The sequence below is a fragment of the Lathamus discolor genome, chromosome 3, assembly GCF_037157495.1.
Source record: "Lathamus discolor isolate bLatDis1 chromosome 3, bLatDis1.hap1, whole genome shotgun sequence".
NCBI classification, from domain to species: domain Eukaryota; kingdom Metazoa; phylum Chordata; class Aves; order Psittaciformes; family Psittacidae; genus Lathamus; species Lathamus discolor.
In genome coordinates, this window is record NC_088886.1 from 151,458,658 (window position 1) to 151,602,836 (window position 144,179).

General features: G+C 44.2%; 1 long non-coding RNA gene across 1 annotated transcript; it reads right to left on the bottom strand.

The window, feature by feature from the left end:
- Positions 1-137,333: 137,333 nt before the first annotated feature.
- Positions 137,334-141,964, bottom strand: LOC136011337 (uncharacterized). The gene is made up of 3 exons (XR_010611340.1): positions 141,773-141,964; positions 141,540-141,710; positions 137,334-137,732 (listed from the first exon to the last, which is right to left on the bottom strand). It is a non-coding gene; the product is annotated as an uncharacterized LOC136011337 (long non-coding RNA).
- Between the last annotated feature and the right edge of the window lie 2,215 nt (positions 141,965-144,179).

Consider the following 144,179-nt stretch of genomic DNA (forward strand, 5'->3'; position numbering starts at 1 on the left):
GGTGAGCTGTAAGGTCCCTTCCAACCCCAACTGGTCTGGGATTCTGTGAAACTTGGAGTCTCAGAGTCAGGACAATGCCTGTTTTCACTTGCCTATTGATGAGCATAATATCTCAGCCAGGTGTCTGAAAGGCTGCTCAGTGTGAATCTTGTAAACCTGTTAATGAATAGGCTTGTTACAGACCTGTGTCACTGCCCATGGCAAGGGGTTGGAACTAGATTAGCTCCAGGTCCTTTCCAACGCAAACCATTCTATGATTCTAATAATGCGAGACATCTTATCCCCTGCATATTGCCCTTCTGTTGAACGTTTTGTGTGTTACTGATGCCGGGCAGACTTATCAGAAACAAAAGGAGGGGAAACTCCAAAGTTTAGTAGGGAGGATGTGGAGAGGTTTTCTGGTAAAGCTCTTGAGAGTTAAAGTGTGACAAAACCAGCCTGTTCTCTGTGGTCTTGCATTGGAAATAACAGAAACAGCTATTCGATCTTATGGTGAAAGAGATCTTAATTCTCTGATTTCTTTCTTTTGTCTTGTGCAAAAGCTGGTTTGTTATAGCCACAGAGCTAAGAAAATGACTATTTATGAGCTCTGAGGAGGCTGAAAGGAAGAGCTGAGCCCCAAAAAAGTCATCTTACCAGAGCGGTTGGTGACATAAAAACATGGACAATTAGTGTGTAGCTGCAGCTAATGGGCCTTAAAATGTCTCCAATTCCCCTGCTGGACACCAGAGGTGCTTGCAGAGGGTGGGTGAGCCATTAATGTTTGCACTGAATTCAATCCTTACAGTTGTCTAAAGAAGATGGTTTCATTCTAACCTTTCCCCTCACTAACAGAGCTGGCAGGGGAAAACCAACACTGAAATAAATGATGGATTAGATATTCAGGCAATGTTTTCTTAATTCTCTTAGTATTCAATTATGGTGCTTGATCACCTCTGGAAAACCTTTTCTTTGAAGTTTCTCAGCGTTGCAGATAATTTCCATCAAGTGCATTGTCATAAATCAGCCCCAGCAGGTGCAAAAATGGACAAAAAGATTTAAATCCACTTATTTATAATGGAATTGTGATAAAGAGACTTAAAACAGAGTTTACCCTGGAACGATGCATTTCACTGCAGCCCTGATACACATCAGGGTTGATTACTCACTGCTGCAGGTTTTCATCAGCTTTTTATCATCAAATTCATTCAATGGATTATCTGATAAATGCCTACAACAGCCACGGTAGGAAGCTGGTTTTAAACGCATGCAAGGGTCAATTCAAACATGTATCCTTAGCTTTATGGAAGGAAAGGCAACATCCTGGCACAAACTCCTTCAATTGGCCTGTATACTCACATTTTTCTCCCAACAGAATCCAGGATTTCATCAGTTGCTTGGTTTTTCTCTTTATAGAAATATTTTAGAACTCAGTGCTGCAAGGATTCAGTTTTGAAGTCAAAAAGTCAATGGGAACTTGGAAAATGTGGCCCAAAGGGAGCAATAACCCATCAGGGACCTGAACCAAGCCAAGCAAAGGAGTAAAAAACAAATGCTAGTGGTGCCCTGAGCTTGCAGAAGTCCCATGGACAGAACAGGGGTGCGTGTGAGTTACCGTGGCTGGGTGCTGGACACAAAACCAGTAAAGTGGTTAGAAACAGAAAAGCACAGAAAAGGTGTTCCATTTATTGTTCCAATTTTTTTGGTCTGTTTTTCTACTTGCAATGGAAAAAACCCGTCACAAATTGATGTTCTGATTAAACCCAAGGACACCTGCCTCTGCTAATGATGGAATTAAGCAAATGATCCTTTTATTGCTTTGTTTTCATGATTTTATGTAATTCTCCTCATATGCTTCTTGTCATTGTGGTATCTGAAAACCTTCAATTTAAGCAGTGTAGCTGATCTCTTGTGTAAGTTTGTTTCTTTCCTTCTTTTCAGAGGGAGACATAAAGCTCTAATCACATTGGTTGGTTGACAGTTCTAGGTTTTATTATCTCTCCAGTTGTTTAAATAAGGCCTTATAATTAAAATTAGTATTTGGCAGTGGAAAAAACATGGTTAAAAGACCCTACCAAGCCCAGATGCAGAGGTAGTTTTGTAAGTGATGTGCTAAAAAGCTATCCCTACAGAGGGCACAGTAGTTGAAAAGGTGTGAGGTGATGGAAGGAAGGACACTGTGTTGTTTGAAAGGTCCATGTTACTGGGAAATGGCAATACAATGCTGTGAACCCACTGGAGGTGGGTGAAGATCCAGTGCGGTTGTTGTGACAAAGGCTGGGTCAAAGTCCTGACCTTTGGTGGATTGCCTTCAAGCAAGGCAGATCTTGGTAGGACTGCTGCTGTGAGCATCAAGTGTATTTTACTGCATGGATTAGCAGCCTCTTACAGCGCTGTGTGAGCTACAGTACCAATGCATCTGAAATCTGGTATATGGTATCTCCATATTGCATTGCACAGGTCTTCCCAGTTCCGACTGAAATAGCTGTTATGGGTGCAACTTCATTAGGTGCTGCAAGTCACATAATCACTTTGCTTGTCCAAGTGTGTGGTTTAGTTTGGCTGCACGTAGGTTTTCTTGGTGAAAAATACTTTCCATACGGATTTTTCCCACATAAATGGCAAGCCATTAGTCTTCCTTTAAGTGATTTTCAGAATGAGATACTTGCAAAAACCCACATATGGGTGATGTAAAATTAAAGTATTTGCTCATTTTAGAGTTACCTGAATTTCCAGGGAACTGTCATGTCGCAGAAGGAACGTGCAAGAGAAGCTTTTTTTCCCTGAAACCATCAGTTTTTGGAAGTTAAGCTCTCAGAACAATTTCTTATAATATTAAATGTATTGGGGCAGATTTGGATGCTCTTGTGTTGAGCTCTGAGGTTGTGGAGATCATGAGAGAAATGGTGAGTGTCCTGTGTGAAGGTGACCCTACATGGAGTGGACCCAAACCCTCCTAAAATCTTTTCTCACCTAAACTGCTTCATGACTCTGTGTCCAAGAAAAAGAAGGGGGAGCACACATGGGAAAACAGGGGAATTGTTAGCAATGTGATGGAATGTTTTACTGCCTCAGTAATACAGTATTGGTGTTCTGCTATGGATAACTGTTGTTCTGGATATGATGGCTCTGGCAGGTACAGTGTTTCCTGCTGCAGATTGCTTTTTTCTTTATACGTATTTTTTCCCTCCTACTTCTTTTTTTGGTTTTATGTTATTTTGTGGTTGGGTTTTTTTTTTTTTTTTGGTGTGATTTATTTGTTTGTGGGTTTTTTGATACTGTTTTCTACATATTCCATATAAGAATTCACGCTTCGGGTGATGTGCACTCCCAGGATTGGGTTGGAATTGCCTGAGTAACAGATAAAAGCAAATGCAGGAAATAATTGTCTTCTTTTATACCTCTCCTTCTTCATGCCCCCCTCTTCCAAAGAGAAAGCAGCAATGGCTCGGAAGGGGAAACACAGGCTGCACCATCAGCAGCAGAGACAGCAGGGGAAATAGCTTTTTCTTAGTGTTTTTTCCATTTTCAGGAGGAATTCCCTCTGGTATGACTGGAATAGAGGGCTGCAGAGTCTTGTCAATCTCCTGCTGCCACATATACCTGTGATCCTATTGCCAAGTTTTACTTCTCCTCATATGCATTAATGCCTGCATTAATTACTGCATGGTGGTGTTGGTCCATGCGATGAATCTGAAAGTTCTGGGTTCGGTTCTGACCCACATGTTCATGTGTGTGTGAATACACATGTATGTGTAGGGATAGAGAGCAAGCTAAAACCTGCCAGAGGGGAGACTGAGCTGAGCTCTTAGGCAGAAGCTCTTCCCTGTGAGGGTGCTGAGGCGCTGGCACAGGGTGCCCAGAGAAGCTGTGGCTGCCCCATCCCTGGCAGTGCTCAAGGCCAGGTTGGACACAGGGGCTTGGAGCAAGCTGCTCCAGTGGAAGGGGTCCCTGCCCGTGGCAGGGGTTGGAGCTGGATGAGCTTTGAGGTCCCTTCTAACCCAAACCACTCTATGAACGTATGTGCACATCTTACCGGCAGGACTGAATTTCTATGAATTTTTAACAGCTTAAAAGAATCCCAAACAATAATAAACAACTCGGGTTGCAAAGTCAAAGCAACGAAAAATGAACTATGTCAGCACTGAGGTTTCATTCCTCTTTTAAGTGTTTTCTGTACTAATGAAGCCTGAATGATGCACTCCGTCTTCAGAAGGGTGGAATCCCCCAAGAGGCCCGTCCCCAATTTAAGACTCCAAAAGGTAACTTTAGAGCAGGAGCATCCCCACTGAGTGTGTTGAAAGAGAGCAGTTTAGTGTTGCTCTTCTGCATCATCTCAGCTCAAGCAACGTGAGTGATGGGGCTGGAGCTTCCCTGGAAGTACTTATGCACTTGACGGAGTCTGGCTGATGCTTAAGGACGTGGTTAAGTAGGGGCCTGACACTGTGAATGCAGAGTTTCTCTGAGGGCAAGAGCTGTGTAGTAAAAAATTGCCCTCAGGTAAATAAAATTATTCCTCATGGGCCTTTTAGCTGTTGTATCATTCCAGTGAATGGAACCATTAAAGTGATGATAGGGATTTTCTTCCCTTAGGTGATATTTTATGTCAGTTGCCCTGATGGCTGTTCATTAATTTTTATATATTGCTTTTGCTAAACTCATTTTAAGTGATATTTTCACTGCGATGTAATATGTTCTGGCTACATCAAGGGTATGTGTTTTGTTGGTTGGCTTTATTTTTAAGAGCAGAAATGCCCTTTCTTTTCTCTGAATGAGGTGATCATTTTTCTGCTCATGAAGATTAAAGGCTAGAAGTGCTGTGGCACGAAGCCCTGTGTTTGTATCTGCAGGTCAGATATCACACCAGTTCATCACATCGCTCTGTTTAATGTGGACTTGGAGATAATCCACTGGATATTACGGCCACGTCCTGTGCTCTGCTGAGCAGAGGTTAAGCTTGCTACGTGGTGATAAAGTGTGTCCCCTTGCTGTGTGATAGACACTGCGCAGTCTGGTCTGCTTGGTCCTCATGAGCATGCTTTCAGTTTAGCTTGTGTGGTACAACATCTATATTCTGCCAAGCAACCCTCTCAAAACAGGCTGTTAATCTGATTTTGATCTTCGCTGTATCAAACACATACGCCCTGGCTTGTCAGGCAACCTCAGCTTCATCTCAGCATCCTTACACAGTCCTTGTCCTTTGAGAAAAGCAGTTTTGTAAGACGAGCATGCAAAGAGACATCAGAGAGGATAAAACTCTAACCCCTGAATCTCCATTAGCATCATCAGCTAGGGAATGTCTTTTTCTAGAATAAATGTCTCTTTTACTAGTTATTTTATATTAGGATGCATCTTGGCTTTCCATAGAATCCCAGCCTGGTTTGTTTTGGAAGGGGCCTTTAAGTTCATCCAGCTCCAACCCCTGCCAAGGGCAGGGAACCCTTCCACTGGAGCAGCTTGCTCCAAGCCCCTGTGTCCAACCTGGCCTTGAGCACTGCCAGGGATGGGGCAGGCACTGCTCCTCTGGGCACCCTGTTTCAATATCTCCCCACTTGGTGTTTTCCCACTGGCTCTCCCTGTTTCCCCCCTTTCTGTTCCCAAATCTCCACATATAGCAAGAGTTTTCTATATGAATATTATTAACACTGCAATTTGCTCTAGAGGTTTTAATTTCTTCAAGGAAAGTCAGCCCTGGCTGCCTGTCCTGATGGACTGCAAAGGTAGATCAAGGCAATACTCTTGCAGAGTGAGGAGGCAGAAAGAGAAAGGAGCTTCAGACAATCCTGTCTTCTGAAACGGTGGGGGAAAAACTTCTGTAGCAAACAGCTTGAAGCCTTGAGAACGCTTCAGTATATCAAGAGCTTCCCTACTGCAAGGCTCAGCGATTGTCACAGATATTTACAACCTGCGAGCGAGGAAACCATCACAGATGGAAGGTGGAAGAAAGTAGGGATGCATAAATTTAGCAAACGTACATCTGAGTGACTGCGGGTGCGGCTGCAACGCGCTCCTCTGAAAGGCAAGGGGGGAAAAGCAGGAAGAAATACGGCAGCATCATTCAGTCGTGACGGATGCGGTGACATCACTTTCTAACACAATTGCTTTTCATTTCCCTTCAAGAGACTTTGGCTTGGCTGCCAGCAGGAAAAATGAGGGGTTTAGGAAAAAGATGGTGAAGATGCTGTGATTAATCTTGAGGCAAAGCTCAGGCTTTTCTGAAGAAGTCTCTATTAAGCAAGATCCTAATTTTATCCTTTCCCCTCTTTTCCACATTTTCCCTTGGGATATAGTGTTAAACAGCACCAGTCCCCTGGTTTTCCAGCTAAAGGGACTGTCCAGGATGGATTAACTTGTGTTTTATTCTTCAGGAGTCACTGTGTGAACTCTATTTAAGTAACACTGTCAGCACTTAATTTATTATCTCATTGATAAGAAATACAGCATAGGAAGCCAACACAACGAAAGCAACTTCTACTGGAGATATTTCACTAGGAGGAAGCGACATGAGAATGTACCAGGGCAGGAAATTGAGTTACAAATTATAAAGGTAAAAAGTATTAATCTTTATTTTCTCCTTTATTTCTTTAATGCAGGTTGGGAGGGCCTGGAATTATTTATTGATAGATTGGGGAAAACACGGGAGGGACTTCAGCAGATAAGGTTGGAGAAAAAGGGAGGTGGAAGCTAAAGGGGGGGGGGGAAAGAGCTGGAGTAGCTGGGGGAACTGGGAGATGGAGAAATGGTTGGAGAGATGGCTTGGGCAAGAAGGAGCACGAGGCTTTTCTGAGCTCTGAGGGTATCTAGAGGTGTGAAAGGCCAGAAGATGCTTCATGGTGGGCTCTCAGAGCCACGTCACTGCCCAGGGGCAGAGCCCCATGTTCTCAGGGATGTGTTGGTGCCTCTGCAAAAGCCATTTCTGCTGCCTTGGAGAGTTGCTTCAACCTCTTCCATATGCATCTTTCTAGGAGTTAGAGATCATCTAATAGATGCTGCTCTATGGAAGTGTACTGCTGAGCGCATGATGATTTCTCGCCTCTGTACGTGCTTTGTTAACGTAAGGAACCTGTGGCTGGAGGAATTTCAGTTTCTTGCATGCTGTGAGCAGGGAGAGGTTTGATTTACCAGCTGCTTCTTTGCAGTTTGTCCTTTGCAACCATTACCCCTGGGGATAGCAACACTTCCCCTCGGCTGCCCTCCTCCAAGAGGCAAATGTGGTAGCAAACTCTGCTCTAAGATGGGCAGAGCAAGATGTGATTTAAACTATGCAATATTCCATGCTTTTAGAGCTTTGCCCCTGTAAACTGCAAGCAGGAAGGGTGATTCCTCTGTAAAACCCACAGGCAGCCACAACAGACCATCCACTTCTGTTTTCCTCCCTCTTCTAGCTCTTCCCGATGTGTCCTGCTGCTCTGACCTGCAAGTGGCAGCTCTCTCCTCAATGTAAATCCTCAATGTGTGTTTAAAACAATTCCTTCATTGCTCTGTAACTTCAATATTTACACTTGGCATATGGAAATCACAGCAAAAGCCTGAAACCAAGGAAAGAACAAGGAAAGAGGAAAAACCCATCAAACCCATGACAAGTTGCCAAGGCAACTTCAGAAAGATGATTGCTCCAGTTTGGAGTTAAGCAGAGGGTAGCAGGAAGGATGCTGCAGGCTGAAGGGCAGGAGCACTGTGCTGAGCCAGCTTAAGGTCCAACAGCTTGCAAGTAATTCAAAGTAGCTAAAAATGATATAAATATGGGGAAAACTAGAAATATTCTTTGCCCCTTAGGTTTTTCAGCCTTATTTGAAACAAAGACCTCACCCCCAGTTTCAGGCTAGTTTGCAAACTAGCTTTCCCCCCCACCCTTGGATAGACCTTTGCTCTATTCCATATCTAATGCTATAAAAACTTGAAGATATTAATGTTTCCAATTAAGTTTTTGAACTCTGTGCCCAACCTCTCTCTTGGGGATGAGCGAACACAAATCACTTGATGGTTATTTCTAACAACTGTCAACCTATTGGTTTGAGGAATACCGATCAAAAGGTTGACTCTCAAATACTCATTGTAATAACCCGAACAAGCAGAAGGCTGTAATTCTTAGGGTAGGATGAAATCCTTGCTAAATCATCTTATCATAAAGAAAATTGCTTTTTTAATTTAATCTCTTTCAGCTGTTTCTATAGAGACACGCTAATTTAGGAGCTTAATTTATGATCTGGAAGAATATTATGCTAGATAGATACAAGTTTTCCCCAAATCACTTTCAAGTGAAACGAAAGGCTCACGTAAGCGAAGCGTGTGAGCAAGAGTGCAAATTGCCTCCTTCATTAGGGCATAATGGGAAATCATGTAGTGGCACATGGTTCTGCAGCAGCGGAGGAGTGGATAACGATGTTCTCTGCTGCTGGTTTGGTCACTGAAATAATGTCTATTCAGCAGTGAAAACCCAGCAGCTATTTTGCTGGGGTTGTAGCATGGCAGTGTGGCAAAGAAACATTTCTTCCTTGAGATAATGTTAGTTCTATGTAACAGATGACTGAAAATTGGTAATAACTTATTGCTTTGCTACAAAACTGCTGCTGGAGCCTCATTAGCTTTTCAACAATTGGGTGGAAACCTTCGGTATGCATTTTCTCTGTAATTTCCGCAGCATGAGGGGGCTTAGGTCCATAACAAGTAATGTGAAAAGCAATTATCTGCATGTAACTGGTGACAGGCCAAGGGGAATGGCTTGAACCTGCCCGAGGGGAGACTGAGCTGAGCTCTTGGGCAGAAGCTCTTCCCTGTGAGGGTGCTGAGGCGCTGGCACAGGGTGCCCAGAGAAGCTGTGGCTGCCCCATCCCTGGCAGTGCTCAAGGCCAGGTTGGACACAGGGGCTTGGAGCAAGCTGCTCCAGTGGAAGGGGTCCCTGCCCGTGGCAGGGGTTGGAGCTGGAGGAGCTTTAAGGCCCCTTCCAACACAAACCAGGCTGGGATTCGAAGAAACGGAGCTCAGCCGTGTTCATTAGCTTTGGTTTGAGGGACCTGGTTTATACCACATTACTTTTGTTCTGTGAATCCGTCTACATTAGAAGTATATTACCAAAAGATACATCATTCACAAAGTGTGTGAATGGAGGGACGATAATTCAGTTCAACTCAAATAGAGCTGTCTCTCAATTAAGGAGCTACCAGCCAATTGCCATCTTTGTTGAACTGCAGAAATAAGTGATTTCTTTATGTACTTTAAATGTGGTTTAGCAGAGCATAAACTCTGTGAGATTCTACATTGAAAGGAAAAAGGATGCACTGCTGGTATAGAGCAGTAAATAAACTCTGAAAGATTAGCAATACTACAAAAAAAAATCCATTCCTTGTATCTATAGCATACATGACATAATTAAAAATGTAGGTATGAGAAAAGGCTATTGGCTCCTTGGTGTTAGGCTGGTATTTAGAAGCTTTCCTTCATGATAAGGGATAGTTAGCAGGCTGGGAATGCCATGCAGATGCTGCTGCAACTGGTGAAATTATCTTTGCTTTCAACCCCCTGCACCTATGCAGAGACCTACTCGCTGTTCAGGTTTATGCTGCAGACTTCACTCTGGTTTCATACGGGAAGAGCTGCTCCTTTACTAGTGACAGGTATTTCTACAGCATGAAGATATAAAGGTGAAGTCTGAGATCATTTTCTCATTACTTTACCATAACCAGTCATTACTAGCTGTCCGCAATTGATTTCCCTTTATAATAAAGCATTTTGTTTGATTTCCCAGAGACTGATCCTCAGCCTCTGAGAAACTTCATTTAACCTGAATTTTAAGGTTAAATATTTGGGGTTTTCTCCAGGATTTTTGTGTTCCCAGCCCACGATCCTGCAGGATATCACTGTCACCCTCCCTATGAGCTCTGCCCATGGGGCTCCATGCTCCAGAGATCAGCTTCTGTCATGGAGATAGCAAAACACCCCAAACCAGAATGCAAATAACTTTTGCCCAGTAGTGCCTGGGGAAGTAACTGTCCTGCACATCCCTAGGTCCAGGGTTTGCTGTTGCTGTGTGCCCATGGTTGTGTCTCCCTTGGGGTGATGCTGAGCTCAATCCCTGCCCTCAGTGCTTACCACTGGCCAGCCCACAGCAATCACTTGTTCATTTATCTACTTGTTATCATTTTTTATTGCTATGGCAATAGAATTAGTTGTAACATTATTTAATATATAGAATCATAGAATCATAGAATAGTTAGGGTTGGAAAGGACCTCAAGATCATCCAGTTCCAACCCCCCTGCCATGGGCAGGGACACCTCACACTAAACCATCCCACCCAAGGCTTCGTCCAACCTGGCCTTGAACACCACCAGGGAAAACATACTGCAGAACCCTTCACCAGTTTGCTTGGTCAGTATTACGAACTACTTCTCTCTTCGGTAGTTTTTCAGTAACTTATCATTGAATAACTCCATAGAAAAATCATCCTTTTAATCTAAAATTGAGTCTGGACACTAAAAAACTATAGAAAAAAGACTTGTTTTACGCGGGTAAGACTGTCTGTGCACTGCTGGAGTATTTCAATCTGCTAGCTCACTTTAACTGTAAAAAGAGCTAGAGCTCATTATTTCTAACCACTGTCACTCTCCTAGACACAAAAGGTCCCCAATGATTTTATGTAGAGGATAGAAACACCTTTCTTTGAGAGGGCTGGGTTTGTTTAGATGTAGCAAAGTCAGGATGAGAAAAATTCTGCTGTCACCTCTGACAGCCCAGAGTCAAGTAGTAAATATTTATCACTAGAATACAAGAGGTAGAGGATGTGAGATCTGGCAATACTGTTTTGCATCATTACAAAATTAAACCTCGCCTTGCAGAAGTTATGAATTAGTACCAGGAGAACAGCGCTGGCTGAAGAATTTGTCAAATGATAGGTGTTAGTTTCATCAATCTACTAAAACAAGCACCCAGAGTAGTTGCCTAAATCACGTATGGGACAGTGGCACATTAGATGAGGGTAACATCTTGAAAGCATCATAATAAAAGGATTCTGTGTGTTCGATGTGTGGCTTTCAGCAGGGAGAAGGCAGTGTCTGCAGGCTGTTTCTTCAAGCTAAGTTGAGGGCAGTAGATTTATTGCTAATGGTTTCATTTTTGTTTTCTGGTGTGGTATTTGGATGCAGTTAATTTAAGGAATTTTGTTATTTTCACAAGATCTATAGAAAAGAGAAGGTTTCTTGGTGGCTTCTGGCTTAGAGATGGAACGGTGGCTGTGGGCTGGGAAAAAAGCTTTCATTCAAGCTCTGGAGAAAAGGGTTGTCTTCTACTGCTTCTCTGGGAGCTGGAAAGGCAAGATTCCAGATTTATTTCTGAGTAGGAAGCTGGGAATTAGTCACTGTTCAAAGGACTGTAGCCAAGTCCGGTACTGGAGCTGCATCACTGATGGAGCTGCTGCTGAGTGGCACCAGAAAAGTGTTGAGAGAATGCAGTAAATGCTCAGAAAAAAACTATTCCACTTCAGTTACTGGATATAAACATCTCGGCATTTTCGCCTCTTTTGAAGAGATCTTTTTCCTAAGATCTAATTTAAACCTATCCTAAATTTCCATCAAATTTCATATGCATAAAGTTCCGTTTGCTTGACTGTGTTCTGTGCTGTGCTATGTCTAATGTACTTAGAATCATAGAACAGTTAGGGTTGGAAAGGACCTCAAGATCATCCAGTTCCAACCCCCCTGCCATGGGCAGGGACACCTCACACTAAACCATCCCACACAAGGCTTCATCCAACCTGGCCTTGAACACTGCCAGGGATGGAGCACTCACAACCTCCCTGGGCAACCCATTCCAGTGCCTCAGCACCCTAACAGGAAAGAATTTCCTCCTTAGATCCAATCTAAACTTCCCCTGTTTCAGTTTTAACCCATTACCCTTTGTCCTGTCACTGCAGTCCCTGATGAAGAGTCCCTCCCCAGCATCCCTATAGGCCCCCTTCAGGTACTGGAAGCTGCTCTGAGGTCCCCACGCAGCCTTCTCTTCTCCAGGCTGAACAGCCCCAACTTCCTCAGCCTGTCTTCATACGGGAGGTGCTCCAGCCCCTGATCATCCTCGTGGCCTCCTCTGGACTTGTTCCAGCAGTTCCATGTCCTTTTTATGTTGAGGACACCAGAACTGCACACAATGCTCCAGGTGAGGTCCCATTCACACATATTGCCCCCCTTGGTTTGGCCCTATCAGGATCAAAAATACCCAGGAAAATGCAGTGTCTCCAGCACCTTGTGCATTGTTCTTTCATGAAGTGAGAAGAGCACAAGGCACTAAAAGTATCTTCAAAGGGAATGGCAGATTTTATGAATGAGCACTTCTCATGTGCCTCCAAACCACACTCTAACCTTATCACCAGTGTAGCTACTTTGTGTGTGTGCATTAGCTGTAGGCCAAATTTACTTGCAGTACTTGCCTGTGTGGAGCAGATTTAATTGAATAGCCAGGCGCAGGAGGGATGCAATTGATTTCCTGTAGTGTGAAGATGCAGGGTGGTGGTTGGAGAAGCTGTGTGATCCTTGCCTGAGGAAGGATTACTCAATCTGTACTATACTGAGATGAAAAAACAATAGTTAACCAGCATCAAATACAAGTTCAGCATACAGATATTGGAGTCACCACGGGTTAAATATTTCTTATGATGTTCATGAGTGTATCTAGGAAAAGACTAAAGAGCAAAGTTGTGATGATTTACCAGTGATTGTACATATAGACTCTAGTGAGGTTTTCATTCAAACAATTCTTTTCAGTGTAAGCAGAACAGGTCCCATGCAACAGGGAAGTCATTGGATCAAAACACTTCACCCTGTGGGGTTACATGACAGTTTGCAAACAGCATTTCTTGCTCTTGCAAGTCAATGGTTTGCCTGATGAGGAAGTTATTGATGAGTGGAGAAAAGGAAGAAGTGAATGAGTAGCAGTTAAAAGTTACTGAGAGAAAGAGGGCAATAAAAGTAATGTATCTACACAAAAAAAAAAAAAGAACTGTGACAGCATAATTTGGTCAAATGATGGAAAGCAAGGAAATGAAACTTCAGAAAGAAGATGGAGGAAGAGCCACATGATAGGGTTAGGAAGGTTTAAAGAAGAGATTCAGAGCGGCCCTGCAGAGAAGGACTTGGGGGTGCTGGTCGATGAGAAAATGAACATGAGCCGGCTGCAGTGTGCGCTCGCAGCCCAGAAACCAACCGCATCCTGGGCTGCATCAAAAGGAGTGTGACCAGCAGGGCGAAGGAGGTGATCCTGCCCCTCTGCTCTGCTCTTGTGAGACCTCACCTGGAGCATTGTGTGCAGTTCTGGTGTCCTCAACATAAAAAGGACATGGAACTGCTGGAACAAGTCCAGAGGAGGCCACGAGGATGATCAGGGGCTGGAGCAGCCCCCGTATGAAGACAGGCTGAGGAAGTTGGGGCTGTTCAGCCTGGAGAAGAGAAGGCTGCGTGGGGACCTCAGAGCAGCCTTCCAGTACCTGAAGGGGGCCTATAGGGATGCTGGGGAGGGACTCTTCATCAGGGACTGTAGTGACAGGACAAGGGGTAATGGGTTAAAACTGAAACAGGGGAAGTTTAGATAGGATCTAAGGAGGAAATTCTTTCCTGTGAGGGTGGTGAGGCACTGGAATGGGTTGCCCAGGGAGGTTGTGAGTGCTCCATCCCTGGCGGTGTTCAAGGCCAGGTTGGATGAAGTCTTGGGTGGGATGGTTTAGTGTGAGGTGTCCCTGCCCATGGCAGGGGGGTTGGAACTGGATGATCTTGAGGTCCTTTCCAACCCTAACTGTTCTATGATTCTGTGATTCTATTCTATGTTTTAGAGAAAGAAACAGAGGATTTGAAAGAATCTCAGCCTTGCACGGAAGCCATCTGGTGAGGAGAGAGATCTGGGATACTTGAGGTAGGAGGTGGAGAAGCAGTGGTGGAGCAGTGGATGTGGTCAATGGTGAGGTCCTTGGTACCCCATGGAAAACACAGTCACTGCAGTGAGAAGGCCCTGTTGTCCTGTGTTGTCCTGTGTTGCCCTGAGTGCTTCTTGCTAAACTCTGCGCTTTCCAGCCCTGCTCTTGGGGGTTGTCTTCCACAACCAAGCAATCTTGCTCTCCACAGTTTTGTTAAGTGCCAAAACTGGGACACAGTTGTTGCTGCTGGGATTTCCACTCCTGGATTGTGGGCACCCATCTCCTACACAGAGCTCCAGCAGGTTCAGAGCCCCTTGATGAATCCCACTTCACACAAAGTGAGTGATTTTGTTCAACAAAGCTTAATTTAACATTGCTATTGTCACTTTTAGCTCTTCAGTGGAACCATTAGCACACGTTAAAGGTATTTTTGTTTCTTTTTCTGCCAGAATTTCTACTGTATTTCTAGATCAAAGGTAATTTTGTTATTTCTGATAGATTGTATTTAAGTGGTATTGAGGAGGAAAACATGGTGAATGGGCTCTTGTAGATGAGTCTCTAACAGTGAGTTCTGTCATGACAAACAACTTAAAGCTGCTGTATTTTATTACAATGGAACAAAAGAACCTTCCCTGATGATAAATTTTTTTTGTATCCCTTTAATTGGTCTGAAAATTACACTTTGATTTTTTAAAATTTATCTTTTTTATTGATGAAATCATCAAAATGGTATTTTCTTTGGAAGTAATTACATATTGACTGTTGATGTACATTCAGTGCGGAGTGTATTTTAAGATAGAGTTTTATTAAAAGTGGGGAAAGTAAGCACAAGAAGCTTGGTGGAAGCTTTGCTATACACAGCCAGCTTCTGCAGGAAATGATGGCAGGTTTTGGGTTAGGACTAGGGAAATATAAGTTTACATTTATTTCTCTGAGCTATTGTTTTTGCAGACAAAGCTAAGCATTGCTGTGCAGAAAGGCAGTATTCAATATCCTTGAACAGTATCTGAAGACTGACCATAAAAGAGACAGTTATGGAGGCCAGGTTGGACGAGGCTTGGAGCAACCTGGTCTAGTGGAAGGTGTCCCTGCCAATAGCAGGGGTTTGGAGCTGGATGAGCTTTGAGGTCCCTTCCAACACAAACCAGTCTATGATTTTTGTGGACTGTTGGATGACTGGGGTGAACATGAGCTGCAGGTCTCCAGGGAGGCTATTCTGTGACCAATGGCCCCTTGTAAAAGTACAAAAATCCATGTGGCATCGGGGAGCAGCCTCCCTGGAGCTGTTCTCCCATTCTGCAGTTCAGCATCCTTTGCTGAACATGCCCTGGTATATTAACATTGCAGCTATTAAACCATTAAAGTCTACCAGTGAGTTAATTACATTAGAGGGTACTTTTAAAACCTGGCAGTGATCCTCTGCTGAGGACTCTCCTGGGGAGCTGCATTTCAAAGGCGCCGTTCCTCAGCATTCCCTCTCACAGGAGGGTTCCTCCACTAAACTGAGAGCAAAGAAGATTGAATGTTTTCAGCTTTCCTCTAAATGGATGTCTCTGAGAGTAGCTCTGGTGCCACGTACTTGTTAAAAAACAGCTGCAGAGATGCTGGAGATGAAAGTCTGAATAACCAGTTTTAGCCGATGGTCAGGGTTTGAGGTTGCAGAGTTCTTAGAATCATAGAATAGTTAGGGTTGGAAAGGACCTCAAGATCATCCAGTTCCAAACCCCCTGCCATGGGCAGGGACACCTCACACTAAACCATCCCACACAGGGCTTCATCCAACCTGGCCTTGAACACTGCCAGGGATGGAGCACTCACAACCCCCCTGGGCAACCCATTCCAGTGCCTCAGCACCCTAACAGGAAAGAATTTCCTCCTTAGATCCAATCTAAACTTCCCCTGTTTCAGTTTGAACCCGTTACCCCTTGTCCTGTCACTGCAGTCCCTGATGAAGAGTCCCTCCCCAGCATCCCTACAGGCTCCCTTCAGATACTGGAAGGCTGCTCTGAGGTCCCCACGCAGCCTTCTCTTCTCCAGGCTGAACAGCCCCAACTTCCTCAGCCTGTCTTCATACGGGAGGTGCTCCAGCCCCTGAGCATCCTCGTGGCCTCCTCTGGACTTGTTCCAGCAGTTCCATGTCCTTTTTGTGTTGAGGACACCAGAACTGCACACAATGCTCCAGGTGAGGTCTCACAAGAGCAGAGCAGAGGGGCAGGATCACCTCCTTCGCCCTGCTGGTCACGCTCCTTTGGATGCAGCCCAGGATACGGTTGGTTTCTGGGCTGCGAGCGCACACTGCCAGCTCCTGTTAATTTTTTTTCTTAAGCTCACATTGCTTCTTGCCAGTTTAAACATGGTGGTTGGCAGTGGTGAGTGCTGTGTCAGCATGGCAGCAGTGTCATACTACTAAGTGTATGGATTCAAAGGGATGGAAGGATAACCAAGAGGCAGGATCCCGTCATATGGTTCTTTTGCACATCTGAATAACCTCTGGTTTTGAGTCTTCCCAAAACCCAGTCTGGATTGAACTGCTAAAATTAAATAAGGAATAATCCAGTTTTTGTGGCTTTTTCCTTCCAAAGGGAGCAGTGAGGGGGTAATGAAGCTCCTCTGGCTGTTCTTGCTGAACAGAAAAATGAAGACTACTCAGTCTAATTCCAGACAATGAATAAAGCCCTTCATTTCTTGCATATAACATAGCTACACCACGCAGGTCACCGATGATAACATACTGAGTTTAAGGATTTAAGGAGACCTGAAAAGGATTAAACAATAAGAATATTCAGTTATTCATTAAGGAGGGTGAATACACCAAAGGGGCCCAAAACACTTTTGTGTCAGAGTAGAAAAATGTCACTGAAAGCTGAAATTAGGAAGATTTTGCTGCGTTCTATAGAATGTTAGTCCATGGTGAGGTTTCATTCTAGAGAACCAGCAAAGGTAGGTGATGGTCCCAGGGGAGCAGTGTGGTCACTAGGACCAGGCTGTGCAACCACTGAAATAGGTGCATGGTGTCTGAATATCCCAGAAGTCCAGGTCATTCCAGGTGGGAGTGTTTTGCAACCAGGAATGAATTTACTATTTATTCTGCTCCTATAAAATGCAGAAATTTGGATATAGTTTGCTCAGTGCTGCATAAAACACTCTTTTATGGGAAAGGGAAAATTATCTGTGGAAAGCCTGAGAGCAAAACTTGGTCACCTCCAGGCATCACAAGCCACAAGCAAGAGGTTTGTACAGGACTCCTGTATAGATATATGACAGTCAGTGGTGTGCTAATTCAAAAAGAGAATATGCATCAAATATCCTGATGTATTTAAATTAACAGGCAAGCCTTTAACATAATTGATTAATTACGGAGCGCTGGCCTACATTGGGTGGATTAACTGTGGAGAAGGAAAGACACAAGAAAGTGAAATACTGTTGCTGTTGTCGCAGTATTAATTGTTCTCCATCTGTCGTGGAAATGAAAGTGAAATGGGGGAGGTCGGATCTGAAACTAAAAATGAGAGCTCACACGGGTGGTTCCTGGTAGCAGAAATCATCATTAGGATTTTAAAGGTTCTTTGAAATTGAGAAAACGCTACTGTTAATAAGGAATAAAAACCAGATTTGAAGCAAGTCAAAAAGCCCTAAATACTGAGGATTTTGGTAGATGAGGAAGGTTTTCCCATAGGGGAAAGTGTTAGCCCAGGTCTGTGATGGCCATAAACCCCCTGAACTCCTCCTGGGAGGGCTCTGGAGGAGACACAAGAGCGATGCTGAGCTTGGTCCCAATTGCCTGGCTCCCAGCTTGGCAAGCAGGTGCTATTCACTTGGATCTACAGAAGATAATATTCAAAATGGGAGCAAAAGTAAGCTGGTAACTGGCTTAGACACCCACAGAACTGGGATTCGTGCTTAATTAGGACATAAAAGTACAAACATCTCTTTTATCTTAGCAAGGGCTGTAGCGCAGAAGCTCACTGAGATAACGCAGTGTTGGCTTTGTTGTATGTCTCACCGCTGACCAAAATGCAAAACCAAATGAAAACCAGAAGTGAGATTTGTTGCCCCTGTAACACCTTCATCACAAAGCCTCATTAGCAGAGATTATCGTGGTTCTTCCTAATTGCTTCCATTCATTTAAATGGTGCCTTTAGAGGCAAAATTCTATTTAATCTGAGAACTGAGGGTTGAAACGCTGACTGTAACGAAACTGTGTTTAATCTCCTCTTTCATCCGGGTGCCGCGATGAGTTGGTGGAGTTTGGGCTGTGGGTGCTGCTTGCAGGAAAATGTGGATCACAACTTGCTCGTAGGGTTTTTGGTTCACGCGTTCTGAGAATCTGCTTTTTAAAGACGCAGAGCAGCTCGGCGCGGTGTCCAGCAGCCATTGCGCTTTGTGCAGTCCCCAGGGCTGAATTTGCGAAAGGGGGCTCTAAGTTGGAGTTTACAATTGTGCGCTTTATTTCCAAGGGTTTATTCTTTTTATCTGGAACTTTTAAAGAGCTAAAGGCAGGCTTTCCTTGGGAGTGCAATCCTTGTATGGGAGTCTTTGGCTTCGTTTGGTGCTAGGCCCCTCATTGCCTTTTGGGTCCTGGGTTTTCCAGGGCTGTCCAGAATCACTAGTTGAGCCATGGTTTCACCTGGAAGTCCTCAGTGTGAAGTCTCTGTACTCTTCTGGTTACAGAGATTTACAAGTACAAATCATCAGATGGTTTTCTTTACCTGTTATCGGTGATATCCCTCCTGCTCTTACTCCTCAGTGGTTTTTGGTTAATGCTGAGCACTAACAGTGAAAGTCTTTTGGAGTGAGGCCAGAGGAGGCCATGGAGCTGCTGCGAGGGCTGGAGCAGCTCTGCTCTGGAGCCAGGCTGAGAGAGCTGGGCTGGGGCAGCCTGGACAAGAGAAGGCTCCTGAAGGGGAGACCTGAGAGCAGCTCCAGTGCCCAAAGGGGCTGCAGGGAACCTGGAGAGGGGCTTGGGACAAGGGCCTGTAGGGACAGGCCAAGGGGAATGGCTTGAACCTGCCCGAGGGGAGACTGAGCTGAGCTCTTAGGCAGAAGCTCTTCCCTGTGAGGGTGCTGAGGCGCTGGCACAGGGTGCCCAGAGAAGCTGTGGCTGCCCCATCCCTGGCAGTGCTCAAGGCCAGGTTGGACACAGGGGCTTGGAGCAAGCTGCTCCAGTGGAAGGGGTCCCTGCCCGTGGCAGGGGTTGGAGCTGGAGGAGCTTTAAGGTCCCTTCAACACAAACCAGGCTGGGAGTCCATGATTCTATGAAAACCACAGATCCTTGTCTATAGTGTTGGTGTTTCAGCACTGTGCCAGAGGCCCTCCCTGTCACTGAAGGATGTCTGCAGGCATGGGTGTGGGACAGAGGGTTTTTTCCTCCTAATAGATTAAAAGACAAAAATTATGTAAATCTGTGGATTTTCCCCGGCTAATTGTTACATCTATGTACCTAGCACTGAGCTGTTTAGCAAAAGGTCTTAAACCTGTGTTCCAGCTTCCTATTTGCAGATGTGTCTGCATAGATCCTATGTTTCTATCTATATCTTTCTAAAAAGAACTGTCCCATAGGGTTTGTTTTTGGTTTTTTTTTTTTTTTTTTTGCTAAGCATAGCAAAAAGAACCTGAAGAACATCCAAAAATATTTAATCTGAGGTTTCTGTTCAAGAAAAACCCCTTTATCTGTGATATATTTCCTGGTCCCGTAGTCTTGTGATAAGACTATTGATATTGCAAGTAAAAAATTGCAGGTGTTCTGTATGGTGGTGAAAGTAAGGGGAAAAAATAGTACAATGAAAGAACTTAGAATCACAACAGCCATGAGGCAGGAAGATGCAGATGTGCTCCTCAGCTGCGTTAACTTACAAACTGGCCATTAGCCTCTGGCCCCTTATTCCATAGCAATCACCACAATGTAAAGAAAATACTTTCTCCTCAGGTATGAAAAGAGATGCCAGACACTTCATCTTCTGAAGTGAGCTAAGGAGAAGACCATGTCCCCCAGCAAGTGCAGTTCAGCTGTATTTCAGTGGTTGCAATTGTGCAGAGCTAATTTCTCCATTAGAGTCTCTTGCTTTGCCTTTATTACATACAAAACCCTAAGTCCTCCAGTGTATCCTCTTAGTGTAGCTCTGCCCCTTCACCTGGGTGCTACCATGGGCTCCTTTGACCTAAATCTCTGCATTCAGGAAAGGCAGTATCAGTTATGTAAAATAGGTACATGTTGCTATTCAAAAATAACTAAATATCTGCATTATAATGCTCATAACCTCCAGGAGAAAGTCAGAGGGGATTATGGCCCAACTTGCTGCTATTTGTTGTTCTACTTTCTGCAGTTACACAAAAGGGAATGGTTGAAAAGAGAGAGGAGAAAATGTGAAAACCCTCCAGGACTTCTGAGACACCAGCCCTGATGGTTGTAGTTTTAATTTTGTTTTGGACAGGGAGGCAGTATGGAAAAGACGCATGTTGGTTGGAGGCAAGGAGTTATGATAGAAACAGATGTGCAGTATAACTCACAGCGGTCAGTTTGGTCACATTGCCATAAAATTCTCATCTAAACAACAGAAGGCAGGCAATTTACTTATTTCAATCAGAGCTAAAGTTCCCTTAAATCAGGATCCTTCTAAAAGTTGAAACTTCATTTGGTTTCTAAACAGTGCTGCTGTGTTTAACACATATACACTAAGTGTATATGCACACATGCAAGTTTGGTGGCCTGTTTTACTGCAGTTGTGTTCAACACCATACAAGAAATAGCCCACTTCAGATGTGACTGAAAAGCCTTCTCTGCAGTTTCTCTCTGCAATGGATGAACAGGGATTATTTAATTTCATACATCATTTACAACAGTGGTTCTACGGAGCCAGTACACATCCTCCAGACAAAGCAAAGAGATGAAGTAAACAGTTTAAGGGGTTTTAAGATTGCTGTTGCCATCATTAAAGATGTTTGTCACTAATTTTCTTTTACTGTATCTTGCCAAATTGCCCAGAGCACTGCTTGGCACCTGGATGTAGAATACAGCTAATTTCATTTCACTCTTATAGGTGAATCTTTTCCCTCCCTTCCTGTGTTGGCTTGGCCATCTCCTCCCCTTACTTCGAATGATGCTGGTTCCTGCCTTCTCCCCATTTCTACATAGGATGCTGCAAGGTAGTACTGTCATTAACAACTTAGTGAGAAAACTGGATAAAGTTCTGTGATTTGCTGTGATGAAGTTTTCTTTCCAAAGCTGTTCATCCTTCTGAAACCCCACTTGGAATTAGTTTACCAGCTGCGTCTCTTTGTAGTGAGCTTCAACAAGCTCCTAAAAACACCCAGAATAGGTACTGTAATGTTTTGTTACAACACAGCTTAAAGGCTCTCTACATCTGGGGCTTTGGTTTAGGAGATTTCAGCAACTTTGAAGGTACGATGCTCGACTATCCATCTTAACCTCTGGTTTGCTCAATGGAGTCTGAAGGCCAAATAACACAGTTTACAGTTCCAGTAATTTAAAAGGCAAGGAATTCCTACCCCATTTGCAGCCCTGTGCTCCTCTTTTCCCCTCAGCTCGTGGCTGGTTTTTTTTGCCTGCTCCTGGGATTGCCTTTGGTTTCCTGTTTGTTGTCACTGGGGAGATCAGAGCCTGTCAGTTCTCAGATGAAACGGCATTATTATTGACATCAACTCTGACTCCACTTAACACATCTAGTTGCTGTGTACTCTCAAATTATACAGGTTTTAATAAGTTGGCCAGTTTTCAGCATTCTCTTCATCAGATTTAATTGAACTTTAACTTCAGACATTTAAGACTTGATCATTACTTGCAGGGCATGTTAAAGTGGGTAGTAATTGTATCTATATACTCTAATATGAGAATTCTGATGGGCTTTTAAAACACTTTCCCAACCTCTCAACTTTAATTAAGGAGTGACTGTAAAACTATCAAAGAGGCTGTTATTTTTGAATGGCAATTTAGTATTTTGACCCTTCTTCATGCAAGCAATAAATTACTCGGAAGTCAAGCATTTACAGGTAAGCAAGTGAAGCAGGTTGAATCACTGTCCAGAAACGGAGCAGAAATTAAAAGTGTTGTGAACTGATTGCAGGGAAATTGTCTGCTTCTCTTCTGTGTGGTTGAGAATTGCAGTAAAACCGGGAATAGAGCGAAGATTGATGGTTTCTCAATGTCAGCTTTCTTGTAAAAGTGGATGAGTCCTTGGGCAGACTCATTCATGTTTTCATTTGAGGAGAACTTTACTGAAAGGTTATCTACAGAGGGGCCAGAAGTTAAGAAAGCTGTAACATAACCAATGCCATAAGCTTGATAAATCTAAGGGCAAGTCTGGTTTGAGTCTTGCTGTGGCTGCAGCTCATATCAAGGTACCAAAGCTGCTGTCAACCACGTTGGTTTGATGCTTGGGAGGTTTGGGTCTTGCTCTGTGTTACCTTGAACCCCTCCTTGCAGACTGGCATGTGTTTGCCACCAGCAAACTTTCATTAGCTCCATAAGGGAATGTGCTGAGGTCCCGTCATTTGCCGGACATTTATAAAGATTTCCAGGATCTGGCAGTGTCTGCCTTGTGCGACCAGGAGGTGTCCTGGATTAGGACACCTTAGCTGGGGAGGTAGGATGGGTATATGGGGACATAAACCACATTAGTTGGTAGTTTGCAGCCATGTTATTTTCTCATGTTTCTGTCTTTACACAATCGTTCGAATTAATGTGAAGCCCAAATGGTTTGCAGAAGGACCCAAGTAAAACTGGATAGAAATCAGTAAGGAAAAGCACGCCTGGAGTTGAGTAAAATAAGGTGGAGGGTCTCAGACACCTCACTGCAAATTTGCGTGGGCTTGGAACAACTTAGAGTAGGAGAACAGAGTGAATAAATCAAAAGATTGCGGTATCTCAGTGTTTCTATGCTCTTTCAACCCTGACAGCACTTAATAGACTGCATTAAAAATGGGATGATGATGATGGTATTATAGACTGTTATTTATTCACAGGCTAGCAAACCCAGACTTATTTATTTAGTTCATAGGCCATTAATTCATGATCATTCCAAGAACGTTACCAGAATTAGCACTGAAGTGAATTTTGGAGCCTGTGTAAGAAAACACATTCACTGCTGTAGTTCAGTGGAAGGTTTCCTATTGAACAAATACATTGCTGCTGCTAAATAAATGTTACATGCAGAATTTGAAGAATAGATCCATATTGATTCTAATGCTAGAATATTTGTTTTAAAATAATGCATTTTCAACAAAATCCTATACTTCTGTGTAATACAAAATCAGAGTAAAGATGTAGTAGAAGCACTGAAAGTTGTGAGAATATTTGTGCTGTCAAAATGTGGGCTATTTTGGAACAGTCTTTACTGATACATCTTGGCTTGTGAGATCCAGAGGATATGTGAGTAGCAGGCAGTGCACAAGCTGCAAAACTGGGCGTTTGGTTTATAATTGTACTGTCTTTTCTATAGGAAAACAAAACCAATCTTTACGTTCAGATTTGTATCCCCTTTTTTATCTCAGGGATCAACGAATCCCTCCGAACCAGGAAAATTTGTCCAGTGGAGTTAGTTCTCCCCGTCGGAAAAAGCTGACCTGGGGAAAATTCAGTGAACAGAAAACTATTTCCGAGCTTTCTTAAAAACTTACTTTTTCTGTGTTTGTTTGGGCGGCTGTGGGACACGATGCATTCTATTTGTTTCCCATCTGCATTAGAAATGCAGATGCGAAAGTGTTTGGATCTACTGGATTTTAACAAACCTAAGAACTGAGGTGAAGACTGAATAAAGGAGGCATGGAATATCAGTAGATTTCAGCATCTTTCCATGTCTTTGCCATGAAAGGAAGGACCTGTTTTTCTTTATTTCCCGGCTTTCTGTTGTATTCTCTCTAAACAACAAGTAGAAACCTTACCTTGCCTTTTGGCTTGACCATTCTGGTTCGTGGAACGTTACTGGTTGTCAGAATGGTTTTAGGGTTTTTAGCTTCATTGGGTCTGAAAATCATTGCACAATATCTGTGGCTTAGGGAAAATGATGGAATGGGGATATAGCCCTTCTGGGATGGATGGCGCACCAGGATTGCTTCAAAAAATTAAAGAAAATAGAGTATTTATTTCTGGGTTTAATCTCTACAGATTTATCATGATGTTAACTATAGGAAGCTGGTGTTTTCTCAACCAAACTGATAGAACAGACAAGAGGAAAAAGAATTCCTTTTTGCTTTGTATTGAATACCATCCCTGGCTGTTAACTGCTCTCTTCAAAGTTCTACATTTGATCCCACCCTTCGCAATTTTTCTTAAAGATACTGGGATTACTGCTGAATCTTAAAGCTGCTTCTACCACAGAGAACTGTGGCCAGCTGCTTTTTTAGCAAATAATAGAGACCATCCTTATATTAATTACTTTAAAGTACGTGATAAATAGCCCAAGAACCACAACTTGTTATGTTTTTTATGGGCAACTCATCATTGAAAATGTCCAAATATCTTTTTTCTGTATCACATCTCAAAAAGGTGCTCCAAGCCCCTGTGTCCAACCTGGCCTTGAGCACTGCCAGGGGTGGGGCAGCCACAGCTTCTCTGGGCACCCTGTGTCAGCGCCTCAGCACCCTCACAGGGAAGAGCTTCTGCCTTAGATCCTTCCTTACATCCTAACCTGTTGCAGTTTGAACCCATCACCCCTTGTCCGATCACTAGAGTCCCTGATGAATAGTCCTTCTCCAGGACACTCTAAAGTGTATCCCTATGGGCCTGGAAAACAGCATGTTGGAGAACTTTCTGATGCGTTTGAATAGGTGATCTCTAGAGTATTTAAATAGGGATATATGAGCAAAGAGTCAGAAGAAATAAATCATGCAGCTTTTCCAGCAGTGCTCTTTTGCAGCAAGTGTGCATTGGCACCGCCAGGAAAAACAGAGATGCTACGATGCAAAGTGTAAGAAACACCAATGAAAACATTTACCTAATGGCTATTGGAGATATAATTTACATGTCCTGCTCTCTGCATTGATCTGTTAGGAGGAAAGTTATAATCAAAAAAGACTCAGGTCTCCAGTTCACTGAAAAGGAAATCACACAAGTAAAATCTCAATGGTTTAAGTGAGTAACAGCTTTTCTTAATATCTGAAACAATGAAGAATACAGGTTTTGAACTGTTTTACTGCTTTAAATTAATAACTTCACATCTGCTTATAAAGATAACACTGTCCTGAATAAAGCATGACTTTCTAGCTTTGTATGATGACTCTTTTTCAGATGATATTACAGAGAGCCATAGAATATGAAATGAACCTTAATTAATATTCTTTCAATTACAATATATTTCACTGTCATATTCTTCTAATATTCATGAACCAGTGAGGAGGTGGTTATAAATCTAATGACTAGGATATGAAAGGAATATGCGAGTGCAGCTCTATCTCCTCCTGGAGAAGACAGCTATTTAATTCTTACCTTCCATGCATTATTCAGATCTTTGCTTTTAAAAGTATAGACAGTGATCCAAGTTCTGCCATTACTTATATGCAGAAAATACATAACTTTTAATCTTTCATTGGAACTTCATTTCAGTTTTGTTCCAGTTTCTTGGCAGGAAACGTATCCTTGTGTGTGTAACTGTCTAGAAGAGTTTACAGCTTGTTTTGGCCTTTTCTTTTTAAAATTGTTGTAATGACTGTGGGTTATAGCAGCTTTACTGATAGTGGGGTTTATGCTCTTTTAGAACCAGAGCTTGGGTTCCTAATAATGTTGGCATCATCAGGAGCAGGAGTGCTGGTGGTACTGGGCTGTGGTGTTTGCTGTCAGTTCATGTTCTTGCTTGTTCAAATTGAGAAAGGAACTGTAGAATCAGACTGGTTTGGGTTAGAGAGACCTTAAAGCTCATCCAGTTCCAAAACCTGCTATGGGCAGGGACCCCTTCCACTGGAGCAGCTTGCTCCAAGCCCCTGTGTCCAACCTGGCCTTGAGCACTGCCAGGGATGGGAAGTCATAAAAGAGATAGAATTAGGCTTTACCCAGCAGGTTGGAAGGGATCGGTGCCATCTGTTCTCTCTTTTGAGGTGGATTCCTGATAATTCAGCTCTGTGTGTGTATGTGTAACCTGTTGACCTCTGCTCATGATTCTTTACCCACCATCTCTGTCTGACCCATAAATTTGATTTTTACTATTTTATTGCTTTTTCCCACCCAAAGCAGGTTGTTTTTTATTGATGTGGCTGGCTCCATGGAGCCTGTATTCAGGATACTAACCTCAGACCATGTGGGCTCCTCTCTGACGGCTGCTCCTCACTGCAGTCACTGCCAGCCTCCAGCCGGTGTAATCCTTCTTTTAGGGTAACAGGGTAACAGCCATTTCCCTCAAAAGGCTGCTCACACATGAGCATGTTTTTGGGTTCGTGCATTTGAGAGAAAAAGCACATTTAATAGAACTTGGTAACATGACATACACAGTTTTTAGAATTAGAAAGCAGCTTTCTTTTTCTGTGGGGTTTGCAATGTGAGATAGGACAATGCAGTCATATAAAAGCAACTTTTGAAAATCAGCTGCATTGTGAGTAAAAAATAATCATTTCTAACAGCAAATAAATAAAAAATCACATCCATAGCCCCTTTACTTTAGAACTAACAGCTGACAAAGGAAATAAAGGCCTGATAGTAACATAGATGTGTGAAAGAAACCACTTTTCAGTTGACCTACTCTAAAAGTCATTAACTGGCAATGTGCTGACAACACAGGAAAAAGAACTTCAGAGCCTTTTATTAGTTCTACTGAGCTTCAAGTAACATCAGAGTCAGTATAGGAATTTCACACAACAGTCATGTAGCAGATCCTTGATGATCTCACATTGTGTTATTTGGGTGGTTGGTGCTGACTAGTTCATAAAATGAAACGCTCGCTGTTCACTTCAGCATTAAGTGCAATTACTTTCATAATGAACATTGATCCTACATGTAATTTAAGTTCAAGCCAATGACCATGCTCCTGAGGTAACGCGATTTTTGGTATTAATCTTAGACATTATAGTTTAAATTCTTTCCTCATTTCCAAATTTAGTGTATTCTCAGAACTGTCACAGGCAAAAAAACCCACTTTTTCAGCAGAGATTTCCTGACCCCGCTATTAAATCAACACCATCTACCATTGCCTGGGTTGAACACAGCAGCTGGTACATGCTTTGGATGGACAGCGGTGTGCTTTGGTGGAGCTGAAGTGATGTGACAAAGTGAAAGATGATTCTTTATCTATCTATCTACAGATAACCTCTTGGTTGGCACATTTTATCTATGTTCCTTTATGAGGACGACAATGAATAGTAAATTCCACAGCTATCTATTTATAGTGGTTTGGAACAGACCTGTAATGACTGGAGCATGGGTGAATGATGCTACATCATCTCGAGATGATACAAACAATTCCCTTCCCTCTGACCATTCTGTTATAACACTAACAGTATGTTACTGAGAATAAATCGTATTTTTTATCAAGAAGAGAATATTTTTGAGCAAAGGGAACACTGGAGTTCTCAAATCAGTTTTGTGTAGTCTTGGCTTTAATAAAAGTGTCTCTAACTCTTTTTCAGGATTACAGTACGCTTGTACTTGAGCACCTGAAGGCTCACACCTTCAACATCCAGCATATTGCATCTTTCGTAAGTCAGCAGTGATGGGGTTTGATTCGAATTCTCATAATATGTATTACTATTTCATATCATTTACTAGCATTTCAAGTGCTCCACTTATTAAAGGACACAATGATTAATTCTGGCACTCTCCCTGCCCCTTCCAAAGAAAGACAAGGTTAAATATCATGAGATTGAAATCCAGGATATAACGAGATGATCTTATCTAGGCTCTCTTTCCTATAACAGTTTGGACCAGGTGATCGTTCGAGGTCCCTTCCAACCTGGGCTGGGCTGTTCAGTGATCCTGTGAAGATAAAAGCATGTCCAGATGTTTCTGGTGCATCAGAGCTGCTCTTGAAGGGTTTCTGAATAAGAAAAGCAGCCAAACATAGAAGCATGAAGAGAACTTGTGCTGCCCAAAAAAGTTCCCTGTGCTAATTTCAGTTCTTTTCCTTAATGCTCATGCTCTGGCAAGCTTTAAAATGGGGAAGAAGTACATTTGGACTTAAGAACAGATATCTGATGCAACTTTTCCTTCTGTGCTCAGATCAGCTTTCTGTGCTGCTTGACCTTATAGAGGTGGCTCCCAGGAGAGCCTTGTCAAACGTGAGGGAATCTGGGATTTGTCAGATTTACCCGATTTTGGGCTCTCAGCACTTGGCTGACAGGTGAAAGCACAGAGATGCTGCTGCTGCACTCCCAAGTGGGAAAGACACAACAGGCTCACCGTGGATCCCTTGAATTCCAAGTGTGGTTCCCCTCCATCTGGAATAACCCAGATTCCCTGATTTTTATTTTTTCTTTTATTTTTAAAGAAGCTTGTTTGTCCAACTCAGAGAAGCCAAAATATCTCCCTGCTGTATAGCTAAAGTGAATTTTTCCACCATTGGAACTTGTGCTGCAATACGCATGTTCCTCCTTGGTTAGGATTTGTAATTATGGTTAAAGAATATGCTTAAGATGAGACCTTACAGCAGGCCAAGGGGAATGGCTTGAACCTGCCTGCCCGAGGGGAGACTGAGCTGAGCTCTTAGGCAGAAGCTCTTCCCTGTGAGGGTGCTGAGGCGCTGGCACAGGGTGCCCAGGGAAGCTGTGGCTGCCCCATCCCTGGCAGTGCTCAAGGCCAGGTTGGACACAGGGGCTTGGAGCAAGCTGCTCCAGTGGAAGGGGTCCCTGCCCATGGCAGGGGTTGGGACTGGATGAGCTTCAAGGGCCCTTCCAACACAAACCAGGCCGGCATTATCCCAGACAACATAAAGCAGCTAGCAATGAAGAAAAAAAGTTTGATAAATTAAATATAGTACTTTAACAAGTTCTCTAATTTTTAAAAAATATAATGGAAAATGTATGTTTAGAGTGATGCTTTTATACTTTATTTAAAGATTTGAAAGTTTATTTAAAGAATTTTAAATGTTATGGTTATTCCAGCTGCCCTGGAAAGGAAAAAGAAAAATCAGCAGTGATTTGACTTTTTCCTCATCCTGGTTCACTGACTTGGAGGTGATCTTTGAGCTTTTATTGAAGGTACGATAATTTATTTGCTATAAAGCCGACTCTTTAACTGTTATAGTGCCCTGCCTCCAGTCAATTGTAAATTAAACCTCTGCAATCCACTGGCTGCCTCAGTGTGCACAGGTACAGCCGGTTTGTAATTGCGTTACAAATTGCTTTCCACAGAGATCATGTTAAGCTCTTGATTTCTTCCATGACATTCCTGAAGAGGTGAAGCACTTTATACTTATCATTAAAGCCTATATAGATCTATACAAGTCACTTCCTTGTGTGGCACTCACCCCACTACTTGGAGACAGATAACTGGAGCGTCCCGGAGCAGCTTCAGCTTGAGTCTCGGTGATAGATAAGTGATGTTGGACAGGTTTCCACTGCGGTAGACAGAGCTAATACATCTGGCAGCAGAAGAACACTACTGCTTCAGTCATTTTGAAGGTAACACTTCTGGAGTAAATGAGTTTTATGCAGAAGGAGATTTGTAGAACATCTGAGGAAATACTCCACTGTGCATGCTCTTGTACGAGTTAATATCTCTGGCACAGGGAGAAAGCCACCATGGGTTGGCTGGTGCTTTAACACCAACCCACAAATGCAGATGTGGAGTGGGATGGTTTGAATGAACTTTTAGGGAAAGAAGCTCATTAATGATAGGGCTTGGAGCAAGCTGCTCTAGTAGACGGTGTCCCTACCCATGGCAGGGGTTGGAACTGGATGAGCTTTAAGGTCCCTTCCAACACAAACCAGGCTGGGATTATACAAATTCAAAACCAGAGTTTTTATAAGGAAAGTTCTGCATTGATGAAATTGTTCACCTGTATTTGGCAGAGCATCGCTTATCTAGAAAGTCAAGACTGAATATTGTTCTGGTTGGTGTAGAGTTATTTTTTCATCTCTTCTTTTTTATATGGCAGTGGAAAACAGTGAAATAAGACAAATAAGCAACATGGGCTAATATATTCCACCACTCATTGGGTGCTTTTCATCTTTAATATGCACAGTTGCACTTTAGGTGCGAAGGAACAAGCATTTCAAGCTGCCAAGCACATCCCTTCCTGATGCACTCTTCGTTGTGTGTGTTCTGCTGAAGGCATAAGGTATTTTGGGTTCTTGGGGTGATTTTGAGGATTGGTGTCAATCTCTCCCATGGTAGGTGTGTAATTCCTATGCAGTCAGTAGGCATTGGTATTTTCACTTGGAAAATAAGATAGGTGTAATAAAAATGAAATGTCAAGCCCTTCTCTTTACACACTGACCAGTATATTAATGTCTAAATGTGGAGGCAGTGCAGGTAGGACTGAAGAGTCAAAAGTTTAAAAGTGAATTTAAGACCTTATAATTAATGAAAGCACTCACCCTGCACATCGTTGCTACGTTTGAATTTAAAGCAATTTAAGACATTGTGTTCTCATGAGGCAATGCATCCCTCAGCGAGGACATTCTTGCTTTATGAGCTGGAAAAATAACCTGTGGAATTTCAGCTTTTGAGCTGCATCAGGGTGTTTGTTGCATCCTCTCCAGGTAGGGAAGTCATAGAATCACAGAGTCCCAGGTTGAAGTGACCTCAAGAATCATCTGGTCCAATCTTTCTAGGTAAGCATGACCAAGACTGGATGTCCCAGAATGTGGCCCAAAATGATTTCTAGTGTTATTTTGCAGAAAGCATTTTGTGCCCAAATCATCACAAGAGGTTTTAGAAATATGAAGAGCAGGAATTCAAACCTTCCTGACACAGGGCTGAGTTTTTAGCGTTACCTGAAGGGAAAGTCCCTGTGCACTCGTGATGCAGGCAGAAAAGTACCTCTTTATGTTTGCATCACAATTCATAGGTACCTAAGCTTCTGCATCACCATGACACTTCCTGATATGATCAAATCTTAGAAGACATTTCTTACCTGTTGAAGAAGGTAATTACTGTGGTTCTTTCCTTTTTATAAAGTGTAGTTTCTTGAACTTTTGGCACTTAATCTTTTATGTTGTCGGGAGTGTCATTGTTCTTCTATAATGAGGTAGAGCAAAATGGCAGAAACTGTCTCTGCTAATAATGATGGTATTTGTTCTGTCCCTCTCTGTGTGTAAAATTACATGCAGTGTAGGCAGGAAGCAGAACTGGCTTTGCAGTTAATCCGGTTATAGAAGAACATGCTCTTCCCTTTAGAAAACATGAGCTAATCTGCCAGGAGTAAAATGTTTTGGTCTTTCTTTTCCTTTGACAGGAATAAGAGGGGACTTAAACACAGACTCTGCTTGGAAACAAGGCTGTGGACAACGCACCAGTGCTGCTGACAAATGCCATTATGCCACAATAGCATTGCACTGCAGTTTGCAGGGTGAGCAGGAGTGGGAATTCAATACTTAGATGACACTCCAAATCTTGCTGACACTAGGGAATAAATTCAGGCCAGCACTATCTGATCTACTGCTGAAATACCTCACCGCTTGTAGAGTACCCAAAGTTGCTTTCATAAGGATGCAACAGCTGATTGAAAATCTTGTTGTAAGATATGCACTCTCCACCCCCCACTAAGACATAAATCCCCATCTGAGTATTTCCACACTCAGAAATGATTTTCACACCCAGGTGCTTTGAAAAAGATCAACAGGTATCACCAAGAGGATCACCAAGAAGATGAAATTAGGGAACGGTGACACAAGCCAAGATGTGCCATCAGCATTGTGCCCCTGGACAGGCAGGGGCAGAGGCTCAGGGACATGGAGCCTGGGGGGGAAAAATTCTACTTTATTTAAGTAAAGTAGAATTAGATCTGGTAGGAGAATAAGGAAAGTGAGAGCTCATTGATTTACCATTTATCCTATCTTTTTTATAGCCTTAGCGGTAACATTGAGTTTGTAGGGAAGGGTAAGGTATATGTCTCCAAAGTCATATAAAGAAGAGTGGAAAAATAGAAATAGTGCAGTATACTCATTTAAAGGACAGAAACCAATGGGTTGAGATCTTTTGGACTCATCTCTGTGAGGAACAGCAGAGGCCCAGCCTGAAAGTCCCCTCTGCCCTCTCCCCAGGGAAGAGCACAAAGCAGGAGGGTGCAGGTTTGATGAGGCTTGCTCCTCAAATATGATCATAGAATAATATAATAGGATCATAGAATGGTTTGTGTTGGAAGGGACCTTAAAGCTCATCCAGTTCCACCCCCTGCCATGGGCAGGGACACCTTCCACTAGAGCAGCTTGCTCCAAGCCCCCTCCAACATGGCTTATTCAGTTTTTATCCAACTATCTTAAGAATAAACAAATCAAGTAAGTGAGTCCCAGTCTCTTGCTTTCCCTTCCTGTGCCTTCTAAAGCGCACTTTTCATGTCTTTCCATACTTTCCTTCTAACATTATTCTTCTGATGGAAGGAGGATGAGGAGGATGAGTGAGAAGAGTCTCATTGAGGGCAGACAGCTTACATGGAGAGCATGGCAAACCCAACACTCCCTCCCTGGCACCCCTAAAAAAGAGAAAAGAAAGGCATGTATCATCTTCTGAAATGACAGTCCTGAGCACTGCCTCACAACAGAGATAAAATAGCAGCGTCTGATGTCTATTATCTAAGGAGGTTCTGTGCAGTAGTATTTTGACTGCCAGCACCTCACTCATCCTCTCCAAGCCATGGTGTTTGACTGGGCTCTGGCAAACAGAGAGCTCTAGACACTGTGGTTTAACAGACGAACAGGTAAAATATCATCTCCCTATATAAATAGAATTATAGTAATGAATTACTCATATTCCCTGCCAAAGTCTTTTTATGAATTCAAAGGATATGAAAGTTTATGATATATCTCTCTGAAGACGTTTTGGAATATTTATGAAAACAATTCATAAAATTAAATCCCCTTAGTTCTAGATTAACACTTGACATTTGTCAGACTAATAACTTTTCATAGCTAGAAGGGACATCCTGACTTTCAATAATGCTTAATGGCTTTTCTTCCTGATATGAGGCAGTGTTACTCTTATTCTTGCTTATACAAATGGCACTGATCTGATGGGATTGCCTTTTTATCTGGGATGCAATCTTTAAACTGCCAGCTTTGTATATTCACGCATACAGCTGGCATATCCAGGTAAACCACTTCTTATATTCTTTGTGTGCTTAACAATCAACTTAAACATGACAGTTCACACCCATTAGTAATAGCTAAGTCATATATTTTTATGTCAATGCTGATAAAGCTGTTTATATGGTCACCTGCATGTTTGGGGGAAAGATTGTCTTGGTTCGATTAATACATCACAAATGTTTATGAACCGTGTCTGCTTGGCTGTCATGCTCTATACCAGAGACAAGTTTTATAGAGGTGTCTTACGATACATATCTTACTTCCCTGGGCAAACCAAATGCAGGAGGTAATAACAAGTACATCAAACGTATCTGTTTTCCCACCTGATTTAACCATTTCAATACAGCAAGCTTCATGCTTTGCAGATGGAAAAAAACTTTGATGTCTGCAAGTGTGAGATCAGTACAATGTATTCTTTAGAATTACACTAAGTCATCTTAGGTAGCTGGAAATGAGAATGTGAGAGGGGTGTCTTTACCAATGCTTAGTATATGCCTATGTTTTCACCCTGCAGGCTCCTGATTGCACTGGTTGTGTGGTACCCAGTGGTTAGGAAGCAAGAGCTCAGAAGAATGTCCTTATTAGACACTGAAATCCTGTTGTCTTTAGGGTTTCCCCCTTACTATAACCTCTTCCTTTACCTTCAGTCTCCTACCTACTCACCTAGTCTAAATCTACAGACAGAAAGCACCACTGACTTACATTGTATTTTCATAAGTTATCATTGATAGAAAATGGAGTTCCATTATTTGTGTTGTCTTCCAGCTGTGTCTGCTTGGTTGTTGAAGAACTGCGTAGTTCCACCTGGGGGCACATCATTTGCAAGAGCAGTTGCACTGACTTTGGTCACAAAGGTAAGAAAATACATCTGAGTTCCCACAAAAGAGCTGGAAACCATCAAGATGGACTAGCAACAGCAAAAGCTTGCAGTCAAGGCAGGAAAAGATGTGTCTCTCTGTACATGCTCTAGTCTGAGCACTTTGGCTTAAAATCCGCTCTAAAATCCAGAACCAATTGCCTTCCCAGGGAGGAGGGTGTCTGCTTGATGTCTTGGTTGAATTTCCTTCCAGGTAACAAGCAAAGAAATCGGGTTTGAAGTGTCTGATCTACCAACCATGCAGGTTGGGTTTATTTCAGGACCTAACCATAGTAGGCATGTACTAAACATTGATGAATTTGCAGCAGGAACATCATGAACTAAGCCAACTGATTTAAAGGCAGACAGTGGCAATTTCAGTGAGTACGAGGTTCTTCAGTAAGCTAGAAAAAAGGCTGCAAAAGAACAAAAAAGGATATATTCTAGTAGATAAATTAAAAAAATCAGCTTTTATGTGAAGTAATTGTTGTGTACATCATAAACGTTTTCTTATTTGTATAGTACCTACCACTAAAAATCCACTGGTAGATATAGCAGCATTTTAATAAAGGCTATTAAAACTCCTACCTGTGATATATGCTTTTAACTGTAAAAAACAAATACAGGAATCATTTATAGTGCTTATCAGCATTTCTGGAATAAACCCTTAAGGTCTCTGCAGGCATTTCTTCTTTGGGATTCTCTTATTGGAAAAGAGTGTTCACTTGAGCCTCTTGTGAGAAAATGAGCTGGGAAGGGCGGTCTTATTAAAGAGTTTGGTATTCAGTGAGTGGAGATATAGCTTCATGTGGGGCAGAATTTGCATGAGATGGGTCTGTGTGCTTCACTTGCATGTTCACCTTCCTGCTTCAGGAGGGTGCTCCCATGTCCTGGCTCTGCAAAAGACAAGGAGCATCTATAGGGAAACATGTAGATAGAACACATAGGATTAAATAATTAGGGTAATCTACATCATATTCAGTAATTTCTCATTGGAAGGTGGGATGCTAATGGAATGCATCTCATTTTTCTTGGCAGCACATGTTGACTGTATAGTGGAGGAGCAGATAGGTCTTCAAGCACTGCTTAAAGAGGCGATCCACTGAGAAACCAAACAGGGGCTCCCATTACGTGCACTGTTTATTTCCTTCATCACTGTGCCAGTTGCTGTCATCCCTGTCCTATGCATCTTATTCCAAGTACTGATACCCGCGGGTAGCACTTCTCTAAGTGGGAGTGCTGGGACTCCATGGGATCTCCATCTGTGTCACAAACCTCCTGGCGAGGTGCAGGGAAACAGGAATGGAGTTAGAGTTGATTAATGCCCGCAGACAGCCAGACAAAGGAGAAGTTGAGCTAAATATTGCCTCCTTTGTGTTTTCAAGAACCTATTGTCATGCAAGGCATTGAGGAGGACTGAAGAGGGCTTTGTTTGGTGCACAGCAGCTTGCTGGCGTTAGCACAAAGCTGATGAAGAGTTTTAGAAATGTGTTTATTGTTCAGTTACTTACTTCTGCACCTTTTAAAGCTTTTCTTCTACAGAAAAAGCACTTTATTTGGTTCCGGTGCTATCTAAAATTAGCAATATCACTGGAAAAATATCTAGGGGTCATTGCAGCAAGATTGATAAATACTGTATGACTGCTGAAGGTTCAGTAGCTGCAATTAAAGCTGATGGAAAGCTTGCAAGTAGTAATGAGGAGAAGAGAATCATAAAAAGTAAAGCTACTTGAATGATTTGTTGCAGGCATTTAGCCCTTGATCATCCTGAGCCCCTCGTGTTTAATAGGTGTCTACTAACTCACTGGTTTGGGTTTGGCTGTCGTTAATGTACCTATATTTGGGAAATGCCTCGTCTATGAGCAACTGAGGCTTTTCCCACATATTGTGGGGGCTGCGTATGAGCTGCTGGTGGTGTAGGTAGACACTCTTCATGCCATAACTGGGCCCTGTTGCACCACAGCGGTTGCTCGACAGGAAGATCAAACCCTTGGTAATCAGTTCTATGTCAAGACAAGTACGTCTTTTTTTCCAGTTGGTGTGTTTTTTTTGATGCGTCAGCAAATGCAGTGCATTCTGCTCCTGGAAAGTGTTCTTTGAACTGAAGTTGTTAAATATTTGTAAAATACGAATGTATATGGGACTGCTGGGGCAGCACTTGCAGGAGCAACCCTACGGCCTGAGGCTGGGGCAGGTGACAGCAAGGGTAGTACACCAAAAGACTGCTTGATTTGGCAGAGAATTGATAAGATAAAAGACAGCAAAGATGGAACAGTATTAATTGCTCTGGAATAACGGTTTGTTTCCTGAGCATGTCCAAAAGCATTTTTTCCTAAATTTACAATTAATTTCTCATGAGTTATAGGCCAACATGTTACTGCATGCTTGAGCAACCTGGTGTAGTGGAAGGTGCCCCTGCTCCCGGCAGGGGGTTGGAACTGGATGAGATTTATGGTTCCTTCCAACCCAAACCAGTCTGAGATTTACTCCTCAGTCCCTCCTAAACAGATATTGATTTACTTTTCAGGGTGTTTCAGTGGCATCGCTCTCCAAGTTGAGTCTGCTTTGCCTGCGATGATAATGGGTGAGTGATCTCCTTGTCCTTTCTTGACCTACGAGCCTTTTCATATATTTTCTCTCCACTGTTCAGCTGAGGAGGGGGCACTGCACATCCAGGCAGGGACAACCCACCACAATCAGGAACAATTTTTTCACCCAAAGGGTTGTCAAACTGGAACAGGCTGCCCAGGGACATGGTGAAATCAGCATTCCTGGAGGTGTTTAAAATCTGTGTAGATGTGGCACTTAGGCACATGGTCTAGTGGCAGCCTTGGCAGTGCTGGGTCAACAGCTGGACTTGATGATGTTAAAGGTCTTTTCCAGCCTAAACCTAATGGTTCTATTGTTAGAGATCACGGCAGCAGCAAAACCTTGCCCTGACATTGGCTTGAGTTGATTCGGGAGTTCTGGTGCATGGAGAAAACCCATGGTTGACACAAGCGCTCTGTGCTCATGAGAGCCCAGCATGGGGACAGGACTGGCCTTGCCCACTGGGGCTTTTCATCGAATCATAGAATGGTTTGGTTTGTAAAGGACCTTAAAGCTCCTCCAGCTCCAACCCCTGGCATGGGCAGGGACCCCTTCCACTGGAGCAGCTTGCTCCAAGCCCCTGTGTCCAACCTGGCCTTGAGCACTGCCAGGGATGGGGCAGCCACAGCTTCTCTGGGCACCCTGTGCCAGCACCTCAGCACCCTCACAGGGAAGAGCTTCTACCTTAGATCTAACGTGAACTTAAACCCATCACCCCTTGTCCTAGCTCTACAGTCCCTGATGAAGAGTCTCTCTTCAGCATCCAAATACTGATTTCACCAGAGCTTCTGAACCTTGGATTTACCCAGAAACTGTTTCTGAGATATTTGCAGTTCCAGCTGCAATCCTGGTTGTTAATGTGGGGACTAGCTCTCTGAACAAAGAACATCTTCTGGAATGTGTCTAATATTGTGCAATGTGAGCATCTTGAACTGTAACAGCCTCAGCAGCCTCTGCCAAAACGCTCTTAGAGGTGCAGTATGGCTTTGTCAGCATTACCTGCACTGTCCTTTAGCTAATTTTATAACCAGATGAGCACCAGCCCCACCTGCAAACCAGACCCCAAATCTCAAGTTAGGCACACACAGAAAATGAGGGAAAATCCCCATTATTTCCATCCCTGATTTTAATCTTCTCCAATAAGCATCACAATTGCGGCAGTATGAATTGAGCTTTATGTTGATATTTAATACACCCATCTGCTGCAGTAGTCCAGGAGGAGAAATAATTGCGGATGTAGGCGAGAGATCTTGTAATATGCTGGAAAGATGCCACAGCAAACAAAGTGATGGGTTTGTAGTCTGGAGATCTTGGCTTCTGTAATCTGAAAGGCTCTCATGTTTGTTAAGCAAGAGGAGATTTCCATCGGTTCATTTTCTTCTCATCCAGTGCACAAATCTCACATTCACTGGGCAGAAAAATAGCACTGGGTGAAGAAGTTTGGGATGGAATCAGATGGTTTACAAAGGTGAAAACAGAGGGAGGAAATGCAAATTCATACTAATGTACCACCAGCAATTTGGACTAAAAATTACTGATCAAACCCACTTCTAATTGATTCTTCTTTGTTTTCAAAATAAAACCAAGTTTGTAACATTAGACTAAGTTTACATAAGACACAATATTCATTCTTTCCCTTAAATCACACCTACACTGAGATTATCACAGAAAATCACCTTCCTATTTCAGCAAAATTCAAATTCATGCTACATTTATAAAGATGATGTTGAAAAGATCACAGGAACATTTCCAAAGAACCCCTCTCCTATCTCCTTTAATAGTTTTGTCTCTTTTTACTTCCCCAAATTATTCTCCACTACTAGACACCTTGTACCATCAATAAATACATATTCATATTGACTCTATGAATTTATCTTCTTGTCAGGCTCTCAGCACCATGTGTTAGTTTATTACCACAGTTATGTTACTATTAGTGTTTGTTAACCTTGGTCTTGATTAATATAGAAACCAATTTTGCCAGCAGCTCAGAAGTTCTGACAAAAATGCCATGGTTGCATTTTGCCTTCTAGGAGCCATCTAAAGCACAAATAATCGAATTACGTCAAGCCAACTACTCAAGCTTGTATTTCGCCTCCTTGCATTATTGCAAAGCTAAAGATTATCTTAATACGATTGCAAGGAACTTTTCCAACAAAAGATGTGTGCATTGTGTGTGAAATATCAATTATCGAGGCAAAACAGAAATCCCCCCATGGGGAAGCGCTTGTTTGTGGTTTGACTGAATTCCCGTCCCCCCAGATCTCTCTTGGCAATGGGGAATAGCACATTGTAGAGCAGAGGACCAACGAGTAACCACTCCCACAGGACAATATGTGTACTGATAGTTATAAAAAGCTGAGAAAAAGCACACAATTCTCTTTCTAGCAGTGGGAGAAAAAGCACACAATTCCACCTCTGGCGTTGGCTGTGGGCTGAGTGAGGGGAGAATGTCCTCCATTGAGTTCAGGCCAACATGCAGGATTCATTCCTATTCAAAGGAATCTACTATATATTGAGAAATTCCCCCCTCAAACCTACTATCTGGAAATCGTAACTGACTGGACTGCACTGATTTCCACTTTGTTTTTATTCTGGCGTTTGTCTGTTTGCTTTTTATTTCCCCTCCCGCAATTTAGTTTCTACTAAATGGAAAAGGCAAATGCTGCATAGGAAACTAAAAGCACAAAGTCAAGGGTAACATCAGTTCGCTTCCCATCCTCCAGGAACAATTGGAAATCGCTTATGTGCTATGGATATCCAGATATGGTCTTGTTTGTCATAGTTCAGAGTAATTTGGTGATGAGCAAAAATTACGTGGTTTTGGAAGAAGCTTTTACAGGGCCAGTTTGTGCACTTAGTTCACCTTGGGAGAGAGAAGAGTTGCAAACTCTGATGCATTATGTCTCTGAGTATCTGATAATGGGAGTTACTTTCTGAAGCAGGTTCCTGGATGGACAGGAATTTTTCATCCTGAGTCTGTGGATATGTCTTTAATGTTCTGGCTTGAAGGACCAAGTTTGACTTGATTTGTCTATCAGTTGTCTGTAGAACTGTAAAACCACATGCCCCTGTGGGTATGCAGCTGGGGGGTCTCTGTACCAATACAGAACGTGCCTGGGCAGGTTTGAGTATCTCAAGGATGGACACCCCATGAGCACTCCGGGATGCCTTCTTCAGTGTTTGATCATCCTCACAGACAAAAGTTTTACTTGCATTGAAGCTTTTTTAGGAATTGAATTTGTGCCTTCTGGGCTATCACTGGGAGCCAACAAGACTGGCTCCATGCTCTTTATGCTCCCCATCAGGTATTTATAGACAGATAAGATCTGCCTGAGCCACCCCTTTTCCAGGCTGCACCGTCTGAGCTGCTCCAGTCCTTTTATCATCTCCATGGTCCTTTGCCAGACTAACTCCAGTTAATCCTTACCTCTTGTCCTGGGGAGTCAGCACCCTGTTCAGCTGAATCTTAACCGTGTCCGGCATTGGGTAATCCACCACTTCCCTGCGGAGATGATTCCAGTGTTTGGTTGTTCTCATTGTTAAAAATTCTCCTTTTGTGTCCAGTCAGAACCTCCCCAGGAGTAACCTGTGCCCATCACCCCTCGTCTGTTCCTTGGGGCTCCTTGTAAAAAGGGGGTCTCCATCGTCTTTGTGGACACCCTGTAACTACTGGAACATGGTGATAAAGTTTCCATAAGCCTCCTTTTCTCCAGGCTGAACAGTCCCAGCTCTCTCAGCCTTTCCTCACATGGCTTCACAGTCCTTGGATCATCTTTGAGGCCTTTCTCTGGGCCCTCTCCAGCCTGTCCACATCTTTTTGTGTGTATAACAGGGACAAAACTGAACACAGCATTCCAGGTATGGCCTGACAATGACATCTTTATCTCTCCTGGTGATGCTCTTGTTGATGTTCCCCAGCACCCTGTTGGCTTTCTTTGCTGCAGCAGTACGTTGTTCACTCCTGTCTAGCCTGTGTCCACCAGGACCCCAAAGTCCCCTTCCACAGAGCTGCTCTTAGCCAGGCGGACCCCAGCCTGGGCTGCACTCCTGGATTGTGCTTACTGAGGTGCAAGACCTTGCACTTGTCCTTGTTGAGGTCCCTGTTGAGCTTCTTAAGGTTCATGGTCAGCTTCCTACCCACGAAGACCCTCGGGTTGGTTTCTGCAGAGCTGCTTCCCAGCCAGTCATTTACCACCACATCCTGGTGTGTGTGGAGGGTTTCCTCCTGGGGCAAGACTCAGCAAATGAGCTTCATGAGGTTCCTTCCATCCCATGTCTCCAGCTGGTCTAGGTCCCTATGCTGCCATTCCTCCCAGTGTTGTATCACCTACGAAACTGCTGTGCTGTTGAGTGGCTCAGACATGTGCAAGCTCTTCCTACCATATGACTGTGTACAAGGAGGAGTTCAAAAGACAGAGAAGGTCAGAGTGTTGGCAAAAACATATATGGGAAAGCACGGTTGCTGGGCAAAAACTTCAGAAAGGATCAGCCAGCTTAGAAACCTGAACTGACTTTCAATGAGGAGTTGTAACTCATTTCTGAAACCGAGTCTTGGGCTTCTGTGTTAACTTCATGGTTTTGAAAGGGTCACCCTTGACTGCTATCACAGTTAGCAGGATTTACAGCCTGGATGGGAGAATTTGCAGGGAAAATGAGACACCAGTAAAATGAAAATGAAGGAGATGAAGTGTAGAGAAATGTCAAGTGAATTATTTCAGGTATTTCTTCCATTTTGCTGTGTCTTATCTAAAAATTTCTATCAAAAGGGACCTTTAAGTATTTCTATAATCTCAACTTCCATCTGACACGAATCATATTAGCTAACATTAACAAATTCATTATATAGGAAAATGGAAGATAAATTTACATGACAAATCTACAGGAGAATCACACAGAAAACATTCAGAGCCATTTTTGCTGACTACTCTGAGCTTTATAGTCGGATGTGTTAACAATTCACCTAAGCCTGCTTTCTGCTTGGAGAAGGCACAGTCTGGGATGTGGAGTGAGGCTTCTGCTTCTTCAAGACCACTGTCTATGCTCTGCCAAGAGTTGCTTTTGACTGATGCTATCGCATCTGATGAGTTGCAGGCACAACGGGACTTAACACCATGGTGAGTGGCAACCAGTAATTGCTTGTCAGAAGGAAACGTGTCTCATGAAACTAATTTACTTCAGAAATGTGAGAAACCTCGAGGTCTGAGGAGCAAAAGAAGAGGTCAAGGGTCTCGACTCAGTGGTTTGTTAGAAAGGAGCCTCTGTGGAGCAGGGACTTTGTACATCAGTGAGCACAAGCTGTCCTGGCTCATTGTTTCCTTGGCAGATGGATATTAGTCTTTTGGCTGCTGATGAGCAAACTGGAAAACACTTCAGGTTCCTCTTAGACCCCAAGGATGTCATTCTGCCTCTTTGTATATTCAGAAAGAAGATATTCATTGAATAGCCTTAATTTCTGCCCATCATTGTTAACATTTGTTGTAAGCCCCATCCACTAATAGGCTTACACAATTGCTATGGTTGCTTTTGTTCGTGTTGCACTAAATCAACCAAGCCCCCTTCTCTACTATGTTAATGTCACTGCTTCTAGAGGTGCGTTTTCCCTTGATGTCTCCAACCGTATAAACCAGTCCTTTGTGCTTTGCAGGATGCTTGGAAAGGTGATTTGAAGCAGAGAGTAAGTATGGGATCCCTCCACATCACTACAAGCATCACCCATGAGTGTCAGAGCCTCTGTTCTATATCCAGGAGGCTAAATAGTGCTTTGCAGGGACTTTTCTGTCTGTATGTTCTGAGAAATTAGAAGGGGAAAGATGCCAGTCATGTTACTGTGACCCTGATATGTTCAAGCCCTGAACACTGATTGTTCAAGGCTATGGAAACAAGGAGGTCTATAAAGCAGGGTTTTAGACATGTTCCTCTACTACTGTAAGCCATGTTGTTCCACAAATCCATCTGTGTCTGGATAATCCCTCCTGGCTGGGTATGGCAAGTCAAAAACCCAAATTGAATAAGAACATAATCATCTTCCCTCCCCATATCTATTTATGTTCCACACATTCAAGGCATAGAGGATCAGAGCTGGAGTGGGTTTTGTTGTGTTGACTTAGAAATAGAGGAGTTATTTGCCAAGGGATGGAATAGTCCTGAGGGAAGTCTCTCCCATGGTAAGTGAATCTGTTTTGAATAGCTCTATCAAAAACTGCCCACCAGACAGATGCAAAAACTAGTTTATATCTATTTTCCTCAGAAACAGGCTGTGACTTGGCAATTGAGCGCTACCATGTATTCTTTCCATCCCATTGACATCTCTGGATGTGCTGCACATTTTGATGTTTTCTCTGCCCAAGCTTGCAGTGCACAGCTAAAAATGCGCTTTGTAACTATGACAATGTCTGAGCCGAGTAATGGGGCTTCATCATGGAGAGTAAATAAAAAGCAGATGCAGACCTTGTAGATGAAAACTGCTGTCATAGTAATTCAGAGTAGGAGGTAATGACTGGCTAAACAGAATTAAATCATTTAGCTTTCTCTTACACTGAAAAATGAGGGAAAAAGCCATAAACTATCAAACAAACAAGAATCAGCAGGCCTCAGAAAGGATAAAATAAAGTCATAGAATCCCAGACTGGTTTGGGTTAGAAGGGAGCTTAAAGCTCATCCAGCTCCAACCCCTTCCACGGGCAGGGACCCCTTCCACTGGAGCAGCTTGCTCCAAGCCCCTGTGTCCAACCTGGCCTTGAACTCTGCCAGGGATGGGGCATTTACCACTTCTCTGGGTTTAATTTCACTCCTAAAATATCCTAAAATTAATACTGTGAGAAATGAATTCTGCTTGAATCAAAAAGCAGAATTACTTGGTGAAAGTTTACATGAGTGGGCTTAGCAGTGGTGTGTGTCACTGGTGCGTTACACCTGCTGAGATGGTGGTAAAGAAATGGCATTGCTTAACTGTCTGCTGATAATTATGGAACATATGAACAGTTTCCAGTGGATGGTTTAATTGCTTCCTCCCTCAGCAACAGAAATGTTACAAACCTCAGCCTGTTGTTATTTATGATACATTTAAAGCTTTATCAGTAATCTCAGCAGTGAATTATTGCACATGGATGGAACATGGAAAGTCAGACCTGCTAATGTCCATCCTTGCGAAGCCCTACCGAATATTTCTGCTATTGCTTTTGTTGCCACAGTTTGTTTTCCCAGTTGGACATTAAAACCTGAAACTGGCTATAATAATCTTTGAACAATAAAACTGAAGATAATGGCATCTAAAATGGGGTTTCAGCATAATGAGCTATAGCAGCATTGTATCCTCTTGTTTTACTTCCATCTCTGCTAAGAGGTCTGGTGCATTGGGCTGCAGGGAGGCAGAGTCACCCCATGCTGCTGGTGTTCCAGGGCTTGTCCAGAGCATCTCTGAATCAGTGAAGAGGACATTTTGTAGCTAAGTAAGTAACTGTACACTCTGAAATAAGGGATTGGGGGTGTTGGGTGAAGAGAATCTCCCCTTGACCCTGCTTCAGTGTGCTCTTGAGGCCAGAGCCTCCCCGTGTGCTGGGCTGCACCCCCAGAGCATGAGTGGCAGCGCAGGGTGGGGATTCTTCCCCTCTGCTGCATGAAGACAAGACCTTAGAGCAGCTCCAGTGCTTAAAGGGGCTCCAGGAAACCTGGAGAGGGGCTTTGGACAAGGGCCTGTAGGGACAGGCCAAGGGGAATGGCTTGAACCTGCCCGAGGGGAGACTGAGCTGAGCTCTTAGGCAGAAGCTCTTCCCTGGGAGGGTGCTGAGGCGCTGGCACAGGGTGCCCAGAGAAGCTGTGGCTGCCCCATCCCTGGCAGTGCTCAAGGCCAGGTTGGACACAGGGGCTTGGAGCAAGCTGCTCCAGTGGAAGGGGTCCCTGCCCGTGGCAGGGGTTGGAACTGGGGGAGCTTTGAGGTCCCTTCCAACCCAAACCAGGCTGGGATCCTGTGATTTCCTCAGGGCCCTCTCTAAGTGCTGGCTGTGCTTCTCATCACCTTCTTGCACCTCATCAAGTGCAGGATGCACCTTGGCATGGTACCACATCACACTGGGTCTATCTCATCCCCAGAGAACGCTTTTGTAGTGTTGTAAGTGGCAGGAAGCCATAGGCTTTGTGTGCACGTGATAAAGGGGTGTGAAAAGGGGCACATACAAACAACAGGAAGTTTTTTAGATTGCAAAGGCAAGCACTTGAAGGTCAAATTCATATTTGTCCTGCAACCTTAATGGTTTTCCATACATTTCCATCCTGTGCGTTCAATGGAAAAGATATCATGTGAGCATGTAATTACAGACTGTATTATAGCACAATAATTCCCCAGCAAGACAGCTAAAGACTGAGTGAGAGCTAATCTATCCAAAACCAATATACCAGTCCCAGCACAAGCTGGACTTGGGCCAGGATGTAAGCCGGGAACAGCTTTCATGACACTGATTAATGCGGTTTAGCCACTGATGGATGGAGAACAGACATCCCCTTTTACCCTTCTCAGCCACTCAGGCCTGTACCAGCATCCTGCCTGAGAGTAAGGGCAAGGTGTTAAAGAACAAAGTAACTCATTTTGAGCTTGTTTCCCAAGAAGCTGTAGCAGAAAATTGCATTTCTGCTTCTCAGGCTGCCCATGGTGCTCAACAGGACTCGGCTCCAGCCCCGGCTGGCCAGCAGCAGGGCTTGAATACCCCGTGTCCAATACAGTGCTAAACCTGCTAATTAAACCCTGTCTTAGGAAATGATCAGCTCACAGCTCCACGGAGAACAGCAGCGGGGTCTGTAGGTGGATGCTGCAGTTGTGAACTAAGGATGGATTAGTTACAACACTGTGATGCAAAGGGTTACAGTGTACAGGGGGGTTAGGGTTGAGCTGCTTGCCTGACAATGTTACTGCTCATTCATGCTTATTGTACTCGCCGTGTATGCTAGAACAAGAAGTAAGGACATGGCTACTGTTAAGAGGTAGGGACCGTGACTTGGTTCCCGTCCTTTGGACACCCAGGCCAGCTGAAATCGGCTCTGCGGGTTGGACAATGACCAAGCCTCCAGCGAGCATGCGAAATGACTGGGGAGGAAAGCTCTGGCTCGAGGAAGACTCTTTTACTTCATCGTGAGACCCTCGCCCAAGACCACCAGGAGGCAATGCGCAAGCACGAAGGACCTTTCAGCTCATTATAATACAAAGCTGGGACAGGACACGAATACGGCGTGTTGTGTAACCTCATGCATATGTATAACTTCAGAGAACAAATGTAGAGGGAAAGGACGCTGGGGTGCGCATGCCTTTGGAGGAGCAATCCCCCATGCGCCTCAGCGCTGAATAAAGCAAACCTGCTTTACAGCTTTAACGAGCTGTGGAGTCTATCTGCGTATCAACTGCATTTCTGTATTGTTTAAAGAGTAGTAGGATAGGATAGGGATGCTGGGGAGGGACTCTTCATCAGGGACTGTAGTGACAGGACAAGGGGCAATGGGTTAAAACTTAAACAGGGGAAGTTTAGATTGGATCTAAGGAGGAAATTCTTTCCTGTTAGGGTGGTGAGGCACTGGAATGGGTTGCCCAGGGAGGTTGTGAGTGCTCCATCCCTGGCAGTGTTCAAGGTCAGGTTGGATGAAGCCTTGGGTGAGATGGTTTAGTGTGAGGTGTCCCTGCCCATGGCAGGGGGGTTGGAACTGGATGATCTTGAGGTCCTTTCCAACCCGAACTATTCTATGATTCTATGATTTTAAGTGGTGAGCACTCACAACATCCCTGTCCTGTCCTTGTTTTCAACAGCTTCCTAAAGAACTCATCTGAGAAGAAGAAAACAGCAATTCCACGCAACTGATGGCACAGACCTGGTTGAAGAGAAGGGGGCAAAGCATTTCCAACTGCAAGGGTTTGTACTCACTGAATTTGATAAACCAGCTTGGAAGAAAGGTTTTGATGGCTTCTCTTAATCCCCCACTCTGCACTAATAATTCTCATGATGGAAAATGGGAAGGAGTTTAAAAGTAAGTGCTTGTTACGCAATTTCCCATGTTACTTCAAGTCTCAGTCTATCAACCCAAATTCAAAGCAACTTTGGGAATGTTAAGGTACTTCTAAAATAAGTGGATGTTGCTGCTATATTTCTGTCTCCTGGATCTGCTAAAGTGACAGCTCAACAGAAAATCCGTTAGGAAATTTATATGTGTGCTGCTGTTTGGAAGCTGGAAGAAAACATATTTTGATGTTTCGATACAAGAAGCATGATGTTCGGGGACTGGAATAATCCCCATAGGACACAGTTTATTCACAGTACATCATCCAAGGACAGTCAGCTTCAGGCTCTGCTTTAATTTCCTGGTGAGCCTCTCAGTAATATTTATTGTGCAGACAAAAGAAACTGCAACTAGTGAATATTTATATCAGAAATGGAAGGATCTTTTAATAACTGATAGTACATTAATCAGGGAATAGGAGAGACTGGAACAAAAATCAAAAGGTCAAAGTAGGTGGATAGTTTGGTTGTAATTCCTAATTAGAAAGGAGTGTAGAAGATAAGCATTAGAGCCATGATTCATTTTTATATAGATGGAGAGCAGGACTTTCAAGACAATGTTTTGCAAGAGTTGCCACCTAACGCCGACTGTAAATCACATCACTTGCTACAGCCAAAGCACCTTTAATGCTGACTGTCACCTTAGGCTGGGGTGTTTGCAGGGTGTTGTCACACCCGGCAGGCTACAGCCCTTCATCCTACCCCAGACCTGAAGTGTGGGGCTGTATACCATCGCCTGGGGCACAACAAGAGGGTGATGAGAGGAAATGGGCAGGTAGAGAGCAAGTGAGAGCTTCCCTGGGCATCTCTATGCAAGAAGAAATCATGTCTGGGATATATTTATTCTATAGGGAAATAGATCCAGGATACATTAAAAACGCAAAGATACACACTTCTTTAGCAAAAAGTACTTTATACAATTTGACAGCATCGCGCAGTACCTTACGCCTGATGTGTGCACTGCCTCATACTATATTCTGTTATGCCAGGATATAGACAATGTGAAAAGGCCTCTGGTAAAGCAATAACAACAGAAATGTTCATCGAGCAGCACTTTAAATCCCTTCTGAGTACTCAAAATGAGCTGAAATGCAGCAAATGAAAGTGTCTGTGGTGTCTAAAAAAACCCAACTAGTTGGGAGAAAAATTTTGTCATTTGTTAAGGAGAAATGGAACTACAGGATGGTGCGGATGGAAAAAAGCCTCCAGAGCTTCCCCAGTCCAACCTCCTGCTTGGAGCAGGTGAATGCGAGTAGGTCACGTAGGGCTCTGCACTGCTGAGTTGTCAGCATCTCTGGGGATATTAAAAGTCCTGGAAGATTCTGGATGCAGGGATGTCTATAGCTCAGACAATGGCTTTAGCAGCATGTGTCGATGCAAACTGTGGGCTGGAAAGCCGTATCTTGGGAAGGAAATGTACAAACCCACTGCGCCACTTCCAGCTGGCAGCTGAGATCCATCCAAATCTCATCAAATTCCTCCCTTACGTATTAAACACGGAGAGCGGGGAGGGGGAATTGTGTGTATTTCTGGACAACCATTTAAGAAAAGGTAACAGGAGTTAGGAAAGCAAAAGTACAATTGAGAATTTGCAAATATTGGGACTTTTGGCAATAAAATACAACTGATGGAAGGAACTGGCAAAGGGAAAATGTCTTGTGAGGAGCAGCATTAGAGAAGGACAGAAATTTTCTCAGCATGAGAAGCTCTCTGAGCAGCAAAGACAAATGCACCCAAATTGTAGATGTGTTTTTCAGTCAGTTCCCGACCTGGGTTTCACTTCATGTCAGCACACACTTGTGCATCCTTGATGGGGAACAACATTTACCTGTGTCCAGCCAGACAGTGAAAAGCTTTATAAGTAGTTCCCTGGCATTTTGACAAGTGCCAGCCCAGGAAATGAGGGGGAATGTGCAGGAGGAGGGTTAATAATGCCATTGCTTGTAGAGCAGCTGAAATGTGAAGATTGGTGATTGCAAATAAGGCACAGTTGGAAGCTCAGTGGTGGAACAGATGTAGGAGTGTAAGTTATTGTCTCTTGGCTCTTCATTTCCAGCCCTCAGCTGAGGCTCAGTGACTGGGGGGCTCAGCAGCCCTTGTAGCTGTTTCTCTGTGAAGTAAAGCAGAGTTCAGCAGCGTATTGAGCTAATCTCATCTGCTCTGCAACAGGAGACATGGGTTCCTGCATCCCAGTGGATGGTTGGTGGAAACGGGCATTTCCTTACCCACCTACCACTGCTCCACAAGGAAAAGGTTGTTGATGCTCCACAATGATGCTCAGATATCCACAGGTCTGTGATCATGTTGGATGTGTCTCCCATCCCTACTAGGAGCAAGCACAAAAGCCAAGGTTTTAGTCTCAGTGGAGACCTTATACCAGTATTCCAATACCTAAACGGGACCTACAAGAAACCTGGGGAGGGGCTTTGGACAAGGGCCTGTAGGGACAGGCCAAGGGGAATGGCTTGAACCTGCCCGAGGGGAGACTGAGCTGAGCTCTTAGGCAGAAGCTCTTCCCTGTGAGGGTGCTGAGGCGCTGGCACAGGGTGCCCAGAGAAGCTGTGGCTGCCCCATCCCTGGCAGTGCTCAAGGCCAGGTTGGACACAGGGGCTTGGAGCAAGCTGCTCCAGTGGAAGGGGTCCCTGCCCGTGGCAGGGGCTGGAACTGGAGGAGCTTTGAGGTCGCTTCCAACACAAACCAGGCTGTAGTTCTATGATTCTAAGTCTTGCTCTGGATCCAGAGGCTGGGCTGTGACGGTTGTTGGCTGTTGGGTACCTCACTGCCAGCCCTCCTCACCCTTTCAAAAGAGCCATGGAGGCACCTTTATACAAGAAAATATAAAAACCTTGCTGGCAAATACTGTTCTCTTTTCAACACCTGAGATTTTTCACTGAAAAATGAATTGATTGTAAGAGAGAATAATATTGTAAATCAGGTTGTATTTCTATTATAATGACGAAGGGAGAACACACTTTCAATATGCTAAATATATTCATGGAGTTATAGTAGCATTCCTTAAATTGATGATATTTATCAGTTGGGGAAAACAAATTGCTATATACAGAAGAAAATAATTAAAGGAAAGGGAAGAGTAATAGCAGCATCGCAGCAGTCAAGTCTAGCAATGTCTTAACAGAAATATGGGTGTACTTTTGGATGCGTGTCAGGGAGAAATGGAAAGATAGCAGGGCAATTTCTTCTAGAGTTATAACTACAAAATATCTTTAAACTCTCACAATCATCTATACCCAGGATGAAATTCTGTTTCCAGCAGACTGCCTGCTCTTTGCCTGCTCTGATAGCAAAAGGAAAAATTGGCTACAAGGGGTTTTTTGTTTATTTGTCTCTCTGAAAACTGTTGAGTGTCATCTATGCTGTGCTTAACCTAATGCATCACTGGGAAAAGGAGGGGGAAAATACAGCCTGCAAGTGTAGGGATCATTATGGTGAGGCCCACCGGTGCTGTTACGCTTATTTTAGGGGTCTATCAGCTTTTCCATCGTTTCCCCTCCTTTCTTTTCCAGCTGCTAATAATTTGTCTGATACATTTGCCCAGGGTGAAACTTGGTGTGGAAATTTACAGGTCGGGAGCAGCCTTGTTTCATGTGAGCAGATTGAATTCCATTCCATATTCTTCAAGCAAGGGCTTATATTTCAAGGTAAGGAGCTCACATCTGGGAGCATCTGGGGTACAAGCGGTGTTGCAGCCTCTCTGTCTGGGAGTCGATGTAATGTGCAAAGAAGGTGGGAAAGGCACATCTCAGCTCATTATCAACCTGTCAGTGCCTAATTGAACAGAGGCAGCCTTACATGTACCTTCACCTCCTAGGCACACAAAGGTTCTTGATGGGCCTTTGACTACAAGTCTGGAATACAGCACCTGCTGAAGCTGTCAGGGCTTACATTGCTTGGAAAATAATTGTCCAGTCTCTGAGGACCTGAGTTAGTGCTTAACACAACAGTTTTTCCAGTTCGTAACATGAAGCGTGACTTTGAAGTACTGTAATTGCACCTTGCAATGCCAGATGCCACAGCTGACTTCCAAGCTATGTTTCTCTGGCTTACTATGGACTTTGACACGAAAATTGTAAATATTAACGCTAAACCCACTTCCAGAGCTCCCTCTTGAAAGAGACAATCGCAGCATCCCAGCCTGGTTTGTGTTGGAAGGGACCTTAAAGTTCCTCCAGCTCCAACCCCTGCCACAGGCAGGGACCCCTTCCACTGGAGCAGCTTGCTCCAAGCCCCTGTGTCCAACCTGGCCTTGAGCACTGCCAGGGATGGGGCAGCCACAGCTTCTCTGGGCACCCTGTGCCAGCGCCTCAGCACCCTCAGAAGAGCTTCTGCCTGATGTCTAATAATAATAACAGTATTACTACTGTACTTATTGCATCTCTCTAAACACTCAGGTCCCAGCACACTTTCACCAATGAAGAAGCTGTTGTAAGCATCATGTTTTGCTGCCCACTTTCCCCACCCTCCTCTGGGGAGGAATCCCTCTTCTTCCAGAGTCACTTGACGGGCAGCAATCTGCCAGTTTTACATCTGCGTTGCCCTGGAGCTGTCTTTTCAACTGTGGAGATCTGATACATAGTAAGTACAAATAAGTGGGAAAGGATAGAAAACCGATTTCAAGTTTTTCTGAGCTCTGCAAGGTTATTTTTAACCCCAGCTTCCTCTACAGATGTTCTTATAAACAGAAACCAGATTGTTAACAGTAACAAAATGGACATTTCCTCTGTGCAAAATAAATGGAAGTGATATACATTTCTGAATATAAAATACTCAGTGTAAAACTACATTGTTTGAGAAAACAAATGTGCTGCTGTTATATAGGGAAAACTAATACGTTACAGTCTTTAAGAAATATATAACATTGACATTAATTGTAGTGCAATGAGGGTGTGCTTGAACTAAGAGAACTGCGGGGAAACAGGTGAATTGGGTTTTGTAACTGATGGAGCTACTCTGTGGGAGAATAATTTCTGGGCATGCTGTGACTGTAATTCATCAACAGCACGGTGAGGGATGGGGTTGTGCTAAAAGAGTCTACCCAGAAGTAGGGGGTTTTGTAGCTTCACAGAGGGCTGGAGCAGCTCTGCTCTGGAGCCAGGCTGAGAGAGCTGGGCTGGGGCAGCCTGGACAAGAGAAGGCTCCTGAAGGGGAGACCTGAGAGCAGCTCCAGTGCCTGAAGGGGCTGCAGGGAACCTGGAGAGGGGCTTGGGACAAGGGCCTGTAGGGACAGGCCAAGGGGAATGGCTTGAACCTGCCCGAGGGGAGACTGAGCTGAGCTCTTAGGCAGAAGCTCTTCCCTGTGAGGGTGCTGAGGCGCTGGCACAGGGTGCCCAGAGAAGCTGTGGCTGCCCCATCCCTGGCAGTGCTCAAGGCCAGGCTGGACACAGGGGCTTGGAGCAAGCTGCTCCAGTGGAAGGGGTCCCTGCCCTGGAAGGGGTTGGAGCTGGGTGAGCTTTGAGGTCCCTTCCAACACAAACTTGTCTGGGATCCTGTGATTCTATGAGCAGTGGCTGTGCTCACTCATTGCAATTATCACAGAGGAGCAAAACCAAGTTCTCAGGTACTTGCCATAATGTTACCCAGCAAGGTCCTTTACTGCAGATGGAGATGAACTAAATTGTGTGTAGCAGCAGAAGTAAATAAATAATACATATTTCTAAATTGTCCCAGTTTTTGATACGTGTAACTAACATACGTCTTCCAAACATAACTTGCTCTTTAGCAATGTTGTTTGTTATTGTACATCTTGCCTAGTACTGTCCCACTCACTGAACAAGGACTTGCTCTTGTCAAGCAAGGCAGCAGTTATCAGTATCCCAAATGTAAGGGAATAATAATAGGTTGGTAAAGAGATGTTTATGAACTCAAATGTTTCTAGTGCAACATTTACATTTCTTTTCATACAACTGAAAAATTACTGTCCTGATGTTAAAACAACCCTTGTATTAAGTGAAGGAAGGGGATAATTTTTTGCTAATGGGTTGTTACAGTTCATTTACATATCTTTGCCCAACAATTTTATGCTTAAAAAATAATCATCACCCTTTTGAATGATGTGAGGCTCTTTTCACTTTGTGGTTCCAGCCGTTTGCCAGCCTTATGTGTGTGATTAGTTTAATTGGCACTACAGCTTTAATGAGAGCTTCAGTGTCTGCTGTATGCACTCTGTTCTTATGGACAAAGTAAAACACTGTGCTTCCTAAGCAGCTGCAGCTCAAGTACTCCCATTCTTACAAGTCTTCATGCAGTGCCTGAACAGAAGTAATGTATTCTGCCTTTTCTTAAAGCATCAACACTCCTTATTTTGGCTAAAATCTCTGCACTTCCCTGGGCTGTCCTAGAAAATGTACATTCACATTGGTATTGTTCATGAACTGGTTTTCATGGATTTTAAATCACATTACCTTGACCTTTCAGGTAATCCCTAATTAGTGGTACACAAAATAAATGGTATTCTTACTGCCTAGATCAGTGCCTGCATAATGGATGGCAACAACAGGATGCGATGCATCTTCTTAGCATGGGATAAGGATATTTCACGGAAGCCAGTGAAAGCTTGACATTGAAAACAACTCTTGGGGAACTGTCAAGATGACAATAGAAAAAGCGTTAACGATTCATCAATGTGCCATTAGCCCTGAAACTTAGCCCTGACAATGCACAAAGTCTATAGATCATTTTTATGTTCTACAATAGAAAAAAGTGAGTGGAAATGGAAGCGTGTGACCTCCAGGCTACATTAAACCAGCATTGAGAGAAAGACCATTATCTAAAAGGTGCAAAATGATATTAATTCAGTCTACTCATGGATATGGCTGTGAGCATTTCTGATTTGTTTATTTCTTGCCACCTGGTTATCAATGCAGAAACGCTCTGCAGAAGCTTGGTAGCTCAAGCACAGCGCTAAGGAAAAGAATGAATTCCCCAGTCTGAACATTATCCCTTTTAAAGTACATACTGGGGGGTTTCTTAATCCAAATGCCTCTTTCCAGGGTGGTTGTGGCTACCTTTGAATTCAGGTCTCCCCTTATTAGAAAACTATTTTATCTCCTCTATATGTTGTATGAGAAATAAGTTCAAGCAATTGCAACACACGCATACAAACAGAAACCAGCTTTTTTCTCCTTAAAAGCACAGTTCTTTAAAAGGGAAAGGTTCAGGAAGGAAATGTGGTTATTTCAGTTCAAAAGATGCTTTTACTCATCACGCAAATACCATGTGTGTTTGTCTGTGTTTCGACTGCATGCTCCAATTTTTGTGTGGACTCTGATATCGGCTACTGTGAAAGTAAAGCTCTGTGATGGGCTTTTTTAACATCAGAAAGAAACTGCCATCATTAAAGCATCCCAGCGTGTCGTCTTCATTTTGCATCTGAAGACCAAACTGTTTTGGGAGATTACATTTTACCTGCAGATATTTGTAATAGAGCATCTGAATGCTTCTCTGGATGATGTGTTGACTGTAGCAAAACTCATATAGTGCTTAATGTTGTGTTCCTGCTCAGTGCAGAGCCAGTGCCGGCAGTCCGGGAGCCTCTTGAAATGAGAGATTTCATTTCTGGACTCAGAACCGGTTCAGGCAGAGGCTGCCCTGACAATAACCATGGTTTTGTATTGCATGCAGAGAAATGGGAAAGGACATCTGCTCATGGGGGAACTGCTCCCCGGGCCCATTCGATTTTCTTCCCCTTAATGTCTGTGCTCACCAGCACTCTCAATTTGTTTTGTTTTAATTTCAGCTGGCTGTATTACTGCATTGCCCATTGATGCCTAAACACCTCTTTTTATTGATTTAAGACAGTAAAGCTGTCAGAATAATGCAGTAATAATATGATGAAACAACAATAGGTCTTTGCTTGGCTTGGCTGCCGAACAGCCTAATCTTGGAGCACGCAGCAAGTCCTTGACTGGGATGCCCACCGTGGTGCTAGAGCTTGGCACAGAAACGCATGTTCACACAGCTGACAACATGGTCTGATGTTCAGAGCAACGAGAAAACTTCAGCTAACATCAGTAGCAGCTGCGAGTGTTCACCCCCTAAGCAGACAGAAGGCACCTGATGGGAAACAAATAGGACAGAAAATAGGAAAGAAAATATCTAGGGCTGCCCTCAGATGTGCTGCGGAAAAGTAGGAAAACTTCACAGCATTCATCTTGTGTAAAGCCATCAAGGAAAAGAAACCTGTTGGAAGTTTTGCTTTTGTTTAACCAGCATAGAAATTCACAGTGCTTTTCCTCATTTTAATGTGGTTTCCATCACTGTGTATTCCAAACCAAGTCTGTTTAGGTTTTTCAATTCCTAATTTTAAGGTTGAATGTTTTCACCACTGTCTCTTATCCCAGTTCAATCCAATTATTATAATACTTCTGTTTGAAAGGGGAATAGGTTTGAATTAGGAGCTGTTATAACCCAGAATGATGTTAACCGCTGGTAGACCACCATGTAGGCTGCTGGGGGAATCTATATGAGAAACAGGGTTTTGAATCAGCTATGAGAGGATTTGGGCAGCTCTGTCCCAGGCAGAGGAGGAGACGGCAGCATGAATGGGGATGGAAGGGCCAAGGGAGGGTATTTTGGGGATCACCTCCTGCCTGGCTGGCACCTCCATGGGATAAACTCAGGTGATGCTCAATCCTCTTTTCTTGCATCACTAAAAAGGGATGCAAAATCTCACCTTTCCGTTGAACCGAAATGTGCACAGAGTTGGCACTGCAACAGTTATGGAACTGGAAATAACCATATCACTATAAACCGGTATTATTACTTTAATTTTTTCCCCGTCTTCCTTTTTTTTTTTTTACTTGAATTATGTGCTCTCTGGCAGCTGAGGAGGGTTTCAGAAGAAAGTACTTGTTTTTACAACCACCATGGGGCACCAACACTTTAAGTTCCTGCACTAAACAATGCTGAAGCACCAATGACCAGTTGTGCCAGTGGCTTTAACGGTGCGATTCATGTGCCTTTGGTTCAAATGGCTAAACAACCACCCACCCCACCCCTCAAGCCTCCCAACTCTAAATGGAGAAATGAAGATCAGTCTGGCCAAGGAAATATTTAAATGACTTTTTATTGACATGTGGCAAATAAAACCCAGGTCCATGGACACTCTGATTCACCCATGAGTGATGCACAGCAGGCTTTCTGTTGGTGGCCCCTTCCAACAACAGGTAACAAGTGAATTATCCATCATTTGTTATAGATACAGAACAAACATTTTTTTTTTTAAGGTTGGAGAGGGACTTTGGACAAGGGCCTGTAGGGACAGGCCAAGGGGAATGGCTTGAACCTGCCCGAGGGGAGACTGAGCTGAGCTCTTAGGCAGAAGCTCTTCCCTGTGAGGGTGCTGAGGCGCTGGCACAGGGTGCCCAGAGAAGCTGTGGCTGCCCCATCCCTGGCAGTGCTCAAGGCCAGGTTGGACACAGGGGCTTGGAGCAAGCTGCTCCAGTGGAAGGGGTCCCTGCCCGTGGCAGGGGTTGGAGCTGGGTGAGGTTTAAGGTCCCTTCCAATACAAACCAGCCTGGGATTCAGTGATTCTATGAACCCAGTGTTTTTCCCTACATCTTCAATAAGCATAGTCAGGATATATCTTTGTCATTTTACTTAGTGATACAGAAAACAGGTTAGAAAAGTGGTTTCATTACTTTCTAACTGCAATAATTATGTTAAAAGTTTGTAGTAGGATTGGGTATATAAAATTAACTGCCTTATTTATTAGAAAAGAAAAAAATTATATTAGGGTAAGTATACGTCAATGGGTACTTTAAAATTAAATGAGATCTACAATAGACCATGGCTTAATTTACAAAGTTGTTTGAAGATAATTTCATGTTTTACTAACATTTAAACTAACTGTAATTAAATGTATTTATCAAGACGTGGAAACAAAACACTGGGGCTTTGGTGATGCTGCTGCACAGGCGAGCAAGTCTGGCAACCTTGAAACAAACAGGAGATAGGGTGGAAATGGTGGTTTGTGCCTTATGAGTCGAGGTGCATTTTTGCTGTTTCTTAGCTACAGGTCTCTGCTCGTTTCTCTATCCAAACCTTTAATTGTTATGGGGGAAATCAGCCATTCTCAAGTGTCTTCACTGAATAAAACAAAAGCAAAATGTTTATGTTTTCTTCTTACAGGATTAATATATTTGTTTCACAACCATTATCTTAATCCAGTCACTGTCCTTTAACAAGGAAAGATGAGAGCAGTGTCTCTCTGTCAATGGATTTTAACTGGATTATGTATGAGCTGTTTGCAATGCTGCGTCCCTAAGAGTAATAACTCACCCAGATAAATTAACATGAAACCTCCCTTGATATCCCCTAAAACATAAAATTCTTTTGTCAACAGCATCCCCAAATAATGTGCGTTGACTTTGGCAAAACTTTGTTAGAATTACAGATTTATCGTGAGGCCCAATCTGCTGCCACCGTTGGAGGATTGTTAATTCCCAGGTTAAATTGTTCCTCTTTTTTGCAGAGATCTTTAAGCGAGTACTTTGTGCCGCAAAAACTGGTCCGAAGAAATGAAAACGAAGGTTATACCTAAACGCATCATATGGGAAGCTCCCCGATTCCCACCCTCCTTGGCCTGACCTTGGTGGGTAGCACCCTAAACCTTCCAGCAGCAAAAACTGTGGAGCTGCATTTTCTCCTGAAGCTTTAATTGCTGGGGGTTAGAAACACAGTGGAATTCAGCAGCACTGTGCAGACGTGATGCACAGCGAAGTATCGCAGCAGCACAGGAGCTGGGCTGGATTAAACTGTCCAAAGGGGCTCGTTTTGCTTTGACTCCGCACATTGCTCAGAGCAGAAGCAGATGGGTTTTCTCCCCTTTTTTCTTCAGAGAGACTTTATCAGAGCCGCACACAGAGGAACAGCAGATCTTTTATGCACGGGGAAAACAGTACAATGTGATCTTAATAAAACATTTGAAGCTCCTAAAGGATCTTTGTGCTGGGAGCCGAGCTGGCAGTAAATAATTGAAGCATTAATGATAATTTACACCCCGTAGAGGATTACACCCTCATGGAGCCATTTACCTTGAGAAAAATGACAAATTTTCCAAGGACTGCTGGTTCCTTGAGAGAAGATTTGAAGCGGAGGCTGCACTTGGCTTCAGCCTTTCCACTATCAATTCCAGCTCATACACAGGCATTTGCTCTGATTATTATTATACCCCTGCCCTTTCTTGCCCTTGAAGTATTGGCATTGTGGCTCTGAAGACAGATTCAATTAACACACTGGCGAGATGCTGACCTTTCCGAGATTGTTATTCTAGCCTTGATTTGCTTTAGGGGAGAAATATTTCTTTCTTGTATAAATATGAAATAAGAAATAAATAACAAACAATTGATTTGTAGCTTGACAGCAAAGGAAAAAGGCAGAAGGAAAGCAAGAGAGAGAAAGAAAGGAAGAAGTGACTTGGTCAAGCACAGACACCGGCTTGCCTTTGCATTGGGATCACTCACCGCTCAAGTTGCCATCTGTCACCATTAAAGAGTAGTTGGAGGATGTCTGGAGTAGTTTTTCCATGGAATCAGGTAACTTAGCTTACTTTTCACATTTTTACTAACTCTGTGATTGATTTTCTGCAGGCCAGAGAGGACATTTCCTTTTTGTTGTTTTTTCACACGTTGCACACCACTGCCTCACGCCATCACACGGAATTGCCAGGCTGGCGATGCAGGATAGATGGGCTGAGAGCTCCCCCAGGCAGGGCCAGGACCGGGATACTGGGTAAAAAGTGCATCCAGGCAACAACTGTCTTCATTTATATTCATGCTGCAAAGCAAGTTTTACGCTTCAAAATAGCTTCCTTCCCTTCTCCTCACCCCTTCCCATGCGCATTCGTGGGAAAAGCTCAAGTGCTGCTTTGTTTTTTGCCAGCAATGATATAATTATTAATATTAATTGCAGGGAAATTCTGAGATTGTCCTGCTCAGCATGTAAAAACTTGTAATTATTGTTATTTAAATAATAAGTATAATTTATAATTATCATAATCATTATAATAATTTCCATGCTATTATATTTCAAGTATTAACTTGAAACCTTTTTAAATACTCATTCTGAATCTATTACTTCTTATCTGACTGACAGGTTATTCTGCCAAGTGGGATCAGCAGGACCATCTTGTTCTTATATGTATTCTTTCTGCTAAAGTTGCTATAATATTTGTGGTCAGATTTATCTTGTTTCTTTCAGTGCTTTGGGTTTGTGTTGGTGTTGTGGTTTCAACCCAACCACAAACCTTGTTTCCTCACTTCCCCCCTTTCTTGCCCTCCCCCTGCTCCTGGAGGGACGGAGAGGAGAATCGAAAAGAATGCAACTCCCATGGGTTGAGATAAGAACAGTTTAGTAACTAAGGTATAACACAAATCACTGCTGCTGCCACCAATGATAATAATGATAAAGGAAATAACAAGGGGAAAAAATACACCACCTCAACAGCAGCCGACCAATAACTCGCCCCACTTCCCCCAGCCGAGCACCGACCAATACCTCATCCAACCCTGCAGTCCCAGCCCTTCCAGGTAACTCCCCGTTACATCCTGGCCATGCCGTGCTGTGGTATGGATACCTCTTTGGTCAGTTTGGGTCAGGTGTCCTGTCTCTGCTTCCTCCCGGCCTCCCCTCCTCCCTGGCAGAGCATGAGGCTCACAAAGTCCTTGGCCAGACCAAACATTTGAGCAGCAACTGAAAACATCGGCGTTATCAGCGCTGTTCCCAGGCCAAAAAATGAAAACATAGCCCTGCACTAGCTACTAAGGAGGAGAAAAATGACTGCTGCTGCTGAACCCAGGACAGTTGGGTATTACCCAACCTGCTTGTCAATCATTTTAGGGAGTGAGCTTTTAGGAGGAAAGCTGAACTGCACAAGCAGTAAGAATTCATCTCTTGAAACGAAGCTCAAGCTGAATGGCCAGGGCAAACCAAGGTGGGGAGTTTGCACTGGTAGCCCAGGTTAGGTTTTTTATGTGAAGTTGTATGATGCTTCTTCATTTAAGTTTATCTAAGCCCAGTTGATCTGATTTTATACAGCTGGACAAAAGGAGATGGCACCAGCTCCAAACTCCTACAGTTCTTACAGTATCACAGAATATCACAAGATTTTGGGGTTGAAAGAGACCCCAAAGCTCCTCCAGCTCCAACCCCTGCCACGGGCAGGGACCCCTTCCACTGGAGCAGCTTGCTCCAAGCCCCTGTGTCCAACCTGGCCTTGAGCACTGCCAGGGATGGGGCAGCCACAGCTTCTCTGGGCACCCTGTGCCAGCGCCTCAGCACCCTCACAGGGAAGAGCTTCTGCCTTATATCTAGCTTGAACTTCTCTTGTTTCAGTTTGAACCCATCACCCCTTGTCCTACCCCTACAGTCCCTGATGAAGAGTCCCTCTCCAGCATCCTTGTAGCCCCCTTCAAATACTGGAAGGCTGCTCTGAGGTCTCCATGCAGCTTCTCTTCCCCAGACTGAACAGCCCCAGTGCCCTCAGCTTGTCTTCATATGGGAAGTGCTTCAGCCCTTGATCATCCACCATGGGCACATGGTGAGCAAAAGATTTTTATTCCTCTTCTTTGCCTGTTTAAGTCCCATGAATTCTCTTCTTCCCATTTGCTGTCTCACCTTCTCTGTCTCTTTTTCTATCTACTTTTAGAAAGAAACAGAACACCATCCTCAGGTACACAGACTCTAGCAATTCCCTTCCTCAGAGCCAGACTCAATGGTTGATCTGCCCTTCTGATATCTAGATGGTGGCTTGGAAAGGAGAGGTGAAATCTGCCTGTCAGCTGGAAACAGGAGAGAGAGTTTCAGATTACAAATGTTGGTAATTCTGCAAAAACCTAAGACCAAAAGATTTCTATCTTGACATCATGGTGGATGAAGGAAAAGGTCAGTTTTACCATTAATTCATAAAACTTTTCTTTGCAGGTGGTGGAGATTGTAAAATCTTATTATATCACATAACTGTAACCGTAGGGTACCCCGTAAAAGCAGAAAAGTCTTTGCTGGAACAACAGAAGGAACTAGGTGCTCCCGAGAGCTGTTTTCTGTACCATTATGCTATGCACTTGCACTGAGGCTCTTCTTTACAAACAGTATTATAAAGTGCATCATTATTACATGTGAAGTGCATTAAATGCCTTTCCATTTTCTAATTTGTTTGGTTTTGGATGAAATAGAGTTTATTCTTCAATAAGCCTCCAGGGAACCAAACACCACCATCCCACAAGTCCATGGTGCTGCCAATTCAGGGATGGGTGGAGATGTTAGGAGCTCTCCACCATCTTCTGCTGTGTCCTGGCTTGGAGTAATGTGTCTCTCTGAGCCTCATAAATAGAACCTGGTCCACTAAATGGAACCCCAAGGTTTAGCAGATGCCAGTATTCCTGCGGCACTAGTGACCTGACTCAGAAACTGTACATTGACTTGTCAGTTGACCACAGGTTTGGGGCACTGCCACTACTAAAAAGCAAAGGGACAGATGTACAGTTATGGCATTTATACCAGTTATAACACCAGGTGGCCTTACACCTATTGATCACCTTGGTTATTTAACTTGATACAGACAGATATGATTTATAAAAGAGATTTATTTCTGTTTAGACAGACATTGCAGACGTTTCTGCAGAACTTATTGAAGCAAAGATTAAAAGTGGCGTGTTGATTTGTTACTGACTTCTGAGGGTTTCTTTCTATGTCATTCACCTCTGGCATTAAGCAGCCCACTGAACGCATAGCTTGTGCATGAATCCTCCTTTTCCCAGTCTTCGGACTCATGCTAACATTATTCATGCTGCATTAAACCACTGAAAAGGTAAACAGAAAGGTTGAGTTTCTGCCAGCAAGTCACAATAAGCTGTGCATTGCTAAAATATTTAATCATGCTAAAATGGGATGCCGGGCCCTCCCACACGGCTTTTTGTTGCCATTGCAAAAGACACAGTTTTTAAAGGTCAGTTTCCAGTTTCCATATTCTTGTGTTGCTTTTTTCCCCCTGAGAATTCAGTTCCTTTTATTACTCTGTTATCTAATGTTTCCCGGCCAGGACTCCTGATCTTTCTTTAATTTCTTTTCCCTGTAGATGAGCTGTCCTTACTGCATATTAGTTCCATACACACACTCTCATATACCCATTTCTGGTCATCCAAACATGAGAGTAGGAGTGAAGTGGCAGTGGGATGGCAGGAGTAGGTGTGCTGGATACCCAAGGGTATTGGCACTGCACTGACATCTATCACACTGCTCCACATTTATAAGTGTCTAACTTCAGGTTTGAGTTTCTGTACTGAACTCATGGAGTTTACCTCTTCCAGGTTACAAACGAGACAGAATCCAAAGGAGATTCAATCATATTGTCTTGGTTTTGTTCTCTGCTTTGCCATCTGTAACTGATACTCATCAACTGTAGTTGTAGTGACAGGACAAGGGGTAATGGGTTAAAACTTAAACAGGGGAAGTTTAGATTGGATATAAGGAGGAAATTCTTTCCTGTTAGGGTGCTGAGGCACTGGAATGGGTTGCCCAGGGAGGCTGTGAGTGCTCCATCCCTGGCAGTGTTCAAGGCCAGGTTGGATGAAGCCTTGGGTGGGATGGTTTAGTGTGAGGTGTCCCTGCCCATGGCAGGGGGGTTGGAACTGGATGATCTTGAGGTCCTTTCCAACCCTAACTGTTCTATGATTCTATGATTCTAACTGGGTGGGAAGTGGTGAAAATCCAGCTCAGTTCCCGACATGTCTCACACAGGGATATGATTGGAAGCCTTGATCTTACACAAGTTTCAAGTCAGTCTTCCGTAAATAGCAATGCTAGGGCTCTGCGGTGGGATCAAATAGCCACAAACCATTGTGGCATTGAAAATCATTCTGCATTAAGAGCACCTTTGTTATTTTCTATGAAGTGTTAAAGTCAAAGGCATGTTTAGAAAGCTAAATGTATACACAAATGATGTCATTTGGGATCGTTGCACACAGCTATTTTTCCTGGTTTTCTCTTTAGTGTAGTGGATGGTATCATTTTTTGCTGTTCATCTTTCAGCATATCATCTTATTACTTAAATTTTTAGACACTGATTTCATCCTCAGCAAGTACCATATTGAGCAAAGGTATTTTGATATTATTTCCTCCATTTGACTCTATTTTCTGTTGCTAAAGCAGTCTTGAAATTCCTTTTCCTGAGCCTGTGGTCTCATGTAAATGCATCTGAATTGTACAGCTTCCATGACAGAATGTGACAACCCTTGGTCAGCACCGTCAATCTGCCTGCTTGACGCTCTGCACAACGTTGGTTTGGAATGCCTTCATTGGGATGTCAAGTCAAAAGCTGATGTGAAGCTGGATGGAAGGATTTTCCTGTAAGTTCACCATTCCCAATTCAGCCTGACGGAGTGATGACAATGTAGTTGCTGTCTATCTAACCTGAACAGCAAATGCGAAGTCAAAAATCCAATCTGGAGAAGTGGGTGTTGCCCTTGAATAACCTCTACTTTAGTTATCCGTGAGAAGAAAGTTCTATCTATAGCAGATGCTGCTCAGGTGATCAAGGAATCACAGTTCCCCAAGTAGTTACACCTCAGAAGCAGTTACACCTTAGCACAACTGTTTCTTCAGTCACACCTAGGCAATAAAACCCTTCTGTGTTGAAGGTGGATCCTCAAAGGCTTCTGAAAGCTGATTCCACTCCAAACTGCAGAAATAGACCTGAATGTAGAAGTACCCTTGTGACTTTTGCTCTTGGTAGCTTTGAGCTGTCAGTCTTGGGCAACTGGAAAGGAGAAGAACCCTTTTTCATCATTAAGTATATGGGTTTGCTTTAAGACCAGATAATGTTTGTCAGAAGGATCCGATATCTCTATACCAAAGCAGGGCATTCTTTCCTTCTAAAGCACAAACCTTCATGTTTAGGAAATCACCAGCTTATTTTTTGTTTCCTTTCAGAAATCCTCACAGAACCCCTTTTGTCCTGACCATTGAATCTCCCAGTTTTCAGGCATCAATAATCTTTTCTCTTTCACCCATTTTCAGATGCTTGTTTTTGGCATCACCCAGCAAGGCTAAGCAGGGTGCTTGTGCTTGAGCTTTGACCCTGGTCTCCTCCAATTCCTCACTGTTTCAGGTTCTGCAAGTGTCAATAATTGCCATCCTAAGGAAGCTGTGGGCAGCTGAGAAGATCTCCATTTAATCCATTTCTGGAAGGTAAAGAAGTGCTGTTGTCTTCTACCTTATATGAAGAAGAACTCAAGAAGAGTCAATTTGCTTTGAGAGGTTTGGCTGGGGAAGGTTACCTGGGGGCCTGGGGCACAGCAAGGAGTGCTTTAACACCAGTTTTCCTCATCATTTACCACCTGCAGTGTATTCTTATAACGATATAACAGGAGATGATGTTCTCATTTTCTTCTCTTTCTACCCACCTTCCCCCAGAAATTAGGGAATTGTTCACATCTGTCTCCTTGGGATTTCAATGGATCTCTAAAGTAGTGAATTAGATATTGACAGCAATTAGAAACAGAAATAGCACATATTTGTAGATCATAGAATCCATTCTCTAGAAAACAGACAATAAATCATGTTTAAGTAATTTTCTGTTTCTCAGGTGTAAAAGACTGTGAGGTTTTAAGATGTTATAGGTTTTAAGGTGACCCTTCTCAGGTCAAAATGACACTGCAGCACTTCCACAAATGTTCTGTGCCTTCTGATGGATGAACATGAGCAGAAAGGAAGATGGGAAGTTAGACAATCTAACACCAGCAGTGTTAATTTTCTACAGTTTTGTCATTTACTTGCAAGAAACTCAATATATTTCTTCTATAGCTTTATGGCTTCTTCTTCTCTCAAAGCTCTATAGACTGTAATATTCTGCTTAGTGAACTGAAATATCTGTCAATATAAAAGCATCTCCTCATAAAGGCATTGGGAACGGTTATGGAACATTGTTATGTACACTAGTATTACCTAAGGAATCATTGGGACTTTGAAGAGCAGACATTTGTTAGAGAGAATGGAAAACAAAACTTCCAAATTAAAAATACAATTGTTCTTGATTTAATTCAGTAAGATATTTCATCCTCTAACAAACTCATATGCATGGGGGGAAGGAGTAATCCTGTGATGAGAAACAAAGAAATAAAACACTCCGTCAGTGCCTGGGCTTGCCTGCTTGAGCTGTCTCCCTGTCTGTGAGATTGAAGCCTCATCTCCTCTCTGCATGTTATTTCTGCTCTCTTGGATCCGTACTGCTTCCCCCCTCTGCAAAACAGGCTCTGGGTCTTGTAACAGCAAACAAAGTATTTTCTGTGCTCTTTGGAAACCTTTATGTATTATTGCTTTGCAAAAATAAACCTTGTATCTTGATAAAACAACATGTAGACTGCTGTACCCACGTCAAAAGAGAAGGAACTGGCTAAGATATAGCAAGAGTGTCACCTCCCCAGCCCCAACTCTCATCCCAACATGGATCAGGAGGAGACTGAAGAAGAGCAAGCCAATGAGAAAACACAAGGAGATGCCTTGTGATTGTTTTCTAAAGGTCAGTGTCTTGCTAGAACACTGGTGTGAAACACAGCCACCTCCTCTGGGACACCTACAGCACAAGGTCCATCCATTCCTCGCAAGGTGTGACTAAAACAGCTTCATCTCCAGGCACGTCATCAGGCAAAGAGCAGCCAGTGCTGGAGCCCTCTCTGTGCAAGGTAAGCCTCAGGAGCAACTGTGCTGTTGTCGCCTCCATCACAGCCTCAAAGAGGAGGAAACCTTAGGAGAAACTTACAAATGATATGGATACAAAACTGAGCCCATTGGGGAAAAGTTTGGTAGGAGTCAGGGGCACAGTGACATTCATTCCGGTAGAAACTGGGTTACTGCTTGTATTTTGATTCAGCTGCCTGTGATAACACAGCACACGCTATTTCCAGCCTCTTTTTATTCCTGTTCATACATTTCCCAGGTTTTTGGGCCATTGACTTTATTCATGAGTTTAACAACAGCCAGTATTGTGTGCACTGTAAATATTAGAACTGTACTGAGCAGATAGCTACGGCGTGTGGCTGCTGATATAATACAAATATGCTTATTACTGTTAGAATTTCAGCAAGGGAAAAACCCAGACAATATCATTGTGAGAAATGGGCTTTTTTTCTCCCCATCTTATTTACAGAGCTCACGGTTCACTGGTAAAGACTGTTAGGGCTGAAATTGCGAAAGGAGCTCAGCCTCAGCTATATTTGAAGACATTCCCCAAATGAAGCAGAGCACACTCGTAATAACAGCAATAATAAGTTCACTGCAAGGCGTCCTCTGCAAAACTTGACAGCACCACAGAAATTACATGCAGGCAATGCTGGCACTCACATCTGATTTAATATCAGCATTCTGTACTTTGTGTCATATTTGAGCAAAGGGTTGTAGATACAGGCGAGTGTCTGTCCAGCTGAAGAGCTGCTGGGCAAAACTTCTGTAAGGGCAAGCAGGGCCAGGCCAAGGGGAATGGCTTGAACCTGCCCGAGGGGAGACTGGGATGAGCTCTTAGGCAGAAGCTCTTCCCTGTGAGGGTGCTGAGGCGCTGGCACAGGGTGCCCAGAGGAGCTGTGGCTGCCCCATCCCTGGCAGTGCTCAAGGCCAGGTTGGACACAGGGGCTTGGAGCAAGCTGCTCCAGTGGAAGGGGTCCCTGCCCGGGGCAGGGGTTGGGGCTGGAGGAGCTTTAAGGTCCCTTCAACCCAAACCAGGCTGGGGTGATGTGATTCTAAACCTCTGGGCACTGCATGGGGGAGCGCTGCCTGTGCATGGCTGGGGCCCTGTGCCCGAGGGGCTTTGGCTCCTGGGAAATACCCAAGCCGGGAGTCCCCACCCTGAGCTGCTCCCTGACCCTGTCCTGGCTGCAGCTCCGGCCAAGCAATTTCACTGACCATTGCCTCCGTTAAGCACAAAGGCTGGTACCTGCATGGTCCAGCTGCTCAGCTCAGGGGGGTACTGAGAACCAGCTAAAACCTCAGAGAAGTGTTTTGGTTGGGAAGCTCTGACAGCAAGGTCTGCTCTGTCTGTGGAGTAGCAGTTGTTATAAATACATGATTTTCTTTAAGGTAAGCTTCAACACACCAACCCCCCCCCCCATTTATCTTAATGCACTGGGAATTAATTTCATTTTATTATATATAATGCTGTAGAAGCACTTGCAGCAGTACATTACCAGACTATTAAAGCACTCTATGTGGACATGACTAAATGCTCAGGTTGGTGACCCGAAGTGCTTTCATTTTTAACATGGCTTAAACCACTGAAATGTGCTTCCAATGAAGACATTAGTCCTTCGCTTTCACAATAAGCTACTTAACAACAGCCATCTAATCATGGACAGAGAAAGAAATAGCCAGTAAGAAACCGAAGGCAGCTGAAATAGCGTTCACAAACAGGCTATAGGCTACAAAACCCCAGGAGAATCCTAACGCATCGTTTTTCCTGGTGGACTGAGAGCACCTGGAAGGGCCTTTACCTGATGTTCTCCATAGATGGTGATTTAGATTCCTCATCTGCCATCAGCACTGTAAGTGGGATGAAGCCTTTACTGTGCTGTTTGCAAAAAGTAATTGCTACAGGCACCCGGAGCAGAAGGGGCTCTGCCCTGTGATCAGGATCTGGGCAGGAGGCATATGCAGGAGTGGGAGATGGAGCATTTTGTGCTGGTGCTGGCCTTTGGAGATACCTGCCATATAAGAGCAAAGCTGGGCTCCTAGCTTACCATGTTTGCTCTTCCAGGGTTCTCCAGGAGCCCCGATAAATCCTTGTGCTGAGGAGTGATTCTAATATGTAGAGGACATGGAAGAGGAGGTAAGCAAGGCCAATGGTTGCTGGTATTTTTCCCAGGATCACCCCAGTTACATACAGTTTAGGCCGTGTCTATTTCCTTGGCATGAGTGGCCTGCAGAAAATAGAAAATACATGAGAAAACGCCAGGAAATGAAGAGTTGTTACATATAAAAAGCCATTTGAATCATTGATGCACAGAAGGAGGCAGCAGCCCTTTAAAAACCTGATGGTCTTTATTTTTTCAGACAATGCTATCTGCTGCTCTCCTCTTCATTTAAAATAAAGATGAGAATATGATTCAGTGTGCAAGAAACTCAGCACCCGAGTCCCATTTGTTTGCATGCACCCATGTGAAACATGGACAGATGGAGTACCTATGTCTGCAGGCACGTGCCCCAGAGCCTTGCAGGACTCCTGTGTGCTTTGTGCAGAGCTGTGTAGGTACATGAATTTATGCCTGCAAGTACTGCTGAGATGGAAATGTTGAATCCACTGTCCCAGTATGTAATTTGCACTGGTGATGGGAGAAGTGGAGTGGATCATCTCAAGATGTTGGTGTCCAGCAAGGGGGATGCTGCAGCAGTCTTCACGAAGCTGGCCCCTGCATCAGTTCATGGTGTATGACCTGCCTTGTGCAGAGTGATGTGCTTGCAACCATTAGTTGTTACTATTATCTCTCAGTTTCTATTCAATGCAGATTATTGAGTTTAATCAGTGAAATGAATCTGCTAATGAACTGTTAATAAGCTTGCTGCAGCTAATGTGGGGATTTTCTGTTCATTTCTTTTGGTTATTGTTGTTTCCATACATATACATATAAAGCTGCTGCAGCTGCTTGGCAGGTTGGTTTTTTGCTTCAGGCACATGATGAGTTACAATGGTTTTGATGTAAAGAACAGTTAAGAGAAATTTTAGTAGCAATATCAGCTTAAGAGAGTTTGAGCTCATGACCTTTGCGCTGCAGTGAAGCCAGTTTAGCTGCCAGGCTGGCAGACTTTCATTCCCATATGTGAGATGTTCAGCTACTGACACTGGGAGAACAGCTTTGGAAGAGCTCAGAAAGGATTGTTCCAACTCATTTATGTGCAGTTCTGTGTGACCGTTGGGTAAATACAGCATTACAGAGCATGTTCCCTGAGCATTAGTCACAATCATAGTGTATGTATTATAGAATCGTAGAATCCCAGACTGGTTTGTGTTGGAAGGCACCTTAAAGCTCCTCCAGCTCCAACGCCTGCCACGGGCAGGGACCCCTTCCACTGGAGCAGCTTGCTCCAAGCCCCTGTGTCCAACCTGGTCTTGAGCACTGCCAGGGATGGGGCAGCCACAGCTTCTCTGGGCACCCTGTGCCAGCGCCTCAGCACCCTCACAGGGAAGAATATACAGAGATAAAGATACAGAATTAATACATGTAATTATCTGTGAAATATTTGGGAAACACAGACCAGGTTTAGGGCATTCCCTGTGTTTTGAAGGGAGCCCTATCCTTGGCAGCACTGGGGAGAGCTGGGCATCACAGGAGATTTTCAGGCCCCAGGATACTTTGGGCCAGCCTCATCATTTACTTCTCATACCAAGCAACACCTCAGGCTGGTACTTTCATGGTGCAAGGTCCCAGTGTTGGTGCAGTTCAGAACTTGGTTTCACAGGGCTTCCCTTTGCAAATATCAGCACAAATTCCTGCAAGTCACTGAGCGTTCACACGGGGCTCTCAACCAACCTGCTCCTGGAACAATGGCTCTTGCTCAGGTCCATCCTGCCTGTGATTCCACAGCGTGTTCCTTGTGCCACCAGGTAATTCCAGAGCACAAATTCCTTGTCTGAGGAATGCTGCTGCACTCTGCTGACATGGCTTGCTCCCCCCAGGACCTTCCTGCTGAACAATGCAGTACAGCAATGAAGTGGGGAGATGAGATTCCTCTGGCTGCAGTCTGTGTCATGGTAACAGTGGCAGCAGGTTTTGGCCTTGACACCCTGTCGATTTCCTATCAAAGCACTGGAAAATAGGAAGCAGACTCCAAAAGCCTCTGTGCTATTAGTACAGCACCCCCAGCTACCCACAGAGAGGGGCAAGGCTGTCAGACACCTCTGCTCTAAACCCTGCTATCAGGGTGCTGCACAGAACACCTTTCCTTTGCTCATTCACAGTAAATATTGTGAAACACCCTTTGCTGGGCAGAAACATGAAATTCACTCGTGAGAAGGAGAATTGTTACTGTAGATGTAGTAAATAGGGTTTTACACTCTCCGTATGCTCCATAGTATGATACGCGGATAGACTCCACAGCTCGTTAAAGCTGTAAAGCCGCTTTGGTTTCAGCGCTGAGGCGCATGGGGGATCGCTCCTCCAAAGGCGTGCGCACCCCAGCGTCCTTTCCCTCTACATTTGTTCTCTGAAGTTATACATATGCATGAGGTTACACAACACGCCGTATTCGTGTCCTGTCCCAGCTTTGTATTATAATGAGCTGAAAGGTCCTTCATGCTTGCGCATTGCCTCCTGGTGGTCTTGGGCAAGGGTCTCACGATGAAGTAAAAGAGTCTTCCTCGAGCCAGAGCTTTCCTCCCCAGTCATTTCGCATGCTCGCTGGAGGCTTGGTCATTGTCCAACCCGCAGAGCCGATTTCAGCTGGCCTGGGTGTCCAAAGGACGGGAACCAAGTCACGGTCCCTACCCCTTAACAGTAGCCATGTCCTTACTTCTTGTTCTAGCATACACGGCGAGTACAATAAGCATGAATGAGCAGTAACATTGTCAGGCAAGCGGCTTAACCCTAACCCCCCTGTACACCCTTCGCATTAAGTACCCACAAAGATTACTTTATTGTTTCAACAATGAAAAAGGAGTTTTGCACACCACAGTCAAAATGGAAATGGGCTGGGAATAGCTCTCAAAACAGGTTGGATGGCTGGAACAAAAGCATCTGTAAAGGGAGAACAGGTAAGGGCTGGGATGGAGTGCAGGGCAGCGCTGAGTCTGGTCTCAACTGGTGTAGATGTGCCCAACCCCTTGTTAAATCCCACCTCTGCCAGGAATGACACAGTACTTGGTCCTGTTCTGGCACTAGAGGATCCAAAGAGATAATTCCCTGATTACTGTCCCTATCATCACATTTTTATCACCTGCAGATAGTATTCGAAGAGGCAATAACACTTAGGTGTGAATGTGACACAGGCATGAGGTGAACAAATTATAGCTCTGAAATCCATATCATCATTTGAGATGAAAATGACCCATTTTGGCCAGACCCTCATCCTTGCTCCATGCACCTCCTGACCCTGTCAGGCACCTCATCCCACCCCAGGGCCCACGGGCTCGCTCTGTTTCTGATGACACTTGCATTAACCCGATGGGTAGATGTCCTGACAGCTGCCACCATGGGTTTGCTCATTTCCAGGAGCTTTCAGCTTCTTGTCCCTTTCTAGAAGCATATTAAAACAGAGTCAATGTACGACCGGACACAGCCCTCACGCAAAGGGATTGCCTTGTGAAGCATTCCTGGAGCAAGGGCAAGAGCATGTTCATGAGCAAATCTAAACCCAGAGGTTAAAATTGTCTGCCACTGAGGTTAGAGCAGTGCAATGAACTGATTTTCACTATGTTCTGTGGGAGAAGTAACTGCACCTCACCCTTAATGTGCCACAAAAGCTGTTATATGCTTCCCACTCTATTATCATTGTAATCGGTACATTTTGCAAAAGAAAGGGATGCTCTTTAGGGTGATTACAGGCTTTTACTGTTTAGGATGAATACAGGGTGGTTTTTTTAACCTCACAGATCTAAAAAAGAAAGTATTTTATCATAAATGTTTATCTACCCTTTAGAAACTGGTGAACTGAGGGATTTAATTCCCATTCTGCCATTGGATCAGTAACGGACAATGTCTAACCAACACAAGCCAGCAATTTCCATGTATGTGCTGAGCCATAGGTTAGGGTTGGGTTTGGTTGAACGTAGCGCCAAAGGTTATAGACAACAGCTTTTGGGGGCAAATCAGCCATGACAATTGCGTGAATATTTCCATCACTGCTGGTTCCAGGTCTGCAGTCTTTAAGGACAAGCTGGTTCCTGGCCCCCAGCATGAGTACATCTGGGCTGGGGGCTCCAATGGAGCCGAGATTGCTTTGGAAGTTGTCCTGGGTCCAGCTGTAAGAGTCATTTTTCTCCTTCTTAGTAGCTAGTGCAGGGCTGTGGTTTTGATTTTTGGCCTGGGAGCAGCGCTGATAACGCCGATGTTTTTCGTTGCTGCTCAAATGTTTGGTCTGGCCAAGGACTTTGTGAGCCTCCTGCTCTGCCAGGGAGGAGGGGAGGCCGGGAGGAAGCAGAGACAGGACACCTGACCCAAACTGACCAAAGAGGTATCCATACCACAGCACGGCATGGCCAGGATGTGACGGGGAGTTACCTGGAAGGGAGGGACTGCAGGGTTGGAGGAAGGATCAGTCAGTGCTCAGCTGGGGGGAGTGGGGCGAGTTATTGGTCGGCTGGTGTTGAGGTGTTGTATTCTTCTCCTTGTTATTTCCTTTATCATTGTTATCATTGGTGGTAGCAGCAGTGATTTGTGTTATACCTTAGTTACTGAACTGTTCTTATCTCAACCCGTGGGAGTTGCATTCTTTTCGATTCTCCTCTCCGTCCCTCCAGGAGCAGGAGGAGGGCAAGAAGGGTGGGAAGCGAGTGACCGAGCTTTGTGGTTGGGTTTAAACCACGACAGAAGTGCAGAGGGAGAGCCTGAAACACAGCTTCGTGTTGTGTTTGTTCACCTTCAGCAAGAGCCCCGCAGGAATTGCTCTGGGCTTTTCCTTATGCACTGGACAGCTGGCCTTGTTTCTGGCACCCTTTTCAACACCGTGAGGCTTCACCCTCACATATCATCAAGCTCAAATTAAAATGCCTTCACCTGAGCTTTCACGTAGTGTGAGTAAATGGTGGGAGATGAGCAATGACAACATACTGCATTCTGCATCACAGCTAATGGTAAGCCAGAGTGTATCCTGACACGTTTTATCTCCCACTGTATGAATAACATTTTGAAGACCATCCTTTAATGCTATTTTGCACTAGGGTAGATAAGATTACTATCTACAGAAACGTTAAAAATGGTCGATGTCTGCATGCTCTTGATGGTCCTGACACAGCAGAAAAATAAATCCTGCTCATGGTGGTACAATTTGAGATAACCTACCTTCGATGTGACAACTGGCTTCACGTCTCAGAGCCTGCGGTTCCACTTGTCTCTCTTTCTCAGGTTTTACACTGCTGAGAAAGAAGCACAGACACAGCAGCTCAAAAACCTTGTCAGAGTTAGGCTAATTTGAGGTGAAGGAATAGGTGCTGTGGGTTGTGAGGTTAGAAACTAATGTCTCCTTGGAGAATACCTTGCTCAGCACCTCATTTGTGTTCTCTGGGCATCAGCGTGGGCAGTGCGGATGTTGAAGGTGGCATCATGGCAAAACAAGTGTCCCTGGAAAGAGGCAGTTTCTAATGCACACAAGGTTCTAAAGGTGAAAAGTGAACCACAGAATCCCGGTCTGGTTTGGGTTGGAAGGGACCTTAAAGCTCCTCCAGTCCCAACCCCTGCCACGGGCAGGGACCCCTTCCACTGGAGCAGCTTGCTCCAAGCCCCTGTGTCCAACCTGGCCTTGAGCACTGCCAGGGATGGGGCAGCCACAGCTTCTCTGGGCACCCTGTGCCAGCGCCTCAGCACCCTCACAGGGAAGAGCTTCTGCCTAAGAGCTCAGCTCAGTCTCCCCTCGGGCAGGTTCAAGCCATTCCCCTTGGCCTGTCCCTGCAGGCCCTTGTCCCAAGCCCCTCTCCAGGTTTCTTGTAGCTTCTTAAGGGCCTACAATCATTCCCACCAGCATTCCCATGGGCAGATATTAGATTGCCCTCCTAGAGCTTAAAAATGCTCAACTTCATAACACATCCATGCAGGTAAGCACTGCTGTGCGCTGAGCTCTGCCTCTGCTCCATAGTACAGTGTTGGTTATTGTGAGTTGATGAGGCTGAGGAAGAGGTTGCCCTCACCATGTGCCTTTTCCTAGGATGTTGAAAATCCCACTGAGCAGCTACAGGTCCATGATGAGTGTACTTGGAGTGTGATATCCACAGTAATAGTCATGGGAATGGCCAGCTTACCTCTGCCAAGCAGCAAGGCAGGGGTGCTGGAAGCAGGTGGCAGTGCTGGGATATGAACAGCCACCTTCGTAAGAAGGGCTCATACACATCACACTGCTCTGCTGCTTTAAGTGAATGTGTTTAGTTTGTGAATAGGGGAAAGTGGACACGTTTATGAAAGAAATAAAAAAAATGGGGGACAAAAGACTTTTCACCTTGCAAGAAAGTGATGCCTCTGAAAGAAGGAGATGGATGGGGAGCTCATTTCTGAAGCTTAGGATGGTTTTCCTTTTGTTTTTGTTTTTCCGCCATTCATTTCAATGAGAATTGCAGAGAATAATAATCTACTTGTTTTGTCTGTGTGATAATTACATTTATAATTTAGCATGATTTAAATAATCAAATTCAGGGTGTTTTGTATGTCAGTGTGAGAAAGAGTTTTCTTTAATCTCCAAAGATGCATATTCATGATGCCATTATAGATACAGCTAAAGAAATTACAGTAGCATTGTCTGCTTCAAACAAGTCAGCCATTGCCTGCTGTTTTAAAAGAAGATGAAACAGTCAAAACATGAGATGATTGATTTGTACTTTCAAAGTTCACCTCTTCTCACTTTGGTAATGGATTTCTTTATCTACCAACAGCTATCTCTGTCATTTAACATCTGCCCACTGCAACCTATACTCAGGTTTAAGTGCTGTGTCAAGCAAATTCATGCCTTGATCTTCTTCTGCCATCTCTAACTCATGTTTTGCTCTTTCCACCGCAGCAGAACAGGTCCTTGGTGTGCTACCATGTGTCCTGTGCCTTGACGGGGGTGCTGCGAGCTGTCCTGAATGCCAGGCTAAAGGTACAGCCAGGGGCTGCTTCTGCTACCCAGGATATGAGCCATGGAGCGTCCCCACTGCCACCTTCCTGCCTGTGTTTCTGTTATATTTATTGTCTCTGCTGGGCTTCGTACGGTAAGTGCAGGAGCCCCATTTTGCGTGCCACTGTTTGTTTTGTTGGCATAGTATATCCCTGTTTTCCAGATTACTGTATGTGTGTTTGGAACTACAGTTATCGTTAAATGAGGAAACACAATGGTTGTAAGAAGGAATGCAAAAATAGAGCCAGTGAAGACTATGGGAGTTCCTGTCAGTGTATGCATAGAATCATATAGAATCTTGGAAAAGACCTCAAGATCATCCAGTTCCAACCCCCCTGCCATGGGCAGGGACACCTCACACTAAACCATCCCACACAAGGCTTCATCCAACCTGGCCTTGAACACTGCCAGGGATGGAGCACTCACAACCTCCCTGGGCAACCCATTCCAGTGCCTCACCACCCTAACAGGAAAGAATTTCCTCCTTAGATCCAATCTAAACTTCCCCTGTTTAAGTTTGAACCCGTTACCCCTTGTCCTGTCACTACAGTCCCTGATGAAGAGTCCCTCCCCAGCATCCCTATATGCCCCCTTCAGGTACTGGAAGGCTGCTATGAGGTCCCCACGCAGCCTTCTCTTCTCCAGGCTGAACAGCCCCAACTTCCTCAGCCTGTCTTCATACGGGAGGTGCTCCAGCCCCTGATCATCCTCATGGCCTCCTCTGGACTTGTTCCAGCAGTTCCATGTCCTTTTTATGTTGAGGACACCAGAACTGCACACAATGCTCCAGGTGAGGTCTCACAAGAGCAGAGCAGAGGGGCAGGATCACCTCCTTCGCCCTGCTGGTCACGCTCCTTTTGATGCAGCCCAGGATGCGGTTGGTTTCTGGGCTGCGAGCGCACACTGCAGCCGGCTCATGTTCATTTTCTCATCGACCAGCACCCCCAAGTCCTTCTCTGCAGGGCCGCTCTGAATCTCTTCTTTGCCCAGTCTGTAGCTGTGCCTGGGATTGCTCCGACCCAGGTGTAGGACCTTGCACTTGTCATGGTTGAACTTCATAAGGTTGGCATCAGCCACCTCACAAGCGTGTCAAGGTCCCTCTGGATGGCATCCCTTCCCTCCAGCGTATCAACCGGACCACACAGCTTGGTGTCATCGGCAAACTTGCTGAGGGCGCACTCAATCCCACTGTCCATGTCAGCGACGAAGATGTTAAACAAGACCGGCCCCAACACCGATCCCTGAGGGACACCACTCGGTACCGGTCTCCAGCCGGACATCGAGCCATTGACCACAACTCTTTGTGTGCGGCCGTCCAGCCAGTTCTTTATCCACCGAGTGGTCCATCCATCAAATTGATATCTCTCCAATTTAGAGACAAGGATGTCGTGTGGGACAGTGTCAAACGCTTTGCACAAGCCCAGGTAGACGACATCAACTGCTTTACCCTTATCCATCAGTTCTGTAGCCCCATCATAGAAGGCCACCAAATTGGTCAGGCAGGATTTCCCCTTAGTGAAGCCATGCTGGCTGTCACCAAGCACCTTGTTGTTTTTCATGTGCCTTAGCATGCTGTCCAGGAGAATGTGCTCCAAGATTTTACCAGGCACAGAGGTGAGACTGACTGCTCTGTAATTCCCCGGCTCTTCCATTTTCCCCTTCTTGAAAATGGGGGTTACATTTCCCTTTTTCCAGTCGTCGGGAACTCCACCTGACTGCCATGATTATTCAAATACGATGGCCAGTGGCTTAGCAACTTCATTCGCCAGCTCCTTCAGGACCCGCGGATGGATTCCATCAGGTCCCACGGACTTGTGTGCGTTCAGATTTTGAAGATGGTCTCGAACCAGATCCTCTCCTACAGTGGGCCCAAGGTCTTCATTCTCACAGCACCTGCGTCTGCCTTCTAAGACCTGGGTGGTGCAGTCAGGGCCTTTGCCAGTGAAGACTGAGGCGAAGAAGTCATTGGGAAGCTCAGCCTTCTCCAAATCCTGTGTAGCCAGTTCTCCCGAGAGCTTCCTCAGGGGGCCTGTGTTGTCCCTAGTCTGTTTTTTGTTTGCTACGTACCTGTAGAATCCCTTCCTGTTATCCTTAACATCCCTGGCTAGGTTTAATTCTAACTAGCCTTAGCCTTCCTACCCTGGTCCCTAGCTTCCCGGACAACATCCCTGTACTCTACCCAGGCCGCCTGTCCTTGCTTCCACTTTTTATAAGCCTCTTTTTTCCTTTGAATTTTCCTCAGCAGCTCCTTATCCATCCAAGGAGGTCTCCTGGCCCTCCTGCCGCACTTCCTTCTAGTTGGGATGCAGCACTCCTGAGCTTGTAGTAGGTGATCCTTGAATACCAACCAAGAGTCTTGGGCCCCCCTGCCCTCCAGGGCTATATCCCATGGAACCTTACTAAGCAGGGTCCTGAAGAGGCCAAAGTCTGCTCTTTTGAAGCCCAGGGCAGTGAGCTTGCTGCACGCTCTTCTCACTGTCCTGGGGATCTCAGATTCGACCATCTCGCGATCGCTGCATCCAAGGCTGCCCTGGAGCACCACATTCTCAATGAGCCCTTCCCTGTTGGTGAGCACAAGGTCAAGCATGGCACCTCTCCTTGTCGGCTCCTCTATTACTTGCAGAAGGAAGTTGTCTTCCACACAATCGAGGAACCTCCTGGATTGCTTGTGCCGTGCAGTGCCATCGTTCCAACAGATGTCAGGGTGGTTGAAATCCCCCATGAGAGCAAGGGCCTGCGAGCGTGAGGCTTTTCCTATCTGTCTGCAGAGTGCTTCATCCACAGGTTCTCCTTGATCAGGCGGCCTGTAACAGATCCCCACAGAATCATAGACTCACAGGATGGTTTTTGTTGGAAGGGACCTTATAGACTCATAGAACAGTTAGGGTTGGAAAGGACCTCAAGATCATCCAGTTCCAACCCCCTGCCACGGGCAGGGACACCTCTCACTAAACCATCCCACACAAGGCTTCATCCAACCTGGCCTTGAACACTGCCAGGGATGGAGCACTCACAACCTCCCTGGGCAACCCATTCCAGTGCCTCACCACCCTAACAGGAAAGAATTTCCTCCTTAGATCCAGTCTAAACTTCCCCTGTTTAAATTTAAACCCGCTACCCCTTGTCCTGTCACTACAGTCCCTAGGACAGGCAGCAGCTCAGATTTTTATGACAGCCTATTTCTGTGTTGGTTATTAGCATTTGTTGGGTCAAGATTTAACTAATTTATTGTGCCAGATAACAAAAATACCCTAGGAAGTGGCTTTATGGAAGAGTATTTTCCTTCAAAGGATAAAAAAATCAAGTCTATTCTAGCAATATGAAAATTAGCCTACAATAGGTCAGATATCTGCAATTTTGTTGAGTTTAAAATTAAATCTGTTATATATCACCATGCATTAATAGCAAACTGCATTTGTTAAGAGAGGTAGCCACAGGATAGCAACTGACATACTTCGGGGAGGCAGAATTTTATAGCGGCAAAGCCTGATTTTCCTGTGCTTTGTGACCCTGCCGTGGTGTTGCCATTTGGAAACCCACAGCATAGGGTGGAGAAAAGTTCAAGATTCATGGAAAAATATAATTATTTTCCATGAAAATTGGCTGATATTTAAGTACGAAAGTATTATATTGGAAGCAGCTTTATCTTCTTGGAATGGGAGATTTCCCCAAGAAAATACCATTTTAAAAAGGGGGAGTTTAGATTGGATCTAAGGAGGAAATTCTTTCCTGTGAGGGTGGTGAGGCACTGGAATGGGTTGCCCAGGGAGGTTGTGAGTGCTCCATCCCTGGCAGTGTTCAAGGCCAGGTTGGATGAAGCCTTGGGTGGGATGGTTTAGTGTGAGGTGTCCCTGCCCATGGCAGGGGGTTGGAACTGGATGATCTTGAGGTCCTTTCCAACCCTAACTGTTCTGTGATTCTGTGATTCCGTGAATCAGTTGGACCAGCCAAGATTAAGGTGTGGTGTTTAAGAAGAGACAGAAGAATCCAGCTGAGAAAACCAGAGTTAGCAGATGATGTAAATTCCTTAGGTATTTTTGATGCTTTTTTTCACAAATTGTCTTGAAATAGCTCATGAATTGACTCAATTATACCTTATATATAGTGCTTTAGTCACTATGCCAGTTTTGTAGGTAGTTTCTTACATGTGCTAGGAGAAATACTTGCTGTCTGTGACTGAAATACTGTTTGGTGGGTGGTTTTCTTTCCATCCATTGGAAGGATGCAAACTTTAGGCTTTCTGCATGAGCAGTTTTACACACACTTCCAAAATGTATTCACCGTTATTGCAATGTAATGTTTGCTCATAGCAAAACCTCAGGAATTGGATTAGAATTCAAATAAAGGAAGCAGAATTAAAACATGTTTTCACAAGAATGGGTAATTTATGCCTTGATGGAAAGCTGGGTAAACCAGTGTAACTGAAATAACAGCAGGAAGGGGCTGGATAAATTATTTATCCTCTGCATACATATCAGTATTTATACATATATACGTGTTACTGAGCTGAGCGTGGAAAAACTTTTGCTAGTTTCTTGCCTTTGTACAGAATTCCTTCTCAAACTGGAAATAGGGCTTCCCAGTCTGGTGGGTTCCCAGCAGCTGAATTAAGGGCGATCCCAGTTGTGCCTTTCTCCTTATTTCTTTTGCTTCCTTTTTTCATCTTCCTTTCCTTTTTTCTTCCTTTTCTAGTTTCTGGCAGAGCCTGAGTGGAAAAGGAGAACACAAAATTCATTGCACAGAGCAAAGCCTCACTTGTACCTCTGGCCAAGCCGTCTATTGTCATTGTACTCCATTTAGAGTTAAACTGATGTTTAATCCCTAGGGAATTTAGTCCATTTGCTGTAAAGGCAGAGCTAATGCAGAGCAATCCCTAAGTGCGCTACTCAGGGAGGGTTTTTAGCTGTTTCTGGTTGATTCTTTATGGAGAACTGCTTCTAATAAACGCTGGTGGTTGAAATGCAGAATCAGATTTTTCCCTCCCATTTTATCTGAGGCAATTAGTTATTTAATTAAGGAGCTTTTACCAGTGGCTGAGAGGAGGGACAATGGTTGCATTTCTTCAGCTTCAGCCATCAAAGACTTTTAGCTCATGCTTTAAATGGGGAAAAGATTTCCCGAATGGGTAAATACCTTGCAGCGTTTAGATTAATTATTGTGTGTATTTAAAAGTATTGTGGGCGTATTTAAATGAATAAATAAATAAAAGAAGAATGCTTAAAAGGCAAGCTATGGCATAGCTAATATGACTAAAACTATTTCAAAACCACCCCAGTTTATTGTAAGATGCCTTTCAAGTGGCATTATATGTTGGTTCATAGAACCATAGAATAGTTAGGGTTGGAAAGGACCTCAAGATCATCCAGTTCCAACCCCCCTGCCATAGGCAGGGACACCTCACACTGAACCATCCCACCCAAGGCTTCATCCAACCTGGCCTTGAACACCGCCAGGGATGGAGCACTCACAACCTCCCTGGGCAACCCATTCCAGTGCCTCACCACCCTCACAGGAAAGAATTTCCTCCTTAGATCCAATCTAAACTTCCCCTGTTTCAGTTTGAACCCGTTACCCCTTGTCCTGTCACTACAGTCCCTGACGAAGAGTCCCTCCCCAGCATCCCTATAGGCCCCCTTCAGGTACTGGAGATACTGGTTCCTGAGATATGATGTTTTGTCTACCAGCTCTGTCCCATGATCTAAATTTTGCCTGGTTCAGGAAAAGTATGGGAGTAAATTTGAATTAATACATTAATTCTTAACATCTTAGCTATGTTTTGGAGCATAAGGGCTGCAGCTGAGAGCACCAAGTGCCTGAGGAAGGCAAATGTCCTGGGCAGGAGGAGAAACCTGCATTTAATCCGTGCTTTGTAACAGAGGAGCCATGGGAGTGAGAAGCCCATTGCAGGGAGCAAAAGACCCCATCAGGGTCTAAAAGGTCATCAGGGTCTAAAAGGCCATCAGGGCCTTTTAAGGCACCAGACACCATCCTGTGAACATCAGAAATGCTTGTCCATAGACTGGGATGTATTCTGCAAAGTTTGGCAGATACACATCTGGCTGTCCTAAGGAGTTACTGACTTTACCCTGGATATGGAGTTGAACTCTAACTACGTAACATGCCTGAATGCTACAAATCACTCCAAATAACAGCATTAATAATGCACAAGCAATCTGTAACTCATACAATGACATTTAGGCTTAGAACTAAGCTGCTGTTATTTCTTGCTCATTCCCCCCAGGTTAACTTTCTGTACCTCCATTTGCTGTTTTGGAGCCCTCCACACAAGTGCCAGTCCACCTGTGCTCAGGTTAGTGTGATGTTCCTGATATTTGCTGCTTATACCCTGCCTCCAACAGCCCCTTCTACACGCTTCAGTTTGGTGCTTTATTGGCCCCAAAAGTCCTGCTTTGTTTGTGCAGTGTCCTCTAGCACTTTACCAAGCCCTCTCTTCCTATTTTTCCTTGCTATTCATCACAAAGTCTTTTAAATTCCATTTATATGTAAAGGATGCAAACTGCTGCATGGACCTTCAAGCACTGCCCTTGCCATAGGTATCAGTCGTGTCTCTCTGCTGGCAGGCTACTGCTGCCTTGTGATTTCCTGAGCAGTGTAGCTCATAATTCATCATTTTTCACATGTAAAAGACAACAGCCTCAGCGAGGAGAGGAGGGCACAGGGGGAACTTGGCAACCAGGCAGCTGATGCATGGAAAGACAGGGAAAACTCCAAGACAGGCCCAATGAAAGGGGAAATCAACTCTTTAGAAAAGGAAACATCAGCATTAGTTTTGCCTGTGTGTTTTATAGGTAGTTCTCGTCATCTATAATTACGCAAGCAGTAGTGTTTTATGTTTGAAGAGAAATGTTTGGAGAAAGTATTGCAGAATCCCAGCCTGGTTTGTGTTGGAAGGGACCTCAATGCTCCTCCAGCTCCAACCCCTGCCATGGGCAGAGACCCCTTCCACTGGAGCAGCTTGCTCCAAGCCCCTGTGTCCAACCTGGCCTTGAGCACTGCCAGGGATGTGCTGAGTAGTGAATGCTTTTACTGTGCGTCCTGGGTTTACCAGGAGCTGTTTTTCTCCTTCTTAGTAGCTGGTGCAAGCTCTGTGTTTTGACTTCCAGCCTGGGAAGAGAGCTGATAACACTGATGGTTTTTAATTGTTGCTCAGCAATGTTTGCCCTGACCAAGGACTTTGTGAGCCTCATGCTCTGCCGGGGACGAGGGGAGGCCGGGAGGAAGCAGAGACAGGACACCTGACCCAAACTGACCAAAGAGGTATCCATACCACAGCACGGCATGGCCAGGATGTAACGGGCAGTTACCTGGAAGGGAGGGACTGCAGGGTTGGAGGAGGTATCGGTCGGTGCTCGGCTGGTGGGAGTGGGGAGAGTTATCGGTCGGCTGGTGTTGAGGTGTTGTATTCTTTCCTCTTGTTATTTCCTTTATCATTGTTATCATTGGTGGCAGCAGCAGTGATTTGTGTTATACCTTAGTTACTGAACTGTTCTTATCTCAACCCATGGGAGTTGCATTCTTTTCGATTCTCCTCTCCATCCCTCCAGGAGCAGGGGGAGGGCAAGAAGCGGGGCAGTGAGCGAACGAGGTTTGTGGTTGGGTTTAAACCACAACACTGTGTTTTAAATATATAGCACTGACAAGACCAGGATGTGAGCTGTGAGCAACCAGCTCTGGTTTGATGGAACCTCGAGCTGTTTCACTCACCTCCCACCTCTCATGTACGCGTTTGTCCCCAGCATCACAAAACCAAAGGAGTGTCACAGTTGCCCACCTCATGCCAGTCATCATTTCCCTCCACACCAGTGCGCACAGTGCAGATGTGGGTTCCACACAAGCTCTGCTTTTCATTAATTGTTCCATCTGTGAACTGCTCCTCCATGAAGCTCTGCAGACAGAGTGATCCCTTGGGACTCCACGAAGCTCTGCATCCAGACAGGGTGATCCCTTGGGACTCCATGAGGTTCTGCATCCAGACAGGGTGATCCCTTGGGACCACACGAAGCTCTGCATCCAGACAGGGTTATCCCTTGGGACTCCATGAAGCTCTGCATCCAGACAGGGTGATCCCTTGGGATAACTGTTTCTCAGCTTATAAAAAAGCCTAGAAACCCCAGCTGAAGAGATGGAATTCATTTGTTGACTATATTGACTCACAAGGAGATTGAAGAGCTTCACCTTGTGAAGTCGCTAACAATTTTTCCCTGCAGAGAGAATGAAAATCTACTATGCCACACTGGAGTGCATACTACTTGAGAAGCCACCAGCCCCTTCCATTAGGAATGAGAAATTGCAGAGAGCTTAAATGTGGAGAGACCATCACAGCTCGTACAAGGAGTAAAGCTGAAAACTTCCTTTTAAGTAGATTTCCTTACCTAAATAACCAAATTAATGAAACAAGAGCATGCTGGATTGACATTTTCATAGAAATATTACTCTTTTGCAGGCTAACATCTGATTACTGCTTGAAGCATGGCATAAGGGAGATGTTCCCAGCATGCTGCAGAGATGGAGAGAGGAACAGGTAGGGTTGGTTTGGAAAAACCCTCATTCTGAAGTTGTGTTCTGAGGCACAAATCTGGGCCGTATCTGTCCAGCTCAGAGGGGTGCTCTGCTACCTCCACACCAGGCAGCAGGGTGGGAAGAGTCTTTTGGGACTGGAACATTCCAGCTCCTCATCCTCATGGGATGCTTTGGGTAAGGAGCAAACAGGGGCAGTTTTGTGCTATGGGGCTGCTCAGGCAGTTGGCATATCTTCAGGAGTGTCTGTGGGCAGAGCTGAGATGTGAAATTGCAGGTGAAGACTTCCCACAGTCCACTTGTTTCACTCCAGACTTCAGCAAAAGAAAAGCTGGATTGATCCGGGTCACTTTAGGGGAAAAACAATTCACTTCTAGAAACTTCTCCTAGGATCATATCCACTGGGCCTTATTCTCTAACCAAGTTCAGTGAAGCTCAAACAAGCTCAGCTTCATCCTTTGCTTAAAAATGGTCTGGTAAAATGAGATCGTAAAGAAATATCCTTAGGTGCCAGCAACTGGAGTAAAATGTTGGTAGGCTGAAATCTGTCAATAAGACCATAGGTTCATTCTGTTTTCCCCTGCTGTCTTAATAGCAAAGTAAATATTAATTACTTTTAATTCATTAATTCTGGGTTCAGGACTGAATGTTTCCATACGAGAAATTAAAGTCGAGTTGTGCTCTTTATTCCTGGCATGGCTCTGCTCTGTAAAGCCCCAGAAGCAAGGCTGCACAGCCCAGGGCCCTTGGAGAGGGTGTCATTCCTCATCAGTGAGATCTGCATCACCAGCCCCTTGTTTACCTGCGCTCCCCTGGTGATTGATGGTGGTGGGGGCCATAGATGAAGGAAATGGCTATAGCTGACACTGTCCATCACCAGATATTAAACTGCACTGCCTGGAAGTGCTGTGAGTCAGGACTTCAGTTTCTTAAGTACTGAAATTAATGACTCTTTTTCTTGGCTGATGATAGCTCTGGGTCTAATTAGTTTCCTGTCACACCGAGCAGCAATTGCAGAAGAGGAAATAGTGGGGAAAAGCAAATGAAGCTCAGGTAAAAGATGCATTAATTAAAAGCTTAATTTACTGTGGCCATATTTCTCTCTTCTCTTCAGATTTCCTGTTTTCCTCATTTAGGGCAAATCAAGCCCAAGTCTGCCGTTGTATTCACTTAGAATAGAAAATGTGTAAAATTAGGTTTCTACTAGACAATGCCTATTTTCAAGGCAATACTGGGACAATGCACATCTTTAACCCATCATAATCGCAAACTGAACAGCCCAGAACAGTGCATTAGGCAGCCGATAACCTGAAACAGGCTGCAGAGTGATGGCTCTTTTCCTGACAGTGCTTCAAGACTCTTCTATTTTTAAAACGGCAAGTGCGCTGGGCAGATAGATACGAGAAGGTGAAGCATTTGGACTTCATTAGACATTGAAGCTTTGCTGTCCTTCCTCCTGCCCAGCTAGCTGTGCTGCAGCCGACTGCGCTGGGTGGGGGATAAGGCCAGGTTGGACACAGGGGCTTGGAGCAAGCTGCTCTAATGGAAGGTGTCCCTGTCCGTGGCAGGGTTGGAACTGGAGGAGCTTTAAGGTCCCTTCTAACACAAAACAGGCTGGGATTCTATGACGTGGGGTCTGCCAGGCAGGCACTGTGCTGTCCCAAAAGCAGCTGGGCATGGCATGGAACAGAGCGTTGGTCCTCATGGTGTGCATGACATTGAGCTACACTACTGCTTTCCATAGGAGCCTTGCAATTAGGACTGACACTGTGGTTTTAGCTCGACTTCATGACATCTGACATCCTCAGTAACTCAGATGGAAATATTTAGGTGGCTAAGACAGCTACCGCCTTTGGTTCACCTGGTGTGCCCATTTGAAACACGGGGAAGGGAAAAGACTGTTTCAGGCAACCAAAGACAGACATACTTTGAGGGAAAAGAAGTGTTGATGCTTGGCTGAGACTTGACTTTGCTGCCTGAGCACTTATACAATGTGAATAACTCTAATGGTGAGTCAATTCCTCACTTTGAGATGTCTGCTATTCCCCTAGCAGAGCACCTTGCCCCAAATACTCTGGAAGGCTTAAACCAAGATACATCTTCTCAACATATTGCAGGAGAAAGTCTTTCCCTGGGAATATTAGTGACTTTACAGCTGGAAAAAATACGTTCTGCTTTCCCTAAGTAATGCAGCTTATAGTGCGAATCTGATTTTAGATTCCCTCTGTCACCTCTAAATCTTTGCTCCGTGTCTTCCCCAGCTTGATTGAAGGGTGTATTAACTATCAAGAGTCACATTTGTATGGACAGATCTTTCATCAACAAAGCATATGTCTTTTGGGTTTGTAATTGTTGAAATCCCATTGCTTCTCATCTTTGAGTAACCAGACACATAAAGTGCATCTGCAGCACGCATCTGCAGCTGGTGACGGAAAGCGGCAGCAAGGAGGTGATGCCTTTGCAAGGAGGGGTGTGTGTAGAGATAGATGTTCCCTCCAACTTTTATTTCCAGCTCCTAAGATATAAGGCAAAAACCTTGTCCCCATCAGGCCTGGGGTTATGAATCCTCATTAATATTTGTGCATTTTCCCTTGGGAATCTGCTGGATCTGCTCCTCAAAGTGCTTGTTGGGGTCTGCTTCTCACCACTGCACTTCTCTTGATGGCTGTTCAGGGGACACCCCAATTCTTGCATTGTAGAGGCTTCAAAGCACAGATCCTGTTGTGCTCAAGCTTTTGTTATCAACAGGGAACTTAGCATAACCACGGGGTGAAGTGTCCTTGTTAGTTGATGCCAAGCCCACACTCCAACATGGTGCAAATGCAGCCCTTGGAAGCAGTTTTCTGTTGGTTTCTCCTTTGAACAAAGTCTGAATCAGTCTGTGCAAGAAGAATGAGATGTGAGGGAGAATTTGTTCTTTGCCAGGTTTCTTCAGCAATCGGACTTCGGATGGGAACCGCTCCCATTTTGGTTTTTGTTTATGATTTCTAATAGAGAGAACACTTTGGGAATCCACTTGTTCTTTTTGAGCACTAAAAATGAGACAATTTCCACAATCACAGCACAGCTTTGGCAGCAGCAGATTTCTCCTGTCTGATGTACTGACTGTTCCACGCTGTGTAAAGAAATAGAATCATAGAATCACAGAATAGTTTGGGTTGGAAAGGACCTCAAGATCATCCAGTTCCAACCCCCTGCCATGGGCAGGGACACCTCACACTAAACCATCCCACCCAAGGCTTCATCCAACCTGGCCTTGAACACTGCCAGGGATGGAGCACTCACAACCTCCCTGGGCAACCCATTCCAGTGCCTCACCACCCTAACAGGAAAGAATTTCCTCCTTAGATCCTATCTAAACTTCCCCTGTTTAAGTTTTAACCCGTTACCCCTTGTCCTGTCACTGCAGTCCCTGATGAAGAGTCCCTCCCCAGCATCCCTATAGGCCCCCTTCAGATACTGGAATACTAAATAAACAAGATACAAAGTGCTTGATATAGCTATTTAGATGTCCAAAAGCCTCCCACAAAGTATTGCTAGTGAGGAATAACATAGTGCCAGGGTGAGAGGTAAGGTACTTTGATCCCCCAAAGCAGAGGGAGGAGCAGACGGATGATGTGACTCAGGGTCAGAGTTATCTGATGTGTCCTTAATTACTGGGGGGAGGCATAAAGAGAAAGGCTGCTGAGTGTGCCTATGGTGAGATATTTCACTTAGGTTGACTGGGAAGACCGAAGTAAACTTCCAAAGGCTTTACTAGAGCAGGAGGGAGGACAGCAGCAGGCAGATTAAATGCTATGCTGACAAAGGCAAGAATGCACATTAGGAAAATCTGAACTACTGCTCACTGGTGGCTTCTAAATTAGCTCCAAAAGTCATGAAAAAGAGTTGGGCATCACTGTGGAGAGTTAACAAAAATACCTGCTGAGTAGGCAGCAGCTTGTGAGAAAAGACAAGCAAAATGTTTGGATGTTTAAAGATTTCGAGCAGAAGATGCCACTGAAATATGACGATGCCACCATGAACATACGTGGTATCGCCTTAGCTCAGACGCAATGGTCCTGCTGTTGTGTATGAAGCAGTGGCAAAGGAAAAGCCTGTTAGTTAGAGCAGGTTAAGCCACAGGAAGAGCTGCCTGAACCTATACTGACAAAGCTGTGAAAAGCTGGGAGCATCTCAGATGGGAGTCCCCATGGGGAATTTGCGCTGCAATTCTTATTATTGTTAGTGTGGGCTGCACCCCCAGGTCGTGAGCACCAGGTCCAGGGACACCCCCCTGCAGCCCTGGTCCAGCTCTGGGGCAGCAGCACCAGAGGGACATGGAGCTGTTGGAGTGAGGCCAGAGGAGGCCATGGAGCTGCTGCGAGGGCTGGAGCAGCTCTGCTCTGAGCCAGGCTGAGAGAGCTGGGCTGGGGCAGCCTGGAGAAGAGAAGGCTCCTGAAGGGGAGACCTGAGAGCAGCTCCAGTGCCTAAAGGGGCTGCAGGGAACCTGGAGAGGGGCTTGGGACAAGGGCCTGTAGGGACAGGCCCAGGGGAATGGCTTGAACCTGCCCGAGGGGAGACTGAGCTGAGCTCTTAGGCAGAAGCTCTTCCCTGTGAGGGTGCTGAGGCGCTGGCACAGGGTGCCCAGAGAAGCTGTGGCTGCCCCATCCCTGGCAGTGCTCAAGGCCAGGTTGGACACAGGGGCTTGGAGCAAGCTGCTCCAGTGGAAGGGGTCCCTGCCTGTGTCAGGGCTTGGAGCTGGAGGAGCTTTAAGGTCCCTTCAACCCAAACCACTCTGTGATTCTGGCTCTCTACATTTTTAAAGTGCAAGTGTGTTTTGATAACTACCCAAATAACATTCCAAAACTCAGTAAAAGAGAGCCATAAAGTCACAGGTTGGATTTCACCTCTGAACATTTAGTCCAAAGCCCTGGTCACTGAAGGGCCAGTGTCAGGACACGCTGCTCAGCGCCTTGTTCAGTCAAGTTTTGATTATCCTCAAACCCTGTGTGCCAAGAATGTCCTGCTCAGTCTGTTACTGCTCCATTACAAAGCTGGTCTTGAGTCCATAAATTTATTTTATTCCAACTGGTACATGAAAAGTCATAAACCAATTTATGAGCTGAGAAATGCTCATCTTGCTGCCACAGCCATTTGACATATGTCAGCTTCAATTCTGGCTTTCCTAAAGCCTCTGTGAGGGTTTTTGGGAGGGAGACGAGCTGTGATCAGGCTTCAGATGAATGAAGCTTCACCACAAATAGAAGGGATGTCTGATATGTTTATTGGATTCAAATATTACCGACAAGTATTTAAAGGGCTCCTCTGTTAGCAGTGCACATACTTGGTTTCTGCTCGGAGGAGGAGAAGTTGGTCTGGGTGGTTCAAAGAGGCTTTTTAGTGCACACCCTTTCATCACTCCTATAGCACGGGGCTGTGCCTGTCTTTGCAGAGCACCCCCTCACCTTTGCCCCCCCTGAGATTAGAGGAGCAGCAAGGTGTTTGATCTGCTGCTGATCTTAGGGGAAATCATGAGACCAAGAAGCTTCTGCCATCTGCTCAATGGGACAGGGTTTGAGTGATCTCCCTGTAGCAGTTCTGGCTTCCCTCCTAATGACAGCATTCTTGTTAGGACTCTGACATCTCCTCAGCAATGCACGCTCTGCAGGGCTGTCTCGCACTGTGCCACAACCAGCTCGACATCTTGTTCAGCGTCTGATCAAGCACCACATGGCTCTTGGCTCCTTCAGGAGGAGCAAAAAGCGAAAGAAGGGTTTGGTTGTGAGATCATCTGCTCCCAGTTACAGACTCCTTTGAATGTCTCTTAACCTGGTGAATGATTTATGCTCAGTTTATACCTTCGGCAGGGCCTTGGGCTGCTGTGGCACTGAGCTATCTATTTCCCTTCAGTGTGGTCCGGTCCCTCTGCAAACTGCTCTGTCCTCAGCCTCTGCTGTGCTCGGTTCTTTCTCTCTAAAAGCCTTTAGAGTTTTCCACCTGCAGGAAACCTCTTTTGCCCCCCAAATCGTTCCCAGAGCCCTGCACACCTCCAGACCCCATCCATGCTGCTGCCTCTTCATCATCAGGATCTCCATCCTTTGCTGCTTCTCTTGACGCTTTTCAATCCTGCCAGCCAGCCTGGTCTCTTTTCCTCCTTAAAAAGCCCGTGCCCAGCATTCAGCCTAATTTTACCCCGTCCATCCCAGGGCTTTTCCCTCATGTCATTAAGATTTTATTCTGGTTCTGCTATTTTGGTCCTTTCCTGTCTCTCTGTGCACAAGTTTTAAGAAAGCTCAGGCAGGGTCATCCCCTTTGAGCACTGAATGGTAATGCTGATGACCTGCTCAGAGGCCTGTGCAGTCTGCAGCACTTCCCAACACACCTGAAGTCCTCTTCTGCATACCTTTGCTTCATTTCCATCACTGCACTGAAAACGTGAAGCAAGGAAAACAGGAAAAAACAGACTTCGGGGAACCGTTTATTGAAGGAAGATGAGGTAGAGCTTCAGGAGCATCATAGTGAGTTGAAAAAACTTATGGGAGCAGCTTGAGAATTTCAATGGGGACTGAATCAGTCAGGGGGCTGCTGTGGCACCCTGACCATGGACTCTGGTTTCTGGTCCATGGGCTGGAATTCTGTAGACTCATTTAAAGTCTTAATCTGTCAGTAAAGCTCAGTTGATCAATACTTGTGAATAACACCACAATGCAAAGGGATTATTGTCACTTATGCCACAACCTCCTGTAAGAAATCTCAATACAGAGGTGAAGGACCTCTCCTTCACTTTAATCTGAGCAAAGCAAGGTTCTGTGCTAGCTGGAGATAATTTTCTTGTCATCATTGCTGTAAAAATGCGTAAAACCCAGAGGAAACCATTGTGCCTGGGACTGTCGTTTTCTATCTGTAGTATTCTATCATTTCTGTAGTTGGTCATTGCATGTACCTAATTTGTCTTTATTACCATCAACAGAGCAAGGCTAATATTTAGACTTTTAGCAACGCATTACAGAGGCAGCAAGAGACATATATTTCGGGGGACTTGTAAATAAGGCTTTTTTGGAGTCAGTGCAACAAAAGCATCAGCACTCTTATCGGAAACGTACACATTGTAGCCTGTTAATAACATTGCCACTCATCAATAACAGCTTTATAGCATAGAGGCTGAAAAAAATAAAGGAAATTAATTACTTGCAATCCACAGTTAATGCTGTAAGGCACACGAGTATTCTTTATGCCACAGCCTATCTTAAGGATCAAATATGGGGGTTTGAAAGCTACTTCAGCAGTGGGTTCTTGTTTATTGCAGTTGGAGTCAGGAGCCTAAATTCCTTAAGGACTTAAGCCTGCTCCTATTTGTTGTTATCAAACATAATTCAGGAGTCTGTGAGAAGCTTCTAAAGTTCTCACATAGAGTTCAGGCTGTTTCCAGGGGAGTCTTTCTTATTCAAGGCAGAGCTACATTTTCCTGCCTTTCGCTGTATATTTTACTGCAGTGTGGGGAACCCTTTGCAGCATTCAAGTGTTTTACACTGATCTTTCAACACATTTCACTCTAAGAGCCCTAACTACTGCCAGGTTGTTTTCTAGGTGGCTGGTTGTAAATGCTCAGGCAACAGAGCACGGTCCTGGTCCTGGAGCCAACTCCCGCCTCGGTTCTGAGTTTATGATGTATGGAAAGGAGAAGACAGAAATCTCAAGGACTTAATGGCTATCATCTCCTCACATTAATGAATGTGTTTGAGGCCATTGTGCCTCTGTGGGAGGAGCGCACACAATTCTTGTGTCACGTTGCTGCATGATTTATGAAGCAACACCAACTGTGCCAAGGCTGGGATGAGCAGTGCTTTGGCTCATGGTGGGGCACTGTTCCATGTCCAGGCACATCTGACAGCAGTGCTCTCCCTGCCAGTCACTTAGGCTCTTACCCACAACCCTACTGAGACCCGTGTGGAAGAAAGAGAATCATGGCACACCCTGCGATTGAGTTACATGGTGTAAAATGAATGTTAATTAGAGAAACACCGTAAAGACCATGCGGAAGATGGTCCTTAGGATGATGCCATCCAGGTCACCTACCAACAGAATGTTTGCAATCAGCTCAAGGCACTGGAGATGGAAAAGTTTCTTTCAGGGTAGTGGCAGGTAACATCCGCAGTAAGTTGAGCTGCGGTGAGGTTGCAAAGAAGAAATGTCCTCACAGGTTTGTGTTTCAGGGAAGAAGATCCCGAATCTTCTATGATTCGTTGTGAGAACCACTGTGAGGGTGCTGAGGTGCTGGCACAGGGTGCCCAGAGAAGCTGTGGCTGCCCCATCCCTGGCAGTGCTCAAGGCCAGGTTGGACACAGGGGCTTGGAGCAAGCTGCTCCAGTGGAAGGGGTCCCTGCCCGGGGCAGGGGTTGGAGCTGGAGGAGCTTTAGGGTCCTTTCCAACCCAAACCAGGCCGGGATTCTGAGGGTTATGCTCCTGCTTCATAGCATTTGCAACTTTTCATGTCCCATTACAAAACACTTGTGTAACACTAGAAAAATACCTAAAGAGGCATAAATATGTTATTTCTTTACCGTTCAGTAATCGTGCCTGCCATGTAACCAGAGGAAAATAATATGCAGGTCTGGTAATAACTGTGATAAAATATATTAGTTGTACAGTCTTACACTGGGATTTATCTCAGTTTCTTTAGACATTAGTGACTATTTTTACAGGAAATTCCTATGGAGAACCAGTCGTGCATCTGGAAAGCTGCTGATTAAATGGATGGATTTCCTCCCTCTGCCTCCACCAGAAGTGGGTCTGACATTGTTTGATGGTCCGATGTTACTCAATAACCTCAGTATCTTTGCTTCTTTTTAAGAAAAGAGGTTGTTAGTTCATTTAAGCGACACTGTAATACTCAGAGAAGTGGTTTCTTGGGGCAGGACTTGCTTCTGCCCCTTTGAAATCAATGGGCCATATTCAGATCTAGAATAAAAGTGTCCAGGATGAGGACTATCCCAGCCCTCAGAGTTGCAGTTGTGTTTTATAAAGCATGTGAGGATGTGGCAGCCTTGTCCTGCCCTACCAGTGTAACTGTCTTCTAAATACCACATTTAAACTGAAATACGCCTTTCTTGCTCACTGTACCAAATACTTGCATACTGGCGAGGTGTCTAGAAGGGAGAATGTCAATTTGCTCTATATTTAAATATCTCTAAAATATGCATGTTATTAATTTTGCCTTTTCTCTCCTTTTATTACACCCCAAATAAAAAGAGACATCTGCTATACACTTTCTATATTTTAATCACCTCTGAAAGCTTCAATTAGTATGCAGCTAATAAGACTTGACAGTTTTACTAATATTAGAAGATGGGATTGAAGCAATGTAAAGCAGGAGCAATTCACAGATACATTCTGTAGCTCTTTGAAATATGCACTTGAAGTATGTTCTGAATATCTATGACCACAGCTTTAGAACTATGCCCATCATTTTCTTGATAATAGACACAGGGTTATCATTTTCTTAGCAATTAGTCAGCTGCCTCAAATAAGGAGCTATGAGACACTGAATAAGGGAGTTCAGAGCATGCAGATGGCACACAGAAGCTACAAAACATCCACAGTTGCGTAAAGCTCAGGAGGGACACATTTGCTATTGGAAAGCCTATTGCTGTGTAACTGGAAGGTTAAACACAGGAGGTCACATAGTGATTCTGCCGCTCTGACACAGCACACCACCACAGTTTGTCATTATAAAGACAGTTCTTTGTCACTGCTAGCCAGAGGCGCTGGGATGTTCAGGTACAGCCGAGAACCTGGGTTATTAAAAGCCAACATGAAACTTCAGAAATGTACTTTCTTCAGTATTTTGGCAAAACCAGATTTAATCGCTTCCTAACAAACTCATAAGTGGCAGTGCTGTATTATCCACAAGTGGTTTTTTAGCTCGCTGAAGCTTCTCAGCACCGTGTTCCCACGAAGCTTTCTATGGCAGGCAGGAAAACTGCCAACTTCTTAGCAAAGTGTGGGTTAGAGAAGTTGTGTTAAGCTCCATTTGCCGTAATTGCAGGGGTAATTGAGAATAAAGACTAAGCAGATAGGTCAAATCTCCTCTTTCAAGTAATTATGCATGATTCAGATGGAGGGTATAACAGTACAGAGATAGAAGTCTATGTAAATTCTGGGAGTAATTTCCTAGAGAAAATGATTATAAGGTTAACAGTAGTTTAGCATCCTAAAATTAGAGATTATTTTAAACTCAATGTTTTTTGGGGGATAATCGATCACATAGGAAAACACATCACCTTGTTAGAAGCAATTTAGGAACCAGAAAGCCTTTCTGATTGCTGTGAATGGCTCTAAAAGAAAAACATCTTATAGCCGATGTCCATGACGGGCAGCTGAGGTTGGTAGAACAGCAAGGCAGAACCAGCACTGCCCTTTGCTCTCCAGGCACCATTCCTGAATTAAATCATGTTTAAGGAGCCAGAGCCAGGGGACCTTCAAGCCGTGTGCTCACACTTCACCGTCTCAGCACTGAAGTCCCCTTTGCAAAATGAAATCCCTGTTGCATGTTGAATGAGGACTTTTTACCCTTAAGCCATCACAACTCTCCTGCTCGTTGGCTTTCTCCTCGCTCAGCATGGGATGAAAGAAACCCTTTGCCAGAACCACACAAGACTATGCAGGAAATGAGCACCTGGTAACTGCCGGTAGGTGTGAGATGGAAAGGAAGCATCTACAGGAGGTTGAGCCATCTTCTAACCTAGTCCTTCCCATGGGACAGTTGGGCCCCCCCCAGCTGCCCCTTGACTGGTTGCTTTGCAGAACCAGGCTCACAACCACTGCCTTCTCCAAAAGTGTGGTCAGGTGTTGGAAAAGGCTTCCTAGGGAAGCGATGGAACCACCATCCCTGGAAGAGTTCACAAACTGTGGAGATGAGGCCCTCAGTGCCATGGGTTAGTGGTGGCCTTGGCAGTGCTGGGCAATGGCTGGACAGGATGAGCTTAAAGGCCTTTTCCAACCTGATTGATTCTATGATTTGGGCAAGTGAGAACCATGGGGAAAGCTGGACAAAGACACATAGCCCTGTGTGTGTCCTGGCCTGGTGGATGGGCAGGGTAGGTGATAGTCCACCTGCAAGCAGACTGTGCCGTCCAGTGTGAGCTCTCCACTGGTGTAGCTATAGGTAAAACCTGAGAAAGTTCCAGAAGATTTACAGAAGCTTTTAATTCCTCTAAAGCTGGCTGGATCAAGGGAAGTTACTGGAATACTGCATCTAAGTCTGGAAAACAGGAGAGGTAGAGGTTGAAAAGATGTTGGCCATGAATTGTAAGGTTTGTTTTCCCTGACAGAAGCATGAACAAGAACGAGCCCTCAAACTATATTCCTTTGCTCCCAGGAGCAGGTTTATGTAGGTAACTCCCCTGTATCAAACCACCGTACCCTTCGAGCAGTGTGTGCGCTTTGATGCTGAGATTTGCCATGAGCCAGAGAAGCGAGGAGCACAAAAGCTCCTCTCACATTCCCAGTGTGTCTGGAAGAAATTCTTCAGCGCTTCGTTAAGTCTGTGTCAAGGTGCTTCACCATCCCCTCTGTAGGGGAGTCCACTGCCTACTGGGGAGGCCGTTGCTTAAGGGTGGTTGGTGGTAGCTTACGGCTATCAGAGGAAAGACAAGCAAAGTGACTGAAGAAAGAGGTTGCTGTGCTCTGATGTCACAGGACACAGGTCTGGAAAGCTCTGGCTGGAAAGGGAGAAGAAACAGCTCTTGTTGAAATCTCTGTCTGATAGTGGTGAGCTGCAACCACTGCAGTAAGGAATAAAGAAACTGCCAGGCTTGTACAAACAAATTCCAGACCTTTGGTGTGCTGAGGGAGGGCTCTGATGTTCGCTGTCAGTATCGGATCAGATATAACCTCTGTTTGGGCTCTCCTGACCACGAGGCTTCCTGCTGCCAGCCCCATCTCAGGGCCCATGGCCCTTCCCTGATCTAATGACCCTAAAGAGGTGGGGATCTGAGGAGGAGGTGAGAGTGCCAGGAGGAGAGGACACGCTGGTGTATGTTAGGCTCATATCTCACACACCAAGCCAGCCCCAGGCATTTCTGCTAATCAGAGCTGATATCAACTGTCCCTGGGCAGCAGTGATGCAAGAAATGCAGACGCTCTATTGGGTATTTTTAGCATGTTATTATGGACTGGTCTGATTTCTATCACTTTTTACAGCTGAAGAGCATTGCATCCTGTGCAATAGGCTCTGACTGATCACGTGTTTTAAATCCGGTTGCTGTTTCACATACCGTTCATTGATCAATGCAAGATACAAGTCATCCCTGGGTTTTATGTGCGTGAAGCTGCATCAATGGCCCCCCAGTATCTCTACCTTCAAGAAGTGGTCTTTGTGCAACCAAGAGATGGTGAGTAGTACATGTGAGTAGGTATATGAAGAAGTTTGACAAAATATTTGCCTTTTATATATGTCTATACGCATACATGTATATATGTATAAATGCATATAGAAGACAACAACAGGAGAGCTGTCAGAGGAGTATACGAAATACTAAGGCTAATTACAAACATCTTTCTGTCAATAAGAACCAGTCTCAGCTTGAAATAGATTAAAAGGGACACATAATGAGATTTAAAATTCAGACAGCTTTTCAGCTAGAAGGTGGCCATCACAACTCGTGTTATCACTTTTGAACAACCAAATATTAATCCTTCTATGTATTTATTTCAAGCTGCATGTCCTATTATATGACATTTGATCTCTAATTGGTTTTTTCTTCTTTCTCAGCTTCTATTTTCTTCTTAACTAACTGCAGAGACACAGAAACCCGTGGTTGATGTGTGCACATCTCTGATGTCAGTTGGGTGTCTGCCATGGCATCGAACGTCAGTATGAGACCTTGCATAACGTCCCTGTTCTTACTGCTGTGGCACAGGAACAGAAGCAGGTCAAGTCATCAGTCTCCTTATTTTCTTCATATTATTTTAACTGGACTATTTTGATCTCTATTTAAGACCTAAGTCGTTGATGGATTTTGATGGAATAAAAATACTTCTGATATGCTGAATAGATTTCTCTGCCTCTTCAGTTTGACAAACTGTTGTTTACATTCTAGCTTAAAAACCTCAGTCTCTCAGTGCCAATATTAAGGTCTCTATGGGTTTTCCTGTATAAGTTTATTTTTCTGCCTCTCTCTCTCAATAGTATTTCTCAAAGTTGCGATGTATCCTTACACCTTTTGTCTGTGTGGATTGTGGTGCTTCATGAGCACAGTTTTGCCTCTGAATCAGCAAATGTATGCTTCCTTTCCTTCCAGAATGAGTTTAAATATATAGTCAATCTTTGAGTCAAAACAGCAGGGACCAGCAGGTAGTTTTAGCCAGGGGTGATGGCTTCAGTCTCGCTCAGAAAAGGCTTGCACTCAGGCTTTGCCCCTCACTCCTGGCTCCTCATGGAGACATGATGAGGCTGCCTGACCATCAGGCTCAGAAGAGGGTCTCCCGCACGCTCTGCAGGGAACTGTAAGTGAATGTAAAAAGGTAACTGACAGCTAGATTTGCCAATTCGCTTTGCTCCCGTGTGTTTTAGTATCCTCATCTGTAAAATGGGAATAATGTGTGTGTTATCATTTCACATCAATGCATTGAAATTGGTTTATAAGAGCTAAATGTGAAGATGGTTACTCTCTCTTTAGAAAGAATGCTTTGATTTGGGGTAGGTTTTTATTCTTATTGAATTCTTCTGTTTCAGAAAGCTCAGCTCCAAGGGGTTTTTATTAAACTCATCTGTCAGAATAGAAATACTTCCTGGAGAACAGTGGGTTGCAGAGGACGCGTTCGATGAATGTGTGCATATTATGTCCATAAATGTTTGTTAGAGGAATTATTCCCAACTGATATGACAAAGATATGAAAAATTAGATCACAAATCTCATTAACGCTGCAGATATTAAAAGAGAAATGAAGCCAATTAATGTTGATAGCACTTGTCAGAAGAATGTCATGCTTCTCTTCTTAATGCCAGTCACATACCTGGAGCTGAACGACTCCACAGATGACGATTTTCCTCTCATCAGGAGCGAGCTTGGGTGGGTAATGAAGGAAATTCCTGGTTTCTATTACTTACATCGCACTACCTCAGTTTACCTGGTAGGTATTACGTTAAAGTTACGAAAGGGAGTGGAAGCAACAGGGACAAGGCTCATTGACCTCGTAGAGCCCCTCCACTCTTATCTTCTGTGAGTACTTAAGTGGAATTAAATACCAGGCTGCTCTGTTACCATGACAACTTTGCTTTTCATGGGAAAAAGCAGTATATGGTTGGTGAGTCGAGCACTCTGGCACTGTGGCTATCAAGCACCATTCTCTTTGGCACAGGGAAAAACGAAATGGAGAAACGCGTACTTTTAAGGTTGGACATAGAAGGAACTTCTCCACCTGAGAATCAAAATAGAAAACTGGTGGAAACAGTGTAAATGATCAGACTTGACTTGAACTCTGTTTTCTGTGTGGAGGCACTAGGAGGCTATGTACCTGTCTAAACATGAGTTACATATACATACATGGGATGACCACAGGCACACAGTCAGCAAGCTCTGCTGAGCTCTTGTGAATGCCCATTGAATCTAGGCAGCATCTGAAAGACTTTTCTTCCCCTCTTTCTATCTCAGTTTTGCTTTGGCTCTATGAATCTGTGCAGCTGCAGCTTCAGGAGCCACAGTTTGCTGCTCAAAGCAGCAGGGGCTTGGGTGACAGATGGGATGAAGGAGGCTGGGAGACCTTCAGCCCATAGCAAAGGACCATGAGTAAGTGAAGCAGGTTCCCAGCATCGCTTGGAATAAAGACCTTTAGGAAAGAGAATGGGAGCATTTCAGTCATTGCTGTCTGCTCATCAGCAAAATAAAGGCCTGCCTGTGGTTTTGTCACCAGCAATGCCAAGGAAAGACACTGTCAGGTCATCAAAATCAGTTTTGAAAGGGAATGTCTCAACTGTACAGTGAAATAAACATATTTAATGTTGCTATTTCAGACTCCCAATCTCAAAGCAATTCTTGTTTAATTAAGAGAGTTTTTGAACAACACAAAGACTTAATAAAAGGGGGTAGGGGGCAAAGTGCCAGAGTAGGATGTGCATCGTTAGGAGTGGGCTTAGTCGTTAGGAATAAGGTTGACCCTCAACCACAGAGAGTAGAGGCACTGCCAGCTTCATGACAGCAAGAGGTAGGGACAACATCCAGCCAAAGGCTGAAAGGAGCCATTGGTGTATCATTAACTTGTCGACTTCTGACTACAGGATGTCAAAGTGTACTAAAGCTTCATTTGTTTATGACTTTGACGTTCTAACCTGCATCATATCAGTTATAAGGTTGAAATCATCCTCAGTGATCTATTCACATATTTTTGGGAGCTGTCTGCAAACTGATCATTATTTGCTAAAGTTTATTTATTATCCAATTTAACTTAGCGCTGTAGTTTACAGTAAAAGTGAGAACAGCTCCATTTCCATTACTTGATATCAAGGGGTAAATAAGGGGGTTTGCAATACTTGCTGCTCCCAGATTCAATATCCGCTGCGACAATCAAGTTAAACATTTCATTTTAGTAAATAGTATTTCATATTATTTCACTTTTCATCAAATTGCCTTGCGGTAGCTTGAATTGCTGGAATATCATCTAAAGCCCAAACATTATGAAAGAATATCTAGACCCCTAACACTTCTTATACAAGCATATAACACTTCTTATACAAGACATTGGTGTATATTAACCTGCTGGATGTTACCTATCAAGCCTTTATGTGGCATTGTCACTGAAGGAAGTCCCTCCTGAGGTTCTTTATTTGCTATGACACAAGGATGACATGGAAATGCTAACGTATATATTTGTCATTTAATACATATACAGAATAACAGTTTGTTTGAAGCAGTGAAGTCTTCAGTGCCTGCAGAAATGAATCTGGTTCTATAGAAGTTATTTTGCAGAAGCAGAATGAGGTTTACCATTTACATAAGCGGATGGTGGGAAGCAGCTCCCCATGCCATGGTGGTCCATTGACATCCAGCACTGAGAGTTCATCTTCAAAATACCTCTTTAATAAGTCTTTAATTGCAATTTTCATTCTCTGCAGACACATTAAAAACATCTATTTGCATGCATACATTTAAAGCACTTAGAAGCTTGCTGCTTTCTTAATAACATTGGTTTATTAAACCCTCATCTGAAATTATTATCTCTGCCTTCGTGAGAGCTTACAACAAACCCGCAACAAACTGATGGGATATCCTTAACCTGTTCCGGTTGTATCCATGTACCTCAACCGGGTACTTGCATTCACTAGTTAACAAAAACAAGACGTCTCACAGGATCTCTGGGTGTTGAAATGGAAATAACACATTTCTCTAACTTCAGCACTGAAATAGATATTAATGCAGGTGTTCTAGCTGAAATACTGTTAAAATGGCTTCAAGTTGGTTGTTTTCCCTGCTCATTTTACAAGAGCCTGCATGAAAACAGGGAAGGAAATGAATGATAATCTTGTAGAGCAGCAGTGGAGTAGATGGGCTATCAGTTCAGGGATGCAATTTGGTTTAGGTCTTTCATGTGGAATTAGGGTCATTACTGTGATTTAGCAAGGAACATATGGTTTCTTACGTGGTCTAGTGTGAGGAGTCCCTGCCTATGGCAGAGGGATGGAACTAGATGACCTTAAGGTCCTTTCCAACCCAAACCAGTCTATGATTCTATATGCACAAGTGTACACAGAACCTCCAGAAAATGTAATTTTCAGAACTTATTCAGCAGTTACCTATAATACACTTGCACTAAATTGGATGGTGGGTGAACAAAGGAGTTAATCTTGAATTCAGTGCTGTTGTCCGGCTCTGTGTTCAGTTGGAAACACAGGCAGCTTGTTTCTCTTTTGCAACTTGCTCAATAAACATTTTGGCATGCCTGTCTGTTGTGCTGCCTTAATCTCCCCTTCTCCTGCACAGGAATTAGCATTTGCAATTTAGTCACCAGGGGAAACAAAAAAGGCTCTGCACTGATTTGAAATTTAATGCCTAAAAGATAACGGGACTGCCGAATCAGCACAAAGTGCTTTTAACAAATAAACTCATTGCCTGCATATAATTTAATAGCAGATATGGCAAATAGTATATTGGTACTGCATTGGAAAAGACGTAAGACTTTAGCGGACCTTCAGATACTTGTTTCTGTGGTGTGGTTTCTGCAGGCACCAGCACACCCAGGGCAGCCACAGGAGGATGAGCATAATGGGAAATAACATGGGTACCTCTGGTATGGTTTGCTGTTTGCTGCTGTCTTCACTGGGGCAGTGCAAGACCTGTCATGTGGCAGAGTAATATTCAAGCTGGCAACATTTACTTTGCCACAATTCCCTCCTCTGGTACCAATTCCCCCATCTCTTGAGCTAATTTATCCCTGGATTTAGTCCAGTTTTGCTCTCATTCTCTGACCACATTTCAAATGCTTTTGTAGTGCCCAGAGAAGCTGTGGCTGCACCATCCCTGGCAGTGCTCAAGGCCAGGTTGGACACAGGGGCTTGGAGCAAGCTGCTCCAGTGGAAGGGGTCCCTGCCATGGGAGGGGATTGGAATTGGATGAGCATCAAAGTCCCTTCCAACACAAACCAACCTGGGATTCTGTGGTTCTGTGGTGCAGGTGCCATTCAGGCTGAGCTCAGAAGAGCTTCTGCTTCCTCCAACCTGCTGCTTTTTCGTTTAACTTCAGGATTTTTAATTACCCATCATCTCTGTGGCATTTAAGATCGGTGCCCTAAGAGCAGCCAGTATCTACTGGTGCATCACCTGGGGGGTGAGCACAGGCATGCTGGCACTTCCTTCCATGGCGAAGGAAGTGATAAAACAAGTAGGAAAACATTTTACTTTTACTGAGATAACTAAAGCATCTTACAGATAGAGAGATGATGTGCCTCCGACATTGCTACTGCTCATCTGGACTAGAGTGATCCATAGGGAATTAGCTGCAGATTTTCTGTCCTGCACATATGGAAGATGGAGCCAGGAGGTGGCAGGTGTCTTGTCTCAAGGAGCAAGGGATGGGACAAGAGGGAACGGCCTCAATCTGCACCAGGGCAGGTTCAGATGGAGCTGAGGAACAATTCCTGCCCCAGAGGGTGCTCAGGCATTGGAACAGGCTGCCCAGGGCAGGGCTGCAGGCACCGGCCCTGCAAGTGTTCACACAGCGTGGAGACGAGGCCTCAGGGCCATGGGGCAGGGGTGGCCTGGGCAGTGCTGGGAACGGTTGGAGTGGATGAGCTTGAAGGGCTTTTCCAGCCTGGCTGATTCCGTCATTCTGTAGCAAGTACAGAAAGAACACAGATAATTGTTAAATAGTTAAAAAGAACAAAGTTACAACAGAAAAAATGGTGCCTTAATTAGAAATAAGTGTAAGTGAAATCGCATCAGTCCAAAGCAGCTGATGGCCACAGAGTTATAAAGGTGTAGTACTGTACCCCATGGAGACACAACCAGAGCATCGCCTCTGCCAGCAGAAATCAATACTGAAAGGTTTGCGGCCTAAGTAGGCTGGATATAATGTAAGTGGCAGATCCATATGAGGGGAAAAGCAGCCTCAGCCCCAGCCCAGTGATTGCAGTGGTAACTGGCTGCAATTTCGCTACTCCCATATGAGTTTTAACAGCAGAACAATTTTATTGTGTTGCATGAAGATCTCTACTATTACTGGTACGGCTGCCTTGGAGGAGGAAGATCACGCCCTGGCTGCTATGTGTGCTATTGAATTCAAACCTCTTTATTTTTTCATTAGAAAAAAACGCTAATGAGTTGCCTGTTGTGTTCTCTCAATGCAGATGGATGAGTTCTCAAAGTCATAATACCGAGAAACAGAATGACAGCCTCTAATCAGATTAATTTTTTCCCTAATCCATCCCAATTCAGGTTTAAAATAATTACCTTTAAAAAGACAACCAAAATACCCACTCAACATGTTTCAATGATTAAACAGCACCTCCACTTCACCTTTATTTTTCACTCCTGGGAAGAGTTATCTATGTCTTTTTATTAGCCTGAGATCTAAAGCATAGAATCAACCAGGCTGGAAAAGACAGCGTTAGTGCCTCTAAGCATAACCCATTGCATCTAAATAGCCAAATTCAGCCCATAAAGAACACAAAACAGTGCTGAGTAGATGTCTTGTATGGCCAGCATCAAAGGACCAAACCCTGGGAGACAATGGACTCCCACCTATGGCCAAGCCATGAACATCATGTCCCCGTAAGTGACAATTGCAACACAGCACCAGCACTGATCACCAGTCATGATTGGCAGGAGCTTTTCTTTCCAGGGAAAGTTTGGGAAGCAGTGACCCGCTTCGCAAGCCTGACCACTTTATGGAATTGGGAATTTTCATCACAAAAAATAATCTCATTTCCTAAAAGATGATTCTTTGGAAATGGGTGACTGTTTTGGGGGTGTTTGTGCACATTTCTGCTTTTTAGCCTTTATTAGTCATAGTTTTTATTCATTACCATGCAGCCCATGAGAGCCACAGCATGACAACTGAGGCTGTTCTGAGAAGCAGTCACAGGGACTGTGGTTTATGAGTGGTTTGTAGGATCAATTTTTACCTTTCAGCTGAGATAATGGGCACTATGCATAGAGGATTTATAACCAGAAACACCCTCCCCTATTGGCACAAGGAATGGCCATGACTTTCATTGCAGGAGCATGTTATCGATTTTGCAATGCTCTGATCAGATCTAGGAGTAACGGGTCTAATTTTGCCTTACCTGGAAGGTGAAGTTATCCCACGACTGTATATTAATGATTTAACTTCCCAGAACCATTTGCTGGCTTCATTGCATGTGATGTTCAGAGCGGTTTTATGCCCATCTGACTGTTAAAACAGCATAAAATCTACAAAAAAAGGGGCAGAATGTGAAGTCAAGGGCTTTAGATGTACATTTATCTGTATGTTGGTGAAAGAAAGCGGGAGGGATGCTCTGAGTTTGAAGCTGTTCAATTGCTCTTACTGGGGATAACACACCTGAAGGAGTCTGAGAGGGTGTCACCTCTGCACTCCCAAGACCTTCACCAGCCTTTGCTGTTGCAAATGCTCCTTTCTCCAATCTGCATCCCTTCCTGTGATGCCATGCCCTTCCTGAGGCTTCGGCTGGGGTCCTGCAAAGGGAGCATTGCAAATATATCAGATCATCCTTATGTATGCTCTGCATCACAACTGGTGTGGTACCTCTTGGGTTTTAGCTCTGAAATCAATAAGGAGTAAACTGGCCTTTCTTTGACATGGATCAGCAGATGCCTGCATTTGCATACAAGCAAATATTTGGTTAAAAAGTGGAAAAAAGCTCCAAAATATGAAACTACATTTTTGCATAAGAAAATTAAGGAAGGAAAAGCTACTATAGATGATCTGTCTGCTTTGGGGGGTGTAAATGAGTACTTACTCTTTTCTTATATTACTCTTTCTGTATAAATTACTTTATTTTCCCTCTTATTGTTCAGTTTGTTATAACCATAACTTTATTTAAATGTAGCTTTTCTTTCCAGTGTGACTGCAATAATTTCATAGAGAACATATTTTAATAGCTTGGCTATAAGCTCAGGATTTCTCTTTGCCTCTATAATTGCTTCTTAATTATTTTCCAATCTCAGAAACAACAGTTTTCGCAGTTTATTAAAAAGCCTTTTTGAAAGCATTACCCTAAGGCATTGTCAACATTTTATTACTATCACTAATAGCCAGCACAAATGAATAATCATCAGCACGGGTAGCTTGTGTCAGGCAGATGAAAACTGTTGGAGGCTTCTGTAGAAACTATACTAAAGTTTAATGTCAGGCTGGAGCTGTTCTCATGCAGGGACACTGGCAAACTTCTGCTACCCGGTGTCTGGACCAGATTCAGCCATACGTCTTGGAGAGGAAACCTGGGGTCTGTGAACTGATAAGTACCCTGCACGGGCAGCAGCCAAGTTGCTCTCAAAGGCTATTCCTCTTTTAGTTTAGCACTGATTTAAATTCTCTTTGGCCATACAAACATCAGTTCTGCCCTGATCCTCCTCATGCTGGTTATCTTGCTGCCATCCTCCAGCTACCATGGCTGGATCACAAACCTCGCACATGAAAAACCAGTGTTGGGATGCTCAGAAATACATTATGTAATTCCCTGGAAAAAGGAGAAGAAACAGGGGGAAAAAGAGGGCAAAAAGATGGGGGGGGGGGGGGGGAAGAGGTAAAGAAAGAGAGGGAAAAGGGGGGAAAAAGGGGGGGGAAGGGAGGAAAATAAGGGGGGAAAGGGAGAAAAAAAGGGAAGAAAAAGGGTCAGGGAAAAAGGGGGGGTGAATGGGAGGAGAAAGAAGAAAGAAGAAAACCAGTAATAAAACAAACCAAGAAGCAGTTTCCTTCCTCCTTGCATCACTGCCACTGCACAGCTATTTTCCATCCAGGCACTGCTTTGGATTCATGCCACCTGAGCCCCAGCAGCTGCACATCAAGGTCACTCCTTTGCCTATTGCAGTATAGATTCTCTGCAGGGCAATAAGTAAAGGAGATTCCCCAGGACAGCTCTTGGTTGGGGTTAAACCTGTGTTTGCAATTCCAGCCAGGATTGCTGCTAAACACTTTATTCGCTTTTTTAACACAAAACACCATTGTGGCAGATCCCTCCCATTGGCCATGCTGGTGGCGTGCAGTAAGTTCCTTGTGCTCAAGTACAATAAATGTTCAAATAGCTCCGTCGTTGCCAGTGGGTCATTGGAACCAGCAAGAGTGACCTTCTGCAGAAGCCAGGAGACAGGATCTCGCTGTTTCTTCAGGGGACTTCTAGGGATCAATTCCCTTTCTTATGGTCTACAGCCCGCACGCAAGCGAAGCACATTGCATTCTCAAGTGAGCCATCATTCTCAGTGATGTTCTGATTTATAGATATGCTAACAAACACCACGCTCTGTGCCTGTTCTACATACGAATGTTGAAACCGTGGCTCACTCTGAACAATTTTAAATAGAAGAGCAGAAAAACTGTTCCTGTGCAGGGATCCCCAAACTTCTTGTCTATAAACAATTAATACACTTTTCCCCATGTATTTCCTTGGAAGTTAGAAATCTCGACAACATCCAGTTCTGACTTCTCCTCCTCAAAACTAAGCATGAAACACAGTTATCAACAAATGAGTTGGGAAGGTTGTGACAAATTATTCAGGTTATGCATCAGAGCTGAAACTTTGCAAGAAAAGATTGATTTTGACAAACTTCCCAGTGTAAAAAAAAAACACGGAAAAGTTCAAGATTTGTCTCTAGCATAAAATATTATGTAAGAAATATGTATAAAATACACAGTCGGAAATGAAATATATAGTAAGAAAATAAAGATGAAACAAAATGGTTCTGGATTACCAATTCATTACTTGTTTCAAGCACCTAATTTTTTGTCACAGCTTAATACATTTTACTGTTGAGACTGCCCTCCTTCACCTAAATGCTCTTGCGGAACATGTCCAGCCTTAACTACACCTCTGTGCACAGCATGGCTCTTACTTATGAATGTCCTTGAGAGTCCCACCAGCATCTAAAGACTTTGGGAGTAGAGCTAAATGGGTGGAAGAGGACAATATCAGCTGAAATGAGCAGGGGCTGAAGCACCATTGCAATAAAAGCCATCGGTCCCTCTCCCTCTTCTCACACGACACTGCTATTTTTAATGTAAGATAGATTAGAAACAGCAATTGCATATTTATACAGGTGGGAAATAAACATTTTGCTTATATTCTCTTCCCATCTCCTCATAAACTAAATCACGTACGTGATTCCTGCTTTACCTTCATCAACCATGAGCAGTGTATTGCCTGGGTACAAAACTCTACCTTTAATACTTTGATTATAAATTACTGAGAGAAGAATTGCTGCCTTGAAGGCATTATTAGCTTTAGTGAACTAGTTTTCCTCCTTAATGCAGAGGCAGGAAGGGATCCTCACGTCTGGAGCAGGATGCAGAAGCTTGGTTATTAGGTAGCAGAATAATGAACCCGGGGTTGTAGCTGCCAGAGAGCGTCTTGTACCAAATTATGTGTGTGAGGAAGGAGGATTTGCTGCTTGGATATGGTGTTTTAGGGAGCAGGTTGTGCTAAGTTTAAAATGTGTGATAAGCATCCGGAAAATAAAGCTCGGCGTTTCCCTCATCCTGTGAAGGTAGGCTGAATAAACAGAACTGTCGTGGTTTAAGCTCAGCCGTAAATCGCGCAGTCGCTCTCTCACTTCCCCCCCTTTCCTTCCCCTGCTCCCGGAGGGATGGAGAGGAGAATCAAGAGAATGTAACTCCCACGGGTTGAGATAAGAGCAGCCCAGTAACTAAGGTATAACACAAAGCACTGCTGCTGCCACCAATGGTAATAATGATAAGGGAAATAACAAGGGAAGAGAATACAATACCACCTGCCGATACCCAGCCCGATCAAGAAGTGAACTAGCCCTTCCAGGTAACTTCAGTTTACATCCTGGGCATGCCGTGCTGTGGTATGGAATACCTCTTTGGCTTGTTTGGGTCAGGTGTCCTGTCTCTGCTTCCTCCCGGCTTCCCTGGCAGAGCATGAGACACAGAAAGTCCTTGGCCAGAGTTAACATTACTGAGCAGCAACTGAAACCATCGGTGTTATCAGCGCTGCTCCCAGGCTGAAAGTCAAAACCACAGCACTGCACCAGCTGCTAAGAAGGAGAAAAATGACTGCTACTGCTGAACCCAGGACAACAGAATAGTCCCATGAATTTATGGTGGCATGACAAGGTCACATACAAATTACTAACGAATGTGCAAATTAGCTGCCCTGGAGGTATAAGGAGGGATTTGCTAATGGTTTATAAGGGCTGTGTCTGAAGATGATGATGATGATCATTGTGATGAAGACAATGATGATGTTGAAGGCCACGTTGGATGAGGTTTTGAGCAACCTGGTCTACTGGAAGGTGTCCCTGCCTGTGGCAGGGGGTTGGAACTGAATGAGGTTTAACCTCCCTTCCAACCCAAACCATTCCATGATTCATTCTAGGATTCCATGACGCTTTGTTACCTTCTCTCCACTTTCCTTATGCCATGGTGGTGAGAAGGAGAACATGTTCGAATGCTCCATTTTTGGACTAACATTATTCAGCAATGAAAGTAACAATAATACAACGGCATTTTTGTCCATTTGTCTTGTGGAATTTTAAACAACTTGTCACTCATTAAAGCAATGAAGCTAAAAGAAACAGTGTTCTGCAGAAACAGCTGCCAATGAAGACTTTGCATGGGCCAAAGCCAAGTTCTGGCTGTGATAAAACTCAGCCCTGGGTTGGCAAGGAAGGAGGCCCATTGGATTAAATCAGCTGATGATAGGAGATCATTTAAACATCTAAGACAGTTTCCAAAAAGTGGGCATGAAAATCTGTTTTTAAGAGTTGTAGCTTGAAATTGTCTATGGAAAGTCCCAACAACACCCCTGGACAGAGCCAAATTTTTATGCTTAGGTGAAGCACTCTGAAAATGTCAATGTTCTCCCTCCAGGCCAGATTGAAAGGGTTGGCTCTCAATAATGAAGAGATATTTCCTTTTGCAGCATTTCTAATGAAGCTTGCATGCAAGTTATGAGATTTTATAGAACTGTAATATTACATATTCTTTACCGTAAGCGTGGTGATGCACTGGAATGGGTTGCCCAGGGAAGCTGTGAGTGCTCCATCCCTGGTGGTGTTCAAGGCCAGGTTGGACAGAGCCTTGTGTGGGATGGTTTAGTGTGAGGTGTCCCAGCCCATGGCAAGGGGTTTGGAACTAGATAGTCTTAAGGCCCCTTCCAACCCTAACGATTCTATGATGCTATATTACACTATATTATATTTATTATATTATATTATAATTATAATATAGTAATAATTTACACATGTAATCTTGTTTTATATATTATGCATGTACCTAATTTCAGGCTGTCGTGGTTATGACAGCAGCAACATCATTAATGGATGTGACTTGGAACTGTGCCCCTGGGAATTTCATACGAATCTGAGCACTACACCCTCTGCCTCCCTCATCTCAGACACATCTCCTGTTTCTGTGCACCCCAGGAGCACGGGATTCACAGTTCAGGATTTCAGTCTAAAAGACTTTTTATTCTGCACTGCTCTCTGCACAGCTGTACTTACCAGCTAACAAGGCGAGTCCTGACAGCATTATTTACGCGAACAGTCTCACCAAAGTGCCCTGCAGAATTGTAATTCATTATTGATTTAAGTGAAGTATGTGAATAATTACAGGCTTCTTTTCCGAGGTCAGCTGCAAGTACAAAAACTCTTTACAGAGGGCAGGATTTTCAGAAGAGACCAATATTTCTGAACTAGGGGAAAAAAAACGAAAAGGAAAGGAAAAGAAAGGGAAAGAGAGGAGGGGGGCAGAGGATGTAGTGCTCTGATTCATGTGAAATTCCTGGGGGGCAATTCCAAGTCACATCCATTAATGAACTCGCTGCAGTCAGAGGTACAACACGGTGACGCTGGCAGAATAACACAATCCAACACCCCGTAAGAAGTACAGGGCTGGGAATTCTCACCTGGGGACGTGCCTGCCATTCAGCACCTCTGTACTGATATTTGCATCAGCCTGTAGCTGTAATAATTAATATGCTGAAAGGATTTCTTTTGGAATGGCAGAGAATATCTATGCCTGCTCTGAACAACACCAGCAGCAAGAGTCATATGAGCTCACCTAGAGAGAATAAATGTGTTTTGGCTCCATTTATTCACAAAGGTTAGAAAGTGATGGACTACGCTGATTAGAGAAACCTGAGCTATTTACTGAGACTAAATAAAATCAAGTTATTATTTGGTCTTGGTTGCTTCCAGTTCTTGGATCTAAGGAGGAAATTCTTTCCTGTGAGGGTGGTGAGGCACTGGAATGGGTTGCCCAGGGAGGTTGTGAGTGCTCCATCCCTGGCAGTGTTCAAGGCCAGGTTGGATGAAGCCTTGTGTTGGATGGTTTAGTGAGAGGTGTCCCTGCCCATGGCAGGGGGGTTGGAACTGGATGATCTTGAGGTCCTTTCCAACCCTAACCATTCTATGATTCTATGATTCTTCCTATGACACAATGAACTTGCAAGGTCACTTGCAGCACGAACAGTGATCCCACTTTCAAGACATGCTTTAGGATCCAGGCTGCTTTTCCACCTTCTTGACAACAGCAAGTAATTCCAAAGACAGATGTATCTCCTTCACATCTGCTAAAAATGTACATGCATTACACTTTTGGAAATCATAATTAATGAAACATGATATGCAATTTCTAAAGAACTGTTTTTTCTTCTACATATACAAGCTTCCTGTGGCTTCCCCATCCCTGGCAGTGTTCAAAGCCAGGTTAGAAGAGGCTTGAAGCAAGCTGCTCCAGTGGAAGTGTCTGTGCCCATGGCAGGGGTTAGAACTGGATGAGCTTTAAGGTCCTTTCCAACTCAACCATTCTATGGTTCTGTGACACAGGAATAGAGATGGGGATTGAAGATGATGGCAACATGACAGAAAAAAGGCTCAAGGACTCGTCTAAAGACTGACCTATCATCTGCAGCAGCGCAGAGGGAGACAGTCTGGGGATAGGTGACACACATGAAGCTTGCACTAACAGTAAGAGGGAAACAAGACATGGCCCAGAAATGGGAGTCCTCATGGAAATCCTCAAGGAAAAACTCTGTTGTCACTGCCAGCAACCACACTGTTACTGCCAGCAGCACAGGGTGATTCCTGTCTGGCTCCTAACACAGCATCGCCTTGCCCATGGGCAAAAGCGGACGGAACACAAGCACATTTATAGACACATGCACTAAACCAAGTACTAAGCCTCAGCACTACATTACTCCCTCAGTTGTAACTTTGTGTGCAATGATGTAGGTTTTTTGCGTTTCCTTTTCTTTGTAACAGGATAACTACAATCATTGCTCCTGCAGCCTCAGGAAACGGTTCTCTGCCGAGCTGAGTCGTTGACTTATTTATGTATCAGCTGTATCTGCAAACAGGATTATAAGTGAAAGTACTCTCAGTGTATCATGATCCTTGTCAAAGCAACAAATGCCTTATTTACCCAAGAAGCACACAACGGAAGAACAGTGATTCCGCATAGGAATTCACTTCTGACATTGATGTTAGTTGAAGGTATCACATGAAACATTGAGTTATCTGCTAAGGCTGCGGAACTGCACCAAGATAACAGAGAATTTTGAATACTAATTGATAGCTCCATGCTGAAATCAATGCTATTAGACTGTATTGATGTAGATATTTCTTTTATCAATAAAACACAATTAAAAATTGAACCGAACATGGGTCCTAAATGTCAGTATCATTACAGAGTCTGGGGTTGTCAGCGCCTGAACTGATAATGCTGAACACAGAAAATGCTCAGGAATTCGTCTGTAAAGTCCATTTTCTATTAGACAAAACAACACGTGGTGTATTAGATCACACACCTCTGTCTCCAGGAAGGGTTTTATCAAACCGAGGCATGCTCAGGATGGGCAGAATCACCTGTGGGGCACAGATAGAGGAGCAATGCCCATTTCCCACAATCCATTCAAACAGAACAGGCCATTTGCTAGGTACCATCTAATTTTCCAAGAATTTCCCCTTTCCCCCAGCATCACGGATCTCAGTCACTGTCTCTGCGCTACACGAAACCAGAGCTCTTTTGGTGCTGAAACAGCAGAAAGAAAGAAAAGGAAGGGGGAAGAGAATTAGAAAAGGAGAGAGAAGGACTATCTAGAGACCTTCTCTGCCTTCTGCAAGAAATGAAGGAGCCCGGAAAGGGCTTCTGAAAGGTTGAAGCACATTAGTCTTCAACATCACCTCCACTGACCTTATTTTATAGGTCAGAGAAGTTTCAAGCACTGCTCGCTACCAGCCAGCCACAATTCTCACAGATAACTGGTTTCAGGCCCAGCTCACAGGGCAGGTTAGTGCTGTGAGGGAACTCTAGCGTACAACCAGTCACTGTGGTGGATTCAGTTTTCCTCACCAGCAGAACCATGTACCACTATCTCCGAGCTCTTCCCAAGACTTGGAATTGATTTTCAAGTTTTGAACCAAAGGCAATGAATTGACTTCAAATAAATGTACAAAATGCAGCTATCAGAAATATGACTTCTGCTCAAATTCACATCTAAAGAAGACCAAAGACTGGTTATTTGAATGAATACCAGTTATTTAACAGAGTGTTATTTGGCCTAAAGGTGACAGAAAAGGAGGGTTATAGGACATGTCAAGTGTGCTCTGAGCTGGATGATAGATTACAGCCGAGCACTGGTTTCATTTGAACAAATGTTACAACAACTCCTGGTAATTTGATTATATCTCTCTATTTACATTTTTTTCTTCTATAACACGGTATTACTTCCACCATTCCAGAGGAGACAGGCAACCATTTATCCTAGGAAATAAAATTATTTCCTATTGTTATGAAAATACCTCTTCTTTTAATTTGTTAGAGTGGCTACAGCCTCGCATCTTCCCAAAGCAGGATTTATGTATTTCTTAATGGGTTTTCTTATTTCCCATGCTTAGCTGTACCTGTTAAATGTACATATATGTATTTTTGCAGATTATTACTGTTTTGAGGATAGTAGCATACTAAAAGGTGACAACCGATTAATTCTCACAACAGTTGTGTAAAGGGATGAGTATGTATCTCCCTGCATAACTCCTGCTCTCAGGGATTTATCTAAGAGAGTGTGCACATGGGTGCAGGGCCATGCATATGGCTAAACTAAAGAAAAACTATATAATTTAGTGCTTTACAACAAGTTCCAACCAGATCCATGGAAGAAAACCACGAGTTGCAGAAGGGGAAGATCAGCTGTGCTTGAAGCATAATTACATTGCTAAAAATGTTTCAAAGAAAGCAAACATGAAAACATTAAAAAACTTATCCTAAAATGTAGCACAAATGCCCAGCATCAAGGACTTAGCAGCTCCTACCATCAGCTTTCAAGCCTGCACCTTCCATGGCAAAACCCTGCTTGTATTATTTCCTCTCTGCTCCTTCACTTCCCTTTATGAAGCCAAAACCACATCCAACAGCATTTTAGCCAATCCAGACAATTCTGAGAGCATTTATCAGGCCTTACAGAAGACTTTAGGGAAGAGTAATGGGGTTGCTGCATGCAGTGAGGGAGAGCAGGGAAGGAAGATTGCACCCAGCGGCTGCTGCAGGAGCTTGCAGAAGAGTAGATGCTAACCAGGGAGCACACAGATGCACAGAATTATGTCTAACAGTCATTTGCAGTACAGGCTGACTCATTAAAAGGGATAATTAAAGACAGCTGCCTACATAGTTAATTACTGCCAACAATTAAACCTAGAGGTACACGGCAACAGATACCAGAGTAAAACTGAACTGAGAAATGGCCTCACTTGGGAAACACCTCTTCTCTGGCCTCAGCAGATCCTGATGTATTGTCTCTCATGGCTGCATTTCCTTTCTAGGACATGATTTTCATCATCTTATGTAGGAAAGCTGCTGGCTGTAAGCCCAGGAGGGCATTTGCTGTCAGGATGGTAACCCACCTGCAGTCAAAGGGTCAGGCCACCCCCTTCATGGTGACTACTGGGGTGGGATGGGACAGCATAGGAGTCCACCATCTCCCTGTGGATCCATCTAAAACCTCGCCTTCCAAGCAGGGGACTGCAGTCACCTGGACCCTGGTCCACAGAGGGAATAATAAACCATACGACTACAAAGAAATCTGTACAGATGGTGACAAGACAGAAGATCACAAAGCTGTGAGATGAAATACATCCCTCCCATCAGTTAAAAGTATTTCAGTTTAGTGTCTTGTATGGGAGGAAAACAAGAAATGTGCTCTCTCTCAGGAAAGAGAGGAAGCAAAATAAGCATAATACTTGCAATATTAATTTTAATAGTATTTCTTGCTCGTAACAGCTTGCAAGATACAAAGAGACCTCAGTTGGGCTTAAATGAACTGGGTTATGAATCTGCATCCAGGGTACAGCTTATGAAAAATTAAAATTACACCGCTTACATTTTCTGATTAGAATCCCTTGAAGTCTCATCATGATCAGTGCCTGAAGAGTCAGCAGGGAACATTTGTCATCTGTAAAACGCCTTACACTGTGTTTTATCGAGTCCCCTCACCATCCTTGAGATTCCCTTGGAAAAGAGTGCAATGACAGCTTGCTCAGGAGAAGAGCGCCAGCTTAGATCCCTGTCCTCAATCAGTGCCTGGCTCAGCTTCTTAATCTTTCCTTCCCCAAAACCACCATTGCAGACCCCAAGTGCCAACTGTAAAATACATATTCGCATTGACAAAGAATATTCGCAATACATTATGTTCATAATATCCTTTATTACTAGCATATTACTATAATTATTATAGTGCAATATATAATTATACTATGGTGCAATAGTCTTATTATTATATAGTTATACATTATGATTACTATAGTATTATGTTACAAATAATAATATATATTATATTATTATGTAATAAGGCCAGGTTGGATAGGGCTTTGGGTGACATAGTCTGGTAGAAGGTATCTCTGCCTATGGCAGAGTTGGAACTGGATGACCTTAAGGGCCTTTCCTACCCAGACCATTCTATGATTCTATGCTGCTTCTAAATATTTCTACAAGAACAAAAATAAATCAGTAGCACATTTACTTGCAGACATCAGAATAAGGCAGAGCAGGGACTGGCCACTTTTACTTTGTGGCACATCATCTTGCAAAGACTGATGCTCGCAGGGATCCCTCACACACAACGTACAGCACAAGGTATCATGGACACCCATCATCCTAGCACAGACATTAAACACCTCTCTGCACAGCTGGTGATGCAGGGCACAGAAGGATTGATTTTTCAGTGCTTCCAGAAGAAATTATTGTTGTCACCTAGGATACAAAAAGTACCTTTATATTACAGCTCTGGAATTTGCAGTGCTTCTGGAGCTGTGAATTGGCATCTAGTGATGGTGCTTGACAACACAGGATAATAGATTTCCAATTTTTCCCAGAACTCCTCATGCACACAAAAATTCCCACATATTTGCTACAAATTTGGTGCCTGTTTTCTGGCCATTATTCATTACTGAAGCTTTGCATTTTTTGCTTCCCTGCAAAATAAATCTGACCGGCGCTCCAAGTCCATGCAGTGCCCCATTGTAGGTTGTCCGCTGCTGGGAAACCTCATTCACATTTATCCAATGTTAGCATATCTGGAGTAATAGCAGGAGGCACCATCCCAAGGGTTTTGGTTGACGATGATCTTTAACATCCAGGAATATAGCCAGTTGTTATTTTGCTCCTCTCTTTGTTCTGCTACATGGATCCTGAGATCAGAGAGCTGCAAATGCCACGTCTCTGAAGAATAAAGATTTTTACTGCTAGAAATCCTTAATTTCCCAATAGAAAAAACCAGATGGAAATGGGATTTTGTTTAAAGACATCTTAATAAGTTTATTATGAATTATTATTTCATATGCATGGTCTGATACCATTACGATCCCTGAACTACTCCTACAACCACATTTACCCAAACAGTCCCTGTTACTCATGCAGGAATCCACCAAGACACCAAAAGGCCAACTGGATTGAGCACATGCAGCCTGTACACTTGCTTTCGAACATGACTTTAAATCAGACTTTACACCCTGTGGAGGAGCTTTGCATTTTTTAATTTCTTACTTATTTGGCACGCTCTCATTCTGGATTTTGAATTAATCAGACACGTATCACCCCAAAATGAGAGAGGAAAACCTAAAAAGGAGGACAAGAGGCAATAGTCAAAAGTTGCAGCAAAGTAAATTCCAAGTGGACATAAGGAAAAAACACGTGTCAATCACAGCAATTAAATGCTGGAATAGGTTATCCATAAAGATGAGTGCTCCATCCCTGGCAGTGTTCAAGGCCAGGTTGGATGAAGCCTTGGGTGGGATGGTTTAGTGCGAGGTGTCCCTGCCCATGGCAGGGGGGTTGGAACTGGATGATCTTGAGGTCCTTTCCAACCCTAACGATTCTATGGTTCTATGATTCTAACTTGGCATTTTTGGGGATTTTCAAAGAGCAATTGGACAGGGTCCTGAAAACCTCATCTGTCCTCAAATAGATCCCAAATCCTTCTGTTGAGCAGAGGATTACAGTAGATTATCCGCAGATTATCCCCCTGGGAGCAGGATGCCTGATACTGGCTGGGCTGCTGAGAATGGGGCTGGATGAGCCAGCAAACAGGCAGGTTCCCTTCAGAGCCCTGGATCATTTTAGGGGGAACACGGCCCGAACGGAAGAGTCTCCCCAAAGCACTTTGGGTTTGTCAGACTGTCAGGATTTGATAAAATGCCTCTCCAGAACACTTGCTCTTTTTTTTTTGCTTAACAGTTACAGCTCTATTCCGTTAGCGTGGCGGTTCGATGAGTTTCCAGGTTACTCAGGGATGTGGATATGAGAGCAAAGAAATTCTTTTACTTGTTTAGAGATCGCACAAGACAGACTCATAGGAAGAGGTGATATATTGCTGTGCTGCATGAAGCCCCATGGAGGAAGAATTTGCAGCTACCGGAGCCCCAAATCCCCCAGCACTGCTATTGCTTCGGAAACGTGACTTTGCCCAGCACACAGCTCTTGCTTTTTGTCAGCTGAAGCCTTAATTATTAAAATAACAGAAAATGATACCAAACACTGATTTATCCAGATTTTTTGATGCACTTTGCTGCGTTATATCTATGCATAACACAGTAGTTATCAGTGCATTGCGTTAAGTATACTTGTGCTTCTTTAGTTTCTTGGACTTCAAATGGCAGTGTTTATCCTCAGTATAAATTTTGGCTTCTCCAAGAAGCTTTTTCCTTCCTAACTTTTTCTAGAGGCGGCATTTGTGCTGAAAGACGTTGAAATATAAACTGTTTCACATCAGTATCTTGTCATCATCCTTAAAAACTGACAACATAATGGCATTTTAAATGAACAAAAAGTGGTCCAGATAAGCAACATTCATACTTTCATAAAATGTTTCTTTCGTATCTCAGGCTACTTTTAATCCTTTTATAAGTACAGAGATACACCATAATACACACTAAATTGCTGGGTTTTAAGGCAACTCCAAAAGAGATGTTGAGTCAAGCAAGAAACCCAACAAAGCCCAAGCTAGCATCATAAAACCAAAATCTCTTAAGCTAACTTACATGTTTCGAAACAACTCATGCACATACCTACAAACTCCTGCTGGACATTTCATAGCTGGAATTCTGTGTTATTATTGTAGTAACAACTCCATTGTGTCTTGGCACGATCTGTGCTAAAGGTAAGATGAAGATTTAGAGGGTGGGAACTGGAAATCAAGTTAAATTGAGATGGTTTATAAGGTGATATGTAGAAAGGGAATACACGCACGTATATAAAATATATCTATAAATTATATGCTTCTAAATACTTATGTGCTTCTATGCTTCTAAAATATATATATAAACCTTATGCTTCTCTTCTCCACATTCTGTTCTCTATAGCAAGATAAATATTTGTAGCCAGATCAGAGACCATTTCTGTGCTTAGAAACCAGCCCTACGTCCCACGTATGCAAAACTCAAGCCTTGACAGAAATGCAGTGAGATATGACAGAAACCAGCAAACAATCCACAGGAGGCTGGGATTCAAACCTGATCAGAACTGGGACATGAAACGCTTCTTTGCTTACTTTCTGAACAATTCTGTAATGCAGAAGTAATAGCGACTGTAAGGACATAAAGGCCATGAACAGCTAATGGAACAAGGGGCATGATCAATGAACACCATCTGATGTCAGGCTTTTACTTCTCCTAGCTTAAACATAAGCTGTTTTTTAAAGGAGAGACCGAGAAACCTGGTTGCAAGTCTCCATTAAGTTCTGGCATCGCTGCTCTGTGGAGGAAGAAAAATGACACTCTTTTATACAGCCAGCACACTTAAACCACTTATTAGTAGTAGTCTGGGTAAAACTGAAATATGGTCCTTCACGGGGTGGAATACAAACCGTTAGAAACACCACCAGAAGCAATGGCTGCAGCAGCATTGGGAAGCTGCTGGGGAGCACCAGGGCCTCTCAGCACACGTGTCCCGCCCCGGGGGAAGGACAGATATTGAGAGATACATGGAGGAAGATGGCTTGGGATGCTCCCTGCCAGTGTGCTGGACCATCGCACCAGAGGGACCTGCGCCTTTGTCTCAACAGAGGCACTACTGGATGGAAAAGGGAAAAACCCCAACTATTCCCCTGTTTGGGTTTTTCCTCATATCACCAGTAAAGCTGCAGTGGTAGGAAGTCTTAGAGGAAAAGCTCTAAGCGTGTAAGGCATGAACGTCTTTTTACCTTCAAGACCAGATGTCCTCTCCTGGTATTAGACCAAGATTATCGAAGCTCCTCTTCTGTCTTTTCAACACGCGTTTTCACCAGGATACTCTCTTCAAAATGCATATCTGTATATATACACACAAATATAAGTATATAGGTGAAATCTTGCCCCGCTTCACATTTACTGTGATGACTGATGCCAGGTTTTATTCCCTGTAATGCTTCAAGCAATCAGTCATGGAGTTACTCATGTGCACACATAATAGAAAAATGCCAGGCCAGAACAAATTATGTACTTCTCACATGTGCAATACTGCTTTCCTCTACGCACTGCTCTATCTGCTCAAAATATATGCTTTAAACATATGACAGCAATACCAAGAGAATTTTGGTTTATTTCAAACCGCGTTATCGATAATTATGGGGTTTATATTCCAGCTTGATCTTTTCTGACTGAGGATGAATTTGTTATGAAGGAAAGCAGCAGCTCTAAGTTCCCATTGCACTGTGCTGGCAGCACAGCACACAAAAACTCCATCATTTGGGTGGAATGTGTCTGGAATTACAACATAAAACAGTGAGTCACATCACCACAAAGGAAGGAGTAGCTGTGCTTAAAATGAATTATGCTCAGCCATCAAAGATGCAGTTTGACAGATACAAACATGAGCGAGGGTGAAATTGCAGTTATAAGAAATGAAAATGAAAAGAATCCATTTTACCAAGGGGACAATCAGATGGACAATATACAAGTACTGCAGTCTTTTACATCCTGTCTGTAGGCATCGCAGTTACACCTTCCAAAACTTCATTTCCAACATCCTCTTTATGCCAGACCAATGCTATTGCCACCTTTAGAAAATGGAACGCTGAAAAATACAGGTTTTCTATCTGCTTTCTCCCATCAATGTGCATTATTCTAACAGACATACCTCCAGCATGTCTTTATGTTCTCAGACCATTGCAGCTCAAACCAGGTTGAACAGACCCTTGGTCAACATGGTCTAGTGTGAGGCATCCCTGCCCATGGCAGGGGGTTGGAACCGGATGATCTTAAGGTCCTTTCCCACCCAAACCATTCCCTGATTCTGTGATTTTAAATCTTCCAAAATACAGGTTAGTTACAGGTTGTGAAGAATACCTTCCAAAACCAAGGCATGGCATGCTATGGGGAGAACAGCATGCAGGACAGATCCAGAACAGCAATTTAATTGCCCTCTCATAGTCATGGTGATCAGGCTGATGAAGGCGGTGATAGTGGATAACTCTGCAAACACATCAGAGAGGGAGGAGGCAGCCCACTCTCCACATCCTCAGTGGCTCACGCTAGAAATAATGGCCCAAAACTGCAGTGAGAAAGATTGATCTTGGTACTAGAGACCCAAATACCTTGCTTGGGGTGTCTGTAGGATTGCATCTCTGTTGGTCTTCAGGAGTAGGGATGATGGCAGTAATTCATTCGTGCAGGCGGACCAACCAGGTGCTCAGCTTGTGCTTTGCATGTCATAGATTCCTGATATTCATCAGGAACCTGAACTGTCACAGCTCTTGGTGAGAAACTGGTGCCTAAACAGAGGCTGGATGCATCCCTGAGCTTCTGGATCTGCCCCCAAGGGCCAGGACACACTTCTGAAGCTAAGTGGCAAAAGCGGTTTAAATGCTACATGGGCTCATCAGGCTGCGAGATAGCTAAAAGGGCCATTTTTCCCCCCAAATAGCACATACCAAAGCAAGGTAAGCCATCTACTCACACAACCCAGACCACAATCTGATTCACAAACCCTTTTGCTGTCATCGGAAGTTGCTGGAGAAGCAGATCCAGGCACGGATGTGCCGAAGGTGTCTAAGTCAGAGCAGGGTCTCCAGTCTGCCTGTCCCATATTCTCAGGTTATGCAGGAGCCCTCTCTCTCGTGGCTCGCTCCAGATCCCACCATGTCAGGTGGCAATCAAAACACAAAGAGAAACGCACTGACAATGAGAAAGCTGTGAAGACTTGTCGTACGTCCCCAAAAATAGTGTCCAAGAGAAACGAAAGATGTGTTTTGGCAGCAGAATGGAAACAGCCATCATGCTGAGGTGTATCGGCAATGAATTTTTCTGTGTCCTTGAGCATTAAACTCACCCTGAGATTCTGCACTTAGGAGAAGATCTGACAGCCAGGCAGGGGATTGTGTGTATATATAACAGGTTTTGAGTTTATTGAGGATAACTGAGCAGGGAGCAGCCCATCTCACAGATAAGTGTTGACAGCCATGAGCCACCTGCCACTGCCTCAGCAATTCCAGTCCTGAGAAACCACAGGATCCCAGTGCTCCCAGGGACAGCAGTGCCTACCTGAGAGAAATCCATAGAATCACAGAATAGTTCGGGTTGGAAAGGACCTCAAGATCATCCAGTTCCAACCCCCTGTCATGGACAGGGACACCTCACACTAAACCATCCCACACAAGGCTTCATCCAACCTGGCCTTGAACACTGCCAGGGATGGAGCACTCACAACCTCCCTGGGCAACCCATTCCAGTGCCTCACCACCCTCACAGGAAAGAATTTCCTCCTTAGATCTAATCTAAACTTCCCCTGTTTTTTTTCCAGTGTTTTACTAGATTATTCCTTCACAATGGTTGTAAGCACCTAAACTGTATGATGATGGTTTGGGGTTTTCTTCCTCCATTTAAGTTTGTTTGCCTTAAAGGAAGGTTCTGCGGAATTCACTGTGGGGGCCTGCGACAGCCCCACAGGTTATGAGGTGTATCAGGTAAGCGATTTTAAACTGCACTGCACCTTCTCCATCATCTGAAGTGAACCTCAGCTCTTCTCTGGAGGACCTGAGAAAATACCCATCCACTCAGCTGCGAATTGAATTTGAATCTTTATGGACTCGAAGTCAAACCAGGGATGCACAGACCTGAAATAGCGTTTCACTGGTCATCTCGCGGGGTAACTGCACCTATCAAGTGCCTTTGCTTCGCTGGACGGAAATGGAGGCTCCTTGGAGAGCCCCCACACTCCTGGACCCCTTCTCCTCGCACACAACTCTTCCCATGTTCTCCGCCAGTGACCTTCTGCAGCAGGGATTGTGCAAACCCAAGGGGAGGAACACTTTCCTTATGGGACAATTTGAGAGCGTTCGGAGTTTCCTCCCTCAGTCACTCCTTACATACCTGGCATTCCCATTTAGTACCCCCTGACATCACGGAATCTGCCGTAGGTCAGTTCTATTTCCTAGGTATCCCTGATAGGGATATCATTAGGGCATTAAGTTTGCTTCCAAAACACATCCCCAGATTCACAGGGGGGAGTGGGGCTGGGGCAGGCACTGCTCCCACCTTCCCATCCAGGGCTCACACAGCTCTTAGGCAGAAGCTCTTCCCTGTGAGGGTGCTGAGGCGCTGGCACAGGGTGCCCAGAGAAGCTGTGGCTGCCCCATCCCTGGCAGTGCTCAAGGCCAGGTTGGACACAGGGGCTTGGAGCAAGCTGCTCCAGTGGAAGGGGTCCCTGCCCGTGGCAGGGGCTGGAGCTGGAGGAGCTTTAAGGTCCCTTCCAGAACAAAGCAGGCTGGGATTACTGAATTACCACTGGTTGCCATAACGCCACTGTCACCTCTCTGTGCTTTAGTCTACTTAAAGAAAAGAAAAAGTAAACAATAAAGATGAAGCTACGTAAGGAACAAGAATTATTCCTCCCTGCTAATATGTTCTGTCTGCAAAGCAAACAGATTTTTAATAGCACCTCTAAATATAAACAGGTTTTTAATGTTTGCTGCACGCTGAGCACAGGAACAGAGTGGGGCACGGGTAAATAATTTATGTTTGCTTTTTTCTTTCACAGAGATTTCTTCCCTCTGCCCCACTGAACACACTGACAGCACATGGCCTTGCCAAACAGCACACAAAGCCACCTGCAGCACTCCTTAGATGCAAACTCACCCTCTAAACTCAAGCCAAATCACACAGGAAAAGCGCTGCCCATCCACCTCCGCTACGTGCAGAACCACATGAATCTCTCTTTGCTGTTTCCTAGTCCTGTTATACTAATGAGGTTAATTAAAACACCTTCTATAATTAAGAAGCCCCAGCCCTGCCTGACATTCAGTATTAGCCCAAATAGCACATTTCCTAGTGGCTAGGATGTATTTAGCTTATAGAAGTCTAAGGGTTTGGCTGATGGGAAGATGCTGATAGCATTAACAGAGTTAACTGGATGACGAAAGGGGTGGGGAGAGGATGCAAAACATTTGTTGTTCCCTCTCCCCATACTCATCCACCCAACGCTAACTCACAGCAGAAGGAAAATGACCCTTGAGCAACAGGGAACAGACCTACAAGACACGACAGCATGCGAATGAGACAGGAGGATTTCCTTGGAGAAGTGCTCCAGGCACTGCAAACCTAGAAGCATAGAAGCTGTCTTCCGCACAAAGCCTGGTTATAACCAAGAGCTCCCCGCTCTGCTTCAGCAATGCATGGACTGACAGTGACTGATGTGAGATCCATCAATAAAGATACTACATTTGTAGTAAATAAATAGGATTCATTAAGCTAAAAGGCATAATCCATGCCAGGTGATTTGTATTGCACAGGTAATTTAGGTAATTACCTAAACAACTAGGTAATTTGCATTACACAGCAAACTTACTGAGCTCCCACCCTTATGGCTTTACTATTGTTATCCTTTGTTAAATGACAGCAAACCTTCTCATAAAAGCTGGTACAGAGTGTTTCATGTGCTTTATGAGTTCTCACACAGAAAACAGCTCTTGGGCAGGAATTGTAAGTGGTGCACTGGTATTCTACTGGGTCATATTATTTTCAGGATAGGATTTATGGGGCTGGTTGTAGCAGATTAAAACTACTACATGCAAACATCTTCTGCATTGCATGCAGCTTTCTGATTAGAAATCATAGAAACACAGAATGGTTTGTGATGGAAGGGACCTCAAAGCTCATCCAGCTCCAACCCCTGCCACAGGCAGGGACCCCTTCCACTAGAGCAGGTTGCTCCAAGCCCCTGTGTCCAACCTGGCCTTGAGCACTGCCAGGGATGGGGCATCCTCATGATCTCAAGTCCTTTCTTTTAAACTGGTCAAGAGCTGGGAGCTTGGTCCAGGGTAACCAACCAGTGGCAGCACCAGGCACAGACACCTCCTCCCATCCCCAAACCCACTTCTCCTCCCGAATGACTCCTTTCCAGAGGCAGTGCTGCTTCGGGTGACTGGTGCTTCTCTGGAGATGGACCCCAATTGCCAGCTGCTGTCCCTCAGCTGGGAAATTCATCCCACATTGGCGGATTCACGCCAGCAGAGCTGCAGCAGTTCACATACATCACTCACACAGTCTCCGGCCAGCACCACTCATAGCCAACAGAGATTTTACTGCTGTAGTAAACGTACAGAGCCATTGCTGTGAAGGTGCAGCGGTAGAGTAGATCATAAAGATGCCTTTACTTGGCACACCAGGAAGAAGCCCGAGGACACTGCGACTATCCTGTCCCCCTCCACAGGCCATAAGGGACATAAACACAGGCTCTTCAAGTGCCTTGGCTGCTGAATGTGGTTAAGAATCACCACTGATGGATTATTTATTAGCACCTACGGGGTTTACTGAGAGCGATCTGTCACAGCAATTTTCCCATTAACACTTCTGAGTTTCGCTGCAGCTGAAGCGTTTTGGTATCTATCAATCCTTCCTTGCCTGACAAAACAAAGCCAAAACCAATCCTCCCAGGCCTGCTTAACAGGTTCAAGAGATGAGCAAAAGAGATGGGAAGAAGCTAAAGCCAAAATATAAATAGGTTTCTCTATTCTGAAGCAAGTTCTTCAAAGCCACTCTGACGGGGTTTGTCCAGTGCCCATAATGTGCCCCTGTTGAGGGTCACCACAACCACCTTTGCCCTCACCGTTGCGTCTGTCCATGAACCACAGGGACTGGGCCAACCCAGGTCTCAAGATGCGCTTCCTTTGATTTGCTGTTTGATTAAACTCTTTTCCTGCATTGAAACCACAAGCAAGAAGGGAGTCGTGTCTTATGCACAGGCCAAAAGGAAGATGTCTGTCTCTACCCATGACTGCACTTAGGTGGCATTTGTACAACAGAGCCTGCACCTTTGCAAACAAAATACTCTGTTAAAAAGAAGTCTGTATCTTCTGACAAGTTGCCAGCTTGAGTGTATGATGAACGCTGAAGAATTGAGCCATACTCACTGACAGCTTCCAAATTAAACTTTGGGCTGTTTAGGAGCTTGTCAGTCAATAAATTCAAGTGTTTAAAAGGTCCAAGGCTGTTTCTTCTGCCTGTTAGACAGGATATATGATTTGGACTGTGTGAATCTGGAAGCAACAACCCTTCTTGTTCACTGTTTCTGGATCATACTTTCATGGCTGTTAAGGGATATTTTTTCTTTTAAAAAGAACTCAAAAAGTATCATTTAATTAGGTTGAAAATTCCATTTTCTCACCACATCCACTGACAAGAACTGTGCCTGAATTCAGAGGCAAGCTCTCCACTACGTGCACATGAGCAATGCTACAAAGCCTGCAACAGAAATGCCTGAGTAACCTCAATGAGCATCTTGTACAGCAGGATTAGTTTAACACCTATTTGAAAAAATCACATTAGCAATTTTGAAGACAAATGTTTCAGATTTAGCCCAGCAATCACCAAAAAATCTCTCCTTCCCCCAAATTTTACCCTCCATTTTAACCTAAACCACCATTGAATCCCACTGGGTTTCAATAGCTTTAAACAACATAGAATCATAGAATCATAGAATAGTTAGGGTTGGAAAAGACCTCAAGATCATCCAGTTCCAACCCCCCTGCCATGGGCAGGGACACCTCACACTAAACCATCCCACACAAGGCTTCATCCAACCTGGCCTTGAACACCGCCAGGGATGGAGCACTCACAACCTCCCTGGGCAACCCATTCCAGTGCCTCACCACCCTAACAGGAAAGAATTTCCTCCTTAGATCCAATCTAAACTTCCCCTGTTTAAGTTTGAACCCATTACCCCTTGTCCTGTCACTACAGTCCCTGATGAAGAGTCCCTCCCCAGCATCCCTATAGGCCCCCTTCAGGTACTGGAAGGCTGCTCTGAGGTCCCCACGCAGCCTTCTCTTCTCCAGGCTGAACAGCCCCAACTTCCTCAGCCTGTCTTCATACGGGAGGTGCTCCAGTCCCCTGATCATCCTCGTGGCCTCCTCTGGACTTGTTCCAGCAGTTCCATGTCCTTTTCATGTTGAGGACACCAGAACTGCACACAATGCTCCAGGTGAGGGCTCACAAGAGCAGAGCAGAGGGGCAGGATCACCTCCTTCGCCCTGCTGGTCACGCTCCTTTTGATGCAGCCCAGGATCCGGTTGGTTTCTGGGCTGCGAGCGCACACTGCAGCCGGCTCATGTTCATTTTCTCATCGACCAGCACCCCCAAGTCCTTCTCTGCAGGGCCGCTCTGAATCTCTTCTTTGCCCAGTCTGTAGCTGTGCCTGGGGTTGCTCCGACCCAGGTGTAGGACCTTGCACTTGTCGTGGTTGAACTTCATAAGGTTGGCATCAGCCCACCTCACAAGCGTGTCAAGGTCCCTCTGGATGGCATCCCTTCCCTCCAGCGTATCAACCGGACCACACAGCTTGGTGTCATCGGCAAACTTGTTGAGGGCGCACTCAATCCCACTGTCCATGTCAGCGACAAAGATGTTAAACAAGACCAGTCCCAACACCAATCCTTGAGGAACACCACTCGGTACCGGTCTCCAGCCGGACATCGAGCCATTGACCACAACTCTTTGTGTGCGGCCGTCCAGCCAGTTCTTTATCCACCGAGTGGTCCATCCATCAAATTGATGTCTCTCCAATTTAGAGAGAAGGATGTCGTGTGGGACAGTGTCAAACGCTTTGCACAAGTTCAGGTAGATGACATCAACTGCTTTACCCTTGTCCATCAATTCTGTAGCCCCATCATAGAAGGCCACCAAATTGGTCAGGCAGGATTTCCCCTTAGTGAAGCCATGCTGGCTGTCACCAAGCACCTTGTTGTTTTTCATGTGCCTTAGCATGCCATCCAGGAGAATGTGCTCCAAGATTTTACCAGGCACAGAGGTGAGACTGACTGCTCTGTAATTCCCCGGGTCTTCCATTTTCCTCTTCTTGAAAATGGGGGTTACATTTCCCTTTTTCCAGTCGTCGGGAACTCCACCTGACTGCCATGATATTTGAAATACGATGGCCAGTGGCTTAGCAACTTCATTCGCCAGCTCCTTCAGGACCCGCGGATGGATTCCATCAGGTCACCTGAGCTTTCCAAATTTAAATCCCTGGAGACTTGAGCTCTTCCTATGAAACACTCCATCATTAAAGGCACCATGTAATGGCCCAAGGTGAAGCAGGGCAGCTCTCCCTGCAGCTCTTGTTAGCAAGGCAGGGCACCATGGCACGTGCACGTCTCACCAACACCACTTCCAAACTCCAATTTGCAAGTGCCTTGAAGAATCTGTCTTATGCCCTTATTGTCCTACATCGGTGCTGCACACCAGGTTGTATGCTGGGAAACTAAGCAGAGTTAAATGCAGTATCAGGGTGGGGGGAAACCTAAATGCAGCTGCGGAAATAATAGTACCAAATCCATGGACTTGTTTCTGAGAGCTGGTGTCTCTAGGACACCCCAGCAATGGGTCCATTGATGGTGGTTTAATTAACCAAACCACAGAGCTAAGCCTTTGGGTGATATTTCCGTGAAGGAGCACAGGAATATCACTCAATGCTAACCGTCTGGGTGCACATTTCTCCTTGGGAATCTCCATGAAATTCAGCACATTTTGGGGCACAGTTTCAGTCTCAACAAAAATGCTTTTGACCAGAAAATAAACCTCAAGCACCAATGTTTTGCATGGAGCTATTTCTGTACAGCTCTATTACATGTCTCAGGTAGGAGCACAGAGTGGATGATATAGATGTGCAAGGCAGCTCCTTGGCTGGCACACGCTGGCACAGCTTCATGCTCATCTGTCTCATGCATATTTATGTGCAAGAGATGATATCCTGAAACTAAAACTGTCTCAGCAGCTGCTAAACTCAAACAGGGAACTTGGCTTCTGCAGTTAGTAGGTGTGAATGGGCCCAAAATAAATCAGTGTCCCAACCGATCATTGAAAATGAGATGTGTGCTCCTAAATCACCCATGACTTCAATCTGAAAGGGATAGAGACACCAAAGCTGAGATTTAGACAAAACTTAAGCATATCAGAAAACTACTGCCCAGATGTCTTGGGGGATTTAGTCCTCAAGTGCTTTGAAAAGTGTTATTTTTCATTTCCACACAATTTAAAGCATGGTATTATTTTTTAATTCTCCCATGCACTTGTATTTTACAGACAGAGATGGGTTTATATCATACCGTGACAGAACTAAACTCCCTCTATCCTCCTGGTGAGCCAGTGTACAATGCTGAGCCTAAGATGCCCTAAAGGATGACACACTCAAGCCCATGTGCAGGATTAGATTAGCCCCATGATATGGTTATTTTGTACTGTTTGGAGGATGGAGAATATGAAAACCACCCTGGATTCAAGCTTAGACTTCACACAAGTATAAATTCATACATTTTTGGATGAGAAAGTCTTTCCACTCTAGGAACTGGTGGTCTCCTGGCTCTTTGTGCAGGGATCTGATGGGTGTTGCTTTGGCTGGCTTACCTACAGCAGTATTTTCCTGTACATTTATAGAAACCAGCTAATCTGCCCCTGGATGATCCATGACTGAGATTGTTCATGATGGCTGAAAATCGTAATAATCCTCTATCCTGTTAGTAGGTACATATGATTTAGTGGATTTGTTCAATCAAAAGCCACGGTTCATTATCTGGAAAGAGATTTCAGCAGTGGTCTTAAACAACAAATGAACAATCGTTACTGCAACAGATTAGTAAACACGTTACATAAGACAGTATTGAGACAAATGACACAGAAAACTTCCAAAATTAGACTAATAAAAGGAGGCTGTGCCGTAACAAGTACATTTGAGGATTCCGTGTGCCAATTTCATAGCTGTTTCCAAAAATTGCTTTATCAGCCACTTATATCTAGGTATCTAAAGTGCATTCGCACACAAGTGAAGACACTCGTGATTGGAAGCCGTCTGAAGTTACAACGTGAATAAAGCAATTTAACAGAGAAACTTTAGCACAGCCCTGATAGAGATGGTGTAATAAACCTGAGATCTTTTATATCAGCACAAAATCGCAACAGAGTGCGACATGAAGGAAAAGTGTAAGTTCCCATATGAAATAATAAATGTCTGGCAAAGAGTTCTAACACATTCTTGACAGTTTGGTTGGCATTACAGTTCCCCCCTTCCCAAAATAGCCATAGCTGTGGATGCATTCATACCTCAGTTCTGCAACCTAGTTCTGAAACTTGGAAACGGAATCATGATGGCAGTTAGGGAAAACTACAGCCTATAATAAAATGATATCATATTTTATATGGCTAATTGAAGAACTGGACCTCATTCATACTGAAGTTAATGCTTTAGGAAATGTTAGAAAATGTGTTTAGGAAACGTTAGGTTTTAAAAGTAACTTAAAGAAAATGAATCAGTGACATTCAAAAAGCTTCTCAGCAAACTGGGCTGTTCGGACCTGTTATTCTACACAACGCAGGTACAAAAGCTGTGGAATGCTATTGTGGAAAATTATTTACCTGTTTTCTTGTCATCTTTTGTGAGTCAGATTGATTACTTTCTTACCGCAACCATATGTCCAGAAAGAAGGTGGAATGAGCTCTTTTAACGATAGATTAAGAAATTTGTAGGGGAGGGAAAAAATAGTTATTGCTTTACCCCTACATTCACTTTATGGATTTGTCAGATCTTTCCCTAATCTCTCAAATCTTGGAGATAAAGTCTCATTCACATGTCACAGGCAGTGGCTTTTGCTCTGTGACCATGGCAGGCCGCAGATTGCTAGCAGAAACCTCCCTATCGTGGTCTGCTCCTGTGTTTCCTGAACACAGTTGGCGTCCTTTGTGCAGGATTCATGCTGCCTTTCCTCCCTTTTGTAGGAGGTTAAAGTCTTTTTAAAAGGCTTTAGAGAAAAGAGCACTGAGTATGCATAGAAAAGCTAGGGAAAGAATTGCTGAAAATGCTGGCTGTCATCTCAGACAAAAAAAGGGCTCCTGATGGTGCCAGGCCGCCTCTGCACTCACCGAGTCTGTTGTTTCACAGATATGCAGAGCTCCCAATAACAGGAAAGAAAATAACTCTTTTTCTTACAATGAGTTTTATATCACAGTGGTTTTTCTTCTCTATACTTCATCCTCTCGAGCTTACAGCACTAGACAGCGTGTGTCTTGTCTCCCATGTCCTGACCGGCCCCTTGAAACTGTTCTTAAGAGCTTTTTATAAGAGCAAGTAGTGATAAAATAAGGGGGAATGGCTTGAACCTGTCCGAGGGGAGACTGAGCTGAGCTCTTAGGCAGAAGCTCTTCCCTGTGAGGGTGCTGAGGCGCTGGCACAGGGTGCCCAGAGAAGCTGTGGCTGCCCCATCCCTGGCAGTGCTCAAGGCCAGGTTGGACACAGGGGCTTGGAGCAAGCTGCTCCAGTGGAAGGGGTCCCTGCCCGGGGCAGGGGTTGGAGCTGGAGGAGCTTTGAGGTCCCTTCCAACACAAACCATTCCATGAGTCTGTAATTCTATCAAACCTTTAGGAAATGCCCACGAACATCAGTGCATGAACTTTGAGGTGTACGAAGGCAGAGCTTCCCTATATACCTGTTGTATCACATCTTCCTGATTACAATATATGTGTCAGAAGTTTCAGTCCCACAGAACATTAACTTAATGAGTAGGGAAGAGAGCAAACACAAAGTCAATGAGAGGCCCTAGAAGTTCTTTTTCATCTATAGATAAATAGTACTTTTTAGAGTCTTCAAGAGGGGAAGCAGTCATTTGAGTTTTTCAACAGTTCAGCAAGAGTCCCTTTTGCAAACAGAGCATGTCTTGCAGAAAGCAAGATTTCCTTCTCTTTCAAGAACCTGACATCTACAGAAGGCTTCTGGAGCACCACATCAAAAGAAAACTTAGAGAGAGGGCATGAGATGTGAAAAGCCAGAGCTGAAGAGGAACAAAGTCATCAAGTAACAAGAAAAAACAGAAGGGAAGGACTGGAAAAAGGAATTAGTTTATTAACATTTCATTCCAGGACCGGAGGCATGTAACACTTCATCCATCCCTTGTGATGCCAACTGATTTTTTCAGCTATTAAAAAGCACATCAGATAAATAGGGATCTTTTTCATTTTGCCCTTTTGCTGCATTTAGACCTCGTTATAGCTTTTCAGTTTCACAGTTTTTGCATAAAGGATTTCAAATAAATATGCATTTTCTTCATGTACCCAGACTCTATTTGCGGTACCTTTATTTCTTGCAGGGTGGTAACATTTGTTTCGACGCTAGAAGGGAAATTGCCTTTCACAGTCTGATTTTGACGCTGTGACTTATGCTGAGATGAAATTAGTACTAATAAGGAAATGAGTTAATAGTTGGAAAACCAGCTCTCGAGAAATGGAAGCTGCTGGAAATTCTCCCAAAGGTTAATCCTGCAGCACAACATATGTCTCTCCTCTCCAGGCATATGTACTTCCCATTCCACCAGAGATACACAAGCAAAGTGGGGGCTCCTTCCCTCATCACTGCATTATTTCCCTGGTTTCAATAAATAAGGCCTTTTGATTTTGCATTCCAACACCAAAACAAGTCCGTTGTGCACTGCGTTTTTCTTTCTGAAGGTTAAAATGAGACTGTGTATGGAGAAGGTTCATCTCGCTGTATTTCCAGATCCAGTTAACGTTCATCTGCTCTGATCTGTGGCATCCTCCTGAGGAATATATTCATTATTATGCAGATCCTGTATATGGCAGCACAACTGTCAGGTGCGAGATATTCTTAGGAAAGTATTAATGCACACAGCTGCCAGCCTGCACCCAACTACATATCTCAGTGTGGAGTTCAGATACAATCACAGGAAAACTGCATTCAGAATTATTACATTGCAATAAGGAAGTAATTTTAAATAGAAACATAGAACCCCAGCCTGGTTTGTGCTGGGGGAGATCATCCAGCTCCAACCCCTGCCACGGGCAGGGACCCCTTCCACTGGAGCAGCTTGCTCCAAGCCCCTGTGTCCAACCTGGCCTTGAGCACTGCCAGGGATGGGGCAGCCACAGCTTCTCTGTGCCAGGGCCTCGCCACCCTCATAGTGAAATACATCTTCTTGAGTGCATTTGCAAGTTGCAGTCAAGGTAAGCAGCACTTGCTCAGTCTTGTTTGGTGCGAGTGCTCTTCATAAGCCATCCAGCAAGGTCATTTTGCTGCCCTGGGAATGACAACCCTCCAGCATGTCCCACTGATGGCACATGCCCCTCTAGAGAGCTGAAGAGAACTGAGAAGAGCCCTCTCCTGTCTGGTTTCCCTCTAGGAAACAAAGGAAGGTCTTACCCTAAACCCCACCAAAACCTATAGAAAATGCCCACTGATTTCGAAGGTTTTGAATGCTTTTAATCCTGTCAAATGCTGAGCAGACAGCTGGACAAAATAGTTTCCAGAGCCCCAAGTAGTGCTTCATCTCCTGGAGGACTTGCATGGGATTGCACTGAACTGAGGGGGGAAGAAAAGGCTAATCTGTGAAAGGTAACAGAATAGAAACACAAAGTTCAGACACACATGAAGAGGATTTGGTTCATTAGTATCCAATCCCAGGACAAGAAGTGCCATCATTCCCATGGGTTTGGTCTTGCAGGCGCTCCTGTGCCTGATCGCTTGGGAAAACAGCATGGACAGAGGGATCTGCTTGCACAGGTACAGCTTCAAGACCATAGTTTACACACACTGTGCTCCTCAGAGCCCCTCTCTGTACGCTGTGCACAGGTTCTGCTGGAGTCTCAGTTTAGCATCATTTCTGGAAGTGACAAACGTTGTTATTTAGATGCTGAGCTCACCTAAAAGGCTGCAAGCACAGTGAGAACCTTACACCCTGAGGGCTGAACTCATCCATAGTCTGCTTCTATGAACCTGCATTACCCTCACAAGCAGCCATCTGCAGACCCAGCTTTGTGACTCTTCCGATAAACCACCAAGTATTACACATTGCAGTGTCACAGTGAACAGCGCCGTAAGAAAGAAAGTTTGGACTCTTGCACTAAGCACTTCTCATTCCCTTAGCCAGTACTTCATCTCTGCTGCTTATCATCGCTATTGCTGTATGCAATTGTAACAGTTTTATGACTAAAGGGGACTCACATTATGGTGTTACTCTACATTGACTATCACCACTTCTGTGTCAGAGAGCTCCTGTTCTTCCTCTGAAACCACCCCTTGTGTGATGGGGATGTGTCAAATGTAGGAAAAGTGGGTTGCAAATGTGAGATGAGGATAATAGATTTGTTAAGCAGTGTCAGCTGAAGAACATAACGCTACTCCAATAATGTCTGGAATAGCGCAGAACCGCGTAGTGGTGGGAACGATACATGAAAGTCAGCTTTCCAGTGAAATAGCTTTACTTCACCTTACAGCGCAGGAGCAGCATTCGCTGCTTGTAGCAGCACAGATGTCCCGCTATCAGCTAAGCATCTGGCACACTCCTCCGAGTTAACCTTCTAAAGGAAAACTACATGCAGCTTCTAGGCTGCTAAACAAAAGAGCGATGCGCTCTTATGCTTCACACCTTGTGCTCTTATGCTTCTTACGATCTGCTCTTATGCTTCACACCAAGCCACTGGTAGCACATTGCTCCTGCTGCCCAGCATCTCCCAGGCTTTGAACACCTCAGGTAAGCATGCATCCACTTGAAATCCTCTGCTCAGAGCGGCTCTCAGGATGAATTCCAAGCAGAGGGACTGAAGAACTGACTCAGGTTATGAGCTTGGCATCTCCCGTTGATGCCTCCTGCACTGATGGAGTACAGTCTTTTCTTGCCCTCAGCAGCCCTGCCCCAGGTTCATGTACCACAGGAAGGCTGTGAAGCAGAGATGGAGTCAGCTGTAATAGTTTTATCTCAGTCTATAGAGGAAAAGGATCAGTCTCTTCCCAGTTTATTTTCCTAACCAAGACACAAAAATAAGCAAGCTCTTAGCAAGAAAAGAGGTGCACAGCTCTACTATTCAAGCACTGCTTTCCCAAGAACTCCATACATCAGTGCTCTGTGTGCCAGGTGATGCTTTCACACCAGACACGTATAGGTGCTCTCCTCCCTCCTCCTCTTTCTTTAGCAAGAGTTCTACAGTCAAGATGTTTGAGTAGTTTGAATGAGTTTCAGAGAACATTGGAAGCTTTTATCTCTGCACTCAGACACTTTATTCTTCACCTATATTAAACAAAACAAAACATGAGTAGGCAATTTAGAAATGGCAATAAAATTCTGTTAGGAAAGGTTTAGTGTTATGGACATCTCCATTAAACACAACTGTGGCTGTTTTCCTGCTGTTCCCTATTCTGCAGTTTATTATACCACAACATGCACCACATTGAATTTGCTGAAGTTGCATATGGGAAACAGCCCTTACAGAACCCAATTGCTGCAAACCTCCATTTCTGCTTTCCCATGGAGACCTTGTAAAGCAGATTGCCAAAACCTCTCGGTCATCTTGCACCGACTGCAGGCTTTAAACAGATTGCTTTCTGCAGGCTCACAACTGCTTGCTTCAGCTCCCACGAGCAGATGCTCAGGGCTCCATGCAGGGACCTCCCCCAGCAAGGATGGGTCATGGTCACAGCTCTGATGGATGCACTCCAGCCCTTAACCAAACCAGTGGCAGATTGGTGCAGGCTCCAAACGAGGTAAGAGCCCGAGCTGTAACCAGGCCAAGAGCTACCCTGGTTTCAAGGCCAGGTTGGATGGGGCTTGGAGCAAGCTGCTCTAGTGGAAGGTGTCCCTGCCTGTGGCAGGGTTTGGAACTGGAGGAGCTTTAAGGTCCTTTCCAACACAAACCACACTGTGATTCCATGATTCTATAACCTTGATAATAATCTGTAATAGCACATGGTGGAATTTGCTGTGCTCCCAGGTTATTTCAGAGCCAGCTCTCCATGCTGCCAGGATGGCACATTTGCCTATGCAGTGATTAGTAATTACAGTCCTTCATTTGGGAGATTAACCAGAAATTGTGGCACTAACGCAGCACAACAGTCATCATGTAGGAGCAATGCTAAGCAGGGATGTGGTGTCATTCCCTGCATGTGCCACCAGACTCATCCCTGTGAGCATCTTGTGCCAGGATGTGCTCTCCAGGAAGAGCTGGGCTGGTGGAGATGCTGGAGGTCTGAGTCCGGGTGCCAACGCATTGCTCTAATTTCACCACGCTGTCTAGAAAACCCACTTGAATATTAAAGAAAGGAGGATAAAACTTGCCACACATCCAGAAAGCACCTCCTGCTACACCCACCCTGAGCACTCACCTGCTCAGAGCGGCCAAACCCCTCATCCAGAACTGGGTTTATTTACAGTTTCTGTCCAGCAGGAGACCTGTTACTTCCTCCACTGGTACAAATGTGATGAGTGGGAAATACTCTCCCCACCCACCTCTCCATATTCAAGCATTAATGCACAATTTGGGGGACGGGGAGGTTTGCTCTGTAAGGCTAGAGCAACAGCATCAGAGAACTTTCTTGTAATGAATTATAAACATGAATTGAAGGTGCTCTTGTAAAGTTTGAATCGAGTTCTCCTGAACAAAAGGGAAAAGGCAAATTGTGCCCCTTTGCTTAGCAACCAGGCAGAGCTCATTTCTCTTCAAAGAAAACCAATTAGGCCTTTTAACCTATTTTGGAGGAGGGGAGGGAATGATCTATTAAAGTTAAACTTCCTGACTGCCTTTTTGGTCTTGAGGGTACCCTTCTCTAGGGAACCTGTACAGTTAATTTCAGGTGGTTGCTCCAAAGGTGTTCCCAGACTCTTCTCAAGTTGACTTCTCCTTCCCCTTCAGGATGAGACTTGCTCCATAAAATACTGCTATATTACAGGCAACCACTCTATATAAAAAGCAATTATTATTAGCTCCTCATACACTGGGAATCAACTGAATCTTTGCGAATAGGTATCTGAAGTCCTTGGGAGCTCGAGCTATGGATATAGGAAGATGCGCAAACACATTTCTGAGGTTTTGGGGCTGTTCCTTTCAGTTTGTGGGTGTGTTTCTGCTTGTCTGCCAGGTCCTGATTTCCTAAAAACTAACAAAGATCAAGGTCTGTTTGTGGGTTCAATTTCTGAACCAAATTTTCTAGGTCAGGCCTGCCGTATGTAAGATGAGATGAGATGATTTATTAGGTCCTGTCCTGCTCTAGCTCAATATAGTGGTAAATTTGCAATCCATTTCTCCCAAAAGAAAGTATGCACAATGGGAGCAGGAAACATTGCTTTACCCGCATTGAATAAATAGATGTGAATTAACATTTACCAGTCTGTAAAACAGAAGACAGTACCCAATCCAGTGAAGTTTTCCTGCTACATCAAAGTCAGCTGATCCGAGCTTGAGCAGTATATTTATATATAGCATTTATAGATTTCGATTTCTGTTTATTGTCTTGGGGAACAGTGGCTAGTAATCGGTACCTGGTCCTCAGAGTATTTTGCATGTGCTTGTGGTACTCATGGCCATGAGGATCTCCCATCGGCAGGGGCACACTGCATCGTTATCAACAACCTTCAGCAGGGATAAGGGTAGAAAAGCAAATCCTTTGATACCGAACTGCAATGTTAGGAACTAAGATGTTTTCCATACAACACTGAACTACCTTAAACCACAGACTGGAGGACTTCACTGGGCAAGGATTTTGTTTATAAATCTCTAGAAGTTGTGTAATACGTATTGCTATTAATACATATTCAGAGTTATAGAAGTACATTATTTTGTGTTCTGTTTTCTGGTCCTGCAGCAGAAGATAAGAGAGAAACTCTCTGCTGCCTGCTCTGATGGTGACATGAATCATCCATGTCAGTGTACACACACCCCTCGCTAAACCCTTCCCACTGGCAGCACCAGACACGGTGTGCAGAAAGGAAGTGATGACTGAGGTAATTAATCGTGTTCATGAGCAGACTAATACATGCTGCTCTCTTTGTTAGAAGACAAAACCAGTGTCATGCAGTGATTAGTAGCTCTTATTATTCACCCCATCGTCACTGATCTGATCAGTATTGCTGAACAGCAGCCGCAATATGAATATTTATGGTTAACCATTCTGAAAATTCTTATTTTAGCTGTGCTTTGAAGTCAGGTTCAAGATGACAAGTTATAGCATAGCCAGCTAAAACCCACATGTAACGCAGGAATGATTTCAATTCGCACCTTTAATGAACACTGACCGTGATTTTGAACTGAAATCCTGATCTTGGAGGCTTCTTCAAACACACAGAAGATAACCAAGATAAGTAGATGATGCATGTAGGCAGGAAGAAGTTGGAAGGCTTCTTCCCCAGGGACTACTCAACAATCTCTAGCAGAAGCTAAATTAATAGCAAGGGTCATTGTCAAAGGATGCAGAAGAGTAATCTTCATGAACAAACCCTCAATTGGGAGTAAAGAGATTCCTTACAAATAACTAGAAACATAAGATGCTTTAGCCAGAAATCCTAAACACAAAGCAGTAATAGAGCAGGACATTCTGACACTGATTCTGTATGATGCCAGCCTCGGTAACTGTAAGGACTCGTTCTTACCTTTGATATCTGTTAATAAACTGGATCTAGGCAAGAATTCTTCTAACTAATCATTAATCTGTTCTCCCCCCTCTGCCATAGGCAGACCCCATTTTCACATTAATGTCTAAATACTTACATTCTCTACACCGCTATTTTAAATCAATTCCACTCATCTGAATTTCATGCTGCACATCCTATGACATTTATCTTTCAGTTCCTGGTCTGTACTGATAATCTTTTTATTTATTCTATCTGATATTCTCAAATAAAGCAGTGGATCTTCAAAAGAAATCTTCAATCAAAGTGCAGTTCAAACTAAATCATGGTTCTGGGCAGGTTAAACATGTGACTTGCTGTCTCTAATGGAAAGATGATGGGGGAATATTTCACTATTGGCCTCTAAAGGAAATTCTGGTGATTGATAATTTTCTATTTCATTCCTATTCCCTCTCATCTTCTTGGACTAAAATGTAACATTCTTTTTAATAGAACATACTTTGATGCTGCTTGAAACTTCGGGTTCAGCTAATTCACAAAGATCTAGTGTTTATTTTTCCTGTTACTATCACTGGCTTGGAGATACCCATTCCTTCAGCCCTGAAACAGGTAGGTGTTGAATTTGCTCCAGGAAAGCGACACATATGGGACATTTTGGGGAGCTGGAAAGAAATATAGAAGAGTACCGGTTTTGAAAGGTGACAAGACAAGGCAGTATGGCCATCTCTAACATCCTCAATGTCTCATAAACGGTGGCTTAGCAAAGACAGATCTGGGATAATTTTATGAAGATCAATAGCTAAAGCAAGGGATCATTGCTGTGCATTAAATCATACACTGTAATAGGGAAAACCTCCAAGAAGACTTGGACTCTGTCTCCTGGGATAGGAGCTGGCGGCTGCTTGGAGAGACAATGAGTATGTTCACATGGGCGCTCTGAGACAAAGGGAGATGGGAAAAAAATGCCCCATCCAGATTTTTCCAGCAGAGGATTTTAAAGGTGGTTGCAGCAGTCAGGTAGGAGGTGATGCTAAAAGAGTCACTGGGTGATAGGAAATACTTGAGAGGAGTGGTATGGAAAGGGTCATCTCCACAGGATGTTCCCACCTGCATTTTTCCTTCTGGCTTTAGATGGATGAGAGTGTATCTGCCACTGCCACCTGTGAGATGAGCATTACCATTACCTCACTATCTCAGGAGGTGCTGATAAGATAATCCTGTTACATTTCTGGATTGTGAAAATATGAGTTTCCTAGTCAAGCACTCATGAGTTGTCTAGTCAGAACAGCCACCGATAAAAAGAAAATTGGAATAAGCCAATATATCCAGTTTTGCTACATAGACCTTTGCTGAATTCTCCCTATTTCTGCCTGCTAAATGTGATGAATTTATTTCCTGAGTCCTTAGAGCATTGAGAAATTTTATTGAATTTTTATTTTGAGTAATTTATATGGTACAATGATGGCCTAACGGAAATAGGTGTTAGTGGAATAACAGCATCTATTCCTGCCCTGACACACAAAATCAAAGACCTCATGAGGGTAAGTTTTTAAAAGATCAAGTCTGAAGACAGTCAAATTACGGGCACACCACCATGCCCTGGTCTCCTTATGACAGGGTCTTGGGCAGAAACCCCAATGGGCATGCACAGACCATTCCCCACAGACACAATCCCCACAAGGCCTTGGTCCATTCTCCAGAACATACTGAGTTGGAGCCTCACTAATCAGATAAGAAGAAAGAGATGTTTTCATGTGCTTTTCTTGAAGGTCTCCTTTGAAATGCTGATCCAGCTGGGGTCTGACCTCCCTAAGTTGTGCAGGCACAAATTCACTTCCTTGGTTTCCATGAAGTCGATTCACTCTTCCGCTATTAATCAGATTTGATAAAACATTTTAACTCAGCGGAGTCATTCAACCCAAATAAAAACTCTTCAAAGGACTGATGCCAATTACCATTCTCTCTGCACTGCAATTATCATGGTCGGGTGGGTTCAGGTTATTCATCCTCCTCTGCACATGCAGATCTCATGGAGCTTTTGATCCTGTGTTCTCAGTGCTGTCAGCCGCAAGACAGAGAATCACAGAATCCCAGCCTGGTTTGTGTTGGAAGGGACCTTAAAGCTCACCCAGCTGCAACCCCTTCCACGGGCAGGGACCCCTACCACTGGAGCAGCTTGCTCCAAGCCCCTGTGTCCAACCTGGCCTTGAGCACTGCCAGGGATGGGGCAGCCACAGCTTCTCTGGGCACCCTGTGCCAGCGCCTCAGCACCCTCACAGGGAAGAGCTTCTGCCTAAGAGCTCAGCTCAGTCTCCCCTCGGGCAGGTTCAAGCCATTCCCCTTGGCCTGGCCCTACAGCCCCTTGCACAAAGCCCCTCTCCAGGTTTCCTGCAGCCCCTTTAGGCACCAGAAGGAAACCCGTGCTGCTTGGAGTTAGAAAAGGTTTGGGGTTTCTTGGTGTTTCAATGAAAGCCTGGACACTCCCCCAGGAGACTCTGAAGCTACAGCTGCTCCTCCTGCAGCATCTCAGGGCAGAGGAAGAGCATTTTCTCTTCTGCTCAGTTCTGGGCTGAGCCTGACCCTGGACAGATGAGAGGTTCTCACACTGATGTTTTGCAGCTCTCCTCTTGCTGAAAATTGTCTGTGAGGCATTTGATTTATAATTCAGATTGTTTGCAGAGATGCTGTAAGGCTGAGGGAAAGTCAACAGCTTAAATTTACATCCAGCTCTTTGCTTCCCCTTGCATCTCAGCACAGGGTATGACCCTTCTTGTATAAACCCTGACTTCCATCTGCAGGCTTTTGTCATTTGAGGACCTGGTGGAGCTACGGATGTGCACGAATGCCGGCAAGCCTGAGGCCGCAGCTTGAAGTCTCTTTAATGCAGTTTGGGAGGTCAAGACACTAAAACGCTTTGATTGGAAAACATTAATATTTTCAGTTCTCACATTAAAACAGGGACCTTTGCACTTGTCTGATTTTAACAAACAATTTCCATAGTTATTTTGCCTATAGCATTTTCCAAAGTATAGACTGAGAAATACCCAAGGAAATTTCCATGAGCCTTTCTTTTGGGTTTCTTTTTATTGCTATATTTGCTGTCATATACGATGCTTCTTTAAATATAGAATCACAGAATAGTTAGGTTTGGAAGGGACCTTAAGCTCATCCAGTTCCAACCCCCCTGCCATGGGCAGGGACACCTCACACTAAACCATCCCACACAAGGCTTCATCCAACCTGGCCTTGAACACCGCCAGGGATGGAGCACTCACAACCTCCCTGGGCAACCCATTCCAGTGCCTCAGCACCCTAACAGGAAAGAGCTTCTGCCTTGTATCTAACCTGAACTGCCCCTGTTTCAGTTTGAACCCATCACCCCTTGTCCTATCACTACAGTCCCTGATGAAGAGTCCTTCCCCAGCATCCTCATAATCCCCTAACATGTTTTAATTAATTTAATTAATTAAACGTCATCAGTGATTTGGGAAAAAACATAAAGTGAAAGAAGTTTTTAATAAATCTAAAAAATTAAAAAGAAAGGTTCAAATAACGTTTAGTGTTTGGTTGAAAAGTTCAGATCCATTATTCAGAGGACAGAGCCATTGTTTTAAAGGCAAGCTGAAAACACAGAACATGTATCCTGTCAATTATGCTTAAAGGACTTGCAGGATGTAGTGTTGCCATACCAAAAAGGCTAAAAATACTGCCTTTCCCTGTTTGCTTTTTACAGAGCTTGTCTATTTTCCACCTGTTTCATGTTCTGCTCAAAAGCATCCTCTGCAAAGAGTGCTTTGTGTTTTAGTGAGAGAAAAATCTCCTTCAAATACCAGGTTGTTGTGATGGGTGACTGTAATATTTAAAAACACATTTGAGCATGTGTATGCACACTAAAATCATGAAAAAAAAAGAGGGGCAATTGGGGTATTAAAAAGAATTAGAAATATTATAGAGGAATTACTTTCTAGGTAAAATAATTTGATTCTTCACCTATACTTTTGTCAACCTGAGGAAAAGTTGCTTTGTAGAGAACACAAATGAGGGGAAAATAGGAAAATGGAAAGTGTATTTCAGAGGACAATAATCACTGGTTCTTTCGAAAGATGGGCATGAGGCATTAAAAAAATAAGACAAATAAGTTTTTCCATAAGTGAGGAGATATCTGTCAGTGGTTTGTACCCAGCATCACTCCAGAGATGTTGCTGGAGTCCAAGCAAGATCCCGAGCTTGCTCCAGCTTTGCAGATCACAGAACCAACCAGGCTGGAGAAGACAGAATCAGCCTTCAAGCTCATCCAGTCCAACCGTTGGACGAGTTGTGTGGCTGGGTTTAAACCACGACACCAGCACTGCCCAGGCCACCCCTGCCCCATGGCACTGAGGCCTCGTCTCCATGGGCTGTGAACCCTTGCAGGGCCGGTGCCTGCAGCCCTGCCCTGGGCAGCCTGTTCCAATGCCTGAGCACCCTCTGGGGCAGGAATTGTTCCTCAGCTCCATCTAAACCTGCCCTGGGGCAGCTTGAGGCTGAATGACTGTGGTATGTGGTAGAGCAAGCCCTGAATATCCCTCACCTCTGAGCTACATGAACGCAAGCCTTGGAAACAGACTGTATTTCAGCCAGGGAAATGTGTTCACTTGAGCATACACCAGGAAAGGAACAAATGGATTTGCAGGTATTACTGAAATGGATGACCAGATTTACTTCTAAGCATATTCCCAAACCATGTTTGGCTTCAGTCATGTAACTTGAGAAATGGCTGACAACACTCAACTAAAAACCATACTGAAGTGCAACAGCAACTTGCTCAGAATTAGGACAAATTCTCCACAGTTTTGCAGTGTGCTGCTATCCTCTTCTGCAGCATTTTTCTATAGCATGTAGCCCACTGCCTTGTGAGGCTGTCAGCAAGATTACCATATGATTTTCTTTCTTTATTTTTAAGGCACATAAATTGCGCTACTAGAAATTAGCCCAAGACCAAATGCACACCACAGACACATCTCACATATACGTCTCTGCACCTCTCAGATGACCAGAACTGTTCTCAGCATTAAGAATGAAAGTTATTTCAATTACAAAAATTATTCAGCTATCTACATAGAGCACACAATTGCCAATCTTTCAGCTGTAGATGGCTTTTAGAAGGGATGGGCAATGGCCAGACATCCAACCCATTGATGATGATGATGACAATGGCAGTTTATTCATTTGTGCTTTTTTACACCCTATTTTTCAGCCTAGAATATCAATGAGCTGGTTAGCAGGCATCCAGCTTTGATGAACAAGCCCTTCTATGTTTCTGATTTCATGGTATTAACCTGTTCAGCTCTATACAGTAAGATTAAACTCTGCGATGCCTGGTTTTGTCTGAGGGAGGATTCCAGGACAGTGTTTGTACCCAGACATATGAAATACAAGATCTTCAACAAGGGCTGGAAGGATTGCTGTAAAATTCTCGTCAAATAGACAGCTTCAGAGAACTTTGAGGGGAAAAGAAACAGATACATACATCAGAGATGTGCTGAGAGCCCTTAATTAAGCATTTGAAAACCAGCTGATGACTGTCACAGGCAACCCAACCGTGCAAGGGTGTTTGCAGAGAACGATCACAAGTTTTCCCTCAAACCGTATGAGATGAGATGGTGACAGCTGATGGAAACTGCACGCATTACTCACAGAAAACAGAAGTGTTTGCCTTCTGGAATACAAAACCGCCCGAACAAAACACCTCAGGGAGCTATTTTTCAATAACCTTGCTTTCCGGCATCCACCCAGAGTAAGTCGCCAGCCAACACACCAGCCAATTAATTCTGGCCACACTGCAAAACAGAAATACCAGCCAACAACCTTTTTCTGGTGTCAGATTTCTGCCATTTCAGTGGTATATTAAAAGGACAGCAACGCAATACCTTCGTTCTTCCAAAGCAACACAAGAGGCCAACTCATTATACACCTTCTCCATCTTCATCCAAACAGCAGCTGCTTGTCCTGCCCACTCTGCACTCAGCAGTGGCTAGCCCATATGCTGGAGCCAATTTGGAATAAACTCTGCTCTTCAGTGCCCAAAGGCACACGTGAAACTTGGAGTGCTCTTGCAACAAAAGAGCCTGTTGCGACGGAAGGGGAAAAAAGCAGCATATATTACTTTTGTCTGTTGTGTGGTGGGATTCTGAAAACGTATGAGCAACATAGATTAGTCAGAGGAACTTTAAAGTTCAAGTCATTATTCATGTTCTTTTATACCTTTTGTTGAGACTCATCTTTTTTGCAAAGCAGATGGATCTCTGCTCAAGGTTTACCCAGAGGCACAATGATCTCTGCCAGCTAGATACGGATGAGCACTCAGACCATCAGTAATGCTTACCGCATCAGTTATGACTACAGAAGACAAAGCACTTATTCTAATATGGATCACAATAAAAAAGCATAGATCATAAAATTTGGTCAAGAAATGTGATCACTGAATAAGGCGATGCCTTTGAAATATATCTGCTCCATACACAGTCTTAAAATCACTCCCAAGACAGTTCAGGTTGCTAAATTGAAAGTCTCTGGTGAGTCCATAAAGATTAACGTGGTAAGCTACGATACTGTTACATGCCACCGTGACTGAGTTAAGCAGCACAGCTGAAGTTTGGTTACGACCGTGAAGGAAAACTAGACCATGATATAGACATATGGCAAATTTAATTACAAATTTTGGAAAAGAAATTTAGACTAATTTGCTAAAGACCAGTTAATGACACGGGAAATCAGTTTCCCTGAATTACCTCATTATTAAGTACTTTGGTTTATGAGTGCTCAAGGCCAGGTTGGACACAGGGGCTTGGAGCAAGCTGCTCTAGTGGAAGGTGTCCCTGTCCATGGCAGGGGTTGGAGCTGGAGGAGCTTTAACGCCCCTTCAACCCAAACCATTCCATGGTGGTATGAGTCTATGACAGGAACCCAGCAAAGCACAAGAACTCATTTCCTCAGCCTTTTACTACTTCTGTACTGCAAATTGTACATCGCCATATAAGCCAGAGAGAATATAAAAGGCTGCGTATAAGCTGGTGTGCAACAGTTCTCTTTGGTTATCAAAACTGCTCAAAATAATGGTATGGGGTCTGTGGGCTGAGGCGTGCTTCCCCCAGGGAAGCATCACTGGCACCAGTAGGGATATCCCACCAGCCAGAACAGGTCAAGGTCAGAGCTCATGGGAAGCTGGTAGGGCCCGGATCCATCAGTAGGATGATGGTGGTACCTTCTTTATAGGCAAAACCACAAGGTTACTCATCTTTTGCATTTCCTTGAAAAGATGAGGGTTCTCAGCCTGTCTTTTCCCGTCTCCAAGTCCCTCTACCAGTTGCACTTAGTCAGAGCACATTCAGTATTCCACACCAAAATGGTTTCTACCCAGAAACCAGAGGGCAAATTCTTTGAATGAGACTAAACTCAATGTTGACAACAGAGAATATGTGTCAGGTAGGTGAATCCAAAACCCACAGGGATCACTGCAGAGCCCTAGCTTCAATAACAGGAGTGGTTTCAGTGAAGCCAGCGAGAGCCTAGATTGAACCGGGGGCCCAAAGCCACTCTGAAATGCCACCAGGGGAAACGTCAGGGCGCCCTGGTAAGACCAGTGTTCTCTTGACATGGGGCAAGATAAGAGTCATCCTTCACTTACACATTAGTAAAAACCTGAACACAACGAGCCTGTTACATGTGAGAAAGGAGCTGAAATGGCAGGCAGCAGCAGCCACTCTGAGCACCTGTACACATCACAACCCCAACCCAAGACACGCAAGAAGAACCTCATGTGAAGGCTGGGTTGGTGAGAGATGCAGAAAGAGCAGTGGGGCAGAGGTAGAAGCAGGCAGGAGACACCACCCAATCAATGGGGGCACTGGCAGTATCACCTGTGCATGGAAAGAGGCAAATAGAAAGGCAGAAAACAATAGAGAAAAGCAGGGAATGAAAAGGGGAAACTCCAACCACAAGCCTGGCTCCATGGAGGGAATCAGCACCTTGTGCAGCCCATATAAACAGACCTGCATCACAAAGTCTGACTTCATCTGTAGATTTCTCTTCCTCAGAAGCCTAATTTCAGCTAAATGCTGGAGTGACAACTGTGATAAAAATAACACTTCAAAATGCATGAAGAATTTCCTTCCCTAAATATCAGGTTTTAAAAGCAAAATAAGCATTCATTCTCTGCTGTCCCACCAGTGGCACTGATGTGATTCATGGCTATTCAGCTGCACAAGGCTATGTTCTTTTCTTTGAGAAAAAGAGTATAAATCTTCAGATGAGCTATCAAATGGCTTTATGATTAAT